The sequence below is a fragment of the Antechinus flavipes genome, chromosome 6, assembly GCF_016432865.1.
Source record: "Antechinus flavipes isolate AdamAnt ecotype Samford, QLD, Australia chromosome 6, AdamAnt_v2, whole genome shotgun sequence".
Lineage (NCBI taxonomy): Eukaryota > Metazoa > Chordata > Mammalia > Dasyuromorphia > Dasyuridae > Antechinus > Antechinus flavipes.
Genome location: NC_067403.1, coordinates 249,031,637 through 249,146,375, shown reverse-complemented (window position 1 = coordinate 249,146,375; position 114,739 = coordinate 249,031,637). Strand labels below are relative to the sequence as shown.

Sequence of the window (114,739 nt, the reverse complement as noted above, 5' to 3'; positions counted from 1 at the left end):
GCGTAACTGACATCTCCGTGAAATTAACTTGTCTGCCGGGCTGGAGGCCGGAGGCGCAGCTGGCCTCGGAGGCTGTGGGGTTCTGGACCCCTCGCTTCACTCTCTGGGCTCTGGGCAGCAAGTAGGAGGGGCTGCTCCGCACTGGTACCGGACCGGGGGTTATGGGTGCACAGAATGAAATCTAGGAGCGACGAGTGCCGAATCTTTCTCATAAAATCCCTCCAACTAGAGACGGCATCAATAGGAAGTGATAGAGCTTTCAGCACCAGCTGGCTGGTGGAAGGGCCCAGGTAGCGGTGACAGAGCCAATGGCAGCAGAGCTACAGGTACCTTTTTATTTTTAATTTTTTTGTTTTGTTTTCTTTTTTTTTTTCTTTTCTTTTTTCTTTTTTTTGGCTATACATGTATATTCATTGTTTTTTTACACATTTTTATATGAATCATATTGGGACAGAAAAATCAAAACAAAAGGGAAAAACCACAAGATAAATAAAAAGATGAAAATAGTGTGTGCTGATCCACATTCAGTCTCCTTAGTTCTCTCTGGATGCAGATGACATTTTCCATCCAAAGTTTAGGGGATTCCCTTGGATCCCTGAACCGCTGCAGAGAACCAAGTCTTGCTGTTGCCATGTACAATGCATTGCTGCTTCTTTCTGCCCATTTCACTCAGCGTCAGTTCATGTAAATCTTCCCAGGCTTTTCTAAAATCGGCTGCTACAGGCGTCTGAGAAGCTTTTTTTCCGAGATAGGAGATAGACAGGGGCATTCCCTGTGCCGAGAAATGGCCATCTCTAGCGCTCTGTCTCTAGAGGAGAGTCCAGTTCCTTGAGTCTGGCAGTACTAATTTTTATTTTTTGTTTGTTTGTTTGATCTTTTAGACCCAAATCAGCTGACATGAAACAGGGGTAACTTTGGATGACCATGCTCTCTACTCAACTGGTCTTCTGAATCTCAGAGTCATTTCAGTTGGGTGCCACTCTCCGTGATCCCATTTGGGGTTTTCTCGGCAAGGATGGTAGAGTGGTTTGCCATATCCTTCGATAGTTCCTTTTACAGATGAAGAAACTGAGGCAAGTAGGTTTTAGTGACAACATACAATGAATAAGGGTCTGAAGCTAGATTTGAGTTCTGGAAGTTGAATTTCTCTGATTCCAGGCTAGCCCTCTCCACTATACCCCCTAGCTTCCTGTCATTCTTCCCTTCCTCTCTCCCTTTCTCCTTTCCTCTCTCTGTCTCTCTCACTTTCTGTCTCAAATTCTCTCTGTTAATGTCTCTCTATATGTCTATGTCTCTCTGTCTCTGTCTTCGTCTCCGTCTCCTTGTCCTTGTCTCTGTCTCTGTCTTTATCTCTGTGTGTGTCTCTGTTTCTGTCTTTGTCTCTTTTTGGTGAGACAGTTGGGATTATATGATTTATCCAGTCACACAGCTAGGAAGTGTTAAGTATCGGAGGCTGGACTTGATCTGAGGTCCCCCTGACTTCAGGGCTGTGTGTCATTTAGCTGCTTCTCACCCCTACCTGTTCTTCCTTTGGGATGTAAAATAAAGGATCATGATGATTTAGGTTAGACAAAAACCCTAGGGGTGAATTACTTCAAACCTATCATTTATCAGACAGGGAAATTGAAGTTTAATGAGAGGAAATATCTCACCCACAGTATCTGGGCATCCTGGAGAACAAATCTAGCTTTTGGTGCTCCATGGCACTCAGTTGCCAATCAGTGGTCAATGATCACATAAATCAACAGATTTATCTAAAATCAAATGAGAATGACCCTTAGACCATGCAGGTTCCCTACTCAGGAAACTCCCATATGTCTCTGTGACATTCTGGATAAAACACAAACTTTTCCACTGGGTTAATTTCCCATCACTGCCCTTCTGAAGTGCATCCAGAGTGATTTATTTGCTGGTCCTTGCACGCCTTCTTCAAATCCCCAAATTTCAACAAGTTCCTTAGCTCTCCAAGGAAACTCAGGGTCACTTGCTCCAGTCCCCCACTTTATAGCTGAGGAGACAAGGCCTGAGTGATTAAATGGTGACCACCAATCACCAAGTCTGTCCAGTGTCTCACTGGGCATCCAAATGCCAAAGCATGGCAGAATTGAGAATTCAGCTGAAGGAGAATTTGAATCCAGATTCTTAGATTCCAACACTAGATCTCTTGCTGCCCTATGATAATCAGCAATTAAATCCCTGATTTCAAGAGAGAAGGAACCTTTAGGGTCATCTGCGCCAGCATGCCCATTTTGCAGAGAAATAAAGCCCACAGTCATACAAATAGGAACAAGTTTTTTGCTCATATTTTGGACTCCCAGTTCAACACTCTGCATTAAACTCCCTGAGCTCACTCACTGGCTTAATTAAAAATTATATAGGACAGCATGAAGACTGTAGAAAGAACACTAGGTTTGGCATCGAAGAAACAAATGAATTCTGGGAATAAATTATGTTTTTGGAAACTAAACCACCTGTGAGATCTTAGATGCAGCTAGTTGAACAGAATTCTGGACCTGGAGTCCAGAATGCAGTGGGAGAGCAGGTTTGATAGGTAAGAATTACCTAGACACTAGACTGGTTTCTTTATTGTCCTATAAAGCAAAATGGGACCGGGGACCAAACAGAGGATACTACAGGATGGGTACTTTATATAGGGAAAAGTATTTCAGCACTCCTCAGATTGACCCGTCCGTTAGAGATGGTCTTCATTCCCCTAATTCTCAGAATTTTTGTGGTGTCACTTGGCATTTCAGTGTGGTATAGTGGGAAGAGCAGTGGATTTAAATTGTGGCTAAGATGCTTACTGGCTGGCTCTACGGCCTCTCTATGTGACCCTGACTTGGCTGAACCCCAGTTTCTTCCTGTTTAAATCAGGGATAAGAATATTTTACTGTCTAACTCAAAGGCTGATTGTCAGGAAAACTATTTGTAAACTTTGTGCCATCAAGAACAAGTTATTATTATCTTCATCACCCAGACCATTCAGAACTAAAATCCCTTCATTTCTGGGTTCAGGGCTTCTTAAAATTTCTACTCAGGATCTCTTTTTGCTTGAGAAATTTATATATGAACCCAGAACCTATTATAAATATAGGCATATAAAATAGGTATGCAAATCAAACATTTACTGACAATAAATCATAATTTTGCAACCCTCCCATTCAGTTATATGACCTCAACATGGGGTTGCGACCCACTGATATTAATAAGATATTAGGGTCTTGCAATCAGGTGCCCAGGGTTTATACACTACCTTACATATATGTCTGCACACAAATCACAACTTCTCAGAATCTCAATTTCCTCATTTATAAATGAGAATGAATCTTATATCATATTATCATATCATATTATATTTATTATATATATGATATGTTCATAACATGATTTGTACGTAGTATAAGCTTATTAATAAATGAATACTTATTAATTTCTTCATTTGATTTTTCCTTAGGGAGCAAGAAAAAGGAGTTCAAAGACAATAATTACTTACGGGCTTGCTGTCCTATTCCAAAAAATGGGACCTCTGGAGGTAAAGACTCTCTTTCTAGAGGAGAAAGTCAATTATAACCAAAGCTACACAGTTAAGACTTTTTGTAGAAAAAAACAATCAAGTATTTTCTTTAGGCTAAGATTGTGTGTGTGTGTTTTGGGAGGGTGTCTATATGTGAGTGTGTGTGTGTGTGTGTGTGTGTGTGTGTGTGTGTGTACACATATGTATAATGGGTCTGCCTGCTTAAAAAGCAGACCCATTTTACTTTAGTCAAGTCAACAATCATGATTGGGCACTTCCATGTGTCAGGCACTGGGCTAACTGCTGGGGCTACAAAGAAGGTGTAAAAAACAGGATTTGGATTCAAGGAGTTCCCAATCTAATGGGGAAATGATGTGCAAACAAGGAGATATGAAAGCTGGAAGGGCTATCGGTGCTCATTTAATACTGTCCTCTTATTTTAATGTTGATAATGAGGAGCTAAAACAGTATATTCTGATGTCTCTATACAAAACCCCAAGCAACCTTCCTATTTAGTGTGTGCCTAAAGTTTACCCATCTGTAAAATGGGATAACAATAGCACCTACTTTCTAGGGTGGTTGTGAGGATCAAATGAGAAAATCATTGTAAAGCACTTGACACAAAGCACTTAGCTCAGCACACTCAGTGCTTTATAAATGTGAATTAGTAGCATCACTGGTCCCCTAGATGGCACAGAAGATGGAACACTGGGCCTAAATTTGGGGAGATTCAATTTTGTGAGTTCAAATTTGATCTCAGACAGTTAGCTGTCTAGTCTTGGGCAAGTCACTTAACTCAGTTTCTTTCTCTGTAAAACAAACTAGAGAATAAATGGCAACTACTCTAATATTTTTTTTGCCAAGAAAACCCCCCCAAAATGGGGTCATGAAGAGTCAGAGGTGATTGAATGACAATAAATTATTAACTATTAAACTAAATTATGTCTTGAGAGTCCCAAGGTATTATTTAACAGAACAGCTCCTTGCACTTGTCTTAGGGAATCTGTACTGCAGACATCAATTTATCTCCAGATCTATCTGCTGTTTCCCCAAGAGATCAGGTTGGAGAAGCTGTGGATTCAAAATCACTGAGATTACCCTTTGTTCTCTTATGTCAATCTTGGGATAACCTGGGTGGTTCTTTGTAAGGAGCAAGTCCACAGCACTTGGGAAGAACTTAACCCAAGGGGAGTGACTTTACTTCTCTTTCTGGCAGCTTCTTGAGGAAGCTGGGCATCCCATAAAATAACACTGCCATACCTCTGATTTAGTCTCGAAAAGCCATTCAAACGACTCTCTTCGGAACTTTTATAAATATAAAATTACCCCACAGCTGGCTGCTGTACACCTTCTCCTTGAATCAGGAATGGTTATAAAACAAAGGAAAACAAAACAACAAAAACTGTCTGTTTTTTTTCCCATTTTTAAATAGTTTTATTAGTGAAAAAAGATACAAATGAGTGTTGGACCAGATGAAGGACTGGCTCTAGAGCTAGAATTTCATGTCACTTTTCTAATTATACTATTAACTGATCACCAGTACTTTAAATTAGTCTTCAAAGTGACTAGAGAAAAAGTAAACGTTTCAAGTGAGGACTTGTGAGCTATAACTTTTTAATGGACACAAATGCCTTGAAACTGGGGTAAATTTGCTGGGAGCTCTAACTATGAGGCAAAATGCTATTGAAATGGGGGTTAGATTTGGATTTAGAAAATCCTATCTCAGACATCTAACTCCTATGTGATTCTGGATAAATCATTTAATGAATAATAATAAGAATAATTATATTCTCAAATGAGAATATAACTACATTATAAGGCAGTTGGGATAAATAAATGAGGTATTTATGAAGTACTTGGTACATTAACTGGCACATAGAAGGTACTTAATAATTGCTTGTCTCCTTGTTCCAAATATTTTGAAATTACTCAGTTTGATATGGATTCACTTTGTTTATGTTATGCATATTTTTATATATTTTTAACAGGCAATCACGATGTTATGTAACTTACATGAAAACTAGATTTATTATAAGAGAAATGAACAAGCCTGTGGAACCCAAAGAGTCCAATCCATACAGAAGTTTGTGTATTTATGACAGCAGGACAAAGAGAGAAGGAGAAAACACAAATGTCCACTAAAGGATGGGGAAAAGTGCGGTAAAGGTGGACAAAGGACCCCTTCTGAAGGGGAGGAGCAAGGCGAGGGCAAAAGCCACATTCTTTTCCCTTTGGAACTGCTAGACCGTGAAGATAGGATGATGTGCTTATCTACAAGGCTCCCACAAGCAATTTCTCAAGCTAGCGCAGCCTGTCTGGCACCTGTCTTGACACCTAAGAACACACAGGGAATACTGTGTTTGGGATGCAAACAGCAAATGATGTCAGCTGGAGGATGGCTGCCCTTTGTTCTTGACATGTTCTCGGGGTCCAGTGTTTCTGGAAAATAGGAAAACCCAAAAAAGACAAGTTCAGGGGACCCCTTAATATTCCTTAACAAAACTCCGTGTGTGTGTGTGTGTGTGTGTGTGTGTGTGTGTGTGTTTGGTGGGATCCACCACTAGAATGAAAGCTCCTTGAGATGGAAATTTATAGTGCATCGCCTGACAAATGGCGGCACTTGGTAAATACTTTTGGAATGTTTGATGCTATGGCTTGCAGATTTTTTCCTGTGCCCTGACTCCATTGTTTCTCAATTGATTTCTATTCTGGGCAAAGTACCTGTCACACAGTAGGAGCTTAATCAATGTTTCTTTCATTCTTCCCTTCCCTTACCTCGATCTTTCTTCTCTACCAGAATTGGGCATAAAAAGAAATGAATTTGGAGTCACAAATCTCACCTTTGTTGCTTATTCCTTGTGTCATTTTAGCTAAATTATTTCATCTTTCTAGATCAGTTTTGTCACCTAGATTAGAGTCTTTCTCTTCCTACCATGATTTGTCCTTCCAGAATCCCATCTCTAGGATTCAAGAACTCCCCTTCGTCTTGTCAGCTCACACTCTTTACATTGTAAAGACATCTCTGGCTGTCCTCTCCAGGGTGGACTGGCTCTTATTTCATGTTCCCTGTAACACTGGGGTATTACTAAGCTATGGAATTAACTGAACCTGTGCTACTCAAGTCAAGTCAAGGAGCATTTACTTAGTGTCTCCTAAGTGCCTGGCACTGTGCTAAGTGTTGGGGATACAAAGGCAAAAAAAATGAGCCTCAAGGAACTCATACATTTGGGTTCAGGAAATCCTATCTCAGACATCTAACCGCTGTGTGATTCTGGGTAAATCATTTAATCTCTGCCTCATGATCCTCAAATGAGAATAATAATAATAGTTATATTCTAAAATGAGAATATAACTACATCATAAGGCAGTTGGGATAAATAAATGAGATATTTGTGAAGCACTTGGAACATTAACTGGCACATAGAAGGTACTTAATAAATGCTTGTCTCCTTGTCCCAAATATTTTGCAATTACTCAGTTTGATATGGATTCACTTTGTTTCTGTTATGCATATTTTTATATATTTTCAACAGGCAATCACAACTTGGAGGAGACAACATGCAAAGAGCTATGCACAAGCAAGAAACATGCAATATAAATTGGAGATAATCTCAGGGGAAAGGCACTGGTGTTAAGTGGTGGGGTAGGAGAGGTGATTGGGGAAAACTTCCTTATGGGTGAGACTTGGAGGAAACCAGGAGGCAGAGATGGAGACTTCTCTGATTTGGGAAATAGGGAGTTTTATTGGAGACACAATTGTCCCTGAAGCACAGAGTACATGTGGGGAGTGAAATATAAGATGAGTGGAAAGGTGAGGGAAAAGCAAAGGGTATAAAGGAGCTTTAAAAGCCAGAGAGGGTTGTGTATTTGAACTTGGAGGTAATACAGGACATTTGGAGATCTGCAGAGAGGTTTGGGACAGATAAGTAGATTTGAACCTCATAAGCATGGAGTTCATGGGAGCTTATAAGAACACCAAGCAAAACAGTACAGATGAAGAAGATAGTGCAGGAGAGATATTCATGGTCATCCATTTGAGATTTGGAGGAAGACTCAGCAAAAGAGAAAGGACCATTGGACAAGAATGAAGAGAATCAGAGCCAGCGGTACCATGAAAACCTAGAGGGAAGAGAGTATCATAGTGGTTATTGACCAAAATTCTAAAATTACAAAGAAAACTGAGAAATGGCCAATATGACAAAGGACCATTGGTAACCAGAGAGGGCAGTTTGAATGATGAGGTCAGAAGGCAGACCATGGAGAGTGAGAGATAGGGAAGTAGAGGTGCTGATTGGAGGAGACCCTCCCAAGAGTTTAGCTATGAAAGAGAAGAAACATAAGATAAAAATTAGCAGGAATGGATGGTTCAAATGAGATTTGTTTGGGGGGAGAAGGGAATCATGGGTGTGTTTGTAAAACAGGAGACAGGCAGAGAATAAGGATGAAAAAGAAGGCAATCTGCTGGAGAAGATAGGGTAGAATGAGATCTCTTGTGAATGAAAAGGGATTTATCTTCTATACAAGATATAAGATATAGGAAAGGTGAAGATGGTGGGGGAGAGACCTGAATGAGAAGGGAAAAAAGAATTCTTGTTGAGTAGCCTTTTTTTTTTTTTTTTTGGATTCTCAGTTGAAAGGTTGTGTGTGTGTGTGTGTGTGTGTGTGTGTGTGTGTGTGTGTGTGTGTAAAACAGGAGAAATTAGAAATTCAAGGACAAATTTAAAGCCTTGGAAAAACTTTTGTGATTGGGACAGTGGATGGATTAGGGAGTATACAGAAATCACCTTGCCACAGTGAGAAACTGATGAAATTATGGAACGTAAATTTGTGGATGCAGTGAACATGGTTTTTGGTTTTCTCCCACTTTATCCAGCAGCATGCAGTGAATGGCATGAGTATTCTAAAGCCAGAGCTCGGTAAGGTAGGGTCATCAATAGCATAAGGTGACATTTACCTAATAAGATTAGAATTGTGAATGGGAACTTCTGTAACATATAGCTACTCAATCTTCAGTGATTAAAGATGACTATTCACAGGAAGGCCTGAAATATCAGAATGCTAGAATGGGCTTTCCAGAAAATCTGAATTTTATTTTAAAGATGAGGAAACTGAGTCTCAGAGAGATGTTCAACTTGACTTTCAGGTCTTGTAGTCGGCTAGTGGAAAACTCCATTTGGAATCTAGGCATTAGGACTCCTACTCCATCACTTTTGAGATACCACCATATTGTCTACCAGAGGAGAAAGCAAAATAGGGAATTTTGTATTAGTTCCATGTGAGGCCCTCCACGTACATCTGATGCCCCCCTTTTGGGGGTAATAACAAGAATTAAAAACAAGTTTCCATTAGGCAAAAACATCTCATATAGCATGATTTATTGATAGAATGGATAACATATAAATGCTTTTTAAAATATTAACAATCAAATAAGCTAAAATATCCACTATGCTATGAGAGTAGTAAAAAAGTTCCATATAAATCAAATAGAAATGTTTCACAATTACATTTTTGACTATATGCATTATCATGTAAAAAGGATGGTTGACAATATGGTACCATTAAGTACCGATCAATAAGCATTATGTACATGAACTCAGCAACAATTTATAAAATGCTAAGAGGTCTGAAAAATACATTCTATTAGACAACCTTAGCTCCTGCAAAATAGATGCTACCATGATTTGTTTTACAGATAAAGAAACGGAGCCTTTGAGCTGAGACTCACCCAGAAGCACATGGCTAGTATTTGGGGGCAGAGTTCAATCTTCATAGGACTGTGCCAAAAATTTGAAATTCAATGATAGAAAGGAAGCAGTCTTTGTCCTAGAGACACTTACTTGGCATAGTGTAAATTCTCCCAGAATGCCCCAACATTTGGAGACTTTCAGAATGACTAGTGATGCTTCAAGTGCTAGATTTTTATTAGATACACATTTTAATTCATATAGAGGAAGACAAAAGGTCCAAGAGGAGAGAGAGACAGGGAACGTCAAAGATATTAATGAGGAACATTGAAATCTCCTCAGGAACAACAGTTTCCAAGCTACAGGGACAATGGTATTTTTTTTTCCTTTCAATTTTTTCAATTCTCAATGTTAGCCAAATAAAATGAGCATTTCCGTATATGAAAGTACAACAAAAAAAGAACATCATCCATAGAACCGTGACTCTCTTACGTCCGGCCCATTCCCTTTTTAAATTACATGACGCATTAACTTTCAAAGGCATCTGTTTGTGGCCCACTTCGACTCCTGAGGCTGCCCTCTGGGGTTGGTACAACCAGAATACACTGGGTTCTCATTACGGCTCCGAGTCGATATGGTGGATGTCTGTCTTTCATGACCTTCACAACAGAACACTGCAGGGGAGGGCTGTGGGTTTTATAGGGAAACGTGGGCTTTCTCTTAGGCTGTCAGATTGATTTCTAATCTCTGATGTCGCAAGCAGGCGAGACGGGGAACTGACCAGGGAGGTTTCCAAGCACGATGGGGCAAAGTAATCTGCCAGCACAAACAAGTTCAGAAAAAGGCAGCCAGGGATGGTCTCAGAAGGGAGGGCGTCTACAGCCGAGGCAGCCTGTTGTACAAAATGCAAAAGCCACAAAACACATAAATATACGATTTAACCTCTGGGACAGAACATTTCCAGAATCCCATTTGCTCACTTTAAGAACATATAGCAATTCTAGGCTTATGGAGTGTGGCTGAATAGGAGTTTTTATAGAATGATGAACAGATAAGGATGATTTAAAATAATCTCCCCATCGACAGCAAAGCATTTTCCTAAATAGGCGAAAAACCATATTGTTAACATAAGAATCGTAGAATTTAGAGTTAGGAGAGAACTAAGAGGTCATTTAACCCCACCTTATCATTTCACAAATGGGGAAACTGAGCCCCGAGAATTTAAGCATCTCACCCAAAGCCTTTGGATTCAATTTTTCATTAAACCAAATTTCTTAACATTAATCATTATCTAATTTATCACATTACACTCCCTACCCCAAATAGGAGCACAATTAACCTTTATCACAAATTTCAAATTGACAAAATATGAATTAATGAATGAGACTTTACCACAGGCACAATCTGCTTTGGGAAAAAATATAATGCCTTGTCTCCATTTTGAGATGTCTTCCACAAGTAGAAGGGTCTCAACCACCTCATTTTACAGCTAAGGAAATTGAGGTCCAGGGAACTTAAAGGACTTGCCAAGATCACACAAGAAATGGTAGCAGCTTATCATTTACAGGATACCTTAAAATTACAAAATGATTTTCATTTGTTCCCTTATTTAATCCTCACAAAAATCTGGTGAGGGAGGAGATAATCTCACCATTATACAGATGAAGGAAGTGACTTAATTTTCTGAGACTGGATTTGAACTCATATCTTCCTTCATATTCAGAGTTCTTGTTGACTGGGCCATCCAGCTGGTTCCAGGTGGCTTCTGTAGCACAAAGTCCTTGAGACTTCCAGGTTCAGACTCTTTCACTATTACGTGGCTTCTTTTTAAATGGAAGGCCCTTCTCTAGTATGTGCCCTGGTACAAGACCCCCTTTTCTTCACACATGAAATAGCAGCCTAAGCTGACATCCTTTCTTCAAGGAGATACCCATGTCTGTCCCATATACATGTACAAGTGCTCATATAAAATAAATACATTTCACTGTAATTTGTTTCTAAAATGCTTGAATAATTTTTGTTCCAGAAGTACTAACATAGTGCCTAACATATAAGGTGTTTAAATAATTCTTTTTTTCCTTCTTCCCTTAGCTATTACTAAGATAGATGCACTCAACCTCTATGAATTGAGCCTTTTATCTTCAGAACTTTGCATGCAGTGGATGCCTAGTAAATGCTTCAAGAATGAATGAATAACAGAATTCTTTTAATTTTTACAATTTTTAGATGTTTTTATTAGGTGAAGGCAGGTAGGTAACCCATAATGCACAGACACTGAAGAGCACGGGCCTGAAGTCAGGAAGATTCATCTTTCCTAAGTTCAAATTCCGTCTCTGATGTATAACAGCTGTGTGACACTGAGCAAGTCACTTAACTCAGTTTCCTCATCTGTCAAATGAGGCAAAGAAGGAAATGCTACACCATTCCAGTATCTTTGTCAAGAAAACCCCAGTCATGATTAGTCTAACACAACAAAAATCACATGCAAGTGCTCCAGACTTTTTTATTCTGAGAAATACATGAATCAGTTTTGCAGACTGGCAGACAGACCATTTAGTCACTACCAACCTGGGAATGGTTTTTGGGAAGATGGTAGATTTTAGTCTTACTTTTCACATACTACTTCAACATCCTCTTGACCTTAACTTTGTGAGCTATAGCAGGCTTTGTTACTGATTAATATTAAGAAAAATTGCCTTCATAGAAGACCCAAATTCAAGGATGCTAGAAAATTTTTCCTCATGAGTATATGAAAAGCTATTAGTAGCCATGGAAACGAGCTTTAAATCTGCACTGAAGAGATAGGGAAGGCAGAATATCCAAAAGGGAAAGCAATGTCATTACCGACCACCACCTGGAAACTTCTTGTGGTAAATGCGTGAACATGATTCATTTCATGAAGGTCAATGTCTTCTCTGGACTTGATGTGATTTTGACTCTTCTTGATGGGACTGAGGGATCACATAACAAGGATCAATTTCCTTTCTCTGTTTATTTAGGTGATCAAGCATATCTAGGACACAATGGTGGAGAAGGAAAGTGGTCCCATAAATCCATGGGAATAGGAATGTCACTAGTTTTGGAGCTGAATAACCAGGATTTTATCAAATGCTTCAAATCAAGGGTCAGTGGACCACTTTTCATCTGAATTTAAGTCAGTATCTTCATTAACAAAGGTCACTCGTTATCACTTTTGCCCAAACCTTGATCCCCATTATTAAGTTCACTATATGGCAATAAGTGAAAATATAGTGATCTCCCAAGACAAAAGCAAGTGATTCCCTGAGGGATTCAATTGGTTTTCCAGAATATGTACCCCATGGAGTTTCTGAGGTGACCTAGTACTTTAATTGGAGTAGAAACTTGAGTCAGTTTTTTTTAATTTTTTAATAAACATTGTGCCCAACAGAACATTGGGGAGGATTCAAAATATATAACCATAAATTTCCATTTCAAGAAACATATATAACAGTAGAAGGGATTATATTCACAAGTGTTCATCTTTCCTTTTCTTCCTTGTAGGTTATTCTTTTGTTCTTCCCTGTGTAAATTTTTCTTTATTCTTTTTTTCTTCTTTCATTCCCCCATTTTTCTCAAGCAGACTACAGTTAAGCACAGATATATTTATACATATACATATACTCATATATATGTATATATATTTACATATACTTATATAACTACAATACAAATATATATATTTACATATATTTACATAACTACAAATACTCATACATGTTTATTGGGTTAGTTTAAAACATTTCTATGCATATTAAACAAGATACTGATTTGCTTATTTTTCTCCTTTTTATGGATTAAAATTTTTATTACTTAACCTTCCTTTCTCACAATGGAATACTGATAGAAAATGTTCCTTTCTAATATACAGCTTTATCTTTGCCCCTGCTTAGAACTTTGAAAAGCCCCTTTCCTGGTTGATGCCCTTCTATTTACCTGTACCTAAAGACACTAGTCATTTAAGTCATTAACCAGAAGGTTGTTTTCTAAAATGTAATCCACTTTTTCTATCACTTGCCTAGGAAAGGAAGAAATCTACCATTTTTGTCTGAAACATTATCAATGGCTTCTCCTTTGAAGGCGTAGGATTTATACCCTTCTTTGGGAAGTTTGCACACTTCACACTATTCTATACTATCTTCCCAATGGCAAAAACATAGAGTTTGATACACTTTCCATCCCAATTAACTGGCAAAAAACAAAAACAAAAATCCCTGATCCTGAAATTTCCTAAAAGAAACTTACTATTTAGTCAAGAAATCAAGAAAAAGTCCAAAGTTGCACTAGTTAATTTGTCATCTCTTCAATTCATCCACTTAGAAATGTCAATTTGATCAGCCTGTCCAGGTTAACACTTACCCATTTTCACTTCCCATTGTCTTGTGAACCAACATCATCTTGCTTTGTTACTTTTCTATCTCTGCCGACAATTGTGAGCAATTTAATGGCTCACAGATGCTGTGCCTGTCACTGGTCACAAATGGATATTTCTCCTAGTTTTCTTTCAAAGTGACTGTAAATTGTTCTGGGAAGCTATTTGCTCATTTGACTTCTCAGGTAAAGAATATCCTCCGAGCTGAATGTCAGCAATGTCCTTACAATTCCTGGAAATCCTTTGAGAACAGGCTGAGCAAGTTGCATCTCTAAATAGATGAATTGAAGAGATGACAGATTACCAATGCAACTTTGTACTTTTGCTTGGTTTCCTGACTAAACAGTAACTTTCCTTTGGGGAATTTTAGGATCAGGATTTTTTTTTTGAGAGGCAATTGGGGTTAAGTGACTTATCCAGAGTCACACAGCTAGTAAGCACTAAGTAGCTGAGGCCAGATTGAATTCACATCCTCTCACCTCCAGGGCCGATGCTTTATCACTGTGTTACCTACTTGTCCCAACAATCAGTTTTGAAAGGACCAATTGTCAAGCCTGTTGGGATCCTGACTTGAGATTCAAATTTGAATATCAGTTTTTAACTAGCTTGGTTACCCTAAAGTTTGTGAATTTTATAATATTTTTTCTCTATTCTGGGACTACAGTGACAAACCAGAAGCACAGAAATGTATTAGAAATAAAGAAGTCTGAAACTGTTATCGATTATTACTTTTATCTAAAAAAAAAAAAAAAACAAATAAAATCCCTCTCAGCCTCTTATAACACAGTGAGGCAAGGAGGTAAAATCAGAAAACCTAAGTTCAAATCTAGACTGTCACATTTACTAGCTGAGTGATCATGTTGCTGCATCTGCCCAATCCTCAGTTTCCCCACCTGTCAAATGAGGATAATGAATTTTATGCTGCACCTCACAGGCTCAATATGAGCAAATTCCTTGTAGTCCTGGAGGAAATTGATCAGTTTTATCATCACATATTCCTTGGAATTTTTCTTTTCTTTTTTTATTGTGAATTTAAACACCAGTAAATGTGAGCATTTCTATATAGAAAGAACAGAAAAAAGAATTGTGTATGAAGTTGTAAACTTCTTACTTTGTAAAAGCATCTATTTTCCTTAAAGGCTTTAGTACTAGAATTGCTTTTCTTGTCTTTGACCCTTTCTGCACATTGTTCTGCTTTCTTTTATAGACTTTTAAAACTTTTGGTTGATGTTCTTTTCTTTTTGTTTATTTTTGCATAGAAGCAACAGAATCATGGGATCATAGGCATGAAGCTGGATGGAATTTTCATGGACAAAGTCCAACCCCTCATTTTACAAATGATAGAATCGAGGCACAGAAAGATCGAATAATTTGCCCAGGATCACACAGCTAGTGAATATTTAAAGTAGGATTTCAGTCCAGATTTCCCTAGTCAGACAATAAACAAAAGCACATTAGCTATGTTTGTATAAGCACTTGTAATTCATTACCTTGTCACAGATTTATTCTTTAAGATAAAGTTTTATTCTTTAAAAAATACCCTTAATGAGATAATATTATCATGGCTTATTAATAAGCTCTAAGTGCATTATAAAATACTTGTAATACTTTTTTGGGGAAATGGCAACTAATAAAGATCAACAACGCTAGAATTTACTGTCTTCTAGTGGTCTGGGGATGAGAAGATCAGTGATTTACAAAGTCAGTATGGATCATGGAGGTAGGACATTTATCCAGGTCTTTTACACTACAGTCAGTTCTCTATTTGCTACCACACTCCCTCTCAATGTTGATATTATAATAAGTTAGGGTTTTTCAGGATTTTCTTTCTAAACAATTCACTTATTCTGTCTTTCCACCCTTTTGAGGTTAGAAGGGAATATAGTGTCTTCATTTTACTGATGTGGGAATATAAAGTACAGAGATGTAACTTTCTTGGGGCCATATGCTTCCTAACACATCAGATGTGTGATCCAAAATCAGATTTCTTGCCTAATTACAACATACTCCCTTTTACCCCATTGTTTCTCAAGGAAGAACCACCCAAAGGGAGGCTCTGGTTGCCTAGAGCACTTGAAGGGTTCCATAAGGTGAAAATTATTTTTATAATACTACACCAATGTTATTTTCCTATTTTAAAACTCCCTTTTCCAACTCCATATTTGTGTGAGGCTGGATTTTCTTGATATATTTCAACCAAAATCACAGATCAAATGTAGAGACAGGAGAATCCAGTTACCTTAAACAAGAAATCAAAGCCATTTATAAAAATATGTTAAACAATGACATTCTTACATTTTTTTTTATTTTGGAAAATATTAATTTTCATTAAAATATTATTTATGTTAACAAGTAATGGAATTATTATGGTTATTTTAAAATGAAAAAATATTTAAAAAATTGATCCATTTTAATTCTAATTTAATGATAAATATAACCCATATAAACAAAGGCTCTTTGAGGCCCTCAATAATTTTTAAAAGTAAAATGGGTCCTGGGACTATAAAGCCTGAAAGTTGAAATACTCTATCTTAGTTGATTTGCATAATATTATGGAAGATGGGAAGTGGGCTTCCTAAAGTTTGAATAGAAGTTGAGCAGAATGGCCTTTGATCTGAAGTCACTCAGACCTAGGCACTAGGCAAGGCTTGAGGAGACCAGAGTCTTCCCTGAAAGTCCAACCTCATCAGTTTGATTAACCAGGGGAGGAAGTGCTGCTCTAGACAGTCTTCAAGTACTACTGCAAAACTAGCAAACCCCAGGCCATCATTTGGCCACGTGGGAACCACTCACTTACTGGATTTAAAAATCCATTCATTTTTCTGTTAGTTTCTTCAGTAGAAAACTCGTAGCTTCTAAAGGTCAACATCCTTAGAAGGCAGAAGGGCAGATAAACTAAAATGTTAATTTTGATGCTGTGAGTTCTATAGGTGATAAAATTGTTGGAATCTTTACAAACTGTTAAGTCATTAGAGTTGATAGAGACAATAATTATCTAATTTAGCATCGTTCAGTATCATTGATCTAATCTTACAAGGAGATGTTTTGGGCCAGAACCTGAAATAAGGTACTAAGTAGAACTAATTGATACAATGCTTGTGTTCACACCTTTACTCATTGGAGTTCACACGTTTGGGAGATTTCAGGGTTTAGCATGAAATATCCCAATTCACACTTCCCTTGAAGCTCTTAGGGCCAGAGAGAACTATGAGAGAAAACCCATAATCCCACTCTCTGATATATAAGAAGAAAGCAGAGTCCCAATTAGGAGAGTTCAGCTGAATTAGATTGGAGAGGAGCACTCTGGTGCATACACAGAGCAATCTGGGAGATTGAGAGCCAGAAGCTCTCTTGGAGGCAAGACAGATTCAACTTGGTGCTGGCTCTGGAGGCTGAAGAAAGCAGAGGCAGAAGCAAAGGACAAAGCTGCAAGAGCTCTTAGAACCAAGCAGCGAGATAGGCCTCAACTAACTAGGCTATTTTTTTTTTAATTTTTTATTTAATAATTACATTATATTGACACTCGTTTCTGTTCCGATTTTTTTCCCCCTCTCTCCCTCCACCCCCTCCCCTAGATGGCAAGCAGTCCTTTATATGTTGGATATGTTGCAGTATATCCTAGATACAATATATGTTTGCAGAACCGAACAGTTCTCTTGTTGCGTAGGGAGAATTGGATTCAGAAGGTATAAATAATCCGGGAAGAAAAACAAACATGCAGATAGTTCACATTCGTTTCCCAGTGTTCTTTCTTTGGGTGTAGCTGCTTTTGTCCGTCATTTATCAATTGAAACTCAGGTCTCTTTGTCAAAGAAATCCACTTCCATCAAAATATGTCCTCATACAATATCGTTGTCGAAGTGTATAATGATCTCCTGGTTCTGCTCATTTTACTTAGCATCAGTTCATGTAAGTCTCGCCAGTCCTCTCTGTATTCATCCTGCTGGTCATTTCTTACAGAACAATAATATTCCATAACATTCATATACCACAATTTACCCAGCCATTCTCCAATTGATGGGCATCCATTCATTTTCCAGTTTCTAGCCACTACAAACAGGGCTGCTACAAACATTTTGGCACATACAGGTCCCTTTCCCTTCTTTAGTATTTCTTTGGGATATAAGCCCAATAGAAACACTGCTGGATCAAAGGGTATGCACAATTTGATAATTTTTTGGGCATAATTCCAGATTGCTCTCCAGAATGGTTGGATTCGTTCACAACTCCACCAACAATGCATTAGTGTCCCAGTTTTCCCGCATCCCCTCCAACATTCATCATTATTTTTTCCTGTCATCTTAGCCAATCTGACAGGTATGTAGTGGTATCTCAGAGTTGTCTTAATTTGCATTTCTCTGATCAATAATGATTTGGAACACTCTTTCATATGAGTGGTAATAGTTTCAATCTCATCCTCTGAAAATTGTCTGTTCATATCCTTTGACCATTTATCAATTGGAGAATGGCTTGATTTCTTATAAATTTGAGTCAGTTCTCTATAGATTTTGAAAATGAGGCCTTTATCAGAACCTTTAACTGTGAAAATGTTTTCCCAGTTTGTTGCTTCCCTTCTAATCTTGTTTGCATTAGTTTTATTTGTACAAAGGCTTTTTAATTTGATGTAATCGAAATTTTCTATTCTGTGATCAGTAATGGTCTCTAGTTCATCTTTGGTCACAAATTTCTTTCTCCTCCACAAGTCTGAGAGATAAACTATCCTATGTTCCTCTAATTTATTTATAATCTCGTTCTTTATGCCTAGGTCATAGACCCATTTTGATCTTATCTTGGTATATGGTGTTAAGTGTGGGTCCATGCTAACTACGCTATTTTGGAAGGAGAAAATAAACGTTTGCATTTTTATCACCTGGCTGCATTTTGAGGTGATTATTACTTTCAACTGCAATTAAGTCTGCCTCCAGAAAACCTCCCCAAGAAACCTGCTCTCCCCCAGAGAGAACCATTATATTATTATTTTAAAGAAGAAAGACACCACATTTTGATGCCCTGAACGTGGGACTAACAGACCCCTCAGTGGATTTCAGTGGAAAAGGTCCGATCCTGATTCCAGTGGAAAAACCTCTGATCCTGAATCCAGTGGAAAAATCTCCTCAACCCAGAAATTAAGGTGAGTACAACAAAGAAATTTTGTTAAAAGAGTTAAAGTAGAATTTCAGCTAAGATGGGACAGATGTTTAGAAAACAGCCTTCTGTTTCTGTTCAAGGAAAATGTTTAGAGAGCATTGTCAAAGTTATGAAAAGCCAAGGTTTGATTATAATTTTGGAGCAGATCGCTGAACTTTTACAAACTGTAAAGCGCATATGTCCTTGTTTCTCTATGGAAAAGGAATTGGATCTAAGCAAATGGAAATTGGTAGGAGAGGATCTTTGTCAATTCTATAATAAAAATGGGCCTAACTCAATTTCCAAAGACATACTTAATACATATAATTTAATACAACTGGCTTTAGGAAATTTTATAAGTATTAAAATAAGGAAAAAGAAGAAACAGCAGGAAGAAGAAGTGCCAACTAAACTAGATGAAAAGAATGGAGTTAATTACAATTCTGAGTGTGATACTAAACAGCAGGAGGAATTAGATCATTCCACATCTCATGACCCTCCCCCCTCAATTAACCCTTCATGGGTGGAGGAAGAAGGGGGAGGGAGAGAGGCAGAAACACAGCTTCTCCTGTAAAGCAGAATAAGACAAGATTAGAAAAGGCATTAATTAAGGCAAAAAATGAAGGAGAAGATATATCTGATTTTATAAATACATATCCTGTGATTGAAAAGCTTGACTCTTCAGGTCAAAAAGAGAGAAAATACACTCTTTTTAATTTGGAAAAAATTAAAGATTTGAAAAAGAGTTGCACTCTTTATGAGGCTACATCCTCTTATGTGAAGATGTTACTGGATAATTTGTCTTATGAAATCTTAACCCCGAGTGATTGGAAATCCATAGCGAGAACATGTCTAGAACTGGGACAAAATTTATTGTGGCTTTTGGAGTATCAAGAATTATGTAGGATTCAAGCCTAATGCAATAGATAAACAGGAGCTATTGGACAAATCATTTTTGACCAAGTAGCTGGTGAAGGTCAGTATGCAGAGAGTTCAGAACAGATTTATTATCCCATAACAGTATGAGCAAATTTCTAAGGCTGCAATAAAAGCTTGGAATTCTCTCCCTGGACAGAAAGATGGAAATAATGCTTTTACAAAAAAAGAGCAAGGTCCCAACGAACCTTTTGCAGATTTTGTGGGACGTTTGCAAACAGCTGTAATAAGAACCATTGGAGACAATGCAGCAACAGAAATAATGACCAGACATTTAGCTAAGGAAAATGCCAATGAGGTTTGCAAGAGAATTATATGGGGACTAGACAAAGATACTCCTTTAGAGAAGATCATAAAGCACTGTGCCACAGTGGGCACAAATGCTTATTATGCCCAGACTGTGATAAACATGGAAAGACAGGGTCCCTCTTGGCAAGGGACTTCTAGAGAAACTCGTAGATGTTTTCAGTGTGGAAAAGTTGGACATTTGAGAGCTCATTGTAGATATGGAGATAGAGTGAGAAGACAAGGTGAGAGAAAACTCAAAACCCCATGTCCAAAATGTAACCGAGGCTTTCACTGGGCCTCTGAATGTAGATTGACCCAGGGAAATGAGAGGAAGGGCCCAGCTCCAAGGTATCAACCAAAGGACAGGTGGGGCATGATGCAGCTGAGGTTATACCAGAGAGACTTTAGAAATTCAAGACTCTGATATGATCAATCAACAGAAAAGCAATCAGGATTACAGTTGGGGAGAATATAGATTTTTTAACCCAACAAGGCTGTATCCAGTGCAAACAGCTCCAATGTAATTACCAGATGATGAGGAGAAATCCCAAAAGTGGTAAATAGAAGGGAATTAGATAGGTTAACTACTTGGGGAAGAGGGTTTGCTTGTATTTCCACAGGTGGAGAAGGAATCAGATGACTGACAACAAGCTGTATTCACCTTGTCCATCAGAGAAAAACAGACAAAGAGAAAAACTTCAAAACAAAGGAGATTTAAGAGACATCTGACACTGAAAGAGCATGGCTGACAATGAGACTGTTAAAAGAACTTTTAAAATCTTCTGGAATCATTAGATTTCCTAACACAAGATGAGACTGTTTTAGTTCTCGAAAAACCAGCAAGAATCACTGGATTCCTTGAGATGAAAAATTGTTGATGAGACTACTGCAGTACTTCAGAGCTTAAGGAACTATTGGATTCCTGGCACGTGAACTAATGGACAATGGATTCCTTTTGGACTATTTCTAGGACTTATGGACACATGTAAATCCTAATGTTGATTCATATTATTTGTTACATTACTACTAGCCTGTGTTATATTGCTATGTGCTTATGTAAATTATGTGTAATGCCTCCCATATTGATGGATTTATGTGTACCTGTTTCAAGTGAGCCCCTTCAGAAACCCGCTAATCTGATTTGACTTCCTATTTCCTTTGGTGTTTTCATCCTCCTTCCTGAGATGTCAGGGAGGGTGTGACCACCTTCTTTTTATGGTGTTTTTACTCCTTTTTTGAACAATCAGAGAAGGCATTCTCACCTCCTTGAGAAGTCAGGGAGGTCATGACCATATTATGTTCTAAAACAAAAGAAAGCGGGAGATGTTGGAATTTTTATAAACTGTTAAGTCATTAAAGTCGATAGAGACAATAATTATCTAATTTAGCATCGCTCAGTATCATTGATCTAATCTTACAAGGAGGTGTTTTGGGACAGAACCTGAAACAAGGTACTAAATAGAACTAATTGATACAATGCTTGTGTTCACACCTTTACTCATTGGAGTTCATATGTTTGGGAGATTTCAGGGTTTAGTATGAGATATCCAAATCCACACCTCCCTTGAAGCTCTTAGGGCCAGAGAGCACTATTGGAGAAAACCCATAATCCCACTCTCTGATATATAAGAAGAAAGCAGAGGCCCAGTTAGGAGAGTTCAGCTGAATTAGATTGGAGAGGAGCACTCTGGGACAGACACAGAGCACTCTGGGAGATTGAGAATCAGAAGCCCTCTCTCAGAGGCAAGACAGATTCAACTTGGTGCTGGCTGAAGAAAGCAGAGGCAAGAGAAAAGACAAAGCTGCAAGAGCTCTTAGAACCAAGCAGAGAGAAAGGCCTCAACTAACCAGGCTATTTTGGAAGGAGAAAATAAACGTTTGCATTTTTATCACCTGGCTGCGTTTTGAGGTGATTATTACTTTCAACTGCAACTAAGGCTGCCTCCAGAAAACCTCCCCGAGAAACCTGCTCTCCCCCAGAGAGAACCATTATATTATTGTTTTAAAGAAGAAAAACACCACATAAAATGATTTTTCATCGCTTCTGACTCCATCCTTTTCAGTCACTGGCTATGTGACTCTGAGCACAATAATTTGCAACTCAGTTTCCTCATCTGCAAAATGAATTAATGATACCCATAGTATCATCATCGCAGGACTGTTGGGAGGATCAAAAAGCTACTTTGTAAATATTAAAGTATCAGGTAACATTTACTAATTATTATTTCCCATTTAAGATGGAATAGAGAGAATAAGTATTAAGTGCCTACTATGAATATCACACTGTGCTAAGTGCTTTAGAAATATTATCTCATTTGAAAAAAAATATCTCATTTGACTGGTTCAAGCACCCTACAAGGTGGGTGCCATTAGAACCCTCATTTTATAGTTCAGAAACTTGACACAGAGATGAAGTGACTTGTCTAGGGTCACATAGCTGTGAAGTATCTGAGGCTGCATTTGAACTCAAGTCTTCCTGATTCAGGAACCAGTGCACTATCCATTGCGCTAACTTGCAGCCTGCCTTTCAGATGGAAACTGTGAAAGAGCCTTAACAGTGGTAAGGAAGATGGGGGAGTTCAAGAGGGAGTACTTGAACCATACTCTCAGTGAAATTGGCTCTAATTGGGGTAATGTACACACTCAATTGATCTTACTCTTCAAAAGAGTGGGAGAGAAATATGATAAGAAAAGGGGAAGGGGATATTGATGGAAGGGAGGACAGATTAGGGGAGGTAGTTGTCATAAGCTAAACATTTTTTGAGGATAGTCAGGGTGAAAAAGATAAAGACTTCATTTCTTAAAAATATAGAAAACTGTTATATTTATTACAATAATTGAGCCATACCTCAATTGATAAATGATCAAAGAATATGATTAGGCAATTTTCAGACAAGATAATCAAAGCTATGTAGTCATAAATTCATATGTAGTTATAAAGTCATATTGAATGAAAAAAATGGAAATTAAAACAACTCTGAAGCACCACCCCACAACTATCATATTAGCAAATCTGACAGAAAAGAAAAATGTCTCATGTTGGAGAAGATGTAGGAAAATTGAGGCACTAGCACTGGTGATGGAGTTGTATATTGATTCGACCATTCTGTAGAGCAATCTGGAGTTATGCTCAAAGGGCTATAAAACCACACATACCCCTTGACCAAGCAATACCATTAGTAAATCTACATCCCAAAGGGATAAGAAAGAAAAAGAAAAAAGATGTAACAAAAATATGTATAGCAGATATTTTGTGTTGTTCAAGTTTTTTTTTAATTTTCAAAAGATATGAAAGGATAATTTTTCAACATTGATTTTGCATAGCTTCATGTTCCAAATTTTTCCCTCCTTCTCCCCATCTCCTCCCCTAGATGGCAACCAATCCAATATATGTTATACATGTTAAAATATGTGTTAAATCCAATATATGTAAATAACCAGTATGGTTATACAATTTTCTTGCTGAATAAGAAAAATCAGATCAAAAAGGAAAGAAAATAAGTAAGAAAACAAATACAAGTGACCAACAAAAAGAGTGAGAATATTATGTTGTGATCTACATTCAGTTCCCACAGTTCTCTCTGGGTGTAGATGGCTCTCTTCATCAAAAGATCATTGGAAATGGCATCAATCATCTAATTGTTGGAATCATGTTCATCAGAAATGATCATCATATAATCTTACGGTTGCCATGTATAATGATCTCCTGGTTCTGCTCACTTCACTTAACATCAGTTCCATAAGTCTCTCCAGGCCTCTCTGAAATCCTCTTGCTGCTCCTTTCTTATAGAACAATAATATTCCATAACATTGATATATTATAACTTATTCAGCCATTCTCCAAATGATGGGCATTCACTCATGTTCCAGTTTCTGCTACCACAAACAGGGCTGCCACAAACATTCTTGCACATATAGATCCCTTTCCCTTCTTTAAGATCTCTTTGGGATATAAGCCCAGTAGAAGCACTACTGGGTCAAAAGGTATGCACAGTTTGATAATTTTTTGAGCATAGTTATAAATTGCTCTCCAGAATGGTTGGATTCGTTCATAATTCTACCAACAATGTGTCATTGTCCCAGTTTTCCCCCATCCCTTCCAACATTCATCATTATCTTTTCTTGTCATCTTAGCCAATCTGAGAGGTGTATAATGGTATCTCAGAGCTGTCTTAATTTGCATTTCTATGATCAATAGTGATTTGGAACACCTTTTCATATGACTAGAAATGATTTTAATTTATCTGAAAATTATCTGTTCACATCCTTTGACCATTTATCTATTGGAGAATGGCTTAAATTCTTAAAAATTTGAGTCAGTTCTCTATTTTATAAATAAGTCCTTTTTTAGCACCTTTAAATGTAAAATTGTTTTCCCAATTTATTGCTTTCTTTCTAATTTTGTTTACATTAGATTTATTTGTGCAAAAACTTTTTAATGCAAAATAATCAAAATTATCTATTTTGTGTCTAATTATAAGTTCCAGTTCTTCTTTAGTCACAAATTCCTTCCTTTTCCACCGATCTAAGAGGTAAACTATCCTATGTCCTTTTAATTTGTATAGCAGATTTTTTAATGGTAGCAAAGAATTGTAAATAGAGGGGATATCCATCAGCTGGGGAATGGTTAAGCAAGTTGTCGTATATGATTCCATCATATATGGAATCCTTATTTGGATGGAATATGATTGCACTACAAGAAATGACCAAAAAATGTTCTCAGAAAAACCTGGAAAGACGTACATTAACTGTTGCAAATGAAAATGAGTTGAACCAGTCAAATATTTTTTAAAATAACTTTTTATTGATAGAACCCATGTCAAGGTAATTTTTTACAGCATTATCCCTTGCACTCACTTCTGTTCCAATTTTCCCCCTCCCTCCCTCCACCCCCTCCCTCAGATGGCAAGCAATCCTTTACATGTTGAATAGGTTACAGTATATCCTAGATACAATATATGTGTGCAGAACTGAACAGTTTTCTTGTTGCACAGGGAGAATTGGATTCAGAAGGTAGAAATAACCCGGGAAGAAAAACAAAAATGCAAGCAATTTATATTCATTTCCCAGTGTTCTTTCTTTGGGTGTAGCTGCTTCTGTCCATCCTTGATCAATTGAAACTGAATTCCAATCAATTATTTTTACATATTAATGCAAAATTGTATAATGTTCAATTGGGAATAACTTTGCTTTTCTCAGCAATAGTGATATAAGACAATTCTGAAGGGCCTAATATGAAAAATGTTATCTATCTTCAGAGAAATAACTGATGAAGTCTGAATGAAGATCAAAACATACTTTTTTTTGCTTCATTTTTCTTGGGGATTTTTTTGGCCTATGTTTTCTTTCACAACATGATTAATATGGAAATTTTTTGCATGATTGCTTGCATATACCAAATGTATGTATGTATATATATATCAAATTGCTTGCCTTTATAATAAGGGAGGAGGGAAAAGGAGAAGGGGAAAATTTTAGAGCTCAAAAGTAAAACAAAAGAAATGTTAAAATTGTTTTTACATGTAACTGGGGAAATTAAATACTAAATAATTTTTTAAATGGGTGCCAAAATGGTGGAATATGAAGGAATTCCCTGCAGCCCTCCCCAATTCTCCTTCAAACAATCTTAAAAACTCCTCAAAACAAAGGGGAATTAAATCATTCACAACTATCAGATTGCCTAATCTGACAAAACAGGAAAATGGTAAGTACTGAAGGGAATTTGGAAAAACTAGGACACAAATGCACTGTTGATGGAATTGTGAGGAGGAATGTTGATTATGCCCAAAGAGAAACTAAATTGCATACCCTTTGACTCCCAGATACTGCTGCTAGGTTTGTATCCCAAAAAGATTTATTTAAAAAAGGAAAAGAACTGATCTGAACAAAAATGTTTATAGCAACTCTTTTAGTGGTGGCAAAAAACTGGAAATTAAGGGAATGCCTATCAATTGTAGAATGGCAGAATAAGTTGTAGCATGTGACTGTGATGGAATATTATTACACTATAAGAAATGACAATCAGCAGAATGATTTCAGAAAAATTTGGAAAGACTTCCATGAATAGATACAAAGTGAAGTGAGCAGAACCAGGAGAATATCATACACAGTAACAGTAATATTTTACAATGAAGAATTGTAAATATCTTAGCTATTCTCAGAAATAGTGATCCAAAACAATTACAAAAGGCGCATGATGAAAATGCTATCCATCTCCAGAGAAAGAACTGCTGTTGTATAAATACAGATTGAAACATCCTATTTCCCCCTTCCTTCCTTCCTTTCTTTTTTCCTTCCTTCCTTCCATCCTTCTTTCCTTTTTTCCTTCCTTCCTTCCTTCTTTCCCTCCTTCTTTCCCTCCCTTCTTCCTTCCTTCCTTTCTTCTCTCTTTCCTTTCCTTCTTCCCTCCTTCCTTCCTTCCTTCCTTCTTTCTTTCTTTCTTTCCTTCCTTTGTCCTTCCTCCCTTCCTTTCTTTGGGCTAGTAGTTTCTACATAATAGTATAGTAGTGGTTTCTCTGGATCAAAGGAAATATACAGTTTATTGACTTTGGAGACATAGTCAAATTCCTTTATGGAATAACTTAGATCCATTTGCAGTTCCACCAGCAGAGTATCAGTTATGCAGACTTTTCACAGCCTCTCCAAAAATTGTCATTTTTGTCAATCTTAATGTGTGATAGGAGGAGTTTTGGAGTTGTTTTTGTGTGTATTTCTCTAATTATTAAAGATCTGGAATATTTGTTTTTCATATGACTATTGAGAATTTGAGTTTTTTCCTTTGAAAATCATCCTTTTATATACTTCAATACTTAACTTTCTGGGAAACAGTTCTCATTATTATATATTTGAATCAATTCATTATATATCTTGAATACATAAGGGATCCTTGAAGCCTTTTCAGACTTAGGGGGAAAAAAATTGTCATAGATCATCTAATCTAACTTCATGAATTTACAATGAAAGAGAGAAGAAATGATTGTCCCAAATCACATGACAGAGCCAGGCCCTATGGACTTAAGTTTCACGCCAAAGTCAACTTCCCAACCTTGAACGGTGGTCTTTGAAAAACCGGAGGTAACTTCCATGGCATGAGGGGGCCGCTGAAGGAGAAGACATGGAGGACTCTGGGTAAGAAAGATACATAAACGTGTATTTAAGTAAAACTTTGGTTATTGAGAGTGGGGGAGAGACAAGGAGCAAGCAATAAGAAATGCCATCTTTCTGCCATCAGAAAGTTTTCCTCAAATATCCACAATTAATATAATGAATTGGATTTTGCTGACTTGGTGAGCATTTTAACTTTTTATATCTCTGCATACTTGTATAATGGTCACAAGATGGCAGCATTGACTCGTTCTTTCCCCTTTTCACAGCATGGGGAAATCCACAACACATTTTTACAAGGAGCTACAAAAGCACAGGAGAAAAAAAACAAATCTAGATCTATAGATCTATAGATGTATATCTGTATCTGTATCTATATCTACAGATATAGATAAATATCCGTATCTATAGATATTTATCTATAGATATATCTATATAGATATATATACATATATCATTTAAGGGGCACAAAATTAAACTAAAGCAATCTTTTTTTTTATAGCAATCTTAAGCATTCAAAGCCCAGATTTTCTTTAGCTCGGTCATTGGCTCCAGCCCACATATTTTATAGGCACATCTATGGTTGGCCCAGATTTAGAGATCTTATGTTGTTTGTCCTTCCTTCTAAAAGAGGACCGAGCCATCAGAAAGGTGATACTGTGACACGGCAAAGAGTTTAGGAAGGCTTTATTTGCACAAGCCTTCTTAAACTTTTTCCACTCATGACCCCTTTTCAGCTGAGAAATTTCTACTCAACCCTGGGTAGATAGATATATGAAACAGATATACAAATCAAACATTTACTGATTATCATAAAGAAATTTATTTTAAACAATTTTTTCGTATACATAAATTTTAATATTAAAGATAAAAACAAATGTTCATACTGTGGGGAATAGATAAGGTGAAGAACTTACAGGAATGTATGAATTCTGTTTCTGTATTTTATTATTTCTGTGTCTCCCCTATGACCTGTATAATATGTGCAGGCTCATCTCTACTTGAGCCTTGGCCAGCTAGAAACATATTTACTTAACCTGAGTTGATGACATTTATTGGTATTTGAGATTTATCGATATTTAGTCTATTAGCTGGACCAGTATCTGCTTGATTAAGCCTGAAGGCCTGACTTTCTGTTTCCTAGAAATCAGGAGATTTCTGGGAAACAGAAACCTTCCATTCCAATCTCCCTGAATAGCAACAACCAATTAGATGCCTCCTCCTCCCCTTCTCAATGCTCTCTTGTGATGTAATTTCTTGTATAAAAGCTATGTATCTTTACTACTTCTTTAGCCCTCCTACCACGAGCTTTCTCTTTCTTATCTTGCGATGGGACAGCTTATCCTCTGGAGGTTTTCAATAAACAACTTTTCTGCCTTCTACTGAGGGATCTCTAAGTAGATATTTTGGGTAAGGGTCTTCTACATCCCTCACAATACTTAGGAGATGGATGTGCTTGTTTATTTTGCATAAGGAATTAAGTCATGGAAAAATTTTTGAGAACTTTCATTGTTGCCCAATTTTTCATGATCCCCCACTTCATGTAGTGTCATGACCCACAGTTTAAGAAGTTTTGATTATCTCCACTTACTCTGAGCTATTAGAATTCAAAAATTGGCTGAATGTGTCTTGGACTGGGACTTACTATTGGCCAGTCAATAAGGATCAGAGTGATTTGAGTTTGAGGCAAGATTCATAAAAAGTGCACTTAAGTTTCAAGAAATCTTTTAAAAATTGTGCAATCAAAATTTATATTCCTTTGAGCAGAGCACCCACAGGGAAGGGTATGACTCCCTAGGAAAGAAGGAGAGGAGGGAAGGCAGGAAAGAAGAAAGGAGAAAAGGAAGGAAGGAGGGAAGGGAGAAAAGAAGGAAGAAGGAACAAAGGAAGAAAGGAAGGAAGAAGGAAGGAAGGAAGGAAGGAAGGAAGGAAGGAAGGAAGGAAGGAAGGAAGGAAGGAAGGAAGGAGGAAGGAAGGAAGGAAGGAAGGGAGGGAGGGAGGGAGGGAGGGAGGGAAGGAGGAAGGAAGGGAGGGAGGAAGGGAGGGAGGAAGGGAGGGAGAGAGACAGAGAGACACAGGGAGAGAGAGAGAAAAAGAGGGAAGGAGGGAGGGAAGGAAGGAAGAAGGAAGGAAGGAAGGAAGGAAGGAAGGAAGGAAGAAAAGAAAGAAAAAGAAAAACAAAATAAATGAAAGGAGGGAGGAAAAGAGGGAGGGAAAGAAGGAAGGAAAGGAAAAGAAGGAAGAAAGGGGGGAAAGAAGGAGGAAAGGGAAAAAAAAAAAACAAAACAAAGAGAAGAGAGTAGGGAAGCAGGGAGGAGGCAAACGAGGAAGGAAGAAAAGGGAAAGAAGGAAGGAAGGGGCTTCATTGCCAGTTGGGACGCCAGTGGGGCAGCTACTACTATTCACAGGTTGTTGTCTCTCCATATTCGAAGAGGACCGGGACATCGGGAAGATGATGTCCTGACTGGCAAGTGAATTCCATTTGGGAGAGGGAGGACGGTGCAAGGTCTCCAGCCTCACTTTTCCTCCGGAGCCCCCTGGGTCCAGCGGCCAGATAGAGATCAGGCGTGGCCCCCGGAATCTTGCGTTCAAAGATGGGCCTAGAAACTTACTGGCCCAACCCGCTTCTGCCCGCCTCGGTTTTCCTAACTGTAAAAAGGAGATAGCATCTTACTGGCAGAACGGTTGCGACACTAAAGGAGAATTTTGTAGAGAGCGCTTAGCACAGTGCCAGGCACAGAGGGGGTGCTGGAAATGCCGGTAGACGCGCCCTATCTCTATGAATTAGTCTCTTATTATCGAGGGGTCTTCCAAGGTTTACCTGGTCAGGTGTTCCCTGACTCAAGGAACTTTCAACTCCTTCCTTGGGGGGAGGAGGAGCGCGGGGCTGCGGGGAATGCGGAAGAAGGAAGAGGATGGGGGTGGGGGGAGAAGAAGCCCGGGGGCGCCGGACCAGGCTGGGCGGAGCTCCAGTGGCTACCTGCCAAGGGCGCCAATGGACTTCAGATCTCAGATAGCAGCTGTTCCACCCATAGCCAGTCAGCTTCTGGGCTTCGTTATCCTCCTCGGTAAAATGGGGACAATGATTATACTAATTTTACAAGATTGGGGTGAAGCTCACCCCCCCCATATGGGTTAATGCTATTATTCTTAAGGGGAGGGGGGAAGGAAATAGGAAGGGAGGAGAAGAAGGGGGGGGGGGGGGGAGAGATGTTATGGGCCAGAACTCTGAACCTGAAACAAGGATTCTTACAAGGTGCTAACTCAGTGGAATTGACAGAGACAATGGTTGTTTAGCAGGGTGCTGCACAGTTCTCTAGGTCAGTACCCGTACTTAGAACTTACTAGAGTTCCACAAGAATTACACCTTTGATAAGAGAGCATATAAGCTCCGACAAACTCAGCCAGAATCAGAACTAGGGAAGACAGGGACCTGTGGCAAGTCCTCCTCCCTCACTGCCCCACTGACACCAAGGTCCGGGAGGCCCCCACAAAACTAGCCAGAGCCCCAAGTGAAGGAGAAAGGACTTTGAAAGAGATAATAAAGGATTTGGACTTTAACCCCTGGCTACTCGTGGGGTGATTACTGAAGGCTGCTCCCAGAAACCTCAAGGAAATTGAAACAGAGAGCATTACAATTTAGAGAGAATATTACAGGAAGAGAAGGCAAGAGACAAAGAGGGAGTGGGAGGGAGTGAGGAAGGAGTTAGAGAGAAGAAGAAAGGAAAGGGAAGAGGGAGTGAAAAAAGAGGGTGAGAGAGAGAGAGAGACAGATAGACAGAGAGAAAGATACACACAGAGAGAAACAGAGACATACAGAGATAGGGAGAGAGAAACAGAGACAAAGAGAGTGAAACAGACATATAGAGTCACAGAGGGGATCAGAGACAGGGAGAGCAAAAGACACACAGGAGAAAGAGAAATGAAGAGACAAGAGAAAGAGAGCAATAGAAACAGACATGCAGAGACACAGAAAGAGAGACATAAAGAGAGAAAGAGGAAGGAAGAGAGGGAGGGAAGGAGGGGGAGGAGAAGGAGAGAGGGAGGGAGAAAGGGAAAGGAAGGAAGGAAAGGGAGAAGGGAAAAGGGAGACAGAGTGAGGGAAGAAAGAAAAAAAGGAGGGAGGGAGGGAGACACACACAGAGAGAAAGACAAGAGACAGAGAGAATCCAGGAGTCCTGACTCTAGCACAGAAGCTGTTTTTCCTAAAAAGCAGGGCACTGGAGAAGCAGAAAGTGGGCGGAGTGTAAGCCCAGACTCTGGGTCGCTGTCCCCCTACCTTCTCTTCTCTTCCAGCCTCCTCCAGAAGCAGCGAGCGAAGGGAGTTCTCAGGCTGCAGTTAGAGACAAGTGCTAATCCCTGCTCAGTCATTTACTAGTCATTTACCCTGGGCCAGTGCTCTCAGTTTAGGTTTCTCCAACCAGGAAATGGGTGGGGTGGGGGGTGGAGTTGCCGGAGAACAAGATCCAACACTGTGGATCTTCTCGTGTGCATCCAAGCGTGCTGAAGAAGTCCCTTCCTGATCTGGAGAGAGCGAGCCTTTCCTTCTCCGAAGGCCCTCCTTCCACTTGTGAGGGATGTGAAAGACCCTTCCCCAAAATGACTACTCAGAGATCCCTCAGTAGAAGGCAGAAAAGTCGTTTATTAAAACCTCTGGAGGATGAGCCGTCCTATCACATCATGAGATAAGAAAGAGAAAGCTCGAGGTAGGAGGGCTAAAGAAGTAGTAAAGGCACACAGTTTTTATATAAGAAATTACATCACAAGGAAGGGAGCACTGGGAAGTGGGGGAGGCATCTAATTGGGTGTTGCTATTTGAGGAGATTGGAATGGAAAGTTTCTGTTGGTGATTTCGAGGAAACAGAAAATCAGGCCTTCAGCTTAATCAAGCAGACAGTGGTCCAGCTAATAGACTAAATATCGATAAATGTCATCAGCGCAGGTTAAGTAAATATGTTTTTAGCTGGCCAAGGCTCAAGTAAATATGGGCCTGCACATGTTATACAGATCATAGGGGAGACACAGAAATAATGAAAATAAAATACAGGAAAAAGAATTCACATATTCCTGTAAGTTCTTCACCTTATCTCTCTATTCCACACACAGTGACCCTGGCCACCCACCCTCACTCTGTTTTCTCTCTGAGAGAGAGAGAACTGAAGGGAGAGAGGGAAGGAAGGAGAGAGAGAGAGAGAGAGAGAGAGAGAGAGAGAGAGAGAGAGAGAGAGAGAGAGAGAGAGAGAGAGAGACTGAGAGACTTTGTTCTTGCAATTTATTTTTATTTTATTTTGTATTTATTTATTTTTGTTATATTGTTGTCCCGGGTCTGAGCCCCGCTTCGGAGACCAGGATTCTAACTCGTAGTTGCTCCAGGGTCTACACTTGCGCCTCCTTACCAAGGGGATCAGGCCCGGATCTGGGTTGGGAGCACATCTCCTACTTGCTACCTGAGCAGTCGCTCCTCCCCTGGAGTAAGCCCCACCCCTCCCATTGCACAAAACTCCCAGTAATCCCATCACTTTTGCGAGCGAGATTACCCGACAGGTCCCCTCCCAATTTCCTCCCCGCCCCCCACACGTCCCCTGCTCCTGGACCGGAAGAGCTAACTTCGATTCCTTGGATAGTGTCCATTAGGCTTTATAGAATCACTTCCTAAATTATTCACCTCGAAAAACATTTTCGAACACCTGCCGTTGTTTGAAAGATGGGAGGGGGCGCAAGGGCTCTTAGAGCCTGGAAGAACCGGATTCAAATCCAGATTCCCGGGACGACCCTGGTGTGCTCCAGGCGTCTCTAAGACTATTAATAGAACAGCTCGAGCAATGAATACCAACCAGCTCCACATTTGGACGCCCCCTAGGAGTCCTCCAGCCCCTCCCCTCAGGGACCATCTGGCTGGACCTGACCACTGAGTTATGGTTGTCATCCCGACCTAACCAACCAACCCGTGGGTGGCTGGATCCAAATGCAGCAGGTTAGAGCAGGAATCAAACGGAAGTTTCATTTCAAAATAAAGGAAACTGCTTATAAGCAAGGGAACATGTGCCAGGACTTTGTCCCTGGAGGGGAGGGGTAGTTGGGGGGACCAGCTCTAGTGTGGCTGAGGCTAGATTTATATCTGAGGTAGCCAAAGCAAAATAGTTTCTCCTAGCAACGATGGAGAGGTGTAACAAGGTGATCTGGGATCAAAAAGACCCTTCGTAGCAGTGCTTCATGTCTGGCAGATCCACGCTCCCCTAAGTTCAGAGATCAGAGGTTCCCGAAGGGCAAAAAGGACTGTTGTTAGACCAGCTTCAGGGCAGGGCACAGCTTACTTGGCCTTAGCTTTGGAAAACATGGTCTCCTAAGAATAGAAAGGTAGAAATTGGGACCTTATTGTAGTGGATTTAGTTATTTTTAATACACATTGCTTTATGAATCATGTTGGGAGAGAATAATCAGGGGAAAGGGAAAAAAAAAAAACCATGGGAAAGATGAACAAAAAGAGAAAATGAAGGGGACACATAAAGCATATATTGTTTTATATTTAGTCTCCTTAGTTGTTTTTTTTTTTTTTTTTCTGGATGCAGATGGCATTTTCTGCCCCAACTCTATTGGGATTGCCCTGGATCACTGAACCATTGAGAAGAATCACGTTTTTCATAATTGGTCATCACCCATTCTTGCTGTTCTTGTGTACAATGTATTCCTGGTTCTGCTTGTTTCGCTCAGCATCACTTCATGCCCTTATCAGGTGCTTGATTGGTGCTTGAGAATAATAAAGAAATTAGGGATGGGGAGGGTTGCGGGGAAAATCATTGAGTCCTGTTTTGGACAGTTTGAGATGCCTGTGGAACATCCAGCTGGAGATATCTAGCAGCCAGTGATATGGGACCAAAACTCAGGGGTTTGATAGTAGGGCTCAACCCACAGAAGTGGGAGCCATCTACCCAGAGATGATAGATAGAGAGCTTTTGGGAGCCCAAAAGTTCACCGACTGAGAAAGAGTAGAGACAGAAAAGAGAAGGCCCAGAATTGAGCTTTGAGCAACACTCCCCTTTAGAGGGCATGAAATAGTTGAGTGGGCAAATCAGCAAGGAATACTGGGAAGAAGTAGTCAGACAAGTAGGTGGAGAACCAGAAATGGTGCTCGAGTGTCAATGGCTACCAAGGGCTTGAGAAGGAAGATGAAGAATATGTCCATCTCTAGGCCCCTATATAAATATTTGGGCCCTGCTCACATTTATCCTAGGACACTTTGATCTCTCCTTTGTCCCTATCACACATTCATGCATTTTACTTTTTGGGATACTGTGTGTGTGTGTGTGTGTGTGTGTGTGTGTGTGTGTGTGTGTGTGTAAGGTGTATTTGTCCTAATAATTTTGAACCTCCTTGAGGCTGGAGACTGTGTTATGTTCACCAAAAATGACTCACTCAATGACTCTTTGTGGAAATAACAACAAAACACACACACACACAAATCACAGTGAAGATAGAAGATATTTTTTCCCATTCTCCTGGAGAAGTGGGGAGGTCCCTGAGTGTGAAGGCCTCATTAGCACCCTAGAAACTTTAGAATCAGCTGTAGTCAGGATAAGCAAAAATCATTGTCTTTATTCTTGGTCAAAATCAAGAGGAATGGATATAGGAATCTCCACAACTCTCTTCTTCCTCTCCTGGTCAGGAGTCACCTGGCTCATCTTACTCCACCCCCTAATCCCTCCTCCAAATCTCTCTAGACACTAACAGATCTAGCCAGCACAGAGTAGTGGGACGGGCCATTTTCTAAGCATATGCTAATAGAGTATTGTCCAATAAGTAATTAGCTTTAAGTGCTGGGTTATCCAAGTGCATCTGCTCAGAGATTCAGTCCTTTACACCTGGGTGTGCAACATTGTATTCTCTGAATTTAAAAAAATTTATTGTTAAGATTTATTTTTTCTCCCCCCCCCCCCCCTTAAAAATTACTCTGTAACATAGGCTGGGTTTCTGAAATGGAGGCAGGAGGCAGACACTGGAAGAAATATAGACAATGGAAAACCAATTGTTTTAAAAATTATTGGATTGCTAACACATCAGAAACTGGCAGAGGGCCCAAAGGCCAAAACTTGTCCTTAAATCGAGGAAGACCTAAAGAAGGAGAAGGTCACCTGTTGGGTACATGTATGTGGCAGAAAAATGGCCGGTAGGACAGGATGTTTATTTAAAGGATTGATAACTAGCTCAGAGTAGCCTGCAACATGGCAGGACAAAAGTGAAGAATAACTGGGCTGGGCAGGATGTGAACTGGGTTTATAAAAGCATTGTAACTGCGCCAGGAGGGAGGAGTTACCGAAGGAGTGACTCAGAGGAGGTAGGAGTTATGAGGAGTGACCAGAGAAAGCTAGAAGAGATATGTAGGACTTAAATAAACGTTTTGCTGTATAAATCAAACTGGCGTGTCCCAGGTGCTCTGTGGGGAGTAGAGCAACGCTCGAGAAGAGCGGTGCTGGAGACGTCCGAAAACCGGGAAGAATAAGAGTCCAGTTGAGACCCTCTTGGTGAGTAGAGGGACCCTTACAGTCACCATCCATAGGTATAATTCTAATAGTAATAAATCTTTCCCATTATGTGAAATCTAGATTTCTTAACCTGCTGCTGGGGTCCATGTCACATAGACTGAGTCCTGTCTTGTAAGTTAAATTATCCTTTTCTACCACTGTCCCCCATGTAGACTTAGCCTAGTTGTTATATTCATTTGTTACTTGTTTCTTTATTAATACCGTTAGAGTAAGTTACTTGTGTCAAGAGTAGGGGGCGTGTTAATGGTCCTTAATATTGGGCCATAACAAGGACCACAAGGATAGATGAATTTTAAGACTTCCATTGTAGCCCACTGAGGCTTTGGAAGAACTACAGAAGGGAGAGGCAACAACAACAAAAAAGAAAATGACCAACGTATTAATTTAGTGTGTGTGTAGTGGGCATGTGCAACATTCTGAGCTTTCAACTTTTATACTTCAAATGTTCCATCTCTGAAACATATTGATTTTCCTTGCATCCTAGGTGGTTGAGGACTATAGAAGGGAGGCAAGATGTCACCTTTTCTATTCATTCCCCATCTAAGATTGAGAATTTTTCAGGACAGGAATTCTTTTCTTTTTTGTTTTTGTAGCAATTCCCTGGTCTCAAGTGCTTTCATAGTGAGGCTGGCTACAACTTTGTCTTCCAGTCATGGAAATCTAGGAACAAGACAAAAGTCAGAATGGCTGGAGATGCAGTGGATGGCCTTGGTGGCTTTGATGTCTTATTAAGCTGTAAGTGCCCCACAGTCCCTTGTAATGTTCTTTGGAGCAGGTTTCTTAGGGGGCTTCTGGAGGCAGCCTTAGCTTCAAATTCAGTAATCACCCTGAATGCAGCCAGGAATTAAAGTCCAAATCCTTTATTGTCTCTATCAAAATCTCATCTCCTTCACTTGGAGCTTGGCTAGCTTTCTTAGAGGCCTATCTCTCTCCTTGGTTCCCAGAGCTCTTGCCGCTAGTCCTTTGTCTCTTCCAGCTTCTGCCTCTAGCTCCCTCTGAATGTCTCCAGCCAGCACAGGGGTGGAAAATGGAATGAATGCTGAATGTCCCGGACTTCATCCTGGTGGAGGTTCCTAGCTTATATATATATGCTCTCTTATAGGTGTGACTCTTGTAGAACTCTAATAAGTACTAAGTACATTAGTGAGCTAGAGAACTGTTAAGTACCATGCTAAATGAGATAACTGACTTAACACTTTGTAAGAATTCTAACAGCTGACTTCATGCATTGAAACATGGTTCTCACCCACTCATTCCACCATTTATGTTGAGGTGGAAGGATACACAAACCTACAATCAGTTTTGTGTTTCTGACAATTTTGTGAGATGACGGAGACAAAAATAAATTGAGTAGCTGTGGATCCCAAGGAGTGTTTGAGTCTTTCTAGCTCCCTTGACACCTAAGCTACTGTAAAAAAAATTTTTCAATAGTATTTTTTTTCTTCAATCACATGTAACGACAGTTTTCAGCATTTATTTTGGTAAGAATTTGAGTTCCATTTTTTTCCCTTCTCTCCCTTGTTTCCTCTCTCACCAAGACAGCAAGCAAACTGATATAGTTTATACATGTACATTCATTTAAAAATATGTCCAGATTTATCATGTTATAAAAGAAAATTCAGAAAGAAAAGGAAAAACACAAAAAAGAAAAAGCAAACAAAATAAAAATGCTTCGATCTTGAATTGTCTTTTTCCTCTGGATGGACATGGCATTTTCCATCTCAAGTGTATTGGAATCGCCCTGGACCACAGAATTGCTGAGAAGAGCTAAGGCAGTCAGAGCTGCTCATCGTACCATCTTGCTGTAACTATGTGCAATGTTCTCCTGGTTCTGCTCACTTCACTCAGCATGAGTTCAGGTAAGTTTTTCCAGGCTTTTCTGAAATCAGCCTGCTCATCATTTCTTATAGGACAATAATATTCTATTATATTCATATACCATAATGTATTCAGTCATTCCCCAGTGGATGGACATCTGTAGTGTTCTTCTTTTCTAAAATATGATCATTCTCTGGGAGCAGATTTCTTGGGGGGTTTCTGGAGGCAGCCTTAGGTACAGTTCAAAGTAAAAATCACCTCAAATGCAGCCACCTGTTAAAAGTTCAGATCCTTTACTGTCTCTTCCAAAATAGCCCAGTTAGCTTTCTTAGAGTCCTATCTCTCTCCTTAGTTCCAAGAGCTCCTGTTGCCAGTCCTGTTGTTCTTCCAGCTTCAGCCTCTCTTCTTCCAAATCTCCAGTTCTGCCCAATTGCAGTCTCTGGCTTCTCCATCTCCTCTAGTAGGTTTCTTCTTTTATATGCTCTTTTAGAGCTGTGAACTCAAAGGTTGACTCCTCCTCCGAGAGTGGGATTGTGGGGACTGTGACTTATGAATCTCCTCCACTGAACTTGTAAATCTCATACTGAAGCCTGAGTTGTGGATCTCAAATGCTAATGTGTGAACTGTGTGAACTCTTAAAGGTGTGAAGGGTGTGAACTCTGAACTAGAGAACTGCTAAGCAGTTAGACAACTAACTTATTACTTTGTGAGAATCCTAACAGCATCCACTCAATTTTCAGTTCCTTGCCACTACTAAAAGAGCTGCTACAAACATGTGTGGGTCCTTTCCCATTTTTTTTTAAGGTATACATCTTCCTTTCCCTTTTTTAAAGCTCTTTTTGAGACAGACCCAGTAGTAAGACTGCTGGATCACAGTTTCATAGTCCTTTGAACACAGTTCCCAATTGCTCTTCAGACTGCTTGGATCCGTTCACAGTTCCACCAACAATGTATCAGTGTCCCAGTTTCCCCACATCCTCTCCAACATTCATCATTTTCATTTCCTATCATCTTAGCCAATCTGAGAGATGTGAGGTGGTACCACAGAGTCTACACATGATTTCATACATGTATGAATAAAGCACTCAATACATGGCTATTATATTGCATTGTTTTTATTGTTTCATAATCTCTTGACAAACACTATTTTCAGGGTAGAAGTAGTAAAAAAAAAAAAGATATTTTTGAGAATATTTATAACAGGAAAAATAATTGAACTGAGTAAAAAATAAGAACAGGAGAAAGCCCACAAGGTACAGTAATATCCCAGATATATTTCAATCATTTAGGTCTTCAGGGGATCTATGAAATTGATGAGGGGTCCCTCCAATGATCTAAACCACAAGCCAGTCACACCTGCTCATCCCTCCCACATCTGGTCTCTATTATTCTTTAGAGCCCCAGAGCAAGTCTATCCAATGGGCTGTCAGTATTCTTCAGTTTTTGACGTCACCAGGAGCCAGAGGAACACGGAGGAGGATTGTTGGGCATTTTCATCACTTGCTGTTTCAGAAATGGAGAAGCAGCGTGAGGTATGGAGGGGTAATTGACTTGAAGTCAAGAAAACTGGCATTTGAACCCCAGTCTCCGAACCCAATCAGCCTATAACCGTGTACTATTTCTTCCAGCCTCGGGTTTTTAGATACCCACATCACAGCATTGTGAGGCTCAGGGGAGATAATTTCTAGAAGGGGTTTTGCAACCCTTAAGGTGCTAAGTAAATGTCAGTCATCAATCTTCCATAAGAAATTATGTGTCCATGAGAATGGGAGTGTATGAAAGAGCTCTAATCAGTACCGGGGCACAGACCCTGGTTTAAGTCTTGGGAAACCACAGTCTTCTCCCTCAGATTGCAGAAAGCATCAGAGGCATCTTCCTTGAAGGCAAAAACCTTGTGGAGAATCATCACAGCTCTCCATTTCTACATCCTGTTGGTATGGAAATAATAAATTATACCAACTTCCATGATTGTGCACCATATCTTCATGAATGGAATTGATAGAATAGCCAAATCCAATGATGCTCTGTTGCTGTTGCTGATATGTATATGAGAAGCCACCAGCATGTAAGGCAACCAGGCGACCAGATGCATCCAGTATTGGCGAGCCAGAGGACCCAAAGAAGAAGCTGCTGCGGTAGGTCAAGAAATCTTCAGAATCCATCACTTTGTGTTCTCTGAAACTCTTGGGGCTGAACATGTGGACACAGTTTGTCTTATTTTCCGGACAGTTTGTAGGATTACATTCTGGCTTCTTCCTATCCTGGAGAACTGTCTGGCATGCATTTTCCCTTTCTGCCAGAGGGATCACCATACAGATGTCCATTTTCTTCACCTGTCCTTCTGGGTGTCCAATAATAAAAACTGTGCCATCACGGGGCGTTTCAGTGTTCTGCTTCTGCTTAAATAAACCTTTAGGAATTTCATTTCCCTTCAGTCGTAAGACGGCGTAGTCAAGAGGAATACTTGAGACTTCAAACCAGGCCTCAATAGCGTATCTTTTTGGGAACTCGAAAGGGTTTTCATCAGTGAAAGTCACAAATGAATTTTCACTAATTGCCTGAGCCCAGTTTGGTTCTTTCACTTGTGTAATTATCAAGTCTAGTACATGTCGACAAGTAAGAATGTACCTGTCCCAAAAGACAAAGCAAGTACCAGAGACACTTTGTCCATTGTAGTTCACATGTATATATCCAACGGAGTCAAGTAAAGTAGCAAATGTCTTAACGTTTTTGGATGTCATGGCATCCTCAGTTTCTTTGCCAAGTTTTTCTTGATGTAGATTAAATAACTCAATGCCTTGTTCCCTAACCTTTTCTTCCTCTGTCTGAAAGAAATGACTAATCAAGCTATTTTCCCTTGTGAAAAAGGTACATGCTTCTAAGATGTCCTTTTTAAAAATCAACTGGCCTTGCTCTGGCTTAGATCTTGCAGGAGTTAGTTTCCTGGTTCTCTTTGGCCTCTCTGGCTTCAGAAACTTCTCATCAGCAGTGGGAGACTGTGCACCTTCCTGGGTGGCATCAAGGTGATCTGGCTGTTCCTTTGAATGGGGTTTTTGTTTGCACTCGCGTGTTGCCTTCTTTTTCTCCTCCTCCTCACTTCCATTATCACGTGCTATTGTGAATTTCTGGTTTGCTACTTTTTCCACGGGGTAAGTTTTCATATAGTTCATTCCGTCTTTGACTAATGTCCGATTGTCATCTGTCCCCCAGGGAAGAAATCTACCATCTTTGCGCAGGGCATCACATACAGTGTCTCCTGCAGTGGCAAAGAACAAAAGATCGCCATCTTTTTGGGCACCATATTCGCATTTAATGATTTTTTTTATCTCCATCCCCGTCCCAGAAATATAAAACGTGAAGCATTCTTGGTCAATACTAAGACCAAGTATTAGTCTTATGATACTGTATTTTTGCAAATTGTCCTGATCCTCGTTGCTTTTGAAAAATGTAATATGGAGTTGAGAATTCCTTGGCAGACATTTCAGGGGCATCCCTAAGTTCAAATATGTATTAGAAGGTCCATCTTCCCCAATTTCATCTATAGACACTTTCATTTCCTCTTCTGGTCGTTCCTTCAGTGCATTCTCAACAGCCTCATTCTTTATCAGAATTTTACACACACCGTCATTGAGTTTTTTATTCTTTTGGCTTATCTCAACTTCCGTGTCGTCTGTGACAACCGCCATGGCAATCGGCTCATTACATTTACCATCCTCACTTGGCAGTGAGGTGTTGTTTCCAGGACACTCCTTTCCAGGATAAGGTAAAGGTTGCTCCTGTTTTACCTTTTAAAAGACAAAAAAGAGAGAGGGAAATGGGTAGGCAGCACCCTTGCATAGAAACAGTGAAGAAGCCCAATGGATAGAGCGCTTAGGCAACTGTACTTTGATTAATGTACATTAATCATTACATTACAGAAATTAAAGAAAATATATTTATATTGTTAGATGACACTAATTACATTAATTATATTAAAGAAAATATAAAGCATTTACTTTGCTGTTATATCCTAAGCACTATGGGGCCTTTTCCTCAGAATGGGACCTAACACTGCCCAGATAAATTGTCTCTTCCTACTAGAATCCCTTAGAGCAGGGGTTATCTTGGATTTTGTGTTTGTGTCCCAGGGATAAGCTAAAAAATAAACATATTTCATTAATTGATCTGGAAATGAGGATGACGATAGCATTTATCCCTCATGGTGGTTGTAAGATTAAAATGAGATATTTATAAAAATGCTTTGTAAAGCTTAAAACCCCAATATAAATGCTAGCTCTTCATTTTCTTCCTATCATCATTATTATTATCCTGTGTTGACACTTATTAGCTAGGTGACTTTGTGAGCCTCTCTCGGCCCCTCACTTCCCTTAGATTTTTTAACTTCTCATCAAATGGCAATAATAATACAAGAATCCTCTGCCTCACAGGGTTGTCGTGAGGACAACCGACACTTTGGAAAATATAGAGAGTGCTAAAAATATGAGTTATGGAAATAAGAATGATATGAGACTGAGATCATGATATTGCCAGCCATAGCCCTGTTTTGTTTCCTTTGTATTAAATATATTTGGGTTCACAGCAGGAAATGCTAATGGAAAAAATCATGAAGGTACATAAATAAAGCAAGGAACTTCATATTAGATCTCACAATGACGAAACTCCATCCAAAAAGCAAATCAGCTTCAATTTGTATTTTAAATAATGGGACACGCCTGGTCTACCAGTATAGACATATGTTTAGAGGCAGCCCTTGAACCCAGGTCTTCCCAATTTGAAGCTAGCTCTTTCTGACTCCAAATAGTCTCTTATTGAGTTATATAAAATTTACATTTGTTGAGTGTCCACTGTATGACCTGAAAAATCAATAAAATCCAGTCCTGGGCTTTATGCAGGATGATCTAGAAGTGAAGGATTCTGAAATACATTCTGGGGACTTTAATTTAAAGGATAACAAGGCTATCAGTGAGTTGTAAATCAAAGTCTCTGGGAGATCTGAGGAGAGAGGTCATTTACCACTATGGCAAGGAATAGCCTATAAAGGAAGGGGGAATTTGAAGGTTGAATGGTGGGGGATTTAGCAGGTTCAGGACAACCTGTGCAATGACTTTGAATGGAAGCTTGAAGGTAGAACAACAGTGAGGAATGTTCTCAGGACACAGAGAGAATAGTCCATGTTGACCATATGTTGCACAAAAAGGAGTCTGGCTCCTTGCCCCAGGCAACTACAGAAAACTAACCAGAACACTACAATCTGGGCCCTGGTAGCTGCTCTACACAGGCCAACATCACACCTACATACCATGTTAGACATGGACCTATTCTGCTCATCATTTGAGGTGGGCTGACGTACCTTCTCGTCTCCTCCAGACTCCATGACTTTCTTTTCAATTCAAGGCTGTGTTAATGACAAAACAGAAGGTAAAAAATGGGGTCCCTTTCACAAGAACATAAAGAAAGAGTAATAAAATCTGGTGTCTTTATCAACTGATGAACAGATAAAGAGTATCTGCTAGGCATGAACCAGAGGAGCTGAAGGAAAAAAAGAAAGGAAGCTGGATATGTGGGGAATAACCCTGTTTTAAGAGTCTTAAGCCTTGGATATGAATTGTTTGAACTTGAGCTCTGATGCTTATGAGCTGTGTGACCTTAATCACATGAGTGTCCATCTCTGGCCAATTGTAAAATGACCTTGTTGGATAACATGGCTTATTTTCCAGCTCTAAATTCTAGGTCCTGAAAAAAATTAAGTTGTAAAGGCATCCTTTGGATAATTTGGCCTCAATTCATTTCTCCCTGTAATCATATCAAAAAAGAGTTCTCTTATCATAAAAACAATGACTGTGCCCTGTTAGGCAGCTTCTCCTTCCCCAACACATGGTCTGGTGAGGACTGGAGTGAGCACCAGACCAAAGCTTTCTTCAAATGTCACCCCTAATTGGTGGGGAATAGTCTAGGTAAGTTTCTGGTTCTGGGATTGGCCAGAGGTCGTAGGGTCATAGATGGAAAGCTGGAAGAAACCTTAAAGGTCATTTTAATAATCCCAGTCTTTCACAGGGGAGTAAGAAGAAAAAAAATTCTCTTTGGGTTTTGCATACAAAATTGATTATTAGCATGATATGAAAATAATCATTTTTCTCCATAACAAATTTTGGAAGGGATAAGGGAAAATTGAGATACTAATGCTCTATTCCTGAAATGATAGACTGATTTTACCCTTCTGTAAACCAGGCTGGAGATGTGCCCAAGGGGTATAAAACCCTGTATAGACTCTGACCAAGCAATACCGTCGCTAGGTCTGTATCCCCAAAAGAAAAAAAAAATCAAAAGGTCTTATGTGTGCAAAAACATTTCTAGCAGCTCTTTTAGTGGTGGCAAAGAACTACAAATTGAGAGCATGGCTATGGGCAATGACTGAACAACTTGTGATGGAATACATAAGCCATGACAAGCAGGATGCTCTCAGAGAAACCTGGAAAGATGCGCACAAAGTGTGGCCAAGTGAAATGAGCAGAACCAAGAGAACACTGGATACAGCAATAGCAATATGGGATGATGACCGACTGTAAATGGCTTAGCGATTCTCAGCCAAACAAGGATCCAAAATAATTCTGAAGGACGTATAAAAATCGCCATCCCCAGAGGAAAAAACCCGATGGATCTAAATACAGACCAAAGTACATCATTTCTTTCCTATATTTTTCTTGTTTGTTTTTCTGTTTTCTTTCACAGGTTGACTAACATGGAAATGTGGTTTTTCTAGATACACATAGACATATTGCACTACATATGTGTGTGTAAAACTTTCAATAGGATTGTTTCTTTCAGTAATCCTATGTATTTTATATTGTGCACATGATTCTGGTAAAGGAGGCACCAGAATGCACGCAAAGGGGACTTGATCACTTTAGAAGGTAAGAATCCTTGCCCCAGGAGCAAGGGGAAAGGCTCGCTCCTTTCTCAGTGGCTGGTTCTAGTCGCAGGTGAGCTCTGAGGCCCCTCCCAGCCTCCCCTCCGATACTTAGAGATGGATTGACAGCTTACCTGAAGCTTGCTCCGCAGCGTCTCCGCTCAGAAGAGAACCGAATTCGGGGTCAGCTCCCGAGGCTCTGGAAGGGATACGCACAGCCTGGTCTGCTCCAGGAAAAGTGCGGAGAGAGAGAAAGGCGGGAAAGAATAAGAGAGAGGCAAGGGAGTGTGACTCATCCAACCAGTTGGGAAGAAGTCTCCACCCCTTTGCGTCACAGGCGGGAAAATTCTAAAAAAAAAAAAAAAAAAAAAAAAAGGGGTGCCCTAAGTTCACCAGAACCCGCACAAAGGGGACTTGACCGCTCTAAAAGGTGAAGAATCCTTGCCCCAGGGGCAGGAGGAAAGGAAGCTGAAAGGCTCGCCCCTTGCTCCGCGGCTGGTTCTGGTGGCAGGTGAGCTCTGAGGCCCCTCCCAACCTCCCTTTAGGAGCATCTGGCTCGTAGCAACTGCCCGGCATCTCGCTCCTCTCTCTGCCGCCTCCCCAGTCGCACGGAAAGGGCCCGGAGCGCTGGGCTACGTGGGCAATCCCCGAGCCGGGAAGGCTCTCGGGAGCGTCTCCTTGGGCTCCCCCACAACGAGGCACTCGGCCTCCATGCGAAGGCCGGCAGGGAAGGCGGGCTCATCACCTACGCTGCGCACCGTGCCTGGAGCGCGGTAAACGCTTACCTGACACTTACTGAAGGATTGACAGCTTATCCGAAGCTTGCTTCGCGGCGTCTCCGCCCAGAAGAAAACCGAATTCGGGGGCGCCCAAGGTGTACTAGCTCGGGGTCGGCTCCTGAGGCTCTGGAAGGGACACGCACAGCCTGGTCTGCTCCGAGAAAAGTGCGGAGAGAGAGAAAGGCGGGAAAGAAAAAGAGAGGCAAGGGAGTGACTCATCCAACCTGTTGGGGACAAGTCTCCATCCCTTTGCGTCACAGGCGGGAAAATTCTTTTTAAAAAGGGGCTCTAAGTTTCACCAGAACGCGCACAAAGGGGACTTGATCGCTCTAAAAGGTGAAGAATCCTTGCTCCAGGGGCAGGGGGAAAGGCTTGCTCCTTGCTCCGTGGCTGGTTCTGGTCGCAGGTGAGCTCTGAGGCCCCTCCCAACCTCCCCTCTGAAGCACCTGGCCCGTAGCAGCTGCCCGGGATCTCACTCCTCTCTCTGCCGGATCCCCAGTCGCACGAAACGGGGCCGGAGCGCTGGGCTACGTGGGCAATCCCCGAGGCGGGAAGGATTGAGCTGGATTGACAGCTCACCCGAAGCTTGCTCCGCGGCGACTCCGCTCAGAAGAGAACCGAATTCGGGGGCGCCCAAGGTGTACTAGCTCGGGGTCAGCTCCTGAGGCTCTGGAAGGGACACGCACAGCCTGATCTGCTCCAGGAAAAGTGCGGAGAGGGAGAAAGGCGGGAAAGAAAAAGAGAGGCAGGGAGTGACTCATCCAACCAGTTGGGGAGAAGTCTCCACCCCTTTGCGTCACTGGCGGGAAAATTCTAAAAGAAAGGGGCCCTAAGTTTCACCAGAACGCGCACAAAGGGGACTTGATCGCTCTAAAAGGTGAAGAATCCTTGCCCCAGGGACAGGGGGAAAGGAAGCTAAAAGTCTCTCCCCTTGCTCCGTGGCTGGTTCTGGTGGCAGGTGAGCTCTGAGGCCCCTCCCAACCTCCCCTCAGGAGCATCTGGCTCATAGCAGCTGCCCGAGATCTCGCTCCTCTCTCTGCCGCCTCCCCAGTCCCAATGAAAGGGGCCGGAGCGCTGGGTTACGTGGGCAATCCCCGAGCCGGGAAAGATCTCGGGAGTGTCTCCTTGGGCTCCCCCACAACGAGACACTCGGCCTCCAAGGGAAGGCTGGCAGCGAAGGCGGGGCTCATCACCTGCGCTGCGCACCGTGCCTGGAGCATTGTAAACGCCTAACTGACACTTACTGATAGATTGACAGCTCACCCGAAGCTTGCTTCGCTGCGTCTCCGCTCAGAAAAAAACCGAATTCGGGGGCTACAAGTACTAGCTCGGGGTCAGCTCTTGAGGCCCTAGAAGGGACACGCACACCCTGGTCTGCTCCGAGAAAAGTGCCGAGGAGGGAGAAAAGCGGAAAAGAAAAAGGGAGGCAAGGGAGTGACTAGTCCAACCAGTTGGGGAGAAGTCTCCACCCCTTTGCGTCACAGGCGGGAAAATTCTTTTTAAAAAGGGGCCCTAAGTTTCACCAGAACGCGCACAAAGGGGACTTGATCGCTCTAAAAGGTGAAGAATCCTTGCTCCAGGGACAGGGGGAAAGGCTTGCTCCTTGCTCCGTGGCTGGTTCTGGTCGCAGGTGAGCTCTGAGGCCCCTCCCAACCTCCCCTCTGAAGCACCTGGCCCGTAGCAGCTGCCCGGATCTCACTCCTCTCTCTGCCGGATCCCCAGTCGCACGAAACGGGGCCGGAGCGCTGGGCTACGTGGGCAATCCCCGAGGCGGGAAGGATTGAGCTGGATTGACAGCTCACCCGAAGCTTGCTTCGCTGCGTCTCCGCTCAGAAAAAAACCGAATTCGGGGGCGCCCAAGGTGTACTAGCTCGGGGTCAGCTCCTGAGGCTCTGGAAGGGACACGCACAGCCTGATCTGCTCCAGGAAAAGTGCGGAGAGAGAGAAAGGCGGGAAAGAAAAAGAGAGGCAAGGGAGTGACTCATCCAACCTGTTGGGGACAAGTCTCCATCCCTTTGCGTCACAGGCGGGAAAATTCTTTTTAAAAAGGGGCTCTAAGTTTCACCAGAACCCGCACAAAGGGGACTTGATCGCTCTAAAAGGTGAAGAATCCTTGCCCCAGGGGCAGGAGGAAAGGAAGCTGAAAGGCTCCCCCCTTGCTCCGCGGCTGGTTCTGGTGGCAGGTGAGCTCTGAGGCCCTTCCCAACCTCCTTTTAGGAGCATCTGGCTCATAGCAGCTGCCCGGGATCTCGCTCCTCTCTCTGCCGCCTCCCCAGTCGCACGGAAAGGGCCCGGAGCGCTGGGCTACGTGGGCAATCCCCGAGCCGGGAAGGCTCTCGGGAGCGTCTCCTTGGGCTCCCCCACAACGAGGCACTCGGCCTCCATGCGAAGGCCGGCAGGGAAGGCGGGGCTCATCACCTACGCTGCGCACCGTGCCTGGAGCGCGGTAAATGCTTACCTGACACTTACTGAAGGATTGACAGCTTATCCGAAGCTTGCTACGCGGCGTCTCCGCCTAGAAGAAAACCGAATTCGGGGGCGCCCAAGGTGTACTAGCTCGGGGTCGGCTCCTGAGGCTCTGGAAGGGACACGCACAGCCTGGTCTGCTCCGAGAAAAGTGCGGAGAGAGAGAAAGGCGGGAAAGAAAAAGAGAGGCAAGGGAGTGACTCATCCAACCTGTTGGGGACAAGTCTCCATCCCTTTGCGTCACAGGCGGGAAAATTCTTTTTAAAAAGGGGCTCTAAGTTTCACCAGAACGCGCACAAAGGGGACTTGATCGCTCTAAAAGGTGAAGAATCCTTGCTCCAGGGGCAGGGGGAAAGGCTTGCTCCTTGCTCCGTGGCTGGTTCTGGTCGCAGGTGAGCTCTGAGGCCCCTCCCAACCTCCCCTCTGAAGCACCTGGCCCGTAGCAGCTGCCCGGATCTCACTCCTCTCTCTGCCGGATCCCCAGTCGCACGAAACGGGGCCGGAGCGCTGGGCTACGTGGGCAATCCCCGAGGCGGGAAGGATTGAGCTGGATTGACAGCTCACCCGAAGCTTGCTCCGCGGCGACTCCGCTCAGAAGAGAACCGAATTCGGGGGCGCCCAAGGTGTACTAGCTCGGGGTCAGCTCCTGAGGCTCTGGAAGAGACACGCACAGCCTGGTCAGCTCCGAGAAAAGTGCAGAGAGGGAGAAAGGCGGGAAAGAAAAAGAGAGGCAAGGGAGTGACTCATCCAACCTGTTGGGGACAAGTCTCCACCCCTTTGCGCCACAGGCGGGAAAATTCTGCAAAAGGGGCGAGATCAACTGAAAAAGTAAAAGAAACTGAAGGTCTGGGCAGACCCAGCAGAGAGGAAGTGGCTGGAATCGACTCTGGAAGACCGAGGCGGGAGAGAGGAAGAATGGTTTTAGTCCCCTAACTCCCCACCCTGTTCCTTTTTGAAAAGTAAATGTAGTGGATAGAGCACCAGCCCTGAAGGCAGGAGGACCTGTATTCAAATTCGACCTTAGATAGTTCATATTTGCTAGCTTTGTGCCCCTGGTCAAGCCACTTAACCCCAAATGCCATGCCTTCCCCCAAATTAAAAGTCACTGCCCTCACTAAGACCTTCTTGGGCACGTGATTCCGATTTTACCTTATAAGCTACTATACCCTCCACAAGCCAGAGGACTATAGATCTCCTGAAAAGAGAAACTAAAGTAAAAGCTTCAATGTACAATTCTAAAGCAATAAAAGCAAGAGTTGGATAGAAATGAAGGATTATTTACACTAATATAAAAATATGAAATATTCTAAATTATAGGGTACAATCTCTAGAGGGAGGGAATTACTGAATTCCCTACAAAGTAGGAACTTAAAGTCAAGTTTTGGGGAAGAAATTTGTCCTGCTGAACTTAAAGGAGAATTTTACCAAGTTTTATATTTTAAAGTCTCTTTTTCAATCACAGATTAAAAACCATTTTTCCATTCATCTTTATTTTTTTGAATTCCAAAGTTTCCCTTTCCTGCCCTCCCTTTGCCCTTATTGAAAAATTGATTTGCTATCGTTTATACGTGTGCAGACATATAAAAGATATTTCTGAGTGATGTTGTGAAAGAAAACAAACTAAAAAAGAAATCCATGCCAAGAAAAAAATAAAGAAAACAAAATATGTGTGTATGTGTGTATATACATGTGGTGTTCTCTTCTTTTGTATATAATGGTTCTCTCTGTCAGTAGGTTTCTCGGTGAGGTTTTCTAGAGGCAGTAGAATAATAATCAATCCAAATGCAGCCAGCTGATAAAATCCAAATGTTTATTTTCTCCTTCCTTGGGCCTGGGTAGCTTTCTTAGAGGCCTCAGCTTTCCTTGGTTCCCAGAGCTCTTGTTACTAGTCTTTTGCCTCTAGCTCCATTCTGAATGTCTCTAGCCAGCACCAAGGTGAAAGTTGGAATGAATCTGTCTTGCCTCCAAGAGAGGGCTTCTGGCTCTCAATCTCCCAGAGTGCTCCTGTGTCTGTCCCAGAGTGCTCCTTCTGAGTCTTGTCTCCTTGCCTGGGGCTGGGCAGCTTTCTGGAGAGCCTTTCAGACCAGCCTTGGTCTCAGGGGGAAGTGCAGGAGCCCAGCCAACACGGTGGTGTGAGATGGGATGAATGAATCTGGTTGCAGCCTCCAAGAGTGGGCTTCTTCTGAACTGACCTGAATGGCTCACTGAAGCTCTATTTATGCTGGATGTAAAAAGTTGACTCCTCCTCCAAGGGAGGGATTAAGGGAGGTGTGAATTCACAAAGTTACAAAGTTAACTTTGTGAATCTCCCATACTTGTGAACTCCAATGAGTACTCAAATACATTAGTGAGTTAGAGAATTTGCTAAGTACTATGCTAAATTAGATAATTATTGTCTCTATCAACTCTAATGAGTTAACACTTTGTAAGGATTCCAACACACACACACACACACACACACACACACACACATATATATATATATTCTAAAGATTCCATCAATTCTTCTATTGAAGATGGATAGCACTTTTCATCATAAGTCCTTTGGAATGCTTGGATCATTGCATTGCTGAGAATTGCAGTTATTCATATCTGATCATTTTACAATATTTGCTGTCACTGTGTAAACTGTTCTCTTATTTACCAAATTTTAAAATAACAATTAATACCATGTTCCTTTTCTTGCCTCTCAACCTCAACCCTAACAACTTTCTATTTCACTGGTCTTCTCAGATCCTCTGTGTCATCTTCAAAGCATCTACTCTTAGATTTCTTGGAATTCATTCCCCCTCTCAGGACTATCGTCCAGGACTCCTTCCATTTTTCCTACTCTTGACCCCTTTTTTGCTGGAGACATTTTTATGTAAATATACAAATCATTGACAGTAAATTATAATTTTGTGATCACCACATTCACTTATGAGACCCTCTATAGGGCTGAGATGCACAGTTTAAGAAACTTTTGGAAACTCAATCAAACCCAGTTTTACATAAGGAGACTGGTCTGTTTTGATAGGCGTTTCCTCATCTGGGAATTCTTTCTATCACGGAAATAGCAAATGTAGTTTCTATGCCTACTATTTAGTTTTTCCCCTCCAAAAGCTGAGAAAGCAGGCAGAATATCAAACTCCTTTTATGACACAACTAGAATCCAAATACTCAAGGTGAGGAAGAATAAAGCAAAGAAAAAGAGCTCTGGACCAATATCAAATGAATATCCACTAAAACTTCAAAATGAAATTCTAATAAAAATGCTAAAATGATTTATCCAAAAATTAATTCGTTAATAATAGAAATGTATAGGGATCTAAATATATTACAAAGATTACATTATTTGATCTTGGCAAAAATAATGGAGTGATCTACCATTTCCTTCTCCTGCTCATTCTATAGATGAGGAAATTGAGACAAACAAAATTAAGTGAGCAAGCCAGGGCCAGTAAATGCCTCAGTCTAGATTTGAACTCATGAAGATGAATCTGATTCCAGATCTAGCACTCTCTGCACTATGCTGTCACCTACCTGTCCCTCCTATTAAGCACCTACTATGCTCCCAAAACACATTTCCTTTCCTTCCTCTCTTTGTTTCTCCTTAAGGATTTCACATTTTAATGAGAGTGAAAAATATATGAATGACTAGAGACACACCAGATAAATAAAATTTGGAGAGAAAGGTACTAGACATGGGAGGAAAACAGGAGGATAAGAAAAACGACAAGAAAGAGGTGAAGACCAAAAGGATTCCATGGCAGAGCAGGTTGGAGCAGTATACAAGCTCTAAGGGGATTCTGGGCCTAGAGTAGGGAAAGCCTGAAGTTAAATCCATCTTAGACACTTATTAGTTCTGTGACCTTAGCCAAGTCACTTAGCTGTTAACTGCCTCTGTTTCCCTAGCTTTAAAATGGGGTTAATAATAGCCTCTATCTCCCTGGAATTTTATGAGGACCATGTGAGTTATTTGAAAGTATTGAGCAGAATGCCTGGTACATAGAGGGTATGCAATAAAAGCATATTTCCTTCCTTGCTGATGGAGGTAATAAAGAGTTGCTAGAATCTATTGAACAGGAGGGTATCATGATCAGTTCTATAAAATCATCTTTGTACTCGAAGTTATTATTACTTATTTTCTTAGGATTAAATCAGTCCCTGGCAAAACTAATTTTAGCAAGTTTTGAAGGAAAGTGGGTATAAATTTTGCTAAATATTCACTAATAAAGGATGTATAGACCCTTGCTGGAATAAAAGATAAATCCAGAAATTACCTGAAAAAAAATTCAATAACTGGAAACCAAACATGTGGAAAAGGAATAAATAATTTCTTCCAATTCTAAAGTATAATCTGCATGTCTTCATAAAGTATTTTAACGACCTTATAGGGGAATGGCAATCTTGGTAGAGCTTTAATGAATACAGCAACAATAAAATTCACAGAGCAGTTATTCCTTAAAAAGAATCTTTAAAATGACTAGGAACTGATTTGAAATTTTAGTTTGAATTTTAAGAAATGTTTTATTAATTATGAGATTATTAATTACAGGAGAAATTAAGTGAAATAGCAATTTAGGAAAGTGCTAAAATAAGAAAAAAATCAGAAAGAAATTAGATTATAACTCTTATGGGTTATAATAATTCCTCAACTCAGAAGTTAAAAAGAAACACATTTGCTAAACCTGAAGATTTCGAATTTCAATCTGTGAAGCCAGTTTTCATTGTAGTATACAATAATGGGTCACTTAAAGTTGGAATAAGTTTATTGAGGGAAGGGATTTTTATTATTGGAAGACAGAGATATCTACTCACTGAGGCAACCATTCTTGTAAAATATAAAATACATTTTTCCTGCATTAAAAAATTAGAAGACAGAATAAAGAAATTTCAAACCATGCTCAGAAAAGAATAAAAGTGGCTAATAATTGAGTTCATTTATTTACCCTTCTATTGTTTATTGTTTTAAACAATCAACCTGAGGACACCAAAAAAGTCCTAATTGAGAGTCCAGATTGCAGGTGAATCCCAAAGTGCTCCTATAAAAAAGAAAACTTGCTTTGAAATCAGAAAATAACTGTCAGTAAGTGAAATTTAAATCAATTGTTTAGTAAATTAAAACAATGCTGTGTTAGAGTTCAAATGTTGGAGTTTCTTCTTCTCAGGGCACAGCCGGTTTAGAGGCTTAGAGCCCTTCGGATGTCTCCAAATCCAAAGGTTCTGTCCTTCGGCCTCTGCCTCTGCTTTCTTCTGCCTCCAACAGAGATGGAAGATCTCTCTTATCTCCTTGTGGGGAGCCCAGCCACACTTGCCGCGGAGAGAGGGCTTCTGGCGTAGCTCCACTGAAATCCGTCAAAAGTGTTCTCTGCAGCAGAGTCGTTTCTCTCGAGTCTAGCGCGATCAGCCAGCCAAGAGGAAAAAATGTATTCTGGAATGACTGTCTCGCCTTATATGTGAACCTTCTGAGAGAATGGGATTATGGGTTTTCTCCCATAGTGCTCTCTGACCCAAAGAGCTTTAAGGTGAGGACTCCCTTGAGTAAAGGTGGGAACACAAGCCTTGTCTTGATTAGTTCTACTTAGTACCTTGTTTCAGGTTCTGGCCAAAACAACTTCTTGTAAGATTAGATCAACTCTAATTACTTAGCAGTTAGTAAGGATTCCAACAGCTCCCCCTTTCTTTTTGTTTTAAAACATAGGGGGTTTCTGAGGGGGTACACATAAATCCATCAATATGGGCCAGAACTTTGTAACAGATATACATGGTATACATAAATCCATCAATATGGGCCAGAACTTTGTAACAGATATACATGGTATACATAAATCCATCAATATGGGAGGCATTATACATAATTTACATGAGCACATAGCAATATAACACAGACTAGTAGTAATGTAACAAATAACAAGAATCAATCTGAAAATTTACACATGTCCATAAATCCTAGAAACAGTCCAATAGGATTCCATTGTCCATTAGTTCATGTGCCAGGAATCTAATAATTCTCATGAGCACAATCAGCAACAGAATCACCCGATATTTCTTGGGTCTTCTCCTTTGTTTCAAGGGTCTGCTCCATCTTTCTGCGATGGACAAGGCGAATGCGGCTCGTAGGCACCCATCTGATTCCTTCTCCACCTGTAGAGATGCAAGCAAATCCTCTCCCCCAAGCAGTTAGCCTATCTGGTCCCTTCCATTCACCACTTTCTGGGTCTCTCCACATCACCTGGCGATTATCTAAGGATAGTGGAGCTGCTCGCACTGGACACTGCTCTTCTGGTGGGTTATAAAACCTGTCTGCTGGAGCCAGTGCATCTTTATCAAAGATTAAAAAATTAATGGTATAGAGAACTAAATTTAGAAGTTCTCTAGGGTTACCCGTGGCTCCCCCTTTCTTTTGTTTTTGGAGGAGTGTCTTAATGTCTCTGTTTCTTCTTTCTACTATTGCTTGACCTTGAGGATTGAAGGGTATGCCAGTAGTGTGTAGAATCTTATACTGTGCACAAAAGTGTTCAAAATGTTTGGAGGTATATGCCGGTCCATTATCTGTTTTTATTTCTTGTGGCACACCCATAATTGCAAATGCTTGAATGAGGAATTCAGTGACCACTCGGGCTGTCTCTTTTGCTGCTGGTATGGCAAAAGTGAATCCTGAAAAGGTGTCTACCACAACGTGGATAAAAGACAGACGACCAAAAGATTTATAATGAGTCACATCCATTTGCCAGATTTCATTGGGTCTCAAACCACGAGGGTTCTTCCCTGGAGGCAGTGTAGGAGCGTGGAAGGGAAGGCAAGCTGTATAGCTTTTCACTATGCTCCTAGCTTCTTCTCTTGTAATCCCAAACTGTAAACGCAAAACTCGAGCAGCCTGATGGTATTTAGAATGGGATTCCTGGGCCTCCTGAAATAAAGGCATACTGGCCAACATAGTTAAAAGGCTATCTGCCTTTGAATTTCCATCAAAAATAGGACCTGGAAGTCCACTATGTGAATGGACATGCAGGATATAAATCTTTCCTGGATGCTTTCTCACTTGCTCTTGAAGTTCCTTAAAGAGCTGATATATATTAGAAGCTGCAAATTTTATTTGGGCTGTGGCAATTCCAACTTTCACCTTGGTGCTGGCTAGAGACATTCAGAATGGAGCTAGAGGAAAAGACTAGTAACAAGAGCTCTGGGAACCAAGGAAAGCTGAGGCCTCTAAGAAAGCTACCCAGGCCCCAGGAAGGAGAAAATAAACGTTTGGATTTTATCAGCTGGTTGCATTTGGAGTGATTATTACTCTGAGCTGAAACTAAGGCTGCCTCCAGAAAACCTCCCCGAGAAACCTGCTGACAGAGAGAACCATTATATACAAAAGAAAAGAATACCACATGTATATATACACATACACACATATTTTGTTTTCTTTATTCTTTTCTTGGGATGGATTTCTTTTTTAGTCTGTTTTCTTTCACAACATTACTCAGAAATATCTTTTGTTTGTCTGTACACGTATAAACGATAGCAAATCATTTTTTCAGTAAGAGCAAAGAGAAGGCAGGAAAGGGAAACTTTGGAATTCAAAAAAAATTAAAGATGAATGTAAAAATATTTTTTTTATCCGTGATTGAAAAAGAGATTTAAAAATATAGAACTTGGTAGACTTCTCCTTTAAGTTCAGCAGGACAAATTTCTTCCCCAAAACTTGACTTTCAGTTCCTACTTTGTAGGGAGTTCAATAATTCCCCCCCTGGAAATTGTACCCTATAATTTGGAATATTTCATATTTTTATATTAGTGTAAATAATCCTTCATTTCTATCCAATCCTTGATTTTATTGCTATAGAATTGTACATTGAAGCTTTTACTTTAGTTTCTTTTCAGGAGATCTATGGTCCTCTGGCTTGTGGGTATAGTAAGCATATAAGGCAAAATCGGAATCGCGTGGCCAGGAAGGTCTTAGTAAAGGCAGTGACTTTTAATTTGGGGAAGGCATGGCATTTGGAGATAAGTGGCTTGACCAGGGGCACAAAGCTAGTAAGTATGAACTGTCTGAGGTCGAATTTGAATTCAGGTCCTCCTGCCTTCAGGGCTGGTGCTCTATCCACTACATTTACTTTTCAAAAAGGACCAGGGTGGGGAGTTTGGGGACTAAAACCATTCTTCCTCTCTTCCCCCCTCGGTCTTCCAGAGTCGATCCCAGACACTTCCTCTCTGCTGAGTCTGCCCAGATTTTCAGTTTCATTTACTTTTTCAGTCGACGTCATCCCTGTCTCAGAATTTTCGTGCCTGTTCACGCAAAAGGGTGGAAATTTCTCATCAACCTTTGGATGAGTTACTCCCTTGCCTCTCTCTCTTTTTCTTTCCCTCCTTTCTCCCTCTCAGCCCTTTTCCCGGAGCAGACCAGCCTGTGCGTGTCCCTTCCAGAGCCTCAGCAGCTTACCCCGAACTACTACATTTTGGGCGCCCCCGAATTCGGTTTTCTTCTGAGCCGAGACGCCGCAGAGCAAGCTTCAGGTAAGCTGTACATCCATAGTAACTATCCGTTAAGCGTTTACCGCGCTCCAGGCACGGTGCGCAGCGCGGGTAATGAGCCCGCCTTCCCTGCCAGCCTTCCCATGGAGGCCGAGTGCCTCGTTGTGGGGGAGCCCAAGGAGACGCTCCCGAGAGCCTTCCCGGTTCCGGGATCGGCCACGTAGCCCAGCGCTCCGGCCCCTTTCCGTGGGACTGGGGAGACGGCAGGGAGAAGAGCGAGATCCGGGGCAGCTGCTACCGGCCAGATGCTCCAGGTGGGAAGGCTGGGAGGGGCCTCGGAGCTCACCTGCGGCCAGAAGCAGCCACGGAGCAAGGAGCGAGCCTTTCCCCCTGCCCCTGGGGCAAGGATTCTTCACCTTTTAGAGCGAACAAGTCCCCTTTGCGTGCGTTCTGGTGCCCCCTTTACCAGAATCGTGTGCACAATATAAAATACACAGAATTACTGAAAGAAACAATCCTATTGAAAGTTTTACACACACATATGTAGTGCAATATGTCTGTGTGTATATAGAAAAGCCACATTTCCATGTTAGTCAACCTGTGAAAGAAAATAGAAAACAAAAAAAAAAAACAAACAAGAAAAATATAGGAAAGAAATGATGTGCTTTGGTCTGTATTTAGAACCATCGGGTTTTTTCTCTGGGGAGGGCGATTTTTATACGTCCTTCAGAATTATTTTGGATCCTTGTTTGGCTGAGAATCGCTAAGCCATTTACAGTCGGTCATCATCCTATATTGCTATTGCTGTATCCAGTGTTCTCTTGGTTCTGCTCATTTCACTTGGCCACAGTTTGTGCGCATCTTTCCAGGTTTCTCCGAGAGCATCCTGCTTGTCATGGCTTATGTATTCCATCACAAGTTGTTCAGTCATTGCCCATGGCCATGCTCTCAATTTGTAGTTCTTTGCCACCACTAAAACAGCTGCTAGAAATATTTTTGCACATATAAGTCCTTTTGATTTTTTTTTTCTGTTGGGGATACAGATCTAGTGACGGTATTGCTTGGTCAGAGTCTATGCAGGGTTTAATAGCCCCTTGGGCACATCTCCAGCCTGGTTTACAGAAGGGTGAAATCAGTCTACCACCATCAGTAACAGAGCATCAGTATCTCCATTTTCCCTTATCCCTTCCAAAATTTGTCACGGAGAAAAATGATTTTTCTCATATCGTGCTAATAATCAATTTTATATACCAAACCCCAAGAGAATTTTTTTTCTTCTTACTTCTTTGTGAAGAACTGGGATTACTAAGAGACATTCTCCTCAGTATTGAGTGGGACCACACCCAAGTGGAAGAACTTGATTCTGATTAAAGAGTGAAGAGAATCTAATCGAAGTAAAGTCGGGCCATAGTTCCATTCTAATAGACTGGGTAGGAAAGGGATTTTTGGGTATACGTTGCTGGAGACAAATTGAACTGAGTGCTCACAAGATTTGAATCTTGTCTCCTAAGCCCACTTCCAATTATAATTTGTCTTCACTCATTAATTGTTAGCCAGTCAGAATTGATTTCTATCCACCAGGGACCAGATCTATTCAAACATTCAGTAGGCTCCAGGGAGGTCTCTGGTTTCTTTAGAGAACTACCGAGTTCAATTTATTACTTATTTGCTAGACATCACTAAGAAGTTGATTATTAATTATGATCCATCTTACTTTTCTGTCATATTAGCTCATCTGAGAAGTATGGGATGGTAGCTTGAAGCTGCTATAATTTGAATTTTCTAATCAATAATTATTCAGAGCATTTTTCACATTACTATACATAATTTTGATTACTTTAAAAAACTGCTGTGATAGGTATGTATGTTTGTCACTATATATGCACATATATGTGTATATGTGTTTGTGTATATACACACAGATGGGTATTTCTACATACCTATAAGTGTGTGTGCATATATATATATATATATATATATATACACACACACACACAAATATACATGTATGTAATTCTGAAACATAGTTACAGAACCCAGAGTCCTCTTGTTGCGGAGTAGCCTAAGGAGATGATCGCCCAAATGTGCAATGTCCCTTCCTGAGGAGCAGGAGAAGCAAGAACAAGGAGTGGATAGGATGACCTCTAAGGTTTCTTCCAGCTTTCCAGAGATGACCCTACGACATCTGGCCAATCCCAGAACCAGAAACTTACCTAGACGATTCCCCACCAATTAGGGGTGACATTTGAAGAAAGCTTTGGTCTGGTGCTCATTCCAGTCCTCACCTGGGCATGTGTTTGGGAAGGAAAAGCTGCCCAATAGGGCACAGTCATTATGTTATCATGATAAGAGAACTCTTTTTTGATAGGCTTGCAGAGAGAAATGAATCGAGGCCAAATTATCCAAAGGATGCCTTTACAACTTAATTTTTTTCAGGACCTAGAATTTAGAGCTGGAAAATAAGCCATGTTATCCAACAAGGTTGTTTTACAATCAAAATCAGGCCCAGAGATGGACACTCATGTGACTAAAGTCACACAGCTCATAAGCATCAGAGCTCAAATTCAAACAATTCATATCCAAGGCTTAAAACTCTTAAAACAGGGTTATTCCCCACATACCCAGCTTCCTTTCTTTTTTCTCTTCAGCTCCTCTGGTTCATGCCTAGCAAATACTCTTTATCTGTTAATTAGCTGATAAAGACACCAGATTTTATTTCTCTTTCTTTATGTTCTTGTGAAAGGGACCCCATTTTTACCATCTGTTTTGTCATTAACACAGCCTTGAATTGAAAAGACAGTCATGGAGTCTGGAGGAGACAAGAAGGTACTTCAGCCCACCTCAAATGATGAGCGGAATATGTCCATGTCTAACATGGTATGTAGGTGTGATGTTGGCCTGTGTAGAGCAGCTACCAGGGCCCAGATTGTAGTGTTCTGGTTAGTTTTCTGTAGTTGCCTGGGGCAAGGAGCCAGACTCCTTTTTGTGCAACATATGGTCAACATGGACTATTCTCTCTGTGTCCTGAGTACACCCCTCACTGTTGTTCTACCTTCAAGCTTCCATTCAAAGTCATTGCACAGGTTGTCCTGAACCTGCTGAATCCCCCCCCCCCCACTCAACCTTCAAATTCCCCCTTCCCTTATAGGCTATTCCTTGCCATAGTGGTAAATGATCTCTCTCCTCAGATCTCCCAGAGACTTTGACTTACAGCTCACTGATAGCCTTGTCATCATTTAAATTAAAGTCCCCAGAATGTGTTTCAGAATCCTTCACTTCTAGATCATCCTGCATAAAGCCTGGGACTGGATTTTATTGATTTTTTTTTCTTTTTTAGGTCACACAGTGGACACTTAACAAATGTGAATTTTATATAATTCAACCAGAGATTATTTGGAGTCAGAAAGAGCTAGCTTCAAATTGGGAAGACCTGGGCTCAAGGGCTGCCTCTAAGCATATATCTATACTGGTAGACCAGGCGTGTCCCAATTGTTTAAAATACAAATTGAAGTTGATTTGCTTTTTGGATGGAGTTTCGTCATTGTGAGATCTAATATGAAGTTCCTTGCTTTATTTATGTACCTTCATGATTTTTTCCATTAGCATTTCCTGCTGTGAACCCAAATATATTTAATACAAAGGAAACAAAACAGGGCTATGGCTGGCAATATCATGATCTAAGTCTCATATCATTATTATTTCTATAACTTATATTTTTAGCACTCTCTATATTTTCCAAAGTGTCGGTTGTTCTCACGACGACCCTGTAAGGCAGAGGATTCTTGTATTATCATTGCCATTTGATGAGAAGTTAAAAAATCTAAGGGAAGTGAGGGGCCGAGAGAGGCTCGCAAAGTCACCTAGCTAATAAGTGTCAACACAGGATAATAATAATGATGATAGGAAGAAAATGAAGAGCTAGCATTTATATTGGGGTTTTAAGTTTTACAATGTATTTTATAAATATCTCATTTTAACCTTACAACAACCATGAGGAATAAATGCTATCGTTATCCTCATTTCCAGATGAATTAATGAAATATGTTTATTTTTTAGCTTATCCCTGGGACACAAACACGAAATCCAAGATAACCCCTGCTCTAAGCGATTCTAGTAGGAAGAGACAATGTATCTGGGCAGTATTAGGTCCAATTCTGAGGAAAAGGCCCCATAGTGCTTAGGATATAACAGCAAAGTAAATGCTTCATATTTTCTTTAATGTAATTAATGTCATCTAACAATATAAATATATTTTCTTTAATTTCTGTAATGTAATGATTAATGTACGTTAATCAAAGTACAGTCACCTAAGCACTCTATCCATTGGGCTTCTTCACTGTTTATATGCAGGAGTGCTACCTATCCATTTTCCTCTCTCTTTTTTGTCTTTTTTTTTAAATTTTAATAACTTTTTATTGATAGAACGCAGTCCAGGGTAATTTTTTACAGCATTATCCCTTGCATTCATTTCTGTTCTGCTTTTTCCCCTCCCTCCCTCCACCCCTTCCCCCAGATGGCAAGCATGTTGAATAGGTTACAGTATATCCTGGACACAATATATTTGTGCAGAACCGGACAGTTTTCTTGTTGCACAGGGAGAAATGAATTCAGAAGGTATAAATAACCCGGGAAGAAAAACAAAAAATGCAAGCAGTTTATATTCATTTCCCAGTGTTCTTTCTCTGGGTGTAGCTGCTTCTGTCCATCTTTGATCAATTAAGGCTCTCTTTATCGAAGAGATCCCCTTCCATCAGAATACATCCTCAAACAGTATCGTTGTTGAGATATATAATGATCTCCTGGTTCTGCTCATTTCACTCAGTATCAGTTCATGTAAGTCTCGCCAGTCCTCTCTGTATTCATCCTGCTGGTCATTCCTTACAGAACAATAATATTCCATAACTTTCATATACCACAATTTACTCAACCATTCTCCAATTGATGGGCATCCTTTCATTTTCCAGCTTCTAGCCACTACAAACAGGGCTGCCACAAACATTTTGGCACATACAGGTCCCTTTCCTTTCTTTAGTATCTCTTTGGGGTATAAGCCCAGTAGAAACACTGCTGGATCAAAGGGTATGCACAGTTTGATAACTTTTTGAGCATAGTTCCAAATTGCTCTCCAGAATGGCTGGATGTATTCACAATTCCACCAACAATGCATCAGTGTCCCTGTTTTCCCACATCCCCTCCAACATTCCCCATTATCTTTCCCTGTCATTCTAGCCAATCTGACAGGTGTGTAGTGGTATCTCAGAGTTGTCTTAATTTGCATTTCTCTGATTAATAATGATTTGGAGCATATTTTCATATGTCTATAAATAGTTTCAATTTCTTCGTCTGAGAATTGTCTGTTCATATCCTTTGACCATTTATCAGTTGGAGAATGGTTTGATTTCTTATAGATTAGAGTCAATTCTCTATATATTTTGGAAATGAGGCCTTTATCAGAACCTTTGATTGTAAAAATGTTTTCCCAGTTTATTGTTTCCCTTCTAATCTTGTTTGCATTTGTTTTGTTTGTACAAAAACTTTTCAATTTGATATAATCAAAATTTTCTATGTTGTGGTCAATAGCGATCTCTAATTCTTCTTTGGTCATAAATTCCTCCCTCTTCCACAGGTCTGCGAGGCAAACTATCTTATGCTCTTCCAATTTATTTATCATCTCATTCTTTATGCCTAGGTCATGAACCCATTTTGACCTTATCTTGGTGTACGGTATTAAGTGTGGGTCAATGTCTAGTTTCTGCCATACTGATTTCCAATTTTCCCAGCAATTTTTGTCAAATAATGCATTCTTATCCCAGAAACTGGTGTCTTTGGGTTTGTCAAACACTATATTATTAAAGTTATTGGCTGTTTTGTCCTTTGAACCTAACCTATTCCATTGATCAACTAGTCTATTTCTTAGCCAATACCAGATGGTTTTTGTAACTGCTGCTTTATAATATAATTTTAGATCTGGTACAGCTAGGCCACCTTCATTTGATTTTTTTTTCATTAATTCCCTTGAAATTCTTGACCTTTTGTTTTTCCATATGAACTTTGTTGTTATTTTTTCTAATTCATCAAAGTAGTTTTTTGGGAGTCTGATTGGTATAGCACTAAATAAGTAGTTTAATTTAGGTAGTATTGTCATCTTTATTATATTTGCTCGCCCAATCCAAGAGCATTTAATATTTTTCCAGTTGGTTAGATCAGACTTAATTTGTGTGGAAAGTGTTTTGTAGTTTTGCTCATAAAGTTTCTGATTTTCCCTTGGCAGATAGATTCCTAAATATTTTATATAATCAGTAGTTACTTTAAATGGAATTTCTTTTTGTAACTCTAACTGTTGGGTTTTGTTAGTGAAATATAAGAATGCTGATGACTTATGTGGGTTTATTTTATATCCTGCAACTTTGCTGAACATGTAGATTGTTTCTAATAACTTTTTGGTAGAATCTCTGGGGTTCTCTAAGTATACCATCATATCATCAGCAAAGAGTGATAATTTGGTTTCTTCATTGCCTATTCTTATTCCTTTAATCTCTTTCTCAGCTCTTATTGCCAAAGCTAGCATTTCTAATACAATATTAAATAGTAACGGTGATAGTGGGCAACCTTGTTTTACTCCTGATCTTATTGGAAATGGTTGCAGTTTGTCCCCGTTACATATGATGCTTACTGCTGGTTTTAAATAGATGCTACTGATTATTTTAAGGAAAAGTCCATTTATTCCTATACTCTCAAGAGTTTTTAATAGGAATGGATGTTGGATTTTATCAAATGCTTTTTCTGCATCTATTGAGATGATCATATGGTTTTTGTTAATTTGATTATTAATACGGCCAATTATATTGATAGTTTTCCTAATATTGAACCAGCCCTGCATTCCTGGTATAAATCCTACTTGATCATGATGTATTATCCTGGGGATGATTTTCTGTAGTCTTTTTGCTAATATCTTATTTAAGATTTTAGCATCAATATTCATTAGGGAGATTGGTGTATAATTTTCTTTCTCTGTTTTCAACCTACCTGGTTTAGGTATCAGTACCATGTCTGTGTCATAAAAGGAGTTTGGTAGGACTCTTTCATTCCCTATTTTTTCAAATAGTTTATAAAGCATTGCGGCTAATTGTTCTTTGAATGTTTGGTAGAATTCACATGTAAATCCATCTGGTCCTGGGGATTTTTTTTTAGGGAGTTGATTAATAGTTTGTTCTATTTCTTTCTTTTTTGTCTTTTAAAAGGTAAAACAGGAGCAACTCTTACCTTATACTGGAAAGGAGGAGCTTGGAAACAACACCTCACTATCAAGTGAGGATGGTAAATGTAATGAGCCGATTGCCACGGCAGATGTCACAGATGACACAGAAGTTGAATTTTCCATTAAGATAAGACAAAAGAATAAAAAATCAGAAGATAAATATATGGTATTTGGGAAACCCAATGATAGTGTGTATAAAATGATAATAAAGAATGAGATTGTTGAGAATGAACTGAAGAAACGACCAAAAGAGGAAATGAGAGTGTCTATAGATGAAACTAGGGAAGATGGAACGTTTACTATATATTTGAACTTAGGGATGCCCCTGAAATGTCTGCCAGAGAATTCTCATCTCCATATTACATTTTTCAATAGCAACGAGGATCAGGACGATTTACAAAAATACAACAAAACTATTGGTCAAAAATGCTTCACATTTTATATTTCTGTGACGGGGATGGAGATAAAAAAAATCATTAAACCCAAATATGATGCCCCAAAATATGACTATCTTTTGGTCTTTGGCACTGGAGGGGACACTGTAGGTGATGCCCTACGCAACGATGGCAGATTCCTTCCCTGGGTGACAGGTGACAGTTGGACATTAGTCAAAGACGAAACAAACTATCCGAATACTTACCCCATGGAAAAAGTAGCAAACCAGAAATTCAAGGTGTGTGTTCATAAAAATAAAAAAACAATAGCACATGAAAATGGAAGTGAGAAGAAGACGACTACAACAAAAAAGTGCAAACAAAAACCCCATTCAAAGGAACAGCCAGATCACCTTGATACCACCCAGGAAGGTGCACAGTCTCCCAGTGCTGATGACAAGTTTCTGAAGCCAGAGATGCTAAAGGAAGACAGGAAACGAATTCCTGCAGGATCTAAGCCAGAGCAAAGCCAGTTCTATATATTAAAAGAGTATATCTTTAAAACATATACCTTTTTCACAAGGGAGAATAACTTGATTAGTCATTTCTTTCAGACAGAGGAAGAAAAGGTTAGGGAACAAGACATTGGGTTATTTAATCTACATCAAGAAAAATATGGCAAAGTAACTGAGGATGCTACGACATCCAAAAACTTTAAAACACTTGCTACTTTACTTGATTCCATTGGGTATATATGTGTGAACTACAATGGACAAAGTGTCTCTGGTACTTGCTTTGTCTTTTGGGACAGGTACATTCTTACTTGTCGACATGTACTAGACTTGATAATTACACAAGTGGAAGAACCAAACTGGGCTCAGGCAATTAGTGAAAATTCATTTGTGACTTTCACTGATGAAAACCCTTCAGAGTCCCCAAAAAGATACACTATTGAGGCCTGGTTTGAAGTCTCAAGTATTCCTCTTGACTACGCAGTCTTACAATTGAAGGGAAATGAAATTCCTAAAGGTTTATTTAAGCAGAAGCAGAACACTGAAACGCCCCATGATGGCACAGTTTTTATTATTGGACACCCAGAAGGATGGCTGAAGAAAATTGACATCTGTATGGTGATCCCTCTGGCAGAAAGGGAAAATACATACCAGACAGTTCTCCAGGATAGGAAGAAGCCAGAATGCAATCCTACAAACTGTCCAGAAAATAAAACAAAATGTGTCCACATGTTCAGTCCCAAGAGTTTCAGAGAACACAAAGTGATGGATTCTGAAGATTTCTTGACCTACCACACCAGCTTCTTCTCTGGGTCCTCTGGCTCCCCAGTACTGGATGCATCTGGTCGCCTGGTTGCCTTACATGCTGCTGGCTTCTCATATACATATCAGCAACAGCAACAGAGCATCATTGAGTATGGCTATTCTATCAATTCCATTCATGAAGATATGGTGCACAATCATGGAAGTTGGTATAATTTATTATTTCCATACCCACAGGATGTAGAAATGGAGAGCTGTGATGATTCTCCACAAGGTTTTTGCCTTCAAGGAAGATGCCTCTGATGCTTTCTGCAATCTGAGGGAGAAGACGGTGGTTTCCCAAGACTTAAACCAGGGTCTGTGCCCCGGTACTGATTAGAGTTCTTTCATACATTCCCATTCTCATGGACACATAATTTCTCATGGAAGATTGACAACTGACATTTACATAGCACCTTAAGGGTTGCATAACCCCTTCTAGAAATTATCTTCCCTGAGCCTCACAACACTATGATGTGGGTATCTAAAACCTGAGGCTGGAAGAAATAGTAAACAGTTATAGGCTGATTGGGGTCAGAGACTGGGGTCCAAATGCCAGTTTTCTTGACTTCAAGTCAATTACCCCTCCACACCTCATGCTGCTTCTCCATTTCTGAAACAGCAAGTGGTGAAAATGCCCAACAATCCTCCTCCATGTTCCTCTGGCTCCTGGTGACGTCAAAAACTGAAGAAGACTGACAGCCCATTGGATGGACTTGCTCTGGGGCTCCATAGGTTAATAGAGACCAGATGTGGGAGGGATAAGCAGGTGTGACTGACTTATGGTCTAGATTATTGGAGGGAAGTCCTCCTCTTATCAATTTCATAACTCTCCTGAAGACCTAAATGATTGAAATATATCTGGGATACTACTGTACCTTGTGGGTTTTCTGCTGTTCTTAATTTTTACCCAGTTCAAATATTTTTCCTGTTATAAGTATTCTCAATAATATTTTTTTTTTTTACTACTTTTAGCCTGGAAGTAGTGTTTGTCAAAAGATTATGAAACAATAAAAACAATACAATACAATAGCCATTTATTGAATGCTTTTTTCATACACGTAAGAAATCATGTGTAGATTCTGTGGTACCATCTCATACCTCTCAAATTGGCTAAGCTGATAGGAAACAAAAATGATGAATGTTGGAGAGGATGTGGGGAAACTGGGACACTGATACATTGTTGGTGGAACTGTGAACAAATCCAACCAGTCTGAAGAGCAATTGGGAATTGTGTTCAAAGGGCTATGAAGCTGTGATCTAGCAGTCTTACTACTGGGTCTGTCTCAAAAAGAGCTTTAAAAAAGGGAAAGGGCCTACATATGTTTGTAGGAGCTCTTTTAGTAGTGGCAAGGAACTGAAAATTGAGTGGATGCTGTTAGGATTCTCACAAAGTGATGTCAGTTGTCTAATTTTAGCATGGTGCTTAGCAGTTCTCTAGTTCGGAGTTCACACCTTTCACACCTTTAACAGTTCACACATTAGTTTACAGACTACTGCCCCTCCTAACCCACCAGTTCAGATGAAAGTCCTCCCAGTAGTCCTTTTTCATCTTTACTCCTTTCTTGGTTTATTAGTTAAACCCCAGCTGGGCTCTCATTGCTGGCTCTGCTTTAACTTTGAATCCCCTTATTCTGTTGGAATTGCCCTGGCAGACTCAGTTTCTGGGACCATTTTCTGATCACCTGTTCTTGGGAACAACCAGAAATCATCCTTGGAAATCGCCATGGGACAGGCACCTGCCTTGTGACTTGCCTCCATGAATCTTTCCGATCCACTTCTCCAGTCCTGTAACCCCAGTTCCTTAATTAGTATTTCAGCATCCTCCAAAGATGTTGCAGTTTGGTATCAGACCTCTGAAAGTTCATGGTTTGCCTGCTTTGACTTTGTGTGCATACTTCCACACTCTTCTCAGTAATCTGGATCCTTTCTGTATCCTAGAAGCAGTGTTCCTTAGCCTGTCTGTTCTTCTGGGTGGGGATGGCTGGAGCCATTTCAAGTCCCACTCTCCCCCTCCCTAGAATCCCTTGGACAGCTGTCCTAGAAGGGCTAGCACAACAACAAGTGCCTTGAACATTGCTCCTCTCCCTACAAACAGATGCTGAGTTAAGTACACAAATGACTGCGGACCTGATTCATACTGAATTGTCCATCTCTAACTGGATTCCCTAGCTGAGATGATGCTCTAGAAGCGTAGAGGACCCGACAGACTTGCCACAGGGAGGCCTTTGTGCTGCTGTAAACAAGGAAGGCAGTTAACAACTCTGGGATAATTGGGGAAAATCTGGCTCTTGTCCATAAGAATCTTAAGTCTAGATGACCCTGGAGCAGGGTCAGGGGATGAATTGGTTTCTTTTTAATTCCTCTCCATAACTAACCACCCTTATCACATCCCTTATGGGACCATTGTTTCTCCTTCTCCTTGCCCTCCCCATAGGTTCTTGAATCTTTTAAAATCTTGTTTGCCTTATTCTCTTCCAGGTAGAGTCAGTCAAACTCATGGTGCTAAAACAGACCCTTCATGAATCTTGGGGGAAGATGATTCAATGATTTGAATATCCACCAGATAGAAGGGAATTGTGATACTTCAGTTTCTCTGCCTCAGTTCCCCTGAATTGTCATAGGTCAGTGTCCCCGAATTATTATATGATACCTTGAATAAAATATTATGGCCACGCCCCCTTTCCTTATCCCATTAAGCTCTGGTCACTCTCACATTCCAGTGAGTCATAAAACTCCAGATAGCTTATCTCAAATGTCTGGGTATCCAATAATAAAAACTGTGCCATTACAGGGTATCTCGGTGTTCTGATTCTGCTTAAATAAACCCTTAGGAATTTCATTTTCCTTCAATTTTAATACTACTTAGTCAAGAGTTATACTTGAAACTTCAAACCAGGGCTCAATGCCAATTTTGGGTGGTGACTCTAAAAAGTTTTCATCAATGAAAGTTACAAATGAGTTTTCACTAATTGTTTGGACCTATTTTCGTTCTTCTATTCCATCTATTATGCTATTTAGTACATGTCGACAAATAAGAATATACCTGTCCCAGAACACAAAGCAAGTACCCCTGACAAATTTTCCATTTTGGCTCAAATGTATATACCCAATGGAGTCAAGTAAAGTAGCAAGTGTCTTAAAGCTTTTGGATGTTATGGCATCCAGTTATTTACTGAATTTTTCTTGATATAGATTTAATTGCTTTATGCCATTTTTCAGTACTTTTTGACACATTCTTAAAGAAATGACTAATCATCGAGTTCTTTTCTTTTATGAAAGATATATATATATTTTAAGATGTTCTCTCCAAAAAAAATAGATCTTGCCTTTCTCTGGCTTAGATCCTGAAGGAATTAGTTCCATGGCTCCCTTTGGCATCTCTGGCTTTGAAAGCTCTCCATCAACACTGATAGACTGTGTTCCCTCCCGATGGTACCAAAGTAATCTATCTGTTCCTTTGAACTGGATTTTTGTTGCAAGGTCATTTTTTTCCTTGTGTTCTGCTGCTGGTTTTTTATATTTATCAGCACATACCTCAAACTCTTGCTTTGGTATTTTTTCCACTTGGGTAGTTTTCACATGTTTGATTTTGTCTTTGACTAGTGTCCAACTGTTTTCTGTTGCCCATGAGAGAAATCTATTATCATCGCATAGGACATTATATATAGGTTCTCCTTTCATGCCATAGATCCAAACATTGCCACCTTCTTTGTGAAGATAATTGGATTTCAAGATTTTTAGTGTTTTTCTCTCCAACATAGAAAAACTAATTGGGAATTTGTTGTATTGCAAATCATTCTGATTCTTTTCACTTTTAATAAAAGTATTATGGAAATGGGAATTTTTTGGCAGACACTTCAAGGCAATCTCTCAGTTCACATATATCCTAGAAATTTCATCTATAGACAGTCTCATCTTTTCTGGTCGTTCCTTCAGAGCATTCTGGACAGCCTTGTTCTTCATCAGAATGATATATGTGTTATCATTGAATTCCCCATATACCTTACAAATAATGACTCTTGAATGCTTGTACTTTTGGGCTATCTCAATGATAAATTAAACTCCATCTGTTAGTTGTTCTGTGACAACCTGTTCAACATATTTTCTGCTTGCCCTTAGTATTAAAGTGTCATTTCCAAGCCACTTTTTTCCAGTTGGTTGAATAAAAAGATACTCCTGTTTTACCTTTTAAAAGGAAAAAAATTATCTTCAGGGCAGAGCCAAGATAACTGAAAGAAGCTAGGAAGTTGCCTGAACCCTCCCTAGTTTTTTTTTTCATAAACAACATTAAATCAAGTCTAAAAACGGATTGTGCACTGACAGAACATTCAAAAAGATAGAATGAAAAAATTTATGCTTTGGCACTCGCTCCAGTCCTCACTAGCACATGTGTCTGGGGAGAAGAAGCTGCCTAACAGGGCACAGCCAGTATGTTATTATGATAAAATAACTCCTTTATGATGATTGCAGAGAGAAATGAATCAGGGTTAAGTTATCTAAAGGATGCCTTTACAACTTAATTTTTTTCAGAACATAGAATTTAGAGCTGGAAAATAGGCCATGTTAACCAACAAGGTCACTTTACAATTAAAATCAGACCCAGACATGGACACTCATTTAATTAAAGTCACACAGCTCATAAGTATCAGAGCTCAAATTCAAACAATTCATACCCAAGCCTTAAGACTCTTCCCCACATACCCAACTTCCTTTCTTTTCTTCCTTCAGCTCCTATGGTTCATGTCTAGCAGATACTCTCTAATAGTTGTTAATTTATTGATAAAGACACCAGATTTTATTCCTCTTTCTTTAAGTTCTTGTGAAAGAGACCCCATTCTTACCATCTGTTTTGTCATTAACAGTCTTGAATTGAAAAGAAAGTCATGGAGTCTGGAGGAGACAAGAAGTTACTTCAGCCCACTTCAAATAATGAACAGAATATGTCCATGAGTGCCAAACCAAAGCCTTCTTTAAACTATACCTCTAATTGGTGAGGAGTAGTCTAGATTATTTGCTGGTTCTGGGATTGGTCAGAGGTCATAGGGTCATATCTGGAAAGCTAGAAGAAACTTTAGAGGTTATTCTATCCACTCCTTGTTCTTGCTTCTCCTGCTCCCTAGGAAGGGACATTGTATATATATATCAACAATTTTCATGAAAAGTGATCAATGTTATCTATTATAATATGCACAAAATAACTCTGAGCTGTATCCCATATCTCTCAGATTAGTTAATATGACAGAAAAGGAAAAAAAAGTTATTAGTAATCAATTTATTATGACTAGCAAATGATCAGTAAATTGAACTCAGTGGTTCTCTCAAAAACCAAAGACCTTCTTTGGAGAATACTGAATGCTTAGTTAGATTTAACAATGGAGATTGTCTCTGATAGATAGAAATAAACTTTGATTGGTTACTAATTAATTATTCAATGAATATCATAATGAGAGGTTGGCTTGTGAAACATAGCACAGATCATGTGAGAAGTCAGATTATTCTGCCTCCAGCAATCTATATAAAAGAATCTATTTCTCAATCTTAGCAGAGCTGTGGGCCTTAGATTAGATTCTTTTCAAACTCTCCCCATTGGATGGGGTCCCACCCAATATTGAGGAGGATGTCTCTGTCATCCCTGTCCTCCACAAGGAAGTAAAATTTTTTTTAAAAATTCTTCTTTGGATTTAATTTATAAATTGGTTTTTAAAATTATAAGTAATACTTTTTCTGAATGACAAGTGATGTAAGGGATGAGGGAAAATAGAGACATTAATGCCATGTTGGTAAAGTAGTGAAGTGGTATGGCCAGCTGGAACTCTGCTCCATGGGCCATAAAACCATACACACTCTGAGCAATACCACTACTGGATATTATCTGCAAAAATTAAAATATCAAAAATTTAAGAAGGGCTTGTGCGTATAAAAAATATTTAAAGTTGCTCTTTTGGTGGTGGCAAAGAATTAGGAATTGAGGGGATATCCATCAGCTGGGAAATGGTTGAACAAGTTGTGGTATATGATTGTGATGGAATATTATTGTGTTATAAGGTATGACAAAGCAGGATCATCTCCGCTAAACCTGGAAAGACATGCAGGAACTCTTGCAGAGGGAAATGAACAGACTCAGGAGAACATTGTATACAGTAATTGCAACATTGTGCAATGATCAGCTATGATAGACTTAGCTATTTTCAGCAACACAATGATCTAAGATAATTCTAAAGACCCTGTTATGAAAATTTCTGTCCATCTCCAGAGAAAGAACTGAGTCTGAATGCAGATTGAACCATATTTTTCTTTCTTTTGAATGTGTGTGTGTGTGTGTGTGTGTGTATTTTCTTCCACAATATTACTAATTTGGGAATGTTTTGCAAAAAAAAAAAGTGTGTGTTTGGGTGCATGTGTGTATGTAAACTTTCAATATAATTGTTTCCTTTTGTAATCCGATGTAGGTTATATTGTGCTTTTAAGCACCTGATTCTGGAAAAGGGGCCTTAAATTTCACCAGAACGCACCCAAAGGGGACCTGATCTAAAAGGTGAAGAATCCTTGCCCCAGGGGCAGGGGGAAAGGCCCGCTCCTTGCTCCGTGGCTGGTTCTGGTGGCAGGTGAGGTCTGAGACCCCTCCCAACCTCCCCTCTGGAGTATCTGACCGGTAGCAGCTGCCCCGGATCTCGCTCCTCTCCCCGCCGCCTCCCCAGTCCCACGGAAGGGGGCCGGAGCGCTAGGCTACGTGTGCAATCCCCGAGCCGGGAAGGATCTCGGGAGCGATGCGGCCGATCGTCTCCTTGGGCTCCCCCACAAGGAGGCACTCGGGCTCCCCAACAAGGAGGCACTCGGCCTCCATCGGAAGGCTTGCAGCGAAGGCGGGCACATTACCAGCGTTTTGCACCTTGCCTGGAGCACAGCAAACGCTTGTTTACCTGAAGCTTGCTCCACAGAGTCTCCGCTCAGAAGAAAATCGAATTCGGGGGATGAATTCGCTTGGGCTCAGCCCCTAAGACTCTGGAAGAGTCAATCCGCATCCCGGCCTGCTCCGGGACAAGGGCTGAGAGGGAGAAAGGCGGGAAAGAAAAAGAAAGAGAGGCGAGGGAGTGACTCATCCTACCTGTGGTAAGGAAATTCCCCACCGTTTGTGAAGAGGTGGTGGGTGCGCAGTTCTGGGAAACACACGGGCTCCAAAGTCCCTGTCCAGTATCCTCTTATGCTTCTTATCCCATTCTAGTTCTCATCCTCAGTCCGTCCCATAGTTCCTCTTTGTCTTAGGTCACATTTATTGCCTTTATTCCAGGAAGTATCGTGAGCTGGGGGAAAGGCAGAGGGGGTAACATCTTCCTTTGACACTCAGTAGCTCTGCGATCTTGGGCAGGTCACGTCTCCAAGTCTCCCTTTCCAGCTTCACCCCAGCAGTATTTCCAGGAACTTAGAAAGCCATCTCTGAACATCATTCATTTGTGTGGTTTGACACCAGCCACTGATGTCACAGATGGAAAATGCAAATGGTGGTTAATGGAAAGAGCCTACAAATAATTCAGCGAGGGCGATTTACTCGGGTTCCCTGCTAGTAAGTATCCAAGGCAGCATTCAAACTGGCTTTTTCTGATTCCAAGTCCAGCAGTCTCTCTATTCCATCATCTTCATTCCAACAGGAGAAAGTCTGAGAAAGTTCTGAATTGGTTCTTTTTCTCTAGATCTATATGTGGTTTTTTTTTTTCAATGAAAAGAATCAGTTAATTTCTACTACTCATTTTAATCCTACATTTAGTGGCAGATACCTCTTAAATTGAGTGCTTATGGGAGCAATCCTCCTCCATTTGAGGTGGTAGGATGGACAATTCTGGGAAACACGTAGGCTCGGTTCTGAGGGCAGATCAGTGAGAGAGAGAGAGAGCGGGAGTCTCTTTTGGTAGGCAGAGAGATGAGAGAGAAGAGCAACGATCTGAGCCCTAGATTTCCTCTCCACTAGGATCCTATGGAAACTCTTCACCCTTTCCCTTTTGAAAAGTCATTGTCTTTGATAAGACCTTCCTGGGCATCTAAGATCAGATCTGGATTCAGATCCTGTCTTCTATTTTTATTAACCATAGACAATTCAGAGGAATATAGACCTCCTAAAAACAAACAAACAAAAACAATACATAAAACTAAATCTTAAATATACAATTGTATGAATATAAAAACAAGATTTCTAAAGAAATGAAGGATCATCTATGGAAATAGAAAACATTCTAATTTACAAAAAGCCAAATAGAGATCTTAAACAATCTAGTTTCAGGGGGAAAAGATTGAACTAGCTACAAAGTGTTTACCAAAAAAAAAAGGGGTGGGAAAATGAGGAAGAAACCTTGTCCAGATGGTCTTAAAGGAGAAGTCTACCAATGTTTAGTTTTTAAATACTTTTTCCAATTGCATGTAAAAAATATTTTAAAATTGCAATTAAAAATTTTGAGTTCCAAATTTTCTCCTATTCCCCTTCTCCCCTCGTTAAAAAGCAACCAATATTATATAAGTTATACATATGTGTAGTCATGCAAAGCATATTTCTCAGTAATGTTGTGTGAGAAAACAGACCCAAAAAACCCCACAAGAAAAAAAAAAAGTATGTTTTGTCTGCAGATTCGTTTGGTTCTTCTGTTGACAATGGATAGCATTTTTCAGCATAAGTCCTTTGGAATCCTCTTGAATGATTTTATTGCTGAGAACTGCAAAGTCATTCATAGCTGATCATTTTACAATCCTTTTACTTTATGGAATGTTTGTAATGCTGGAGAAACTGAGGCAAGATAGAGATTAGGTTTTTAATATTTTAATAGTGGTGAATTTGGGCTAGCAAAACCTAGCCAGTGGAATGGGACTCTTGTCTCAAAGCATCCAGAAGCAAACGATTACTTCCAGAGACTTTTACAGGGCTCCAGCTATCAGGGGAACCAAAGCAAGGCGGGACCGAACATTGGGTGAGAGGTAATTTCAGGAAAGGATCATAATTCAATTCTGACTGGTTAGGGGTCAAGAAGGAGGTCAAGGCAGGAGACAGGAGTCTGGGACAAGAAAAACCCAAGCATTTGAGAAAAGCTATCTGGAGTTTTATAATTCACTGAAATGTGAGAGTGACCAGAGCTTAATGGGATAAGGAAAGGGGGCATGGCCATAATATTTTATTCAAGGTATCACATAATAATTTGGGGACACTGAACTATGACAATTCAGGGGAACCGAGGCAGGGAAACTGAAGTATCACAATTGGTGGATATTCAAATCATTGAATCATCTTCCCCCAGATAGCTGGAGGGTCTCTTCTTAGCAGCATGAGTTTGACTAACTCTACCTGGAAAAGAATAAGGCGAACAAGATTTAAAAAGATGCAAGAGCCTATGGTGAAGGCAAGGAGAAGGAGAAATAATGGCCCCATAAGGGATGTGATAAGGGTGGTTAGCCATGGAGAGGAATTAAACAGAAAGCAATTCATCCTCTGTAATGGGCTGAGGCTTGAGTTGATGCACTGAGATCCCAAGCACATGAGGCTAAATAGTAATTGGACCATACTCTATTTATATATATATGTTTGGAGAAAGAATGGCCCCTGCCCACTCTTTGTGCAAGTCCTGATGTGTTATATAGGAAATGATGATTTTGGTGGGTGGAGGCAAGGGAGTGGAAAGGGAAGCAGAAGGAAAGACTGCTGGCTGGCATCTTGACACAGCTGCTTGCATTGCCATTGCGACGGCCTTTTATCTCCAATCCCCCTCTGCTAGCTGGCTTCCTGTTGCAGCGGCCCATATTGCTATTGTGATCCTTTTTCACCTCTTCTCTTTAATAAAGATTGAAGATTTTTCCCTTAACCTGAATTCCTGACTCTGGCTGATTTTAAATACACAGTCATCACAATCCCCTGACCCTGCTCCAGTCATCTAGACTCAAGATTCTTATGGATAAGAGCCAGACTTTCCCTGATTATCCCAGAATTGTTAACTGCCTTTCTTGTTTACGGCAGCAAAAAGGCCTCCCTGTGGCAAGCCTGTTGGGTCCTCTACAGTTCTAGAGCATCATCTCAGCCCAGGGAATCCAGTTAGAGACGGACAATTCAGTACGAGTTAGGTCCGCAGTCATTTATGCACTTAACTCAGCATCAATTTGTAGGGAGAGAAGCAGTGCTCAAGGCAGTTGTGCTAGCCCTTCTAGGACAGCTGTTCAAGGGATTCTAGGGAGGGGGAGAGTGGGACTTGAAATGGCTCCAGCCATCCCCACCCAGAAGAACAGACAAGCTAAGGAACACTGCTTCTAGGATACAGAAAGGATCCAGATTACTGAGAAGAGTGTGGAAGTATGCACACAAAGTCAAAGCAAGCAAACCATGAACTTTCAGAGGTCTGATACCAAACCGCAACATCTTTGGAGGATGCTGAAATACTAATTAAGGAACTGGGGTTACAGGACTGGAAAAGTGGATTGGAAAGATTCATGGAGGCAAGTCACAAGGCAGGTGCCTGTCCCATGGCGATTTCCAAGGATGATTTCTGGTTGTTCCCAAGAACAGGTGATCAGAAAATGGTCCCAGAAACTGAGTCTGCCAGGGCAATTCCAACAGAATAAGGGGATTCAAAGTTAAAGCAGAGCCAGCAATGACAGTCCAACTGGGGTTTAACTAATAAACCAAGAAAGGAGTAAAGCTGAAAAAGGACTACTGGGAGGACTTTCATCTGAACTGGTGGGTTAGGAGGGGCAGCAGTGTATAAACTAATGTGTGAACTGTTAAAGGTGTGAAAGGTGAGAACTCCGAACTAGAGAACTGCTAAGCACCATGCTAAAATTAGACAACTGACATCACTTTGTGAGAATCCTAACAGCATCCACTCAATTTTCAGTTCCTTGCCACTACTAAAAGAGCTGCTATAAATTTATGTGGGCCCTTTCCCATTTTTAAAGCTCTTTTTGAGACAGACCCAGTAGTAAGACTGCTGGATCTCAGCTTCATAGCCCTTTGAACATAGTTCCCAATTGCTCTTCAGACTGGTTGGGTCCGTTTACAGTTCCACCAACAATGTATCAGTGTCCCAGTTTCCCCACATCCTCTCCAACATTCATCATTTTCGTTTCCTGTCATCTTAGCCAATCTTAGAGGTGTGAGGTGGTACCGCAGAGTCTACACATGATTTCTTACATGTATGAAAAAAGCACTCAATAAATGGCTATTGTATTGTATTGTTTTTATTGTTTCATAATCTTTTGACAAATACTACTTCCAGGCTAAAAGTAGTAAAAAAAAATTATTGAGAATACTTATAATTGGAAAAATAATTGAACTGGGAAAAAATTAAGAACAGGAGAAAGCCCACAAGGTACAGTAGTATCCCAGATATATTTCAATCATTTAGGTCTTCAGGAGAGTTATGAAATTGATGAGACGGGGACTTTCCTCCAATGATCTAGACCATAAGCCAGTCACACCTACTCATCCCTTCCACATCTAGACTCTATTATTCTTTAGAGCCCCAGAGCAAGTCCATCCAATGGGCTGTCAGTTTTCTTCAGTTTTTGCTGTCACCAGATGCCAGAGGAACACGGAGGAGGATTGTTGGTCATTTTCTTCACTTGCTATTTCAGAAATGGAGAAGCGGCGTGAGGTGTGGAGAGGTATTTGACTTGAAGTCAAGAAAACTGGCATTTGGACCCCAGTCTCTGACCCCAATCAGCCTATAACCGTTTAGTATTTCTTCCAGCCTCAGGTTTTAGATACCCACATCATAGTGTTGTGAGGCTCAGGGAAGATAATTTCTAGAAGGGGTTATGCAACCCTTAAGGTGCTATGTAAATGTCAGTTGTCAATCTTCCATGAGAACTTATGTGTCCATGAGAATGGGAATGTATGAAAGAACTCTAATCAGTACCAGGGCACAGACCCTGGTTTAAGTCTTGGGAAACCACTGTCTTCTCCCTCAGATTGCAGAAAGCATCAGAGGCGTCTTCCTTGAAGGCAAAAACCTTGTGGAGCATCATCACAGCTCTCCATTTCTACATCCTGTTGGTATGGAAATAATAAATTATACCAACTTCCATGATTGTGCACCATATCTTCATGAATGGAATTGATAGAATAGCCAAACTCAATGATGCTCTGTTGCTGTTGATGATATGTATATGAGAAGCCAGCAGCATGTAAGGCAACCAGGCGACCAGATGCATCCAGTACTGGGGAGCCAGAGGACCCAAAGAAGAAGCTGGTATGGTAGGTCAAGGAATCTTCAGAATCCATCACTTTGTGTTCTCTGAAACTCTTGGGGCTGAACATGTGGACACAGTTTGTTTTATTTTCAGGACAGTTTGTAGGATTACATTCTGACTTCTTCCTATCCTGGAGAACTGTCTGGCATGCATTTTCCCTTTCTGCCAGAGGGATCATCATACAGATGTCAATTTTCTTCAGCCATCCTTCTGGGTGTCCAATAATAAAAACTGTGCCATCACGGGGCGTTTCAGTGTTCTGCTTCTGCTTAAATAAACTTTTAGGAATTTCATTTCCCTTCAATTGTAAGACTGCGTAGTCAAGAGGAATACTTGAGACTTCAAACCAGGACTCAGTAGCATATCTTTTGGGGAACTTGGAAGGCTTTTCATCAGTGAAAGTCACAAATGAATTTTCACTAATTGCCTGAGCCCATTTTTGTTCTTCCACTGTGTTAGTATCAAATCTAATAATACATGTCGACAAGTAAGACTATATCTGTCCCAAAAAACAAAGCAAGTACCAGAGACACTTTGTCCATTGTAGTTCACATATATATACTCAATGGAGTCAAGTAAAGTAGCAAGTGTCTTAAAGTTTTTGGATGTCATGGCATGGTTACTTTACCAAATTTTTCTTGATGTAGATTAAATAACTCAATGTCTTGTTCCCTAACCTTTTCTTCCTCTGTCTGAAAGAAATGACTAATCTAGTTATTTTCCCTTGTGAAAAAGGTATATGTTTTTAAGGTGGATTCTTTTAGGTTTTGATAAGGCCTCATTTCCAAAATATATAGAGAATTGACTCTAATTTATAAGAAATCAAGCCATTCTCCAATTGATAAATGGTCAAAGGATATGAACAGATGATTCTCAGACGAAGAAATTGAAACTATTTCTAGCCATATGAAAAGATGCTCCAAGTCATTATTAATCAGAGAAATGCAAATTAAGACAACTCTGAGATACCACTACACACCTGTCAGACTGGCTAGAATGACAGGGAAGGATAATGTAGAATGTTGGAGGGCATGTATGACAACAGGGACACTAATACATTATTGGTGGAATTGTGAACACATGCAGCCATTCAGGAGAGCAATTTGGAACTATGCTCAAAAAGTTATCTAACTGTGCATACCTTTTGATCCAGCAGTGTCACTACTGGGCTTATATCCCAAAGAGGTCTTAAAGGAGGGAAAGGACCCACATGTGCAAAAATGTTTGTGGCAGCCCTGTTTGTAGTGACAAGAAACTGGAAACTGAGTGGATGCCCATCAATTGGAGAATGGCTAAATAAATTGTGGTATATGAATGTTATGGAATATTATTGTTTGGTAAGAAATGACCAACAGGATGATTTCAGAAAGGCCTGGAGAGACACGAACTGATGCTGAGTGAAATGAGCAGAACCAGAAGATCATTATATACTTGCACAACAATACTATATAATGATCACTTCTGATGGACCTGGCCATCTTCAGCAATGAGATGAACTAAATCAGTTCCAATGAAACAGTAATGAACTGAACCAGCTACACCCAGTGAAAGAACTCTGGGAGATGACTAAGAACCATTACATTGAATTCCAAACCCTCTATTTTTGCCCGCCTGCATTTTGGATTTCCTTCACAGGCTAACTGTACAATATTTCAGAGTCCGATTCTTTTTGTACAGCAAAATAACGGTTTGGACATGTATACTTATTTTGTATTTAATTTATACTTGAATATATTTAACATGTATTGGTCATCCTGCCATCTAGGGGAGAGAGTGAGGGGAAGGAGGGCAAAAATTGGAACAAAAGTTTTGACAATTGTCAATGCTATAAAATTACCCATGCATATAACTCGTAAATAAAAAGATATTAAGAAAAATACCAAAATACCAAAATACAAAAAATACCCCTCCCCAAAAGATGCATTTTTTAAAAATATAGGACTGGCCTCGCTCTGGCTTAGATCCTGCAGGAGTTAGTTTCCTGGCTTCCTTCTTCTCCTCCCCACTTCCATTATCACGTGCTATTGGTTTTTTATTTTTAGGAACACACACTACGAATTTTTGGTTTGCTATTCTTTCCACGGGGTAAGTTTTCATATAGTTGGTTCCACCTTTGACTAATGTCCAATTGTCATCTGTCACCCAGGGAAGAAATCTGTCATCCTTGCACAGGACATCATATATAGTGTCTCCTGCAGTGCCAAAGACCAAAAGATAGTCATTTTGTTGGACACCATATTTGGGTCTCACGATTTTTTTTTTCTCCATCCCCATCACAGAAATATAGAATGTAAAGGATTCTTGATCAATAGTTTTGTTGTATTTTTGTAAATCGTCCTGATCCTCGTTGCTTTTGAAAAACGTAATTTGGAGATGAGAATTCCTTGGCAGACATTTCAGGGGCATCCCTAAGTTCACATATATATCAGAAGCTCTATCTTCCCCAATTCCATCTATAGACACTCTCATTTCCTCTTTTGGTCGTTTCCTCAGTTCATTCTCAACAGAATTAATGTTTTTCAGAGTTTTATACACACTGTCATTGAGATTCCCAAGTACCCGACCATTATAGTGTGATGGTTTATTCTTTTGGCTCATCTTAATGTGAAATTCAACTTGCATGTCATCTGCGCCAGGTGCCATGGCACTTGGCAGTAACGTGTTGTTCCTAGGCCGCTCCTTTCCAGGAATCTGGGTAAGAGGATGCTCCTGTTTTACCTTTTAAAAGCCAAAAAAGAGAGAGGGAATTAGATAGGCAGCACCCTTGCATAGAAACAGTGAAGAAGCCCAGTGGATAGAGCGCTTAGGTAACTGTACTTTGATTAATGTATATTAATCATTATATTACAGAAATTAAAGAAAACATATTTATATTCTTAGATTACATTAATTACATTAAAGAAAATATAAGGGGCCTTTCACTTAGAATTGGACCTAACACTGCCCAGATATATTATCTCTTCCTACTAGAATCCCTTAGAACTTGGGTATGAATTGTTTGTGTCCCAGGGATAAGCTAAAAAATAAACATATTTCATTAATTCATCTGGAAATGAGGATAATGATAGCATTTATCTTTCATGGTTGTTGTAAGGTTAAAATGAGATATTTATAAAATGCTTTGTAAAGCTTAAAGTCCCAATATAAATGCTAGCTCTTCATTTTCTTCCTATCATCGTTATTACTATCCTGCGTCGACACTTATTAGCTAGGTGACTTTGGGAGGCTCTCTTGGCCCCTCACTTCCCTTAGATTTTTCAACTTCTCTTCAAATGGCAATAATAATACAAGAATCCTTTGCCTCAAAGGGTCATCGTGAGGACAACTGACTTTGCAAAATGTAGAGAGTGCTAAAAATGTAAGTTATGGAAATAATAATGATATGAAACTGAGATCATGATATTGATAGCCATAGCCCTGTTTTGTTTGCTTTGTATTAAATATATTTGGGTTCATAGCAGGAAATGCTAATGGAAAAAATCATAAAGGTACATAAATAAAGCAAGGAACTTCATATTAGATCTCACAATGAGGAAACTCCATCCAAAAAGCAAATCAGCTTCAATTTGTATTTTAAACAATTGGGGCACAGAGAGAGTCAACGCCTGGTCTACCAGTATAGACATATGCTTAGAGGCAGCCCTTGAGCCCAGGTCTTCCCAATTTGAAGCTAGCTCTTTCTGACTCCAAATAGTCTCTTATTGAGTTATATAAAATTTACATTTGTTAAGTGTCCACTATGTGACCTGAAACAGACAGAAAAAAATCAGCAAAATCCAGCCCCAGGCCTTATGCAGGATGATCTAGAAGTGAAGGGTTCTGAAACACATCTGGTAACTCTAATTTAAATGATGACAAGGCTGTCAGTGAGCTATAAGTCAAAGTCTCTGGGAGATCTGGGGAGAGAGGTCATTTACCTCTATGGCAAGGAATAGCCTATAAGGGAAGGGGGAATTTGAAGGTTGAATGGTGGGGGATTCAGCAGGTTCAGGACAACCTGTGCAATGACTTTGAATGGAAGCTTGAAGGTAGGACAATAGTGAGGGGTGTACTCAGGACATAGAGAGAATAGTCCATGTTGATCATATGTTACACAAAAAATGACTTTCTTTTCAATTCAAGGCTGTATTAATAACAAAACAGATGGTAAAAAATAGGGTCTCTTTCACAAGAACATAAAGAAAGTGTCTTTATCAACTGATTAACAGATATTAGAGAGTAGCTGCTAGGCATGAACCATAGAAGCTGAAGGAAAAAAAAAAAAGAAAGGAAGCTGGGTATGTGGGGAAGAGTCTTAAACCTTGGGTATGAATTGTTTGAATTTGAGATCTGATGCTTATGAGCTATGTGATCTTTGTCAAATGAGTGTCCATCTCTGGGCCTGATTTTAATTGTAAAACAACCTTGTTGGATAACATGGCTTATTTTCCAGCTCTAAATTCTAGGTCCTGAAAAAATTAAGTTGTAAAGGCATCCTTTGGATAATTTGGCCTCGATTCATTTCTCTCTGCAAGCCTATCAAAAAAGAGTTCTCTTATCATAATAACATAGTGACTATGCCTTGTTAGGCAGTTTCTCCTTCCCAAACACATGCCCAGGTGAGGACTGGAGTGAGCACCAAACCAAAGCTTTCTTCAAATGCCACCCCTAATTGGTGGGGAATCGTCTAGGCAAGTTTCTGGTTCTGGGATTGGCCAGAGGTCGTAGGGTCATATCTGGAAAGCTGGAAGAAACATTAGAAGTCATCCTATCCACTCCTTGTTCTTGCTTCTCCTGCTCCTCAGGAAGGGACATTGCACATTTGGGCGATCATCTCCTTAGGCTACTCCACAACAAGAGGATCCTGGGTTCTGTAACTATGTTTCAGAATTACATACATGTATATTTGTATATATATATATACATATATATATATATATACATATAGGTATGTATAAATACCCATATGTGTGTATATATACAAACACACATACATATATATGTGCATATATAGTGACAAACATACATACCTATCACAGCAGTTTTTAAAGCAATTAAAATTATCTATAGTAATGTGAAAAAATGCTCTGAATAATTATTGATTAGAAAATTCAAATTATAGCAGCTTCAAGCTACCATCCCATACTTCTCAGATGAGCTTATATGACAGAAAAGTAAGATGGATCATAATTAATAATCAACTTCTTAGTGATGTCTAGCAAATAAGTAATAAATTGAGCTCGATGGTTCTCTAAAGAAGCCAGAGACCTCCCTGGAGCATACTGAATGTTTGAAAAGATCTGGTCCCTGATGGATAGAAATCAATTCTGACTGGCTAACAATTAATGAGTGAAGACAAATTATAATTGGAGGTGGGCTTAGGAGACAAGATTCAAATCTTGTGAGCACTCAGTTCAATTTGTCTCCAGCAATGTATACCCAAAAATCCCTTTTCTACCCAGTCTATTGGAATGGAACTATGGCCCGACTTTACTTCGATTACATTCTCTTCACTCTTTTATCAGAATCAAGTTCTTCCAGTTGGGTGTGGTCCCACTCAATACTGAGGAGAATGTCTCTTAGTAATCCCAGTTCTTCACAAGGAAGTAAGAAGAAAAAAAATTCTCTTGGGGTTTGGTATATAAAATTGATTATTAGCATGATATGAGAAAAATCATTTTTCTCCGTGACAAATTTTGGAAGGGATAAGGGAAAATGGAGATACTGATGCTCTGTTACTGATGGTGGTAGACTGATTTCACCCTTCTGTAAACCAGGCTGGAGATGTGCCCAAGGGGCTATAAAACCCTGCATAGACTCTGACCAAGCAATACCGTCGCTAGGTCTGTATCCCCAAAAGAAAAAAAAATCAAAAGGACTTATATGCGCAAAAATATTTCTAGCAGCTCTTTTAGTGGTGGCAAAGAACTACAAATTGAGAGCATGGCCATGGGCAATGACTGAACAACTTGTGATGGAATACATAAGCCATGACAAGCAGGATGCTCTCAGATCAACCTGGAAAGATGCGCACAAAGTGTGGCCAAGTGAAATGAGCAGAACCAAGAGAACACTGGATACAGCAATAGCAATATCGGATGATGATCGACTGTAAATGGCTTAGCGATTCTCAGCCAAACAAGGATCCAAAATAATTCTGAAGGACGTATAAAAATCGCCATCCCCAGAGAAAAAACCCGATGGATCTAAATACAGACCAAAGCGCATCATTTCTTTCCTATATTTTTCTTGTTTGTTTTCTTTCCCAGGATGATTAACATGGAAATGTAGTTTTTCATATATACACATAGACATATTGCAATTCATATGTGTGCGCGTAAAACTTTCAATAGGATTGTTTCATTCAGTAATGCGACGTATTTTATATTGTGCACACGATTCTGAGAAAGAGGCCCTAAATTTCACCAGAACGCTCACAAAGGGGACTTGATCGCTCTAAAAGGTGAAGAATCCTTGCCCCAAGGGCAGGGGGAAAGGAAGCCCGCGGCTGGTTCTGGTCGCAGGTGAGCTCCGAGGTCCCTCCCAGCCTCCTCACCTGGAGCATATGGCCCGTAGCAGCTGCCCGGGATCTCGCTCCTCTCCCCGCCGCCTCCCCAGTCCCACGGAAAGGGTCCGGAGCGCTGGGCTACGTGGGCAATCCCCGAGCCGGGAAGGCTCTCGGGAGCGTCTCCTTGGGCTCCCCCACAACGAGGCACTCGGCCTCCAAGGGAAGGCTGGCAGCGAAGGCCGGCTCATCACCCGCGCTGCGCACCGTGCCTGGAGCTTAACTCTTAACTATAGTTACTATGGATGGACAGCTCACCTGAAGCTTGCTCCGCCGCGTCTCCGCTCAGAAGAGAACTGAATTCGGGGGCGTCCAACGTGTACTTGCTCGGAGTCAGCTCCTGAGGCTCTGGAAGGGACACGCACAGCCTGGTCTGCTCCGATAAAAGTGCCGAGAGGGAGAAAGGCGGGAAAGAAATAGGCAAGGGAGTGTGACTCATCCAACCAGTTGGTGAGAAATCTCCATCCTTTTGCGTGAACAGGCACGAAAGTTCTGACACAGGGATGACATCGATTGAAAAAGTAAATGAAACAGAAGGTCTGGGCAGACTCAGCAGAGAGGAAGTGTCTGGTATCGACTCTGGAAGACCGAGGGGGGAGAGGAAGGACGGTTTTAGTCCCCAAACTCCCCACCCTGTTCCTTTTTGAAAAGTAAATGTAGTGGATAGAGCACCAGCCCTGAAGGCAGGAGGACCTGAATTCAGATTCGACCTCAGATAGTTCATACTTACTGCCTTTGTGCCCCTGATCAAGCCACTTAACCCCAAATGTCATACCTTCCCCCAAATTAAAAGTCACTGCCCTCACTAAAACCTTCCTGGGCACGTGATTCCGATTTTGCCTTATATGCTACTATACCCTCCACAAGCCAGAGGACTATAGATCTCCTGAAAACGGAAACTAAAGTAAAAGCTTCAATGTACAATTCTATAGCAATAAAAGCAAGAATTGGCTAGACATGAAGGATTATTTACAATACTATAAAAATATGAAATATTCCAAATTATAGAATACAACCTCGAGAGAGGAGGAATTATTGAACTCCCTACAAAGTAGGAACTGAAAGGGAAGTTTTGGGGAAGAAATTTGTCCTGCTGAACTTAAAGGAGAATTCTACCAAGTTCTATATTTTAAAATCTCTTTTTCAATTACAGATAAAAACTATTTTTCCATTCATCTTTAATTTTTTTTGAATTCCAAAGTTTCCCTTTCCTGCCCTCCCTTTGCCCTTATTGAAAAATTGATTTGCTAGCGTTTATACGTGTGCAGACATATAAAAGGTATTTCTGAGTAATGTTGTGAAAGAAAACAGACTAAAAAAGAAATCCATCCCCAAGAAAAAAATAAAGAAAACAAAATATGTGTGTATGTGTATATGTATGTGTATATATGTATGCTGAAGATTCCATCAGTTCTATTTTTCATCATAAGTCCTTTGGAATCCTTGGATCATTGCATTGCTGAGAATTGCAGTTATTCATATCTGATCATTTTACAATATTTGGTGTCACTGTGTAAACTGCGCTCTTATTTACCAAATTTTAAAATAATAATTAATACCATGTTCCTTTTCTTGCCTCTCAACCTCAACCCTAACGACTTTCTATTTCACTGGTCTTCTCAGACCCTCTGTGTCATCTTCAAAGCATCTACTCTTAGATTTCTTGGAAGTCATTCCCCCTCTCAGGACTATCGTCCAGGACTCCTTCAATTTCTCCTACTCTTGACCCCTTTTTTGCTGGAGAAATTTTTATGTAAATATACAAATAACTGACAGTAAATTATAATTTTGTGATCACCATATTCACTTATGAAACCCTCTATAGGGCTGAGAGGCACAGTTTAAGAAACTTTTGGAAACTCAATCAAACCCAGGTTTACATAAGGAGACTGGTCTTTTTGATAGGAGTTTCCTCATCTGGGAATTCTTTATATCAAGGAAACAGCAAATGTAGTTTCTATCCCTACTCTTTAGTTCTTCCCCTCCAAAAGCTGAGAAAGCAGGCAGAATATCAAACTCCTTTTATGACACAACTAGAATCCAAATACTCAAGATGAGGAAGAATAAAGCAAAGAAAAAGAGCTCTGGACCAATATCAAATGAATATCCACTAAAACTTCAAAATGAAATTCTAATAAAAATGCTAAAATGATTTATCCAAAAATTAATTTGTTAATAATAGAAATGTAGAGGGATCTAAATATATTACAAAGATTACCTTATTTGATCTTGGCAAAAATAGTGGAGTGATCTGCCATTTCCTTCTCCTGCTCATTCTATAGATGAGGAAACTGAGGCAAACAAAATTAAGTGAGTAAGCCAGGGCCAGTAAATGCCTCAGTCTAGATTTGAACTCATGAAGATGAATCAGATTCCAGACCTAGCACTCTATACACTATGCTGTCACCTACCTGTCCCTCCTATTGAGCACCTACTATGTGCCCAAAACACATTTCCTTTCCCTCCTCTCTTTGTTCCTCCTTAAGGATTTTACATTTTAACAAGAGTGAAAAATATATGAATGACTAGATACACACCAGATAAATAAAATTTGGAGAGAAAGGTACTGGACATTGAAGGAGAACAGGAGGATAAGAAAAATGACAAGAAAGAGCTGAAGACTGAAAGGATTCCATGGCAGAGCAGGTTGGAGCAGTATACAAGCTCTAAGGGAATTCTGGCCCTAGAGTAGGGGAAAGCCTGAATTTAAATCCATCTTAGACACTTATTAGTTCTGTGACCTTAGCCAAGTCACTTATGTGTTAACTGCCTCTGTTTCCCTAGTTTTAAAATGGAGTTAATAATAGCATCTACCTTCCTGGAGTTTTATGAGGACCATGTGAGTTATTTGAAAAGTACTGAGCAGAATGCTTGGTACATAGAAGGTGTTAATAAATGCACATTTCCTTCCTTGCTGATAGAGGTAATAAAGAGTTGCTAGAATCTATTGAACAGGAGGGTGTCATGATCAGTTCTATAAAATCATCTTTGTACTCTAAGTTATTATTACTTATTTTCTTAGGATTAAATCAGTCACTGACAAAACTAATTTTAGCAAGTTTTGAAGGACAGTGGGTATAAATTTTGCTAAATATTCACTAATAAAGGATGTATAGACCCTTGCTGGAATAAAAGATAAATCCAGAAATTACCTGAAAAATAAAATTCAATAACTGGAAAGCAAACATGTGAAAAAGGAATAAATGATTTCTTCCATTTCTAAAGTATAATCTGCATGTCTTCATAAAGTATTTTAATGATCTTCTAGGGGAATGGCAATCTTGGTAGAGCTTTAATGAATACAGCAACAATAAAATTCACAGAGCAGTTATTCCTTAAAAGGAATCTTTAAAATGACTAGGAATTGATTGAAACTTTAGTTCAAATTTTAAGAAATGTTTTATTAATTATGAGATTATTAATTATAGGAGAAATTAAGTGAAATAGCAATTTAGGGAAGTGCTAAAATAAGAAAAAAATCAGAGAGAAATTAGATTATAACTCTTATGAGTTATAATAATTCCTCATCTCAGAAGTTAAAAAGAAACACATTTGCTAAACCTGAAGGTTTCAAATATCAATCTGGGAAAGCAGTTTTCATTGCAGTGTACAATAACGGGTTACTTAAAGTTGGAATAATTTATTGTGGGAAGGGATTTTTATTATTGGAAGACAGAGCTGCCTACTCACCTAGGCAATCATTCTTATAAAAATATAAAATACATTTTTCCTGCATTAAAAACTTAGAAGACAGAATAAGGAAATTTCATACCTACCTCAGAAAAGACTAAAAGTGGGTAATAATTGAGTTCACTTATTTACCCTTCTATTTACAGGGGTCCTCAAACTACAGCCCGTGGGCCAGATGTGGCACCTGAGGATGTTTATCCTCCTCACCCAGGGCTATAAACTTTCTTTATTTAAAGGCCCACAAAACAAAGGTTTTGTTTTTACTATAGTCCAGTCCTCCAACAGTCTGAGGGACAGTAAACTGGCCCCCTATTTAAAAAGGTTTGGCAATTGTCAATGCTGTAAAATTACCCATGCCTATAACTTGTAAATAAAAAGCTATTTAAAAAAAAACATATGCATGGGTAATTTTTTCAACACTGACCCTTGCAAAACCTTCTGTTCCAAATTTTCCCCTCTTTCCCCCCACCCCCTTCCCTAGATGGCAGGTAGCCTAATACATGTTAAATATATTAAAGAATATGTTAAATCCAACATATGTATACATATCCATACAGTTATCTTGCTGCACAAGAAAAATTGGATCTATAAAGAAAAAAAGAACCTGAGAAGGAAAAAAAAAATGCAAATAAACAAAAACATAAAGAGTGAAAATGCTATGTTGTGGTCCACACTCAGTTCACACAGTCCTCTCTCTGAGTGTAGATGGCTCTCTTCATTACTGAACAATTGGAACTGGTCTGAATCAATTCATTGTTGAAGAGACCCATGTCCATCAGAATTGATCATCATATAGTCTTCTTGTTGTATGATGATCTCCTGGTTCTGCTCGTTTCACTTAGCTTCATTTTATGTAAGTCTCTCCAGGCCTTTCTGAAATCATCTTTCTGGTCATTTCTTACAGAACAATAATATTTCATAACATTCATATGCCACAATGTATTCAGCCATTCTCTAATTGATAGTCATCCATTCAGTTTCCAGTTTCTGGCTACTACACAAAGACCTGCCACAAACATTTTTGCCCATGTGGGTCCCTGTCTCTCCTTTAAGATTTCTTTGAGATATAAGCCCAGTAGAAACACTGCTGGATCAAAGGGTATGCACAGTTTGATAAGTTTTTGAGCATAGTTCCAAATTGCTCTCCAGAATGGTTGGATTTGTTCACAACTCCACCAACAGTGTATCGGTGTTCCACTTTTCCCACATCCCCTCCAACATTTGTCATTATCTTTTCCTGTCATCTTAGCCATTCTGAGAGGTGTGTAGTGGTATCTCAGAGTTATCTTAATTTGTATTTCTCTGATCAGTAGTGATTTGGAGTATCTTTTCATATGACTAGAAATAGTTTCAATTTCTTCACCTAAAAATTATCTGTTCATATCCTTTGATCATTTATCAATTGGAGAATGACTTGATTTCTTACAAATTTGAGCCAATTCTCTATATATTTTGGAACTGAGGACTTTATCAGAATCTTTGAATATAAAAATGTTTCCCCAGTTTATTGCTTTCCTCCTAATCTTGTCTGCATTAGTTCTGTTTGTACAAAAACTTTTTAACTTAATAAGATCAAAATTATCTATTTTGTGTTCAATAATGATCTCTAGTTCTTCTTTGGTCACAAATTCCTTCCTCCCCCACAGGTCTGAGAGATAAACTATGTTCTTCTAATTTATTTATAATCTCATTACATGTCTAGATCATGAACCCATTTTGACCTTATCTTGGTATGCACTGTTAAGTGTGGGTCAATGCCTAGTTTCTGCTATATTACTTTCCAATTTTATCAACAGTTTCTCTCAAATAGTGAATTCTTATCCCAAAAGCCGAGGTCTTTGGGTTTGTCCAACACTAGATTGCTGTAGTTATTGACTATTTTGTCCTGTGAAACTAACCTATTCCACTGATCAACTATCTATTTCTTAGCCAGTATTGAATGGTTTTGATCTCCATTGCTTTATAATATACTTTTAGATATGTTACAGTTAGGCCACCTTCATTTGATTTTTTTTTTCATTAGTTCCCTTGAAATTCTTGAGGTTTTGTTCTTCCAGATGAATGTTGTTGTTATTTTTTTCTAGGTAAGTAAAATAGTTTCTTGGGAGTTTAGTACAGCACTAAATAAATAGATTAGTTTAGGTGGTATTGTCATCTTTATTATAATCGCTAGACCTATCCAAGAGCATTTGATATTTTTCCTTGTTTAGATCTGACTTTATTTGTGGAGAAAATGTTTTGTAGTTTTGCTCATAAATCTCCTGACTTTTCCTTGGCAGATAGATGCCCAAATATTTTATAGTATTGACAGTTATTTTAAATGGAATTTCTCTTTGTATCTCTTGCTGTTGGATTTTGTTAGTGATGTATAAAAATGCTGATGATTTCTGTGGATTTATTTTGTATCCTACAACTTTGCTAAAATTGTGGATTATTTCTAATAGCTTTTTATTTGATTCTCTGGGGTTCTCTTTGTATATCATCCTATCATTTGCAAAGAGGGATAGCTTGGTTTCCTCATTACCTACTCTAATTTCTTTAATCTCTTTTTCATCTCTTATTGCCAAAACTAACATTTTTAATACAATATTGAATAGTAATAATGATTGTGGGCAACCTTATTTCACCCCGACCTTATTGAGAATGGTTCCAGTTTATTCCCATTACATATGATGTTTATTGATGGTTTTTAATAGATGCTACTGACTATTTTAAGGAAAAGTCCATTTATTCCTATACTCTCTAGTGTTTTTAATAGGAATGGGAGCTGCTTTTTCTGCATCTATTGAGATTTTCATATAGTTTTTGTTAATTTGAATATTGATATAGTCAATTATGCTAATAGTTTTCCTAATATTGAATTAGCCCCGCATTTCTGGTATAAATCCTACTTGGTTGTGGTGTATTATCCTGGGGATGATTTTTTGTAATCTCTTTGCTAATATTTATTAGCATCAATATTTATTAGAGAGATTGGTCTATAGTTTTCTTTCTCTGTTTTCATCCTACGTGGTTTAGGTATCAGTACTATGTCTGTGTCCTAAAAGAAATTTGATAGGAGTCCTTCATTTCCTATTTTTTCAAATAGTCTGCATAGTTTTGGAGTTAATTGTTCTTTAAATGTTTGATAGAATTCACATGTAAATTCATCTGGTCCTGGACATTTTTCTTAGGGAGCTAATTAATAGCTTGTTCTATTTCTTTTTCTGAAATAGCACTATTTAAGCAATTAACTTCCTCTTCTGATAATCTGGGCAATGTATAGTTTTGTAGGTATTTCTCCAATTCACTTAGGTTATCAAATTTATTGGCATAAAGTAGGCAAAATAACTCCTAATTATTGCTCTAATTTCCTCTTCATTGCTGGAAAGTTCTCCCTTTTCATTTTGAAGACTAACAATTTGATTTTCCTCTTTCCTTGGAAAAAATAAAAAATGAACAAATCCTGATGAGGTGATTTGAAGAACTTTCTTTACAGCCCACTGAGGCATTGAAAGGGCTGCAGAAGGATGGCAAAATATAAAGACCAAATCTGTATTATTTTAGTGAGTGTGTAGTGGGTTATGTGCTAAGAGGATTTTTTAGCTTTCAACTTTTAAACTCAAAATATCTCATTTCTGACATACTTATTTTCTTTGCTTCCCAGATAGTTATAGGCAATAAAAGGGAAGCAAAATGTTATCTTTTGTATTCATTCCTCATTTACAATTTGTTTTTTGAAGACAGAAACTTTTTTTTTTGACTTGTACTTTCAGAATGAGATTGGCTACAATTGCCTGTCAAGGTTCTTCTTGTCTTTGTTTTTGAAGAGGAACCAGCATCAACATAGAGTGATACCTTGACTCATATGTAAAGTGGATTAAAGTAAGGTGGAGTTACACAAAGTTTTCGATCTGGCCCCTTTCCAGAATCCATAGACAAGACAGAAGGCATGATGAGTGGCAATAACTCTGGATGAAATGATTGACTTTTAGTCTCTTTGTAGTCTGACCAAGTTTTAAGTGTTCCACATCACCCACTTCAGCTGTTTTTATGACGTTGGAACAAATGGTTTTTGTCTGCTCATTCCGCCATTTATGTTGAGATGGAAGAAGGACACACAAATCTGAAAACAGTTTTGTGTTTCTGCCTGTTTCTTGAGTTAATGGAGACAAAAATAAATTGAGCAGCTGTGAATTCCAAGAAACTATTGAGCTTCTCTGACCTGTGGCCCCTAAGAAAGTCTTCTGATGACTAATCCAAACCTTGTAGTCTCTGATTCTGAGGAATGGAGATTAATGGACTGAGTTTGGGAATTTTAAACTGCCGCTTGAATTGAGCTCAAACTAAATTAAACACTAAAATGGTAAGCCTTTGGGAGAGGATTGGACTTGCCTGGAGTGGGATCAGATGCCTAAAATGGGCAAGCTGTCCCAAACTAAAAAACTGGAAAATGTTAAAGCTTGGGGGCTGTTCAGAATCCATCAGTCTTGATGCAGACTTAAGTTCTGCTAAGGGCTCCTTAAGTTGAATAATTACCTCTAGAGCCAATGACCAGAAGAGGGAGACATTGATCTCATTATTACATTCTGACTCTTTGAAATAAAACACTTGATAGAAATCTATTATTTCCTCTATCTTAATAAATTCATCAATCAATCAATAGATATTCATTAAGTGTCCATAAGTGCCTATGTTCCAGGCACTGTGTTGAGCACTGTGGATACAAAAATAAAATAAAAAAACAAACAAACAACCCCCCCCCCCAAAAAAAAAAAAAAACAGGCAAAAGACTTTGCCTTGTGGCAGTGCCTTAATGGTTATTAATATTTTAGTCTTATTGATGTGATGATAAGCTGGGTTATAGTGTATGGTTTAATAAATATTTGTTGAATTGGCAAGTATGCACTATAGATAATAGGGCTCTAGTCCTGTAGTTAGTCTTGAGTTCAAATCCAGAATCAGACACTTACCAGCAGTGTAATCTTGGGGGGTGAGAAGGGGGAGGAAGGAAGAGGAGAAGAAGAGTCACCTAATTTCTCTCTGCTTCTGTTTACTTAACAGTAAAATGAGGATGATAATAATAGCACTTCCCTCCCTGGGTGATTGTGTTTATCAAATAAGACAATATTTTTAAAGTGTTAACCTATATAAATACTAACTATTGGTATTAATCGTATTTGAATAATTTGAATTTTTCTTTATCCATTTTTCTCTTTAGCTCATATTCCAGGGTCAAAATTTGTTTGTAACAGGAAGGGATCTTAGAGACCATCTAGACCTTAAAGGGAGATGACAATTTAACATTAAAATTTTTTTGCTGATATATTTTATTTTGATATTACTTAAATTTTCCATTTTCTCCTTCATCTTAGTCTCTTTTATAGAGTGATCCTTTTTGGATAAGAACTGAACTTTTGATTTCATTCAAATATTAAGTCCTTTACCAATGCAAGTCAATATCTTTTAAGACTTTTTTCTTAAGGGTTTGGTGACTTGCTTGGGGTTACCTTATGTGTCCAGAGTGTATTGGAGGTGAGATTTCACCTGGTTCTTCCTGCTCAAAATTTATTTCTCTTATTGTCAACTATTATAACAAATTTTAAAAAGAGGAAAAAGAAGAAAAAGATCAGGAAAACTAAGCAACATATTGAAAAAAATCTGATGTTTTATGTAGTATTGCCCACCCATAGTTTACCTTCTCTACTTAGAAGTAGGAAAGATGTTTTTCCCCATGTTTTCTTTGGGATCAAGCATGATCATTATAATTTCACTGCAGTCAGTTGGGTTTTGTTGTTTTTTTTCTATGAACATTATGTATTATTGGATAAGAGGTTTTCTTGGTCCTGTTTTCTCCACTTTTTCTGCAGCATTTATCAAGGTTTACTATATGCCAGGCACTATGCTAAGAACTGAGAATATATGGTTCCTACTCTTAAGGAACTCATGTTCTAATGTGGGAAAAACATGTTAACAAACTGTTAGGCTATCCAAACCCACCCAATATGGAGATTTTGCCATGTACTTCATCTACCCTATTCATCTTCTGGAAACAACACATTATTGCTAGGGAAAGCCTGACAATCTAACATTGCCTTCACAATCTCTCTAACTCCTTAGATTGACCTTTTCTTTTTAATCTTGACCACCACTTTTATGTGTTATATCCATCCTTAAAAATAGGCACATGAAAGCTGGAGCTACAGTCAAGCTCTGAATTGGTCTAGCTGTTTTAGAAAGCAATTTGATAATCCATGATCCAAACAGTCTCTAAACTGTAAAATCTTTAACCTAGTGATAAAACTAAGGTTTATACCCAAAAGATATCAAAGAAAGAGAAAAAACCCAATCTCTCCAAAAATATTTATAGCAGCTGTTTTTGTGTGACAAACCAAGGTGCTGACCATCTAATGGGATCTGAATGAGCAAATGATGGTAGATAAATAAATGTGATGAAATACTATTACACCTTCAGAAGTGATGAAATGGATAGTAGACAAATCTGGGAAGACCTGTAGGAATTGATGTCAGTGAGTGAGCCAAACCAGAAAAACATTTATACTATAACAACATTGCCAAGAAAAACAATTTTTGAAAAACTAAAAGAACTCTGAATAATACTCTGACCAACCATGATTCTAGAAAATTGCTGCAAATGTAAATGGACCCAGATAAAAATGACACATTTTTAGATACAGCCACTGTAGTCATTTGTTTGGCTTGAACATGCATATTTGTTACAAGGGTTCTTCTCTTCTTTTTTTACAATTAGTAGTGAAGTGAGAAGAGAAGAAGAATATGATTAGGATTAAAAAAAATAAAAAGAAAGACCATCATTGAAGAACATTTTGAAAAATGTACTGAAAAGAACGAAGGAAGGATAGAGTCATAACAATAATCACAAAGAAGCAAGAAAGCTTTGAGTGTTACATGATGAATTGATTATACATTTAAAATCAAGGCAAGCTATACATAGCATAGATCTGCTCCTTTGTATGCATATTGTACATCTGTACATATATGGGCATGTTCATTTTTTGCTATTTTTAAGGGTCAGAACTTTAAAAAATAAGCAAATTAAAATTCAAGTAGGGGAGATAATATTTAACACAAGATATACACAGGCAAATAGAAGGTAATCTGAAAGGAAAATGTACTGATGGGGAATGGAGGGAGAACTCTTATAGAAGGTGGGATTTTAGCTCATTCTTAAAGGAAATCAGGTAGAGATTGAAGGGAGAGTATTCTAGCCATGGAGGACAGCTAGAGAGGTTTGGAGGAGTTAGTTTGAAGTATGGGTACTATTTGAACTGCATAAAACTGGCTTAATGAATTGAGGGCCATTGTCCTGCATATTCAAAGGTTTATCCCAATGGATGTTGTCTCTAGTATCTATGTTAAAATTGGGAAAAGAAGGCTGGGCTTGGCAGCTCATGGTTTAGGGAAGGCTGAGGCTAGTGGATTGCTTGAGCACAGGAGCTCAGCTCTGTCTGACTTTTCTGAGTTCAGCGGACAAGAAAGATGCTGAAGAAGGAATGAACTGGCCCAGGCTGGAAATGGAGCAGGTCAAGGCTTCTGTGCATGTCAGCAGTGAGGCTGGAACCATGAATGATGATCCAGCCTGGATGGGATAGGGACATCCTGTCTCTACCTAAGGCATAAAATACAAAGTGGAGTGCACAACTCAAAACTGGGAGCCCGAGTTAGAACTTGGGCAGTTGCTGAAATCTAATTGGGATGCTTTTCCACTGATGCCATTCACAAGGCATGGCCCGGAAACCAAGGCGCCTCACTGCTTTGTGGGAGTTCTTATTTGTGTCTTCTACGTGAAGATAAAAAGGAATCTCATTCTGATGAAGATATTGCATATATGCTTTCATCATCTCCCCTAACATGCCTTTCCCTCGATAGCCTGGCAGGGTACAGGCCATCCTTAATTCACATGTTGCTTCCATCACACTCCAGGTTATGGGATTCCCCTCAGAATCGAGCAGACAATATCCAGGAAAGTTCTGGATACAGCTTTTGATATATCTCAGGCTTTTCTCATTCTTTCCAAATTTCCAGTTGTTGTTCACCAGCTCAGAATGGGAGATATCCAGAAGGGCAGGTTTGAGGTTACCAACTTTGCTGCAAAGAAAATAGTAGAATAAAGTAAAATATTACTTTCATTGCCACTTATTTCCCAAACATACCATGTTTCTCTATTTCCAGGCCTTCTCCACATTTGTTCCCTATGATGCTCATATCCCTTTCCCTTTTCTCTTCAAGCATATCATCAAACATTGATTTACTTCCATTCCTTTAAGCTCCTTTAACTTATCTCTTTCATAAAGCCTTGCCTGATCCCCGTGTATAGTCTAGTGGAAAGTGGACTGTTTTGTTTTGTTTTGTTTTGTTTTTTAACAAGACATGGATTAGAATCCTAACTCTCTCACTTATTGATTGTGTGACCTTGGTCAAGCAACTCCTTGAATATTATTGTTTTCATATTCAAAACCTATTCAAACAACTCCTTGAATCTTGATTTTTTCAGATTCAGAGCAAAGGAATCATACTGAATGACCTCTAAGGTCTGAATCTTCCAATTAGAGATCCAGAATTTTTCAGGTGAAATGATATTTTCCTTAACTGATCTCATCGTTCTTTGCTTTTTTATTCACTTACCATAACCTAACCTAGTATATTCATTGGTGCAGACTAGGTTGTAAATTTCCAAACGGAAATGGCCATTTTTCATTTATTTTCACATCTTCCAGCATTCAATAGAATAACACTACACAATATTTATTGAATGCCTTGTCACACTTTCTTTTCCATACAAATCATAATTTAGACATTCCTCTGATGTTGCTTGGAAAACATCATCAATAAGTGCCTACAGTATGTCAGACATTGTATTTGATATGGAGATACAGAGAGAAACAATCCCAGACCTCAAGAGGCTTAAGTAATATTTCTGCCCAGTTTGCTAGGCTCTGGGGGACAGCCTTTGGAAGCTATGTGTTATGAATGAAGAGGGAGATGTGACTCTTGATTGGCTGATAGAACATCGAACCTATTGTCTAGCTGAATGAATGGAGAAGGGATTTCTCCAGATAATTGAAAGACTTCAAGAGGGACAGGTAGAGGGAAGTCAATATCTGGAGCCTGCAAAATGTCAGACAATTTAGAGAAAATTGCTTATTCCCTCAGGATGTTCTTGATGATCCTAGATTATGCTAATATATGATTGCTCTTGTTGAAATGTGAGATCATTCTCTCTCCTGGAAATCTGTGAACCAGAGGATTTTTGTAGTTAGTACACATAGACACACACACACACACACACACACACACACACACACACTCTTTTATTTCTGTTTTACTAAAATGACCAAACGTATTCAGAAATCAAGCCAATTTTGAGGGATTCAAATGGTCACCATGTTTCTAGTGTTAACCCCATAGAAAATTATTTGGACTTATCCAAGGTACTGTCTTTTGTCAGTATGGTTATCCATATGGTTAAACTTGGTAGAACTTGAGTTCTCATGGCCACCCAGGTCTGCAAGTATATTACTAATGGGACCTTAGTGGATGATTAGGAATACTTGATTTCTTGTAAATGTCCATTTCATGCCATAAACCTTAGGTAATAAAATTTGAGCCTTTGATTATTAACAACTGAGGATATGATATTAGAATGGGAGGCTATACATGTTCCTACCTCCTACACTTTCCAGTATTTTGGATAGTTTCTTCATGGGATCTCCCAAACATTCTTGTATTGGAAGACTTTAATTGTAGTGTCGCTTCTGTGGCATAGAGAAATCTCTTGGAGTAATCTATTTGTACAGGCTTTGAAGCTGCAATACTTTTTATCGTTTCATCCAAGCCTTGTTGGCAACCTGAAGAGAGAAAGGCAACCTTTGCTTTAGTTGTTTTTTTTCATCTTCTGAGAGAACACAGCTTAATGTGAATAATGTTGCATTTGTGGTTAGAAACAATTCTATTATTTCCTTGCAAAGTGATTATGGGTAAGTCACTTCTCTGAGTCTCAGTTTCCCCTTCTGTAAAACAAGTAGATTAGACTAGATGATCTTTGAGATCCTCATTAACCTTAAATCCATTATTCTGTGATCTCAGCTGGTTCTCTATGATTCTAAACTCTATTCAATAAGTCAGGACACTGGGATATACATTTTAGGCACTCCTGGAAGAATCACAGGTGCCTGAATTGGTCTGTCCCTCTCTAATTAAATGAGTAAAGATAAAAAGTCTGTCATGTTTATTCATCTTTACCTTTTGGCAATTGATCCATCCCCTCCATACCTTGGCTCTTGTACCAATAATGTATTTTCCTCTAAACCTCATCCTTCTCTTTTTCCCCACATCAGAAATGTTTTCTGTCTGATCATACATAGTAAGTGCTTAGTGTGTTTATTGTTTGAAGTTGTTTGCACAGAATAAGGCTTAATGTGTTTATTGATTGATAAGTGAATTCTTCTTGGAGCCACTATTTTCCAGACGTTCCCAACATTCACATTTTCATTCCTCTCCTGGATCTTTTCATGACTCTCTGTATTTCTTTTTTGCTTGTATTTGTATTAGCACACTGCCCTACATAGACTCAGTGCCTAATAAATACTCTCTTACTCACATTTCTCATAGATATTTGTCTATAACCTTTTTATGCACTTAGAATCATAAACTAAAAAAGGGTTTGATTTGACAAGGGACCTTTGATAGTCTATACACTCCAATCATTTCATTTTGAAAACAGGAGGAAATGAAGACATAGGGAAGTTAAATAACTTGTCCAAGTTTACACAATTTGAGTGTCGATGTCAGAAGTTGAACTTGGTCATAGAAATAGGAAGAAAACAAATCGTTTTCATATGAGCCAAGGAAAGAGAATATTTAAGAATGGTCAACCAAACCAGGCTTGGATACCAAGTAGGATACAGACTGAAAATAGGATATCAGAAGTAGGGATTGGGAGATCAATGAAAGCTTGTGAGAACAGTTTCAGTTGAATGGTTGAGTCAGAAGGCAGATTACAAGTGGTTGAAGAATGGGAGGTAAGGAAATAGAATAAATAAAAATAGATGACTCTATGAGTTTGACTATAAGAGGAATGAGATACAAAACATTAAACTGAGAATTTTCAGAGTCACTTAAATATTTTTTATAGGTGGGAAAGATATGTGTATATTTTTGAATTTTGACCAGGCATTGGACAAACAGTATCTCAAAATGGAATAATAAATGGAAATGATTGATGGGCCTAATTCTGAGAAGAGAGTAGAAAAAAGAAAGCATCAAATGCACAAGTAGAAGAATTAATCTTGGTGAGGAAAAGAACTCTCTTCCTTGGAGACTGGAATAAAAGATGAGAGAAGAAAAGGTGATGTAAAGGAATCTTGAGGTACAAAGGAAGGAAAAAGAGAAAACTCATATTTGATATGAAAAAAATATTAACAATGGCATAATCTTCAATATCATCTACTCCATGCTCTTCAATTAAATGATACCCAAGTCTAGAAATAAGGAATGTTGGTTAGACAAACAATAAGGCAATGACAAAGCCATGAATAGAGCTCAAGAAAGACACCATATTATCTTCTCATCAGAATCTCTTTTCAAGGAAGCTACAACTTAGTTGGATTTATTTTGTTTGAATCTTAGCTTTGCTACTTTTAGATGTGTGATGTTGGAGAAATTATTTCGTGTCTTTGGTAAGAGGGATCCTAGTCCTAAAGTAGAAATAATAAAACCTAATACTCATATCTCAATTTTTGCTTGAGTTACTTGTCCATCTGTCTTGTCTCCTCAACTAGATTAAAGGTCCTTGAGGATAGGGATTATGTCATATTCATCTTTATATAATAAATTCCCACGATGGTACCTTTTATAGGGTTGTTGCTTGATAAATAGCACATGATTTTTTAAAAGTTCATTTGCTTCTAAGCAGTTACCTTGTATATTGAGAATCTGATCCCAGTTGATGACGTTATTGGATTCCAGTATTTCTGGCAAACTTTCAGGAGTTTTGGTGAAGATGTGGTAAGTGTTTGTGTAATGATCCATGTCATCAGTCATTTTCTGTACAGGATGAGTTAAAGGAAGTGGGGTATTATTGTCAAGGTCTATCTCCAAAGAGAAAACTTTACTGCAGATTGATTTGGTCAAAGGGTCAATGCAAAAAGGCAATTGGAAAGGACTTGAGCTAAGAAACACCAAGAGGAAAGAATCTTAAATTGGATTGATAGCTTCTCTAATGATACATCATAAATCTTCCATATTATAATATATGGTATTATTGAGTAAATGTGACTGAAAAAAAATCATCATATAGTGGTTAGTTTTAACTTGGTAGGACCTTCTAGCACTTGGACTTCTCAGGAACATCTTTTAAGAACTCTGGTCCATCTCAAGAAACATCAGAATTGATATTTAATTGTAGATTGTAAAGCTTATTTACATATAAATTAGGTGGCAACCAGGAAGTACGGTAGATAGGGTACTAGATTTGGAGTCAAGAAGAACTGACTTCAAATCTCACCTTTGATCTTTCTTATCTTTATTGGTCTCTACCTGGCCTTGGTCAGCTCTCCTCCCTATCTTTATCCATTGGCTAGAAAATCTTGCCAGTTTTGAAAAGTTTGGAGCTTTCCAATTTCCCATGCAACTTCTATCAGTTTCCCTAGATTAGCTGATGGCATTGCCAACCATGGACAGATATGATATGGATTCACTCTTCCACAAAGGACTTAGCAAAGAAATTATTCTACGCCTAAGGAGAAACTCTTGTGTAGCCAATAAATGGAAGGGAAGGACTTGCAGCAATCTCAAGATATGTACTTTCTAAACTCAAGCCCACTTTACCTTGGACTTTACTTGTGGAAGAAGTTGTAACACATTTTTTTGTGTGTGGGAAGAATATTTCATATCGATCGTTCTCCTACACTCTTAATCTTAGTAAATATTATTTTTAAGAGCTACATAAGGGTGGGTAACTATAATAATTCTTGCCTAGTAATTTTGGAGAGTAGAGAAGAACACCGATGAAAGCTTCAGCCAATAGCATTAATTACCCCAACTCCTCGGGGTATCCCTAGCTCTCTTAAAGGGAGATATGACCAAGCTCTTTTGATCTGACCAAGCACTGGGAGAATGAATTAGAATAAGAAGCCTCAGAAATGATATAGGCTACAACCCAAGTGATTATCCATCTTTTAAATTTTTAAATGGTATGGTTGGAATTAGGACAGTTTGCTCGTCTATTTCACTAATGCCTTGTCATGATATGGAGATGATCCTGTGATTTCAAAAGCTATGCTAGGATAACCCTGTCCAAATGGGAAAACTTCAAGGGTGGGATCAATGACAGATAGCTCATAGAGATTGTCAAATTGACACTAGCTGGAAGTTTCCAAAGAATAATTTCTTCCTTCCAAGCATGTTCCATTATATTCAATGCTTAGAAAACTGAATGGAGAATTAAAAGAAAAAGAGTATCTGTAATCAGAGGGTTTGAATTTGGCTGCCAATTGTCCCATTTACTCCCTGTGTGAACTTTCCCAATTTACTTCTTTTCTATAGGTCTGTTTCCCCATCTGAAAAATGAAAGGGCCAGATTAGATGATCTTTAAAGTTTTGTTTTTTTGTAACTCTAAAATACTTTAATGTTCTTAAGATCTCCTGAAGATGGCTGTAATATATGTTTAAAGCAGTACTATTAATTTTCTTTTAAAAAGCCATACTGTGTATCATTTCCAGCTAAAGAAACTGAACTAGAAAAATTAAAAACAAAACAAAAAACAGTCTTAAGAATGATGCACTGTTCTTATTAAGGGAGAAAGCCAAATAAATTATTAAAAAAGAGCTTGGCAAGAAAGCTAGAGAGATTACCTGGTCAAGAAAGCATCAAGGAGGAAGGCTTAATGTCACATTTATAGCAAGTTCTCAGATAAGGGAGAAGAAATACCTAAGGAGAGACATTATCATCAACTAGTATCAAGAATTCAAGAGCTTTTTCTGAATGGTACCCTCCATATTCCTATACTTAAATCTATTGGGTTTTAAGTGGAAGAATTGTTGACAGTGGCCCTGATCTTTGGCCTTCTCTCTATCAAATCGCTCCATTTTTAACTTTTGTACATATTGATTCCCATACCAGAAATGCCCTCTCTTTTCAACTCTAGCTCTTAGAAACCTTTCAACATTTCTTTCAAAACTACATGAAGCCTTCTAAGTGAAATGAGCAGAACCAGGAGATCATTATATACTTCAACAACGATACTGTTTGAGGATGTATTCTGATGGAAGTGGATCTCTCCGATAAAGAAAGTTAATTCAGTTTCAATTGATCAAGGATAGATAGAAGCAGCTACACCCAAAGAAAGAACACTGGGAAATGAATGTAAACTGCAGTTTTGTTTTTCTTCCCGAGTTATTTCTACCTTCTAAATCCAATTCTCCCTGTGCAACAAGAGAACTGTTCAGTCCTGGACACATATATTGTATCTAGGATATACTTAATATGTAAAGGACTGCTTGCCATCTAAGGGAGGGGGTGGAGGGAGGGGAAAAATCGGAACAGAAATGAGTGCAAGGGATAATGCTGTAAAAAATTACCCTGGCATGGGTTCTGTCAATAAAAAGTTATTATAAAAAAATTAATTAAAAGAACTACATGAAGCCTTTCCTGATTGCTCCTAGTTAATAGTGATCTCCTTTCAAATCTCTTTGTATTCATTTGGGATATATTTGATGTTTACTTACACATGCATGGTGTCTACCACAATAGAATGAAAGTTTTTGAGGTCAGCAGCTGCTTTCATCTCTGTCTTTGCATTCCCAGTACCTAGCATGTAATAGTTGGGTAATAAATGTTTGTTAATTGCTTGATCCTACCTTTTTTTGAGGCCGAGTAATGACGGTCTGATACTCTGGCCAAGAGTCCACTAGAACTTCCAAGTTGAAGGGGTTTCCTTTATTTATGTGGAAAATGGAGCCATACACCTGCAGTAAGAAGAAAGAGACAGGTGAGACTCGAGAAGTTTCATCATTTTATCAAATTTGTCAGGCAGGGAAGTAGGATCTGCAGATGAGGAAGATGATAGCTTTATTCCAAGTCCATTGGTGGCTTCAGTGACAAATGGAGATATTAATGCTTATATTTATTCATGTTCTTTAACATCTCAGAAAAGAACGTTTTTTTTTTCCTTTCTCTGGGCCATCCCATCTCTTTCCATCATTCTTCTTTTCTCTTTCTGCTTCCCATAATTCTACTGTTTCCTGCAGATTTCTTAGTAAGAGCCAGGAATTTCTACAAGGGATAAAGATATTAATCTCACCCTGTGAGATAGAAGAATATTAATAATAATAACAATAGCTTCCAATTCTATAGCTCTTCAATCTTCAATTCGCCCCCAAAGGCTTATTAAACAAGAGAGGCAATTGGATGATAAATCAGGGTCAGGATCGAAGAAGACTTGCATTTGGAAATTGCACAGCATGTTAAATAGTGCTAAGTTGCTTCCTAATACATAAACTCAATTGTTTATTCATTGTCATATTTATGCCACTCTAATGTGTTTCCTGGACTCCAGTTCTTAATTTTCAATTAGTGTTGGAGAGTACAAGTTCAATATTCCATCAGCGTCATCCAAACAAAACCGAACTTCCACAGGAATCCCAATCCCCTTCCAAACTTCACTCTTTTTGTAAAGGTACCACAAGCTTTCTTGTCTCCAGTTTAATATATTAGGCTCTAATGTAACAAATCTTGACTTATCTTCCCATGACACTTCTGCTAATCCTCTGAACTGTGCTCTGTCTGTCCCTATTTCTCTGTCTCTACCTTTCTCTCTATCTCTCTGTGTCTCTGTTTGCTGTCTCTCTCTCTTCCCCCTGAATTTATTTCATATTTACTTTTCTGTACTCCACAGTACAATACATGTCATCTTCTTTTAATATAATGTAAAATTCTGGAGAGCTAGGGTTGTTTTATTTTTGTCTGTGCAACATCAGAGCCTGGCATACAATTTGAAATACAATAAGTTTTAATATAAATGTTTGTTGAATGGAAATAGACAAATATTGTTCCAACGATGCTATAAATCGAACATAATAAAAAAATTTGGGTGCATGGGAGGACACTGCAGAGAATGACAATTATTACAAATAAGCAGCAGCACATTTCCAGTGATATCAGAATGCAAAAGGAAACCTATGAGAAAGAGAATATTGTAAAAGGAGGTAGGTCATTTATGCATTGATGGTGTTGGAAATTTGAGTCAGGATGTCCTGGGCTAAATCTTTCCTCAAACACTTAGTAACTGCATGATCCTGGATAAACTATTTAATCTGTCTGCCTCAGTTTCCTTGATTTAAAAATAAAAATTATAATAGCATCTACATTTACAGGATTCTTATGAAGATCAAATGTATAAAATGCATTGCGAAGACTCTATTAATGCTATTATTAGTTTCAGTGAAGGATAACAGGAGGAAAGTTCCAGTCCTTCAAACGCCCTTGAAATGTTAGATGTCTTTCAGCACACTAATTAAATTGTCCTGGAGGTTTAACAGTCATGAGTAACTGTGTCTTTACCCTTACAAGGAAGCAGAACAGAGTGCTAGAGTAAGGAGACAAGAAGGGATGGGATGGAGCAAAGAAATATTGCTTGGCAGAAGAAGTAACGGAGACTCTGTCCATTTTCCTGCTTGGCTCTGAGTCTCTCATTTAGGGAATCATCAGGGATAGCGACATCTCCTTTTGTCTCTGGCGGCTTCCACCCTGACTCACCTTTAGGGATTCTGGGATGCTTTTGGCCAGGGATCGGTGTAGAGCCTGCAGCATCTGGACCTCTTGCAACAGAAGCATTTCTAGGATAGTTCCCACCTCTTTGCCCTTCAAACCAAAACATTGGGAATAAAAGGAGTTAAGAGATGAATGGGATTTCTCAAAAAGGTGAGAAAAATAGAATTAAACTAAGTGATGATGGATTATGAATCTGACTCTCAATATCAGTCTGATTTGACTCAGAGGCCAAAGGACTAAATTAGGTCCTACCATGTTGAGTTGCTTGGGTACTTGGGAAATGTAGTCTTTCAATATTTCCCTTAGGGAATGCAGGATATCCTTTAATATCATAAAAGTCTGAGGGTTGCTATAGGACCAGCCACTGTCTTTGACACTGTGGGTAATGAGACCCCCAGAGTGACTGAGATTCAAGGTCCCTTCTTTTCTAAGTAGTACACAAAATCCCAGAAATAAAAATTGCTTGATAAGAAATGATATTACCTAAATAAAGGCAATCTGCATCACCTGCCTTAATATGGTAGCTTTGGAGAAGGATATATATGTATATGTATATATATACATATACATATATATGTGTATATATATATACATATATATATATATATATGTGTGTATATATATATATGTGTATATATATATATATATATATATATATGAAATATTTAGTGTGATGACTATGCTAACACCCGGGATACCTTAGAATCAGCCAGAGTCAGGATAAGCAAAAGTCCTTAGTCTTTATTCTTGGTCTTTAGGAGTAGAAGTAAAGGGGATGGAAGTAGGATCTCCATGACCTCCTTCTTCCTCGTCTACTGCCATAGCGACTCTGGCTCGTCTTACTCCACCCCCTCATCCCTCCTACAATTCTCTGTATACACCAATCATCGAGCCAGCACAGGATAGTGGGAAGGGCCATTTTCCAAGCATATGCCCATAGAGTACTGTCCAATCTGTAATTAGCCTCAAGCGCTCGGCAGTCCTGACCTCAGTGCATCCACTCTACAATTTAGTATATAGCATATACTATTATATTATATTATACGATATTATATATACTATTTAGTATACATAATATAGACTATATATGCTATTTACCATGATGGGGAGGGAGACATCTTTCAGACAAAGATTTTATTAGGAGTGGGACTGACATGCTGGAACTTTGACATTTCAGGTTGATGTTGGAATGAGAGGAGATACTGGGAGTTCATGAACAGTCACTAAAGGAGATTTCCTTTAATCCCGAACATACAAAGAACATCAGCAAGGATACAGAAATAGTTCTCACTGTACACAAACATGGCCAGCAGGGTGGGATGTGGTGATTTGCATAGTTTGGGGACTTCTGTCTGGTCTGAAGGCACCACCCTAGCCCTTAAGGATTGCCATGAGTGGGCCTTTTTATGCTTTTGGGTAAGCAGGAAACTATACCAATATGTTCCAAAAAGCTGCTTCAGGAGAGGTACAGCTTATGCCTTGACTCATTATTGTGTCTATTAGGTCCTGGGGAAAGATTTGCCAACTGTTAGGGAAATATTAACCTAACTCATGTTGTAATGATTAGAGGAGAGAAGGATGGAAGAAGGAGAAACTGAAAAGATATTGACCTTATTATAAGGGTTCATTTATTTTTATCATCACCACTCCCATGGCCCTCATTCCCTTCGTTATTGTTCTTTTACAAAGGGTGTAATTATAGACCACACACACACACACACACACACACACACACACACACACACATAAACAAATTCAGTGGAGAAAAGAATATCATCTATTTCAGCCAATATGTTTAGGTTTTAATTTGTTATTTTAGAGGCAAGAACACTGCTACGGTTCTATTAAACAAAGAAAAATCTAGACATAAAGGGATCAATGATTGGTCCCAGATCACAGTTACTCCAGAGATCCAAGTTCAGAATTCACCCCGCTAAGGATTCCCCATACAAACAGGAGCTAAGTCTTTGTGGAGAATTAGGAGTGGAACTGACATGCTGGACTCTCTTACTTCAGGTTGATATTGGAATGAAAGGAAATACTAAGTTCATTGACCAGTCACCAAAGGAGATTTTTTTTATCTCTAACAGACATCCAATAAGGACACAGAAACATTTAGATAAGGTATCTATTTTTATCACTGTGTGCTAATATGGCCAGCAGGGACAGCGTTAATTTTAAAAAAATACAATAAAACTATGGAACTCACCTAGAAAATGGAGAAACCAGAGAAGGAGGTGAAGTCAGTTGCTTTCCTCAGAGTTCCCTTGGTTAATTGGTTAGAGTCTGACCTTTGATGGAGCTGCCCTTTGGTCAGTCACTCTGATCTAATTTTTAACAAAAACAATCCAAGTTCTGTTTCCTATTCTAAACTGGATATTTAATATATTAAATAGAAAGAGTACATAATTTCTCATCCTAGAAATTTAAAAGCTGCTCTTGTATGTCTCCGGAAAACACGTAGTCATAAATTCTGAGGATCTTAATGGTTCTTTAATTCTTCATTGGAGTCTTAAGCTGAAGTCCCATTATCCACATATATGTAGGATGTCATAAAGGAGAGCAGAGGTGTTAGAAAAACTGAATGAAATCCTGATATGATGTTTGCAATGCTATTTGACCTTTTTAAAGTCTTAGTCTCCCCATCTGTTAAATGGGGTAAAGATTGTTTATGTGCTTAAAAAACCAGTCAAATAATATTCATTAAGTTCTTCAGGAACTGTGTTGGGCAATGGGAATAAAATAATATTAATATTAATAATACCAGCTAGCACTTATGTTGTATTTAAGACTTATAAAACATTTTATAAATATAAATATTCTTTTTCTTCATGAGGAAATATGATATCAAAGATAATTATTAATAATAATGTAGTGTATTTTAGTCACATTTGACAGTCCATGATCTCATTTGGAGTTTTCTCTTAGCTAATATGCTAGAATAGTTAGTCATTTCCTTCTCTATTTCATTTTTTAGATGGAGAACTGAGGCAAATAGAATTAAGTGATTTGCCCAGAATGACACAGCTAGTAGGTGCCTGAGGTTAATTTTGAACTCAGTTTCTCCCAAATCTAGAGCTGGTGCTCTAAACTCTGTGCAACCTAGCTGCCCTATAATAATTATATACATATCATATTATATTGTTGTATATAATATATTACATATTATGATACATATATGTATGTATGTATGTATGTGTATGTGCATATGTGTACTAGCATTTATGCAATATTTTAAGGTTTTCAAAGTATGGTATATGTAGAAAATATAAGAAATCCCTATACTCAAATGAGGGAAATAAGTAGATATAAGAATACATGTGACATTAATATAAAGTTAATAACTACAAATATCTACAAAATAGTTGACTACAAGGTCCAGGTGAAGGAACATTAGCATTTGAAGGAATCAGGATAAAGTTTCATACTGAGGATGTAACTGATCTGACAAGAAGATGGATCTTAAAGAAAGCAAAAGATTCTATGAAGTGGAGGTGAGTAGAGAGTACATTCTGGTATGTAGTGAAAAGAGTTTGACAACTATTTCTTTGGAAAAAAATATACATATATGGCATACTTTTATTTATTCATTCATTTATTTATTTTAATACACATTGCTTTGTGAATCATGTTGGGAGAGAAAAATCAGAACAGAAGGGACAAACCATGGGAGAGGAAAATAAAACATATAAAACACATAAAAGAAGTGAGCATCACATGTGTTGATTTATATTCAATCTCCATAGTTCTTTTTCTGGATGCAGATGGCATTTTCTGTATGATATATTTTTAAAGTTAAATTTGCTTTATTGACTTTTTTCTATTGTTTTCTTAATGATAGATACCCAATATAACAATAAATCAAGCCCTTGATTTGTAGCATTACCAATTTGTAAGGTGTAAACAGTCTCTTCCACTGAAAATTTAGTGATTGGACCTTGTGAATGGGTAGGAGATGGTTCCAGCACATTCTTGACAGCCCCATACAATGGCCAGTGCAGAGATCCAGATCTGGAAGATGGAACATTAGATGGCAGAGACAGAGTTACATTAGAAATGTCATAGAGTATGAACAGGGGAGATAGTTTTAATGATATTGAAAAGGTAGATAGAAATAAGATTCCTTGGGGCAGCTAGTTGGTACCATGGATAGAGGGCCAAGTGTGAAGTAAGGAAAACACATCTTTCTGAATTCAAATCCAGCTTCATATCTATTAACTGTGTGACTCTGGAAAAGTCAATTACTCCTGTTTCAGTTTTCTTATCTGTCAAGTGAATTGGAGAAGGAAATGGAAAACCACCTTCAGTATCTCTGCCAAGAAAACCCAGTCACAAAACTGGAAAAAACAACAACAACAGTCTGACAGGTTTTATAGGGCTTGAAAAGGTAAACAGAAGAGTTTAGCTTATTCTAGAGGCAATAAGAAATCATTGGATTTGAACATACAGACTTGAAGCAGGGAGCTCTATTAAGGGGTCGTTCCAGTGATCTAGGTGAGAGGTGTCGAGTGCCTGAACCGAGGTGTCTGATTTGTGAGTAGAGAAAAGATGTCTGATGAAAAAGATGCTGAGTATATAGTGAGATTTGGCAACTGATCAGTTTTATAAGGTAAGGGAGAATGATCACTTCCCTTTAACTGGTGACTGCTGTGTATACTCTTCCCTTCAAATAAGAATAGGTAAACAATGCACATAAGTCACCTTTATCTTTCCAATCCCTATTTGGTATTGTTTCTTTTAAGCTTTGGGACCTACATGTCCTTGAGTGTGTGAGATATGTGTTATATATATAGTGTGTGTGTGAGGGGGGCTGTCTATATTGTGTAAGTGAGGGGGTGGTGTTTTGTGTGTGTTATATGTGTCTTACAGGTATATATGTTATGTGTGGGACTGTACACATTGTGTAAGTGAGGGGGTGGCGTTTTGTGTGTGTTTTTTGTGTCTTACAGGTATATATGTTGTGTGTGGGGTTGTACATGTTGTGTAAGTGAGGGGGTGGTGTTTTGTGTATGTTCTATGTGTCTTATAGGTATATATTTTGTGTGGTTCTATAGGTAGGATGGAGGTTGTAAATATGAGTGTATATGTTTTGTTGGAACAAAATTGATCAAGAAATCCAAAGAGCCCACCCATAGTACCATTGAGTTTTTACTTTCTCAAGTAGAGAGTTTCTTACTTAAACTGAAGGAATAATTGAACTAACAGAAATCTTAAACTCATTGTCCTTCTGTTATAAAACTTAGATTAGTGTTAGAATGACACCATTGTTATAATTCCCACAGCATAAGGTAAGTACAATCCACAACACTGGAGTGGTAGATGGAGAAATGCTCACTGTCCTGACCTGTAATGTTCTCTCACTCTGTCAAATCCCTCCCAGTAGATTTTCAGATAGATTTTTCTAGAGATCAAAGAGTAATAGAATGACAGTAATAGAATGAAAGTGGTCTTAGAATATTTGCCATTAGAAAAAAATGTTTGTTTTTAAGAACATTAAAACTATCAAGACCTTTAGAACTTAGAATCTTAAATGTAACCTTCAGCCTTCTATCCCCAGCTGCACCTGTCCCTTGAGGGAAGAGGAAAAGGAAAATCAGTAGGAAAATGAGGTGACTTAACTTCTTATGAAAGGTACCCTTTTTAATTTTTTGAGTGATTCCATTCCATGCCATTGCCTCCCAACATATTTCTCTCTTCCGTCATTCTTTCACTTATTTTCAATCTCTCCTGGTCTAAGGACTCTTTTCCTACTGCTTATAAACATGCCTAGGTCTCCCCTATCCAGAAAAAAAAAGACCCTTATTAGATAGATCCTTCCATCCCTGCTGTCATTCTATATCTCTTTTGCCCTTTGTGGCTACTTTCTTTCCTTTAGTCTTTTTTTCATTCCTTAAATCAAGTTTCTCATTTTATCATTCCACCAAAGCAATTCTCTTCAAAATAACTAGTGATTTCTTAGTTGCCAAAACCAGTTGTCTTTTCTCAATCTTCATCTTATCAACCTCTATGCAGTCTTTGATACTATAGATCACCCTTTCCTCCTTGATAATCTCGCCTAATTCTCCTCCTGATTCTCCTGATTCTCCTCCTACCTCTCAGACTGCTCCTTCTCAGTCCTTTTTGTTGGTTCCTCATCTAGATCAAGCTCTCTAACCGGAGCTGTCACTCAAAGTTATGTCCTGGATACTTAGCTCATCTCCCCTTTTTTACTACTCAATGATCTCACCAGTTCCCATAGATTTAATCGCCATGTCTTTATCAATGATTCTCAAATATACCTTTCTTACCCTAACCTCTCTTTTTGTCTCCAATTTTGCTTTTCCAATTGCCTTTTGGACAGCTCATACTGAAGGTTCAGTAGATAATTTACTACAGTTATGTCCAAAAAAATTATCTTTCTTTTTAAACCCTCCAGCCCTTCTACCTTCCCTATTACCATAGAGGACAAGATGATTTTCCCAGTACTGAAGACTTGTGCTCACTATGGATTCCTCACCATCTCTTCCTGTTTCCTCCTATTCCCTACCATATCCAATCTATTGCCAAGGTCTGTTGACTTTTCCTTTCCAATATCTCTCAAGAGCAAATAGGCCTTCATCTTCTCATGTTTGGACTATTATGATAGCTTGTTAGTGTGTCTCTTTGTCTTAAATCTCTTTCCACTCCAATCCAGCCTCCATTTTAACTACTAATGTGATTTTCCTAAATCCTACATCCAATTATGTCCTACTCAATAAACTCTACCGACTCCCTCTCATCTCCAGGATCAAACACAAAACCTCTGATTGGCACTCAAAGCCCTTCCTATTTTTCCTATGTTCTTACATGTATTCTTTGATTCATGACAATGGCCTTGTTGTTTCCCAAAGAAAATACTCCAATTTCTTCATCTGTTCCCCATGTCTGAATTTTCTCCCTCATCATCTCTGCCTACTGACTTCCCTTCTCAGCTAAAATCTCATCTTGGACAGGAAACTTTTCTTAACCCCCCCATGGTCTTCCCTCTGTTAATTAATTTTGTTATATAGCTTGTTTGCATATATTTGTCTCCCCCCCATTAGAGTCTGAGCTCCTTGAGGTGACTTTTTTGGCTCTTTTTATAACCCCAGTCTTTACTGGAGTGCCTGTAACATAGCAGGTATTTAATAAATATTTATTGCTGGATAGAATATAAGCCCTCATAGGGACCTTGGAGCAAAGAACACAAAAAAAGGTCAGAATTGAAAGGGAATTTTAGCCATGAGAGAGATGCCTTCAATAGTTACCCACAGGGTAAATAGAACAGTTCTATGTGGTAAAAACCCTGCTCTGGTGCTCCTGAGCTCTGTGACCTTAAGAATTACCTTACTCTCTCTGTGCCTCAATTTGCTACTCTGGAAAATGAAGACGTTGAGATTCCTTCTAGCTATGGCTCCATGAACATAGAATATCAGAATTTAAAGGCACTTTAATGCAAAATCATCATCCTGAGTTCAAATCTCAGATACTTACTAGCTGTGACTGATCAAGTCACTTAGTCTTATTTACCTCAATTCTTTATCTGTCAAATGAGCTGGAAAAGCAAATGGCACAACTGAAAAAAAAACTGAACAATAAAAAAACTTGAAAGAATCCTAGAACACAATTTTAAAGTTCAGTTTGACTTCATTTAGTTCAACTTCTTGAGTTTCATACTCAGTCTGGATGATATTGGTGATGAATAGCTACGTAATTTCCCAGTTCATCCTCACCAGTATTATCAGTGACTCCACAGTTATGTCTGAGGCATAATGGTGCCTTTTCAGAATGAGAGACAAATTAGACCTTCCCTTGCAGAAGAATGATTCAGTAACTCATGGGCAGGGGTGTTGCAATAAACACACAGGGAGTGGTTTTGAGTCAATGATTTCTGTTGAAAATGGATAAGTGCCAGTCGTACCTGGAAGACATATACTTCAAGAGAAGGAAAATGTTGATGATTTTCTAATCAAATCAGTTAGGAGTTCTACACAGAGGTCAGACTTTAAGGAAATAAATGCATGCTTTCCTTCTTTGCTTCTGTTTCTTACAATTCCTGGCTCTCTTTAGTATTCAGATCAAATGCCACTTTTTCTGGTCCCCCCTCCAATCAACTGCTAGAACTTTCCCCTCAGAAATTACCTTCCATATATTCTGTATCTTGTAGATTTAAAAAAAAAAAGCATGTTTTCTCTCCTAGTAAAATATAAGATCTTTGAGGGCAGGGACCGTTTTTTTTTTTTGGTTTTGTTTTTCCATTCATTGTTGTTCATTCAGAATTTAGCACATGCCCGGAAATTATTAAGTGCTTAAGAAATATTTATTGACTGTTGGATTGATCATGAATTAAAAGCCCAGAAGGGGTTTTTTAAGGGTTTATAATTAAAGAGATATGTTATCTATAATCATAGCAGAGGATCTCTCAAAATCCAATCATGATATCATTTTCTTCTTCCCCCATCTCAAGGATATAACATTTTCTACACAGCACTAGTCTTTGTGTATTAAAATACACGTTTAATTGGGTCATTGGGTTATATAAATACCAAAGCACTGACTTTTAAGGTATAACTCTTCATCAAACAATCAGTGGTGTTAAATGGAGCCATGATTGGGGAGGTTCTAAGAATGCATAATGATAGAGATTTTAGGAAAGATTCAGAGACTATGTACATATGGGACTACAATTAGTTTATGGAGATTTCTGGGAAGAAGGTTGAGGAGAAAGAGAGGGGGCAGACTGATTTTCATCTTGAGGAAGGATGATAGGGCATGTAGATCCTGCTAATCTCATCGAGAGAACTGATAACAGCAGAAACATCTTCATTTTTTTGAAGGTAGTGACTAGTTGGATATGACATTGCTTCAGGAAGGTTATCGCTCTCTCCTTGCTCTATACCCCTGCTAAGGAAAAGGTTTTTTATTGTTTTTCTCTAGGTACCTGAGCAGGAAACTCTCCTGCTCCTTATAGTAAAAAGTTATGGCTTTTATGTTTCATTGTTTATGCTGATCAGCTTGTTTTCGCCCTAGCGATTGCTCTTTTGTGCTTTTTACATTCACGTGTATATGTATATAAGTATTGATCAAGAAGACCATCTTTTGCATAAGGACTTTGGCTGTGCAATCAATCCCCATGTGGATTTTTTTTAATTAAAGTTTTTTATTTTCAAAACATATGCATGGATAATTTTTCATCATTCACCTTTGCAAAACCTTGTGTTCCAAATTCCCCTTCCCCTTTTCCCCTATCCCCCCAGATGGCAAGTAATCCATGTGCAATTCTTCTATATTTCTCCAATTATCATGCTGCACAAGAAAAATCAAATCAAAAAGGGAAAGAAAATAAGAAAAAAACAAAATGCAAGCAAACAACAACAAAAAAGTGAAAATACTATATTGTGATCCACTCGGTTCCCACAGTGCTGTTTCTGGGTGTAGATTGGAACTGGTCTGAATCATCTTGCTGTTGAAAAGAGCCATGCCCATCAGAATTGAACATTGTATAATCTTCTTATTGCCATATACAATGATCTCCTGGTTCTGCTCATTTCACTCAGCATCATTTCATGTCAGTCTCTCCAGCCCTCTCTGAAATCCTCCTGCTGGTCATTTCTTACAGAACAATAATATTCCATAAATCCATATACCATAACTTACTCAGCCATTCTCCAACTGATGGGCATCCACTCAGTTTCCAGTTTCTTGCCACTACAAAAAAAAAAAAGGCTGTCCCCATGGGGACTTTGGAGCATGCACAGTATTCTGGAAGAGGTTCTGGTCTGCTTAGCATTTGACAAAGAGGGGGCTTTCTGTTTGGCTATGGCACTGGAATTGGAAGCTTTCAGAAGGCCTATTTAATCTGAGCCTGCCCTTTTTGTGCTCTGAATCTTTCCTTCTTTCTTGTGTTTCAGTGTGAGAAGAGACATGATGAAGCAAGGGAAGAGGGTTTTGAACAATCCCATATACGGCTGACATGTCTCAAAGATGGGAAGAATCGATGCTTTGTGTCTGTATTTCTTCTTTTGCTCTAGGTGAAAGAGATTATAAAGGAGGATGTCCTCGGTAGCTTTGAAAGGTTATGAGAATGTTCCACAAAAAGATCTAGAGTGACATTCATTCTAGCCGAAGCAGTCGAGAGGGACTTAGTAGCTAAAATAGCACTAAAGCTTTGAAGACCAAGAGGCAGTCTTCATCACATGGCAGCCAGGCCAAGAGCTAAGCTCTACTTGGATGTGAACTTTATAGGTCCAGTGCTAGGAGAAACTGAATTAGGTTTAGTTTCAATTTCCCAGAAAACAAAGTAGTTTACAGAAGAAAGTGCCCTAGGTATAATGAGGGAAAAAATGTTCCTACCTTGCTATGTTTTTGAAGCAACTATCTTTTTGTAAAATCGAATAGATCTTAATTGATTAAATGGAAATGGTGAATTAATCACTGGCAACTAACAGTTGGAGAAACATAATAAAATGAGGATCTGAGCTGACAGCTTTAGAGGAAGACATCCCAGTTCCTTCAGGGATGCTCCTGGAACCTCAAGAACTAGCTAACTTC

The 114,739-nt window shown here is 39.2% G+C and overlaps 4 protein-coding genes and 1 long non-coding RNA gene across 5 annotated transcripts; 1 reads left to right on the top strand and 4 right to left on the bottom strand.

Annotated features, from left to right (window-relative positions):
* Positions 1–8,853: 8,853 nt before the first annotated feature.
* On the bottom strand, positions 8,854–31,428 carry LOC127540047 (uncharacterized). Its single transcript, XR_007948089.1, has 3 exons — positions 31,323–31,428; positions 26,985–27,063; positions 8,854–10,090 (listed from the first exon to the last, which is right to left on the bottom strand). It is a non-coding gene; the product is annotated as an uncharacterized LOC127540047 (long non-coding RNA).
* Positions 31,429–38,511: 7,083 nt separating this feature from the next.
* On the bottom strand, positions 38,512–42,775 carry LOC127540076 (serine protease FAM111A-like). The gene is made up of 2 exons (XM_051964619.1): positions 42,701–42,775; positions 38,512–41,186 (listed from the first exon to the last, which is right to left on the bottom strand). The coding sequence occupies exons 1-2, from the start codon at positions 42,773–42,775 to the stop codon at positions 39,264–39,266; spliced, it is 1,998 nt and encodes a 665-aa protein (XP_051820579.1). The 3' UTR covers positions 38,512–39,263.
* Positions 42,776–54,969: 12,194 nt separating this feature from the next.
* On the top strand, positions 54,970–65,978 carry LOC127540422 (serine protease FAM111A-like). Its single transcript, XM_051965121.1, has 3 exons — positions 54,970–56,043; positions 58,783–58,878; positions 63,243–65,978. The coding sequence occupies exons 2-3, from the start codon at positions 58,804–58,806 to the stop codon at positions 65,208–65,210; spliced, it is 2,043 nt and encodes a 680-aa protein (XP_051821081.1). The 5' UTR covers positions 54,970–56,043; positions 58,783–58,803; the 3' UTR covers positions 65,211–65,978.
* Positions 65,979–76,135: 10,157 nt separating this feature from the next.
* Positions 76,136–84,148, bottom strand: LOC127541635 (serine protease FAM111A-like). The gene is made up of 4 exons (XM_051966855.1): positions 83,968–84,148; positions 83,701–83,865; positions 82,979–82,989; positions 76,136–77,658 (listed from the first exon to the last, which is right to left on the bottom strand). The coding sequence occupies exons 1-4, from the start codon at positions 84,146–84,148 to the stop codon at positions 76,897–76,899; spliced, it is 1,119 nt and encodes a 372-aa protein (XP_051822815.1). The 3' UTR covers positions 76,136–76,896.
* A 9,915-nt stretch (positions 84,149–94,063) lies between these two features.
* LOC127539822 (glycine N-acyltransferase-like protein 2) lies at positions 94,064–104,254 on the bottom strand. Its single transcript, XM_051964195.1, has 5 exons — positions 104,177–104,254; positions 102,280–102,387; positions 99,339–99,465; positions 97,088–97,268; positions 94,064–95,508 (listed from the first exon to the last, which is right to left on the bottom strand). The coding sequence occupies exons 1-5, from the start codon at positions 104,252–104,254 to the stop codon at positions 95,082–95,084; spliced, it is 921 nt and encodes a 306-aa protein (XP_051820155.1). The 3' UTR covers positions 94,064–95,081.
* Positions 104,255–114,739: the final 10,485 nt, after the last annotated feature.

Excerpts from the sequence above, each read along its gene's own strand:
- LOC127541635 (XM_051966855.1), bottom strand. The coding sequence starts at position 84,148 with ATGAGTCACACTCCCTTGCCTATTTCTTTCCCGCCTTTCTCCCTCTCG. Across the intron at positions 83,866-83,967 it reads CGCGGCGGAGCAAGCTTCAG|GCCGAGTGCCTCGTTGTGGG; the intron begins GTGAGCTGTCCA and ends CTTCCCTTGGAG.
- LOC127539822 (XM_051964195.1), bottom strand. The coding sequence starts at position 104,254 with ATGCTTCTGTTGCAAGAGGTCCAGATGCTGCAGGCTCTACACCGATCC. Across the intron at positions 102,388-104,176 it reads GCATCCCAGAATCCCTAAAG|GTGTATGGCTCCATTTTCCA; the intron begins GTGAGTCAGGGT and ends TTCTTACTGCAG. Across the intron at positions 99,466-102,279 it reads TTACTCGGCCTCAAAAAAAG|AAAATGACTGATGACATGGA; the intron begins GTAGGATCAAGC and ends CATCCTGTACAG.
- LOC127540422 (XM_051965121.1), top strand. The coding sequence starts at position 58,804 with ATGGAGTCTGGAGGAGACAAGAAGGTACTTCAGCCCACCTCAAATGAT. Across the intron at positions 58,879-63,242 it reads ATATGTCCATGTCTAACATG|GTAAAACAGGAGCAACTCTT; the intron begins GTATGTAGGTGT and ends GTCTTTTAAAAG.
- LOC127540076 (XM_051964619.1), bottom strand. The coding sequence starts at position 42,775 with ATGGAGTCTGGAGGAGACGAGAAGGTACGTCAGCCCACCTCAAATGAT. Across the intron at positions 41,187-42,700 it reads ATAGGTCCATGTCTAACATG|GTAAAACAGGAGCAACCTTT; the intron begins GTATGTAGGTGT and ends GTCTTTTAAAAG.